Below are 144,179 nucleotides of genomic sequence, written 5' to 3'. Positions count from 1 at the left end.
AAATTTGCCCCATCCTATTTTTTTGTAAACAGATGTCTGCGGGTCTAAAGTAGTAAAGGAGTTCTTGGAAACATGGATCTAAAAAAAAGGCAGAAGAAAAATTACAGAACCAGGGGAAAGTCAGCTCAATGTTTGGAATTAATGGTTAGTAGACTAGCGGGCTCACTCTTGTCACCCGGAAATACTTCAATCTGCATAAAACAATGGCCTCTAGATTCGTATCGAATCTTTTACAAGTAGACCTTCTTTGACATAAATGATTTACAACAATTACGCAGCAAAGCAGAAGCAATTATATTGGGCCGACTCACGAAAGCGTTTAGGAGTGTGGAAAGTAGTTCTACAAGAGTATTTAATGAAAAGCCGTCTCCGGCAATGAGGAGCAGAGAGTTGAAAAGCAATGCTCTGCAGGACAGCACCTACTTCCGGTTTGGCCGGCAATGCTTCCGGGTCGCCGCAGGCTACGCGGCGGCCCGCCCTGCACGGGGAAGGGAGGCAGCTTTCGAGGAGGACAGCACCTGGCCGCGAGCGCGTTCTCGTGCGCGTGGCCTTAACAAATCGGCGCGCGCGGCCAGTGCTGTCCTCCTGGGAAGCTGAGCCGCTAACAATAAGGTCTCTGGCGAGAGCGAGCTTCGCTCGCTTCTAGCCGAGACCTAAAAATACGGTACCAGTTAAACGGGAATGCTTGCACATGGTGGCTTTGGGGGCGTGGCTAGGGGAGGCGGTAGGAGCTGGTGTAGCACAGCGGGAAGGTTGCCGGTTCGATACCCGCCTTGCGCGGTTGTATTATTGTAATTAATTGCGCACAGGGGGAGTGCAATGTGGTATTCTGGACAGCGCAATTTTTGGGTGATAGAGCGGGAATGATGTATTTCTGGATTCCCTGCAAGAAATAGTAGGAGCAAGACAACATGTATATGAAATGGGGGTGTGGCCAGCTCCCATAGAACGGAAGGAAGCATGTGACAGTGTGGGCCACATGAGGGGCTAAAAAAAAAAACGTCTTTTAATTAAATACGCAGGTGTCCCTCCATGCTTACCACTGTACTAGCGCCATGAAACCCCTGGGTGCCCGTGCGCTTAAAAAGTTCAGTATAATATAACATAACATAACATAACTAGGATGTTGAAATGGTCGTGCGGGGTGGAACCCTGAAAGAAACGCACGAAAACCTAGTTTTGGGGTGTGCAGGGGCATGTGCGTCATGTGAATCGCCCGGGCAGAGGGTAAAAGATGGGGACGACCACCAGGTGGTGGGGGGGATGAATTTATGGAAGTTTGGTATTGGTAACAATATTTTGTTTCTGGTAGCAGGTGGTAGCATGGCGCCTAAACGCGCTCCAGCCAATTCTCGGAAACTGGTGGACCAGGAGGATTTTCAAGCACTGAGTGACCTTTGGAAGGCGGCAAAGCGCCACGGCATGGAAGTGGCGCTTCAAAAGTTGGCCGGCGGGTCAGAACAAGAGGCGGACGTCAGGGCATCAAAGCGGCAAAGAAAAGTCCCAGCTCGATATAGAGAGGGGCGACAGGACAAGGCGCGCACTCAACCGGCAGCAGTGGCTACTGTGGGGGGTGAGTCTACCAGCCAGGACATGACGGCACGTAGCACAGATAATGCAGCACAGGGGCCTGTGTTAAATATGACCATGGGTGCGGTGGGGCAGAGCATCATGGCAATCTCCACAACAGCAGCATCTGTGGGGCCCCCACAAGTGGGGGGTGCACCAATAGTGTCGCAAGCGGCAGGTAGCGCTGCAGCCCTGCAGCCCCCGGGGAATGTCGCAGGTTTGTTAGATCAGCCGACACTTGGGTTAGGGGTGCCTTCAGGAGCTTCAGGGGGGGTGCAGGTGACTGGAACGTCTGTCGCCCACCAGCCCCCGGTGGCGTTGGGGACGGCAATTATACCACCACAGGGACCAGAGTCAACAGCAGGAACACAAGGGGCGGTGGCAGCGCAGGTGTGGGCGCAGACGGGGGTTACTCCAGGAACACCAAACCTGGGGACAGGCCCGCCTTCGACCACGCTGCCTGCGGCAACAGCGAGCATTGTCCAAACACCTCTGGGGGTGACTCTGTTAATTTTTGGTTCTACATCCTTGGTGTTGGCCCCCTCTTCCGCGATTACTTGGCATGTTCCTTTGGAAATGAGGGAAAAAATTCAGAAAGGGGAGTTCGTGAAAGTTTTTGAGTTGATCAATGCAGGGGTGGTCCCAAGTCGTCCAAAAACAACTAAAGAGAGTGAGTTCAAGCCAAAGACGGTATGGGTGGAATGGTCATTGCGGAATTGGGTAACAGGATTTTGTATCTATGCGGCGATATTAACTGAGTAGACACCAGCGTTAGCGCCGCAGTTGTTTGGATACATGTCCTTAAGACACGGGGCGGCCTCTGAGTTCCAAGGGTCGGCCTGGATGTAGTATGACACTAAGTTCAGGCAGATGAAAGCTGTCAGGCCAGAGATAGCATGGGATCAGAGGGAGATCAATATTTGGCATGCAGAGTTTAATATGGCTCACTCGCCTATGAAATTGACTCAGTCCTTTCGATTCAACAGAAATTTGAAAGAGACAAAATTGGCCTGCTGGCAGTACAACAAGAAGGAATGTAGCAGGGGAACAGCATGTAATTTAAACACATTTGCTCATTCTGCGGGGACAGGGTCATCCCGAGTTCAAGTGTTTCAGAAAACAAGAAGCAGAGAGAGCGTACCCCCTTTAAAAGCATACTGCCCAAACACTAATCCTGTGCATCCTTCACCAATCCGCATGCATGTTCTCACGCACATGCTCAGTAAATACACTAATCAAGAGGATGCTTCCATGCTGTATTTTGGTTTCAAAGATGGGTTCCGCATTCCTTCCTGTGCACCCCCTTCATCGGTCCCGCAAAAGAATCAACAGTCAGTTCTCCAACAACGGGAGTTGGTCCGGGACAAGATTATGGGGGAGGTGTTCGCGGGTAGGGATGCTGGTACTTTTCATGCTACCGTGTGAGAATTTAGTGTGTTCACCCCTGAGGTTGGTACCAAAGAAAGAGCCGGGCAAATTCCGTTTGATTCACAATCTGTCACACCCAATGGGCCAATCAGTAAATGATGGTTTGGATCAAGCTTTGTGCACAGTGCGGTACATCACTTTTGATGAGGCCATTGGCAAATTGCAGAGGTTGAGAAAAGGGGCATTGATGGCTAAATCAGATATAGAGTCCGCTTTCTGCCTTCTTCCCATTCATCCAGAAGATACACGCTTGCTGGGTTTCACGTTTGAGGGACAGTTCTTTGTGGACTTGTGTATGCCCAGGGGTTGTTCCATAGCGTTCTCTGCATTCGAAACATTCAGCAGATTCCTGGAATGGGCGGTGAAAGACTTGGTGTCATCGAGTGATGTGGTACATTACTTCGACGATTTTTTGTTCCTGGGTCCCCCGGGAGGTCAGGCATTTGGGAGGGCGCTGCAAGGCTTCCGGCAGCTGGCCCAGGCATTGGGAGTTCCATTGGCTGAAGACAAGACAGATGGTCCTACCACCTGTTTATGTTTCCTGGGGATTGAGATAGATTCAGTGTCAGGAGAGTGTAGATTGCCACAGGAGAAGGTGATGGCATTCAAAGAGTCAGTTAACTCCTGCATCGCGGCCAAGAAGGTTACCTTGCATCAGCTGCAGGTCCTGGTGGGCCAGTTGAACTTTGCCTTAAGAGTGATTCCCATGGAAAGAGTCTTTTCAAAAAACATAGCAAGAGCGATGCCCGGCCTATGGGCCAAACACCATCATACAAGGTTGTCTGCAGAAGTCAGGGAAGATTCGGAGTTATGGCGAGGGTTCTTGGATAACTTCAATGGAACTCTGTGATGGCAGCAGCAAGCCTGCAACAATATTGAGTTGGCCCTACACACAGATGCAGCGGGCAGTATTGGTTTTGGAGCAGTGTTGGGCTCTAGGTGGTGCGTGAGGCATTGGCCAGAGGATTGGGTTACGTCAGGGCTCACACGCAACATCACCTTTCTGGAATTGTTTCCCATCATTGTCGCTTAACACATTTGGGGGGCCTCCTTGGCGAACACAAGAGTAATTTGTTGGTCGGATAGTATGTCTGCAGTACTGGCCATTAGCAATCAGAATGCAAAATGCCCACTGGTGCTGCGGTTGTTGACTCTGATTCGCCTGTGTCTTTTGCATAATGTGCATTTTTCTGCCAAACATGTGCCTGGTGTAGATAATACAGTGGCTGACGCTTTGTCTCGATTTAAGATGGCAGAGTTCAGGGCACGGTGGCCTCAAGCAGACAAATTGATGACGGAGTTCCCGGAGGAGTTATGGAGGCTTGGTGCCCCATCGCCGCAGACCTAATTACAGCAGCATTGGCACCCCAGACAAAACGTATGTACGAGAGGGCTTGGGAGGTGTACAGTGCGACGTTCAGAGCAGGTTTGGAGCACAACAGATTCACAACAGAAGGGGTACTGAGTTTTCTGGTAGCCAGAAGAATCAGGGAAAGTCTCTTTCGTTGGTGCGGAGACAGTTTTCTGCCATCGCTTTCTCTGCTGGGTTGCATAGTGTGGGGGATCCTACCAAAGATTTTAGGGTGCGGAAAGCCATCAAAGGGTGGGAGCGCTTGGTACCGGGAGTACAGGACACTAGGCGGCCTATAAATATAGAAAGGTTGAGTACGCTGGTGGGTGCCCTATAGTTAGTGTGCCGTGATAAATATGAGGTAAAGCTATTCAGTCTCGCTTACCTGCTTGCTTTTTTTTGGGGCCCTGCATGTTTCAGAGTTGGTAGTAGCCTCTAAACAGGGATTGACGGATTAAGATTGGCGGATGTCTTGTTAGGTGAGGGGGTGGTCCATATAAGAATAAGACAAAGTCAAAAATGGACCCGCGTGGGAGAGGCACATGGGTGAGGTTGTATGCGGTCCATCAGTTAGCATATTGTCCCGTACAGTTGATGAAGGAATACCTTGCAGTACGACCAGCAGTGGCCTCAACAAGGCTTCTAGTACCTAAGGAGGGGGTGCCATTGACTAGGTATCAGTTCACCCAGGTATGTAGGAAGGCATTGACATATCTAGGTGAGGATTCTAGCCAGTTTAGCTCCCATTCCTTCCGCATTGGGGCAGCCACCACAGCAGCAGCAATGGGATTGCCGGCGGATGTAATCAAAACACTGGGTCGGTGGCAGTCTGAATGTTTTCAGCGGTATGTCCGACCGAGTCTCGTGTGAGGGGAGGAATGTTGCCCAAGGTACCTATTAGTCAGGCCCTTAATACCGATTCTTTCTCTTACAGTTGTTTCCCACAAACTGGTGCATATATGTTGGTGTGGGAATTCCTTAATTTGCAGTGCGGAGCAGCAGTTTCGCGGGTCCAGTTTGGAAGCAGCACAAGGGGCTGCTGGGTTGGCACATCACTGGCTCGGGGTGCGGGGGCTACGATTGCAGGATCTTTTCAACAGATTGCAACAAGGAATTGTTTCCGAAGATGTGCCTCGCCCAGTCAATTTAGTTATACACGTGGGCGGGGATGACATGCTGCCGTTAGGCAGACAAGGTGTGGGGAGGCTTTGTTTTCAGTCCTAGCTAGGATTAGACAATTTTTACCGACTACTTTGTTATTGTGGTCAGAGGTGATACCGAGGACGGAGTGGCTTGGTGGGTTGTCAGCAAAGGCTATTAATAACTCAGTGCGGAAATTGAACTCTTCAATACATAAAATATTACGTGGCTCTTCTATGGGTACAATCCAGCACAAGTTATTACACCTGGAGAGGCGGGAGTTGTTCCAGCACAATGGAAAGCATATGTCTCCAAAAGGAGTTGAGATTTTCATTCAGACAGTGTTGGGGGCTATTCTAGAGCACAGTCAGTGCCAGGGGGGAGGGCGAGTGCGGCGGGGAGCTTCTCGCCCTTTGGCGGATCACTGACAGTTAACAAAGAGGCATGCTCAACAAGGGAGGTTGAACGATTGGATAGACCACCAGGACAGAGTAGGATTGAAGCGTGCAATGGAGTGGCGGAGAGAGGGATCGGCCTGCGGGCGGTCCTCAACTCTACGGCCGTAACACGTCAATGAAGGACTGAGTTGATTCTTGGGAGGCAGCCTGCGTTCAAGTGGTACCTTGGATGGCCGGTGTGTTATGCGGTGCCCTGGATTTCAAGTAAGATAACTGTTTATTGTACCACATTGTGGCCTGCTGGCACAATGTGTACAGCAGAGGACTCTAGTCTATGAACAACTTGATGCTGTGTCACCTGAGACTGCAATTTCTTTTTCATGGTACATTTCATATGTGTATGCCCGAAGGTTTAGCCATTGGTCAGGTACCTCAGAGGCGTTAGGCAGTGCCCTGGATCAGGTAATGCAATTGTTACTGATAGTGCGTTGTGGCCTGCCGGCATAACGTGCGCAGTTAAGTGTTCCAGAGGATGGACCGCTTAATAGTATGCTGAAATGTAATATATATTTTACCTTATTAGTGTTTGGCATATGAATATCACCCAAGTGTGAAGCATGTATATCTTCCATTTGCAAAGTAGTATGCCTATATTCATGCAGTGGTTATGTGGAATTAACCTGTTTGATGTAATAAAATCTACGCCCTGGACAATACAACTGCATTATGAGATTTCATGGGCATGATAGGGAGGTGGGGTGAGAAGGATGTTGGAAGTGGTAGTGGTGGAGAGATGTGAGTGTCACGTGTGCGCATACTATAAGTTATTAGAGTATTGCCAGTGGCATGATTGCAGGTCAGGCCTTCTCAGTTCCCGAAAAGGGATTTAAGTTGTGTTACTAAAACAGCATGTTTGTGATAGGCTAGGACGCCCAAGAATCCAAGGTACTTTGCTGTGCAGGTCTGAGGCCCTCGCTGCTCGGTGAATGCCTAGGTATTTGGCGCCATCGTGCGGCCGCAGGGTGCACTGCATGATGTTTGTTTCCACTGACAGTGACTGAGGGCGTTCCTTCCAGCGCCTGGTATTTAAAGGCCGGGCTTCTGGGAGCTGACACTATAGATGCCTCAGGAGCAGGACGAGCGGAGCGCGGCTGGGGTGAGTACAGACTGAGGGCCCTTGAGGGGTCACTTCAGAGAGGTCTCGGCTCGAGATCATGGCGAAGGCAGGTTTTAGGGGGAGCTGCAGACACAGCTGGGGTGCTTTGTGTCTTCGACCTTATCGGGCCTGAATGAACTTTGAATAAGGTGACTTAGGGGCTTTTTTGCAGAAATCGGTTATTTTAATCTCCCTGAAGCCATTGAAGACGATGTAAAAGGAATAGTGAATACAACGGTGTATTACCTGGCTATTGGTATGGATTTGGCTTCGCAGCTGATCACAAGATCGAGGTTTGTAATTTATATATATATATATTTTAATGGGTTCGTTTTGGGTTACTTTGCACTCAGGTGGCGTTTTGTACGGATAATGGTTCATTGCAGCTGAAACCACTGTTGACAGCCAGACATGGTTAATTGAAAACGAAGAAAAGAAACATCGACGCTTGAATAAGCCCCAGGGAGAAAGAAATATGTCCATGGTTCATTGGAAGGGTCTAATCTATCACCTTCGAAATGTACATTCTGGAAATTGATACAGCAAAACAATCAATGATAAAACTCACAGACATGTATTCTGAAGCCGAGAGAAAAAGCCGGGTGTCTAAGGACACCAAAGATAGTTTAGAATATAATAGAATGAATTAAGAAATAAAACAAAGAGATCAGAGTAAAGACACGTTTACAAGTGCAACAGCATGCCTGCAGAATATTAAGTCTCGGTAGCCCTGAGGTGACCTAAAGAATAGATACACGTTTTATTTTTCTCCCAAATACCCTGTACAAATTATGAGTAACAGTGTGTGTGTGTGTGTGTGTGTGTGTGTGCGTGTGTGCGTGTTTGTCTTTGTGTGTACTGGTGCTTTTAAGGCTTCAGTGTTAGGTGGTGTTGATTTTAGCACACCAGTATTACAGCTGGAGGTAGTTTATGCCTCCTTGGAGAGGGAAAGCGTTCTTTAGAAAGAAAAGAGCCCAAGTAACAAAGAAAGGGTTACAGGTGCTGTGGAAGTCTGTACAACTCTAGCATGAAGAAGACCTCAAGAATACACCGAAGTGTGACATACATCCCCATTCCATGTACAGATAATGCATCACAGCAGCGAGAAAACTGCAATCTGACGGATGTAGCAAGCAGAAAAGCGCCACACTGCACAACATGACATAAAGCACTTACACATCCAAATTCATAGCCAACCTCACACTGCGATTCATGAAGAACATGGTGGTGCAGATATTGTCTTCACTGCCTCGACCTGTGAAGGATAAACTCACCTGACAACGGATGGGGCTCAATCACACCACAGGTCAGCCCTGTAAAACAGGTCACCATTTCCATCATGCACCCATACACGATGCATGGCCTCTCTATAGTAGAGGTCGCTGCTACCCACAAAAACAGTATTCACACCATGCATGTTGCTGCAAATGTGGCAAAGAATCCAAATAGCACGACCTTCAACCACATTTACATGCCTAGGACCACTAACACACTTCAAAGGAGACATGTGCACAACAATTTGAATAATAAGCTCACTGTTTTTTAAAAGTAAAACTATGGTGTACATCAACAATACCCTTTTCCTTCCAATATTTAAAATAGAAATGTCTATTTTGAAGCTTAAGAACTTCAATATACCAAACTGATGAATATAGGAAACATTCAGGAAAGTACATTTATGAATGAATATACTGTTTAATAAAGAGTGTGACTATTTTAAACAAGCATTTGCAATGCAATAGGTCTAGCATTTGCGAGATTTGAGCTATTAGTGTTGTAAATGACACCGCCTTTTATTGATGTCTTTTGAAATCCTGCAGGCAGTGCATAAGAACACATTTTGTGCTTATAGTCCTTGCTTACAATAAGCAAGTCTTGCAGTAAAAGAAACGTATTTCCTGTCAGCCTTACTTCTTATAAGCAACTACTATGAGTACAAAGTGCGTATTTATGCACCGCTTGCAGGTTTTCCAAACACATAAATAAAAGGCAGTGTCATTTACAACGCCAATAGCTCAAGCTCTTGCAAATGCGAGACCCACTGCACTGCAAATGCCTGTTTTTTAATTCTGGCCATTCTGGTTTGCTATTTTATATTTGCCCCTGTATGCACTCAAGGATTAGACTCTAAATGTGCCGATTCCAAACAGCTCCATTTTCCATACATACATCAGGGGCTTGGAGCAGTGCACTTAGAAGACACAGGGATACCACTCCGAAAGCTCCGCAACCTGCATGCACGAATGGCAGCATACGTTAAAGGCCTTTAGAATCACCTGATCAATCAGTGGGAAGCAACAATCAAAACCAGACAACACAAATATTTATCACTGCTCTCATTAATGTCCGCTCCTTGGCCAAACACAGACAAGAAATCGCCGATCTATTTCTAGACAGGAACATCGATATAATGTTCCTGACAGAGACTTGGATGGATAAAGCATCAGACCCAGATCTTGTGATAGCCGTGCCAAAAGGTTTCAAAGCTTACAGGCTGGACAGAACAGGCAAAAGAGGAGGTGGAATAGCTATAATCGCCCGGGACACTTAAAATTCGCACTAAGGCAATACCCTCCACAGCATGTGAGGCATTCCAATTTGATATCTACTTGTCTCCCTCTTATAACTTTAGAGGCGTACTAATATACAGACGGCCTGAAATTCGGTCGGGATTTCTTATAGAAATCGCCACTATCTTGGAAGCATTTGCATCTGAGAAGTCCATAACATTGTTAGGAGACTTCAATTTCCATCTGGAATGTAACCAAGATAAAGACACCATGTCTCTACAGTCAGAAATGGAGGTCTTCAGTCTATCACAGCTGGTGATAGGACCCACCCACAATGCAGGACATACACTAGACGGAATATTTACAAATCTAAATAATCTGCTAGTTACTGACGTCTTGCCAATGACCTGGACGGACCATTACATGGTACTAGGTACGACAAAAATAAGCGAAACCCCCACGGTTAAAACATCTACTCCCAAGCAGGAACCTTTTAAGGTATGGAAAGACATCAATATTCCTAACCTTAAAGTAGAACTAGACACTTCCAAACCCACTCTGTCTAATGACCCAGAAACAGCTACACAACAATACCAAACTTGGCTGGATCAGGCCACTAATAAATTAGTACCAGTTAAGAAAATGTCCAGGAATAGAAGTTCCCTATCAGCACCCTGGTATACTGAAGAACTCAGAAAACATAAACAGAAATGTAGAAATAAAGAAAGACATTGGAGGAAAAACTATGACGATGAAAGTAAAAATACGTATAAAGAGCTTCAGACTCAATACAAACTCCTGATCATTGAGGCAAAAAAAAAGTATTATAGCGAGCAAATCGAAAGTGCAAAAAACTCTAAAAAACTCTTTGATATAACTAAACAGCTTGCAGGAGATGTCCCCGACTTGAACCCTCCTTGTTTACAAAGTTTCTGTGACTCACTAGCATCCTTCTTTTTCACTAAGGTGAATGATATCTTCACAGCATTTAATTTCGCTGATAGTCAAGACACTGAGGATATAATTATGCCACGTATCGATAGGATTTTCCCCCAGTTTGCGAAAATCACAGATAATCAAACCCAGGACATTATCAAATCCATTAAATCTGGTTCAGCACTGGATCCTTGTCCTTTGCATACTCTCCGCCCATTAATGGATACTGTGATTCCCGTCATAACACAAATCTGTAATTTAATGTTCCGCACAGGAATTTTCCCCAGCCCTTTAAAAAAGACCTTACTGAAGCCTCTTCTGAAAAAACCTGGATTAGATAAAACCGAGTTGAAAAACTACAGGCCTATAGCCAATCTCCCGCTTCTGGCCAAATTAGCGGAGAAAGCCATGAATACTCAACTTGCGGAATTTATCGAGCAACACCACCTGCTCAATAGAAAACCCATCTGTTCCAGGAGTCTGCTTTTTTTCTGAGATTAAATTGCATCCAAAACCTACTTAAGGGGCTGAGCTGTGGACACCAGGAAAATCCGCTGCTAAGTGATGTGCAACTCTGCCTCATCCCCACAATGTTTCGCATCACATCGGCTTCTGCCTCCTGATTCGCAGAGGTTCAGAGATACAGCTACATGGGGTAACTGTTATCAGGTCCATTCAACAGGGTTACCTGCGTGTTATGTTCCATTGGCGATACCAAAGGGGATGATGGACGGAGCGTTGGAGCAAATCAAACACCCACCCCCATGAGGCACAGGGTCAGACTGATGTGCATATGGCCATGTCTGAACTGGGGTGGTGGAGTGAGCTAAAGAATGATGATGGATTAAACCCAGATCAGTTGTCTGAGGGTGAGTGTTTGATTTGCTCCAACGCTCCATCCATCCTCCCCTTTGGTATCACTATGTTTATGGCACTGCAATGCGGAGAGGCTATTGTTCTCATAAGTAGGAGAGACACTGGAGCTTCAACACACCGCCAACTGAAAGGAACTGCGTCAGAACGCTTCTGCAAGGCATCTTTATTATGCACCTGCCCCTTCCTGGCAGAAACGCAAAGAACGGTCCTTCGAGAAGCCTTTAGGAAGGAACCAATAAGGTCATGTAGAGTAGCCATCATCAAATGCCTTGAAGGACTATCAATCCAACTGTCCTGTAGAGTCATACATTTTCAGAAAACTGTGGTAACAGAACTGGAAAAAAAAGAAAACATTAAATAATACGTTTTAGCATAACCAGTCTTGAAACTCACTTATGGTATTGTCTGTATGTTTTATATTCATTTTTTTAACCTAATTGCTGATTACGTATCTCTGCGTGTTTTTCTTAAAAATGTACTTTCCTGTATGGTGGTTTTCCACCCTTTTATGATTTTTTATGAAATCAATTAAAAGTATTTATCTACCACTGTGACAACTGTGTAACATTTCACATTCTCCAAAGCCATTGGGTGAGGAAGAGTCCTGATTTTATTAAACAAGAAGTAGGCGAATATTATGAGGTATTCTCTTGTTTATTTTATACCACTTTAAAAGTACGCTACGGGAACAAGCAGTGGCAGAGCCAATAGGTCTGGCATTACCTACCAGTCCTTTGGCATTTCCTCTTTTTTTCTCATGGCTTTTGCAGAACATCATTGTTTCGGAAACTGTCTGGAGTTTGTTAATCTAAAAACGAAACTGACTAAATATGCTGTAACTCATAGTGAAGCCAGTGTTGGAGGGGGAAGGAGAAAAATGTGAACGACACTTGGATGAGGTGTGACTGAAAACCCCTGTGAGTAACTATGTCTTACACATGCTTTTAGTAAAGTCCAAAGGTCTTGTCTAACAGGTACGCAAACAGAACTATGATATAATTGTCTACCAGCCTGTCGCCTTTGAGAAAGAAAGACAGATAGAAGGAAGGAAGGAGGGAAGGAAGGAAGAAAGAAAGCAAGGAAATATGGCAGGAGGGGAAGAACGGTGGTAAGAAAGAAAAAAGGCACGGAACAAAGGAGACATAAATGAAGGGAAGAAGGAAGGCAACAAAGAAGTAAAGAAAGCAAGAGAGAAAGAAAGAAGGATTGATAGACAGACATAAAAGTAGGAAATAAGTGTTGCAAAGTCATCCTGTGCCCTGGGCAACCCCCAGCCTTTGCTGACTGGTGCTGGTGATAACTGACTCTTACTGACCCTGGGCTCTGCCCAACCAGGCCCGGAACCAGTGCTATGCTGAAAGAGACATAGAATAGAGTGAAAACACCTACATACACTAGGGAACACAAAGGTTTGGGGTACCCCTGTGATTGGCATGACCTCCCCCACAATGACCTAGTACATATGGGGAAGGGGGTTTGACACTACCTATAAGTCCCTAGTATATAATAAGACATGGTAGTTTAGAGACCAGCATCCCTTATGCACTTGCATATGTGCACTGCTGAGGCCTGAGGTCAGTTTAAAGTCATTCCTGTATTATCTAGGCATACTGGCCCAGTAGTCGGTGTAGATAGAATATCAAGTACAAAATGTTGAGGTGCACAAATACTGTGTTGGAAATATCGTGGGTCAGAAATATCGACAGCAAGAATATCAAGGTAAAAAATATCGAATTCACGTAAGTAATAGCGATTTTAGAAATATCGCAGTGTTTAATATCTTTTGCAAAAATGTAGTTGTGAAAAATATAAATTTGTAATAATATTTTTGTAGTGTATATTTTTCTATGCATGTGATGTACGTTTCTGTGTATCAGAAAAGTTTGTATTCATAATATAAGTGTTACATTTTTAGTCGTTTATATTCAGCTTTTAGTTCTGTAGCGGGTTGTGGGTTTATAGGGGAATAGGGTGGGAAGCAATTGAATTATATTAAATGTATTAATTTATTTTTAAGATGAATTTTGCACTTTTAGTTCCGTTGCGGGTTTTCGGTTGAAAGGGGAACAGGGTAGGAAGTAATTTAATTGTATTATATGTATTGATTAATATTTACTTATCTATATTTGTTTTATTGATATTTAATAGTGTGAAATGTGTAAATTAATTCATTATTACTTAATTAATATTTGGTTGCTAATTAATATGAATTAATCAATTATCAAATAATTAAGGTAATTCTGTTGTTAACTTTTGGTGTGTGTTGTGCTGTAATTCATATTTAATTCATGAATTAATACATGATTTTTAGTTCATTTTAATTTATTATTGTTAATTATTATGGTAATTGTGTAATCAATTTTGGATGTTTTTTATGATTTTCATATGTGTAAATGGTGGGAAGTAATTTGTGCTTAATTAATGTATAGTTGTTAATTAATGCTAATATATAGATAAATATTTTAAGTAGTTTTAAAATATTTTTGTTATATTTCTTTTTAAAAGGTGTAAAGGGTGGATATTAAATATATTTTATTAATTTAATTATTAGTTGTTAATAGTTATTGATTGTAATTTTAAGACATGTTTTGAATGTGTTTTATTATTTGATAGTTTAATTTAGTTTGTGTTGTGCAAATTATAGTAATAAAGTTTGTGTAGTAGATTAATGTTTATACTTTTTTTATTAGTAGGACATTTTAAATTGTTTATTAATTATGTGAAATATGTAAATACATGTAATTAAGAAATCTGAAGTGTTTTATTATTGGTGTGGTGCTATAGATTAGGAAATTAAATAAAAAACATTTATTTTGTCATTCATTTAAAAAAAAAATATTTTGTATTTTAAAATACATATTTATTGGTAATTTGTTTTAAAATGTATTATATATAGTATTTGTATTTCTTTATATATGTATTTACTATCGTTATATGTGTTCTTTGTATATGTTTTAAACATTTAATTTTAATTTTTAAAATATTGAATATTACTTTTTATACTATTTTTTTATTTTTTAATATATATATATTTTTGAGGATGGCCATCCTCGAGCAAGTGATGGCCGTGGGATCCGCCACCCCCATGACCGGCTCCTGCAGTGTCCCGGAGTGCCCACCCTCGGGACACTGCAGTTTGCTATGGCAGGGCAGAGCCTCGCGCCTACCGCCCTGTCATAGCAAACTCCGCTTTGGTTTTTAGAAGAGAGAGCAGGAAACCTGCTTACTCTTCCAAAAACCAAAGCTGATTGCTTTTCCACATGGGGAGCTGCATCTTAGCAGCTCCCCGTGTGGAAAAGCAATGCCGGCTCCCGCAGGAGGCGGGGAGGGGGCTGAGACCGTGGGGGCATTGGGGTTCCCCCCATGGTCGCCAAGGATAGGCCAGGCCCAGGGGGATGGGGTCCTCAGGGCATGACTGGCATCGCGCTGAAGGCCCCGCCCCCTCCCTGTAGAACTCTGCAGATGCGCCCCCTGGTGCATTGTAAGATGGGGAAATAATTCTCCTTGATTACTGGAGGTTCCTCGGGCCAACTAGCCCACCAGGAACCTCCAGTATGCGCCCGGGAGCTGTGTTGCAGAGAGGTGTTCGGAGGCCACACCCCTTTTTACACCTCTCTGCACCCAAGCTCTGTGGCGCTTACTGGAGGTACCCGGTGAGCTAGTTGGACCCCAAGCGCCCTTTTTTTAAATAGTGTAAATCTGATCAGTAGTTTTTTAGATATTAAAAGAAAAAAATATATATATCTGGGCGGAGCCTAACCACAAATCGCATTGTAAGATCTAATTGGTTGTCAGAACTTCCTCTAAGAAGTATTGGCAGCCATCTTGGGGACAATATACCTCATTAAAAATCATTACAGTTAATAGAAGGTTTTAAGACTTTAGTTACATTATAAATCATTTTTTGTTGGTACCATACTCATTTTAGGAATTGTGGTGTGTTCTAAGGTGATTTTACCATGTGAAAAAGCCTTCTGCTGGGAAATCATGAATCATGTTTGAGAGAAAACTATTTTCTCTTGCTTTTCCCATAGAGGTTTGGAAGGGGATCTATAAGCTAAACTGAAAGCATATTTTCAGTAAATTCACAATATCTTTCTCAGTCATGTGAGAATGAAGTCTGATATTCTCAACAAAACATGTACATCCAACAAGGGCAGAGACTGTCAGTTGATTCCTTTGTGTTCTACTGCATCCTCCCAGAGTGTTCTAAAGAACAACTAGAGCACTAACAGTCCTCCTTATGACAAAACTTATGGCACACCTGAGGCCATCTTGATTGGAATAAAGTGGTCAATCTTAAAAGATTTAATTTCAAAAGGAACAACATGAAGGGGTTCATTTTGCCATAGAAAGTATGATTACTGCTGAAGAAAGAAATGTTAGGGCACATTTTTAGTGACTTCTCAAATCCTCTTCTATTTCATGAAAAAATTCTGACATGCAGCCTGAAACATGCAATTTTAATACCAGCAGCAGACTTCTGTGGTGAGTAGTAGCTTTACTAAAGCGATCTAATGAGCAACTAGAGTGCTATCTATCACAATTTATGGCAAATGTGTGACATATCTGAATACCTTCTTGATGGAATCAAAGTAAAAAACTGAAAGCATTTCCTACAGAGGAGACTGCAGTAAATGAGGAAATTAGGAAACTTCATAACAAAAAAATCTCCCACAAATATCTCCCAGATGTAGCCGACAGAAGCGTGTTTTTGCCGTTTTATGTATTACAGACTTGTCAGGTATTGGAGGGCTTTACATGAGCATTGGTTACATCACACAAGAACAAATTAATTTTGGTTGAAGACATGGGTAGATTAAGTGATTTGACCAGAATCACAGAATGTCGAGCTGAAGCAGAAACTCCATACTGGCTCCCCAGTTGCATAGTTTGCATCTCTGGAAGTAACACTACATCCTCTCCCCTAAGTGCAACATTTAATCAAGTGGTCAACTGGATAAATAAACATAAAGATAACAAATAATTTAAAAGTGCTTTGTCGCTATTTAAAAACTCAGAAAATGTGTCCTTGTTTTAGTTTTTTAGAGCACTAACCATAATTATAATGGAAATAAAACCCTCTTATATATGTAATTTCTAAAGGAAATGCCATAGGTATTACAGTTTTGATTACATCAAGATGACGTCAGGCGTTCCACACTTGTAATGAATATAGAATGTTAGCAATCTAGTTGTTCATTAGGATACTGTTGAGTGGCAGAGGCCAGGGGCAAAGACTCTGAAAATTGTAATGCAGATAGGAGGGTGCAGAGGCAACAATTTGACCACACTGGGCAGGCAGGAAGGTCAGTGGCAGCACAACAGACTATGCAGGGCAGAAGGAAGAAGCAGTGGTAGTACAACCATACATGACAACAGACTCCATGGACTGGGAACAAGCATCCTAGGACCGGTTTCGGGCTTTCAGCCCTCATCAGCCAGGATAGCTTGATTCCAGTGGTATGTAGAGCAAGAACTCACATCTGAGCATACCCGTCCCAGTCGGGGTGACAAATGCAAAAACAACAGTTGATGGACAGAATGCAGAACAATATCATACATTCACCCCAGTACAGAGATCTGGGCATAAATCCATTGTTTTTTGCTCACCATGCCATTCCAGTTTGAACCCAGCCATATGCAAAGCAGTCTCGACACTGTGCCCCATGGGAACAGTCCAGCCCGAACTGCCAAGCAAGGTCCTCCCCGGACCTGGACATTTCACTCATACAAAACCATTGAAATTCCCCTGTTATAGTTAGTTCAGCTAACTATAACTCACGCGCCCACTATGCACTGCTGATGACGTCACATATTACATCACTCATGATATGGTCAGTGACATCACTCATGACATCACTGATGACATCTCAACTGATATCACTGATGACATCATCCCTGTGAAAGAGTGGCAGACCTCCTCTCAGCGTAATATAAACTTTGATACACACATTCAAAAATAGATTTTTTTTTTCTCCAAAAAATGGAGATACCAATACCAGTTACAACAACCTATTCAGTAATTTCATCATCTACATACACATCCACTCATTCAACAAGAGTTCTATATAGTCACTCATACATGTACTCACCCATCATATGTACTCATACACCTATACATCCTGTTACAGCCCGACACTCATCCATAGAGTTACTCACATACATAGTCACACATGTAAATAAACTATCAAACATCCATTTATTTGCATATACAGCTGTACACACACTCATACACCCATACAGTCCTGCACACATGCTGTCTTCAAAACACATGCAAACAGTGAGTCACTCATTCATGCATCTATGCGCTAAGTAATACCCCCCACCAAACCATACAGACACTCATACTGATACTCAAAAAAACAACTAATAACCCATATACACACTCATGTAGCTACTTACCAACCCATGCAACCACTTATACACAAAGTGAGACACTGATACAGATACTTACATAATTAAACATTACTTGCTAATACATGTATTCACTAAGATGCACTTAATAAGTCAGTTATAAAATCAATTTTACAAAAAAAACATCCATTTAGACAGTTATTTACCCATTTATTCTTCCATCGACCTTTAGATATACATATAAAAAAATATTTATTTTTCAGAAAGAAACACATTCACTTGATGATGTCATCAGTGATGTCATTTGAAATGTCATCAGTGATGTCATGAGTGATGTCACTGACCATGTCATGAGTGATGTAATATGTGACGTCATCAGCAGTGCATTGCGGGCGCGCGAGTTATAGTTAGCTGAACTAACTATAACAGGGGAATTTCAATGGTTCTTATGACTGAAATGTCCAGCTAACTATAACATGTGTGAAACCTATGGTTTTTTCAGTGAATATATATAGTTATAGTTAAGACCTAGTTTCCATTGGAAATCCACAATATTCTATTTGGAATACCTTTAGCGCTGGTGGACGAATCTTTGTGAAATTCTCCTAAAAAATCGCTTGCTCCTCTCCTTCCCCGAAAGTTTGGGGGAGATTCGTCAAGTGGGGGGCGAGAAAAAAGGGGGTCCCAAAACGTCTTTTACCCATGCAATTTTCCATAGGACCTTTAGCCAGGGCTACAGCCTGAACGGCTGAACGGAATTACACCAAATTTGGCAAAAAGGTAGAGTTCGGTTCGCAAATTGTGCTTTTTATTAAATAGTGTAAATACGTTCAGTAGTTCCTGAGAAAATCAAAATCATAGTGATAACTAGAGACAAAGTACTGTACGCGTACAGTCAAGTCAAGTCAAGTCATAACATTTATATAGCGCACTACATACCCAGAGGGTCTCAAGGCGCTTAGGGAGGGGAGGAGGATTACTTGTCAAATATCCACGTTTTAAGTTGCTTTCTGAATGCTAGGTGGTTCTGGGTAAGGCGAAGGTAAGTGGGAAGGGAGTTCCATGTTTTAGCCGCCAGGTATGAGAAGGATCTACCTCCCATGGTGGTCTTGTTGATGCGAGGTACAGTGGCGAGGGCTTGGCTGGAGGATCGTAGTTGGCGGGGGGGGGGTGTAGAAGGACAGTCGTGAGTTGAGGCATTCTGGTCCGATTTCGTAGAGTGCCTTGTGTGCGTGGGTCAGAAGTCGGAAAGTGATCCTCCTATTGACGGGTAGCCAGTGGAGGTTTTTCAGGTGACCAGAGATGTGTTCGTTACGCGGGATGTCTAATATGATCCTGGCTGAGGCGTTTTGGATTCGTTGGAGTTTTTACTGGAGTTTAGCGGTAGTACCTGTGTAGAGGGTGTTTCCGTAGTCCAGACGGCTCGTGACCAGAGCGTGAGTGACTGTTTTTCTGGTTTCGGTGGGGATCCAGCGAAATGTTTTTTTGAGCATGCGAAGAATGTTGAAGCAGGATGAGGAGACGGCGCTGACTTGTCTGTTCATTGAAAGTGAAGAATCCAGGATAACGCGTAGGTTCCGTGCGTGGTCTGTCGGGATGGGTGCTTTTCCAAGGGCTTCCAGCCACCAAGAGTCGTCCCATGCAGAGGGGGATGTACCTAAGATGAGGACTTCTGTTTTATCTGAGTTCAGTTTCAGACGGCTGTGTTTCATCCATTCGGCAACTTCTTTCATTCCTTCGTGTAGGTTAGTTTTGGCGGTGCTAGGGTCATTGGTGAGTGAAAGGATCAGTTGAGTGTCATCCGCGTAGGAGATGATGTTGAGGTTGTGTTGGTGGGCGATGGCCGCGAGGGGGCTCATGTATACGTTGAAGAGGGTGGGACTGAGTGAGTATCCTTGTGGTACGCCACAGATGACTTCAGTGGCCTCGGACTTGAATGGTGGAAGGCGGACTCTCTGGGTTCTTCCGGTGAGGAACGAGGTGATCCATTCTAGTGCTTTTCCTTGGATTCCGATGTTTCTGAGGCGTTGTAAAAGGGTGCTGTGGCAGACTGTGTCGAAGGCTGCAGAGAGGTCGAGGAGGATGAGGGCGACTGTGTCTCCATTGTCCAGTAGAGTTCGAATGTCGTCTGTTGCAGCGATGAGGGCGGTCTCAGTGCTGTGTTTTGCTCGGAAGCCAGGCTGTGAGGAGTCGAGGGATTTGTTGGCTTCGAGGAAGGCGGCGAGCTGGTTGTTGACAGCTTTCTCGATGACTTTGGCCGGGAAAGGAAGGAGCGAGATGGGGCGGTAATTTTTGAGTTCGGTGGGGTCCGCTGTGGGTTTTTTCAGAAGGGCGGTGAGTTCAGCGTGTTTCCAGCTTTCCGGGAAGGTGGCGGAGTTGAAGGAGCAGTTGATGATGTCTCGGAGGTGTGGTGCTATGATGGAGTCTGCTTTGTTGAAGATGTGGTGAGGACATGGGTCTGTGGGGGATCCTGAGTGGATGGAGTTCATCAGGCGGATGGTGTACTCAGTGGAGATAGGGTTCCAGTCGTTAAGGGTGTTCAAGGGGGGTGAATGTTCAGCATATGGTTGGGTGGGTTGGCCTCCGATTTGGTTGTTGAAGCTGTTGTGGATGTCTGCAATTTTGTTGTGGAAGAATAAAGCCAGGGAGTCGCAGAGGGCTTGAGAGGGGGTGATGTCGTTGGAGTTGGCCGAGGGATTGGTAAATTCCTTGACGATGTTGAAAAGCTCCTTGCTGTTGTGGGCGTTGTTGTCTAGTCGATCCTTGAATGCTGTTTTCTTGGCCTTTCGGATTAGTTGGTGGTGTATGCGGGTGGCATTTTTGAAGGCGTCCTTGGTGCTAGTGGTTGGGTCTTTTTTCCAGGCCTTTTCAAGGGAGCGGCAGAGTTTCTTGGACTTCTTAAGATCATCGTTGAACCATGAGGCCTTCTTGTTGCCTGGTTTGCTTTGACGTTTTTTCAGTGGTGCTAGGATGTCGGCGCTGTTGGATCACCATAGGGTGAAGTTGGCGGCGGCTTGGTCTGGGTTAGAAGAGTGGGCTGGGGTGTTTAGAAGGAGCGATGAGGAGATCTGGTCAATGGTGATTTTGTTCCAGTTTCTTTGCAGAGTTGGTTGGGGGTGGTTGATGAGTTTAGGCTTGTTGTAGGTAAAGTGAACGCAGCTGTGGTCAGTCCAAAGGGGAGCCGTGGTGTGGCTGAAGGAGACGTGATTGCTGGAGGTGAAGATAGGGTCAAGAGTATGACCTGCTATGTGGGTGGGGGAAGTGACCAGTTGTTTAAGTACGAGGTTGGCGAGGTTGTCCAAGAGGGTGGTGGTGTTGCGGTCGTTGTTCTTTTCAAGGTGAAAGTTGAGGTCTCCCAGAAGGATGTAATCTTTGGAGGGGAGTGCATGTGGAGTGATGAAGTCTGTGATGTCTTCACTGAATTTTGCGCGGGGTCCTGGTGGTCTGTAGAGGAGGGTGCCTCTGAGTGTGGTCTTGGGGTCGATGTGGATCTGGAAGTGAAGGTGTTCAGAGTTGGCGAGATTGACGTCAGAGCTGGTTGAGATGCGGATGGATTTCTTATGGACGATAGCGATTCCTCCTCCTGTGTGGCCGGTACGGTCCTTGCGTGTGATCTTATAGTCTTCAGGGATGGCAATGGTGATGTCTGGGGCGGAGGAAGCGTTCATCCATGTTTTTGTTAGGAAGGCGACGTCTGGAGAGGTGGAGTCTAGTAGATTCCATAGGTCAATGGCGTGCCTGTGGACCGAACGGGTGTTGAGCAAGATGCATTGTAGGTGGTTGGGGTCGGGAATCTGTGGTGTGGTCGTAGCGGAGTTGTTGTTGGTGCCGATGAATTTGCAGGAGTAGCAAGAGAAAGGTCCATGGGTGTGTCCAGGAGCGGCTTGGACGCAGTGGGGGGCGCGACCGGGGTTAAGGGCTAGGAGGGTGGCAGCATCGTAGGTAGTGCGGGAGGGCTGGGCAGCGCGAGGGGCAGGGGGTCTGGCGCTGGGCGCGGTCCAGGCGCGGACGGACGTAGACGGGCTTACCTTTGGCGCACCTTCAGCGCGGATTGGGCGCGATCGCTGCGCGTGAACGCTGCACGCGGAAACAACTGTCATATATGGATAGTGGAGGGGGAAGGGCGAGGGCGTCTCAGCTGGGAGGTGGGGCGGGCTACAGACTACGACAACAACAAACAAAATGGAGGCGGAGGGGGGGAGTACAGCAAACGCGCAAACAGAGTCAAAACAGCGGAAATAACACTTAGAATTGCAGGTAAAGCTAAGCGGCGATCAGGCAGGCAGCAGGCAGAAATAATAATGCAGTTATGAATGCAGAGTGGCACAGTGCGCAAACAGGGTGAAATCGGCAATTTCAGCTATTAAAGTGCAAGTAGAGCTAGGCGGCGATCAGGCAAAAAGCAGGCAGCAAATAATAATGCAGTAATGTGATGCAAAGAGGCACAACAATACCAAATGTCTCAGAGGGACACTGGGGAGCGACCACTCAACTCGAGGGAGAGGAGCGAGTCACGGCGCCTTCAGGAAGGGAGTGCTGGTTCTAGTCAGTGGGAGGGCGTCTCAGCTGGGAGGCGGGGCGGGCTACAGACTACGACAACAACAAACAAAATGGAGGCGGAGGGGGGGAGTACAGCAAACGCGCAAACAGAGTCAAAACAGCGGAAATAACACTTAGAATTGCAGGTAAAGCTAAGCGGCGATCAGTGTACCGAAAACTGTACAATTACAAGTACGAGCTGCATGCTGATTGGCTGTCAATAGTCTGTCAACACTCCAAACCAGGAAGTGTTGGCAGCCATCTTGTGCCTCGGTAGAACCGAGTCACAAAAAGCAGTGAAAGAACTGTAAAAAAAAAACAAAGGGGGCAGGGTAGAAACATCCTGACCCCCTAGGCCTGCTTAGGGGGTCCCACATGGATTGTTAGGACCCCCCAATATTTTTTTGTAATTGCGGGGTATGCGTAATGTACGCGTTTTGGGGGGAAAACCCAAAGCCGGCTTTATTGTTAATTAGCCCCCGGGGGAGCCAAATATTGATGGCAACTTTTTTTTCATAATGGGGGGCCCAGAGGGGCCCCACTGCCCCGGGGATCGGCATACCCTGGGGCATTAACTATATGTATGCAGGGGCTCATGGCCCCCCCAGAGCCCCGGGGACCACCTCTCCCCGGGGCCTCTTTTTATTAAAAAAACTGTGGGTGTTTCAACCCCCCCCACACGCCCGGGGACCGCCACCCCCGGGGCTCTAATATAGAAAATAGGGGGGGGACCACCCAGCCCCAGGGACCACCACCCCTTGGGGCTTTTGAATGCCGGGAGGGGGCCGCACAGCCCCCTTCCTAGAAAACTTTGATGGCCCTGGGGAACACCACCTTTCAGGGCTGTCTTCTGCAGTGACCTGGAGTGCCTACCCACGGGACACCGTTGTTTACTATGGTAGGGCGGGAGCGTTGCGGCTCCCACTATGCCACAACAAACCGCTTTTGTATTTGAAAGAGAGATCAAGTTAACCTGCTCTCACTTTCAAGTGGGAAAGCAGCTTGCTTTTCGTCAGAGAGAACAGCATGTAAGCTGCTCTCTCTTGCGAAAAGCAATGCCGGCTCCCGAAGGACGCGGGGAGCCGGCAGGGACCGTGAGGGCATTGGGGCTAAAAAAAAGTGTTCTTTTCAGAACTAAATTACTGGTAAAAAAAAAGAGCTATATTTCTATGATAGTATGTAAAACTTTCTATTTTTTTTACTGCACCAGTTGTACTCTCTACGCATGCCTCGTGTCCAAGCCCACTCTTCTTTCTTTTTCTTCAAGTTTGCGAAGCAAACCTTTCCTCATTTCATGTATTAAATTTGCCGCTTTCTTTTCCTGGGCCGTGTGTGTCATCCACTGCTGTACTTTTGTAATATATTAATAATCATATTCCATCTATATTTATTTGAAACGTATTGCCGAGGCACCAAATGTTGATTACATACTCCATCCACTGCCATTTTATTAGATTTCCTCCGTTATTTTTATTATACCTGCTACTTTCATTTTACCCCCCGCCTCTCTTCTCTATGATTCAGATCTCCTGTCACAGACACCACGGTGTTTGTCCTTGGCCTCGGATCTTATCAGACCTGGTCACAGGCATGCCTAAAAACTAATTGAAGCACGTAATCCACAGCCATTACAATGCGTGTCCGTCACCACAAAGCCATTACCATGCTTATGCCTTTATCATGCATGGTAAATGTATACTAGTTGTAAAAGCATGCGTGGTAAAGGCATGCGTGGTAAAGCAATATGCGTGCTAATGGCTTTGTGGTGACGAACAAGTGTGCTTATCACCACGTTGTAATGGCTGTTTCCCCCCAATGGACACTGTAGCAACTGAGTCCGGGAGTCGTGGACTCCAGGGCACTAGGCGGAGGGCCACGCAGCCCCTCTCTACAATATAGAAATCTTTTGGGGGTGATTGTTTCTGTGGTTTGAAGGGCGTTATTGATTTTGTAGGGAGGTAGGTTTGCAGGCGAAAATGACGCAAGAGGTTTGTATAGTTTTTTTCATGAACTTTTATTAAAACAACAATAACTGTAAACGTAACTTAAAAATAATATAATATACAACTAGAAAAATAAGTTTTAAAACACAATATTATAAACAAATTGTGATGTGGACTCCAAAAGACGTAAATAGGTAATCTGCAAAACTAAAAAGAAAATTAGAGTTTAAAATTATGTAGATGTGACTTAATAAGGTGAAGCATTACAAGTCAAGGTAACACTTCGATTTTACCTGTGCAGTGTGCCTAGTACATTTCACTTCTGTTACAGTCCCCCGTTCAAGTGTTGTCTATATAGAAATGCGTACTGCGTTACTGACACAAAAGTGGCACAACGGGATTGTAAATACGCCAATTTATTTCTAATGCATTGCAATAGAGGCATTGTATATCAAGACCGCTATGCTTACCTTGTATAAACACTTCGGACACCAGAGTTCACAACTTCAATTTAACTCTGTTTCTACACGTTAAAGTATATTCGATACATTGAAGACAATTCCATTGCTGTTGCTCGATATGTCGTGATTGCTTCTAAAAAATGTTTGGTGAAGCAAAGAAAACAACATTTGATTAATCACCGTAAATTGAGTTGCGAAACTTCTGACAAAAGTGAATTTTAATGTGAGTTCTTAAAATTGCGTGCCTAGACTATTGCACCCCATTAACTCGCAGTGTGGAGTTGAGAGTCTTTTTTGAAAAGTCAGACGCAGATTTACAAGCTTCTTGCACCAATTTTCCCATGTTAAAAGTGTCACAAAAGTGGCGCAATAAGCTTATAGATGTGTTCCTCAGACTGTTGTAACCTATCTGTCGTCGCTGCTCGGAGGTAATCATACATTTTTACACCGTCAAGCTGCTGTAAACTACTAATTCTTTCCTTTCACAGATAGCTTGTTGTTCTTTCGGAAACAAGCTTCTTTTCTCACCTTGTGCCGTTGCCGTCATTCAAAGAGGGTTCACCATGTGTCGAAGCAGGCTTCTCAGTCGTTGTTGCAATGGCCACGCATCATCGCAGAATACACGAACGTAGAGCTTTGTAGGTTTCTTTTTGCGGGGGTTTTATCAATTTGTAAAACACAACCTGTAAGATAAAAAGGTAGTTAACATTGTGTGTAATTTTTTTATGAAACAAGAGAAGAAATAAGAGAGTGACTGAAAACAATACTCTCAGCTCACCTTTTTGTCACCTGTGTTTTTCACCACGTGCCGGACATAATGCACCCTGAAGCTCTACATCTAAAAGATAATAAAAGAAAGATGTTATTATTGGTAATTGTTACCATATTAATTTGGAGTTAGATAACATTGCGCTTTTATACACGTTCCTTCTCACATTTCTAAGAACTATTTGTATTGTGTGTGGTGCGACTTGGGGTCTACTGTCCTGTACCCAGTTCACAACCAGCCTTATACTGCAGGAGCGAAGATAAATCCCACTCCTCTCACTGGCACCCGTCGCCAACATCAACAACAAATATAGTAATGGCAGACTTGTACCATAGAAGAAGGTGGATAAGCCAAATGTTCGGATATCCTTGGACTAGCTATCAGAGAACAGTAGACCCCAAGATACCTGCATACAAGACAGAACAATGAAGAAAGCATAAACAAATCATATATCCATGAACATACGTGCTTGTAGAGGAAAAAAGGCAGGATACCCACAATTAATGTCTTACCCCTATATGAAGTCCACAAGCTTCTACTTTTTCAGAGACCAAAGTATTTTGTGTGTCTTGAAGAACTCCTGAAGACCTCGATGTGTGTGTCCTTCTAGTATGATTCAAATGTCCAAAATAGACCATCCAGAATATCCAATAGGAATCCTATTCAGTGATTCCCAAATCAAAAGAAACAAAACAAGGAAAGGGGAAAAAGCACCAATAAAGGATGCAAAAAACCTGTACTGTATATATACATATATTACCTACTGGCGGTCGCCAGTAGGTATATATAGTTAGGATTTTTTCTCTATGGAACCTTTGAAAATTCAATGTCTAATAACTTTGGCGTTTGTGGATGGAATCAGCTGAAATGTTCAGAAAAATGGCACATTTCGTTTCTGAGCAGCCCCTGAAAATTTGGGGGGGTTTTGTCAAGGGGGGGCCGAGAAAAAAGGGGGGTCCCAAAACGCGTTTTTAACATTGAGTTTTCCATAGGGCGTTTGGCCTCACTTTTAGCTCGAACGGCTGAATGGATTTGCACGAAACTTGGCAAAATTGTAGGGACTGTTAGCCCGATGTGCCTTTGCTGGGTCTCAATATATGTGCTCCAGTGGATTTTGAGAAATTAACATTTAAAAAAACAGATATATCTGTGACAGCGTCCCGGGTAGCGCACCAGTTCGCGTACTTTTCGCGTAACGGAGCTTTGCGAAGCGAAGCTAATTGGCTCTCCGGTGTCTGTCAACATTCTAAACAGTCCGGAGCAGCCGCCATCTTGTCTCTCGGTAGGATCGAGAGACAAGAGGAGGCCAAAACGAAGGGGGAAATGAAGGAAAGGGGGCTAGGTAGACCCCTTCTGACACCCTAGGATTGATGAGGGGGATATTAAAGTGCCCCGCGGGGCCACAAAATTTTTTTGCGATTTTTCATCGTAGAGGCGCGTCTCGGTACGCGAACCGGGCAGCTAACCGGCAGCGTAACGGGAGTCTGAGGAGAAGCTGATTGGCTGTCAACATTGTAAACAGTCCGGAGCGGCCGCCATCTTGTCTCTTGGTAGGATTGAGAGACAAGAGGTGGTGAAAAACGAAGGGGGAAATGAAGGAAAGGGGGCAAGGTAGACCCCTCCTGACCCCCTAGGATTGATGAGGGGGATATTAAAGTGCCCTGCGGGGCAAAAAAAAATGTTAAAAAAAATTTGCGATTTTTCGCCGTAGAGGCGCGTCCCGGTTCCCGAACCGGGCAGCTAACTGGGCAGCTAACCGGCAGCGTAACGGGAGTCTGAGGAGAAGCTGATTGGCTGTCAACATTGTAAACAGTCCGGAGCGGCCGCCATCTTGTCTCTCGGTAGGATCGAGAGACAAGAGGTGGAAAAAAAAGGTGTAAATGAAGGAAAGGGGTAAGGTAGACCCCTCCTGACCCCCTAGGATTGATGAGGGGGCTATTAAAGTTCCCCGCGGGGCAAAAGAAAAAAAAATTGCGATTTTTCGCAGTAGAGGCGCTTCCCAGCTTACCGGCAGCGTAACGGGAGTCCGACATCTTGTGTTTTTGGAGCGTCCGGTTTGCGTACCGGGTAGCGTTCCGGTAAGCGTATGAAGGGGAAAACCAAGAGAAACAGTAAAAAAACATTTAAAGGAATAGATTTCCACCAAACTTAGCAAAATTGTAGGGACTGTTTGTTTGATGTGCCTTTGCAAGGCCTCAAGATATGTGCACGTGTGGATTTTGTCTAATTAAGGTTAAAAAAAAATATATATATATCTGTAAGCGTGCTCCGGCGCGCTTACGTTACGAGTTTTGTTTGCGCTGCAGAGACGATACGTCACGTTTATGCGACGCGTCATGAGGCGTCTCACGTGGCTACGTGATACGTCACGTAATAAAGAATATATTTTACAGCTATAGATATTAGCTTTTAAAAAACCAATGAAATTCACTGAAAAAACCATAGGTTATAGACCATATATAGTTAGGAATTTGCATTTACAAAACCTTGAAAATTCACTGAAAAAACCATATGTTATAGACCATATATAGTTAAGGATTAGCATTTACAAAACCTTATTTTACTCGCACAAAACCATTGAAATTCCCATATATAGTTAGTTGCACTAACTATATATCGCGCACCCGCAATCCACTGCTGATGATGTCACATATTACATCATTCATGACATGGTCAGTGACATCACTGATGACATCACTGATGACATCTCAAATGACATCACTGATGACATCTCAAATGACATCACTGATGACATCACTGATGACATCTCATTTGACATTACTGATCACATCACTGATGACATCATTCATGTGATTATACGATGAACTTCTTCAGACTCTAATATAACCTTAGATACACTCAGTGTAAACAGACACTCACAGACTGTCACTCATCCATGGAGTTACTCACACACCTAGTCAGCCATGCAAAGAATCAATCACACCTCCATTTCCTCAACTATACAGTTATACACACCTTACTTATTCAAACATATACTAACACATATTTACTCTCTAATACAATCCTTGATACAAGTTCACAATGATCCCTACAGCCACTCACACATTCACTGGCTCTTATGCACAGTTATTTATATATGTCAACTCTCACATGTACTGTGTTTTACATATGTACTTACTTTGACATGTAGCACTGAGATATCCATTCACTCACCAATACACTCATGCACACAGTCAACCGCCCATACAGCTGTTTCCACATGCACTTTTGAACCCATACATCTAGTGAATCAACTGCTCACACATCTATGCACAGAGTCATACACCTCCCAGCTACCGACACACACACTCAGTCTCCCATACAAATACTTGGGCAACCAATCAATAACCCATATAGTTACTCATATAGCTACTGATCAACACATGCAGCAGTTTACAGAACAACAGACATAATGATGCACAAATTAGGACAGTTTAGTCACTAACCCATGCACTCAGTGAGACACATTTAATCACTCACTCATACAGTCAGTCATGCACCTACTAAATCCTTCATCCAGACACTTATACATCCACTCATTCTTCAATATGTAAGACATATTTTAACTTTACAGAAACATATAGTCACTGGATGTTGTCATCAGTGATGTCATCAGTGATGTCATTTGAGATGTCATCAGTGATGTCATCAGTGATGTCACTGACCATGTCATGAATGATGTAATATGTGACATCATCAGCAGTGGATTGCGGGTGCGCGATATATAGTTAGTGCAACTAACTATATATGGGAATTTCAATGGTTTTGTGTGAGTAAAATAAGGATTTGTAAATGCTAATCCCTAACTATATATGGTCTATAACCTATGGTTTTTTCAGTGAATATATATATATATATATATATTCACTGAAAAAACCATAGGTTTAAACCATATATAGTTAGGGATTAGCATTTACAAAACCTTAATTTACTCGCACAAAACTATAGAAATTCGCATATATAGTTAGATGCAATAACTATATATCGGGCACCCGCAAACCACTGCTGATGATGTCACATATTACATCATTCATGACATGGTCAGTGACAGTGATGACAACTCAAATGACATCACTGACAACATCACTGATGACATCAATCATGTGATAATACGATCAACCTCTTCAGACTCTAATATAACTTTAGATACACTCAGAGTAAACAGACACTCACAGACTGTCACTCATCCATGGAGTTACTCACACACCTAGTCAGTCATGCACTGAATCAATCACACCTCCATTTCATCAACTATACAGTTATACACACCTTACTTATTCAAACATATACTAACACATATTTTCTCTCTTATACAATTCCTGATACAAGTTTTCAATGATCCATTCAGCCACTCACACATTCACTGGCTCTTATACACAGTAATTTATATATGTGAACTCTCACATGTACTGTGTTTTACATATGTACTTACTTTGACATGTAGCACTGAGATATCCATTCACTCACCAATACACTCGTACACAGTCAACCACCCATACAGCTGTTTCAACATGCAGTTTTGAACCCATAGATCTAGTGAATCAACTGTTCACACATGTATGCACAGAGTCACACACCTCCCAGCCACCCCCACACACAGACTCACTCTCCCATACAAATACTTAGGCAACCAATCAATAACCCATATAGTTACTCATATAGCTACTGATTAACACATGCAGCACTTCATAGAACAACAGATATAATGATGCACAAATTAAGACAGTTTAGTCACTAACACATGCACTCAGTGAGACACATTTAATCACTCTCTCATACAGTCAGTCATGCACCTACTAAATCCTTCATCCAGACACTTATACATCCACTCATTCTTCAATATGTAAGACATATTTTAACTTTACAGAAACATACAGTCACTGGATGGTGTCATCAGTGATGTCATCAGTGATGTCACTGACCATGTCATGAATGATGTAATATGTGACATCATCAGCAGTGGATTGCGGGTGCGCGATATATAGTTATTGCATCTAACTATATATGCGAATTTCTATGGTTTTGTGCGAGTAAATTAAGGTTTTGTAAATGCTAATCCCTAACTATATATGGGATAAAACCTATGGTTTTTTCAGGGAATTTCAATGGTTTTTTAATAGCAAATATCAAAAGCTGTCAAATGTCAAGTACGTGATAGGTAAAAACATTTTTGTGTTTATGCACGCTGATGTACTTTGAACGCTGCCCCCCCCCCCCGGTTTTCTCTTAGCAGTACTCTCTCTTTGCAGATAGTGAAGGGTAGTTAACGCAGGCCTTTGCCCCCGTTGTAATCCGTCGTGCCTGCTTCTCTCTCCATTTGATTGATTGTTATCCAAGCATTTACTGTTTTAGAATTGGTTCTCTTTGGTTCATTCTCTATTTACAAACAAGCACAGAGTCGCAATACTCTGTTTAGTCTTTGCAGATAGTGAAAAATCGTTTTAAAAAACAAAAGGAATCGAGCAAAATCAGTAGGCCACTAATGGGATCTCTTTTTGACCTAGCTAAAATAGAAACATTAAGAACAACCCTTCATGAGAAATACGAAACTAGTGAGATGAACTGAGCTCCACACGATGATGGCTGCAAGACAGCTCGGCTCCGCCACCCACCCCACCCAAAATAACGACAAACCCTCTGCAAATATTATAAATATATACAACACACCAGCAAAGTAACAGGGTAACACATTTTAATAAATAACTATTTACATAACTATTTTATACTTTTAGTTGCCCGATCCGGCTAGCTCAATCGATCGAGCATGAGACTCATGCACTCTGATCTCCTTGGCCTCAGTCAAGCATCAATAGTAAGATTTTCATACATGAGTGTACGTTCATGGTTGAGTTGCTTCGATGTCACTGCCTTGCACAAATGGCATAAGTCCTGGATGTTGGGTGCCATAGTTCAGAGTTCTGAGCAGCGCTTGTAACACTGTCTAAACCTTATTTGCACCTGCTGCAGCTTCACTATTCTCAAAGTAAGTGGGGGCCGTTTGTGGACCTGACTGCATTTGAAAACAATGTGATACGGTACCTCCCTAAACCGCTTGACGGAGGCCCCCGAGGGGTGGTGTGATGGCGCGGACTCGGAGAAGACGCTTGGCTCCGACCCCCTCCCCAAGTCTTGTTGCCCTGGTGTAGCCTGAGATCACACCCGACATAGGCGGCCGGCTCCCGGGGTCAAGCGGAACTTTTTGCCTTTTGGTGACTCTTCCATTCCGAACATTGTCCCACAATCCGTTTGACCTGAAACGATTACACAAATAAAACATTTGTGAGTTTTAATTTGCGCAGAAGTATAATTCACCAATACCTTTCTCCGTAGATCTTTTTCCATTAACAATCCCAGTTCCATCACCCGCCCAGGATATCACTACTGTTAGTTGTCATTTTTGCTTCTGTTTTAATAAAAAATGTTTTAAGGTGTTTACTGTTTTTGTTGCGATGTATATATTTATAAGTTATTAAAGTGTTATAATCCTACTAATTTTTTATCGATTATTGCTCTTTGAGATATTCCCTTTCACAGGGAATATCTCAAAGAGCAATAATCGGACCCTGTCTACAAACAGAGAAGAATAGGAATATTCTGTCTCCCTTTGCAGATAGTGAAGGATAGGTAATGCGGACTTTTGTCCCCCGTTGTAATCCGTCATGCCTGTTTTTCTTCCCACTGATTGATTGATTGGCTGGACATTTATTGTTCAAGGAATAGTTCTTTCGAGGTATTCTCTGTTTACAAATAATGTGGAATAGAAATATTCTGTCTAGTCTTTGCAAGTAGTGAAGGGTGGGTAATGCGGACCTTTGTCCCCCGTTGTAATCTGTCATGCCCATCTACTCCCCACTGATTGAGAAACTAGTTCCACCCGGACCATTTATTAGAGGTACATCATCTGGCTCAACCGGAGAGTACCCCTAATAAAGAAGACATATGTAAAATACAAAGTAATCACTGTATCCTAATAAACATAAACTTTAACATGAAACACACTTGAAAAGGAAGGGAAAGAAATCGAACAAAATCAGTAGGCCACTGATAAGTTTTTGACTTCGCTAGAAATAAGAAACATGGAAGTGGTGAAAAAAGCCAAGCTTGACGTTACGGCAGCCACGAGGTAGCTAGGCTCCGCCACCCCCCCACTGCTCCAAGCATGTCTGTCCCACCGCCCGCCACGCCCATTAACGGTAACATGAAATAGATACAAATCAGCATATACCTACCCCCATTCCGGAAACTCCCGAAGTGCAACAGGGCCACGGTTACGCCCATCCGGAAGATGAGGCCTCGACACGTGCAGGGCGGGGCCCGGCTAACCGCCATCAGCCGTGGGGTGGATGGCCCAAAATGTACTGGTCTCCCGATTCCCTTCTTCTGCCGCCTTGCAGGCCACGGGGGGGGGATGTCTTGCCTCTGCCTCCAACCCCCCCCCTTATCACCTGGTCCGGACATCACGGATATCAACGCCAGGTGTCGGCACGTTTGCTGAATACTGTAAAGGTTTTCCTACACTTGGCGACGTGCTCGCTGCCTTGAATTCCTGGCGTGAGTCTATGAAGTTTCAGTCAACAAGGCTGGAGGGTGTTCTTCTAGACTGGCTCACTGACCCGCTTCCCATGTGTGCTTGATATGAGCTCCCCGTTCGGGCCTGAAGCGACGCCCTGCAGGCCACGGGGGGGATGTCTTGCCTCTGCCTCCGACCCCCCCCTCTTATCGCCTGGTCCGGACATCACGGATATCAACGTCAGGTGTCGGCGTGGGGTGCGCTGGGAGGGAGAGGCGGCGCGAACGAGCCTCTCCCACCCCCACAGGTGGGCGCCCTTCAGCTGCACCCCCAACGCTCCACTCACCCAACAAAAGGGTTCCTCCACTCTTGCAATGCAGCAGCGCTGCACTCACCCGACAAAAGGTCTCGTCCACTATTGCGAGGCAATGATGCTCCGCTCACCCAGCGGGGGTCTCGTCCACTGTTGCGGTGCAACAACGCTTCTAGTTTCCTGCATCCAGAAACGTTCTCCTCAACTTTGAAGATTCTATAAGAGCCACGGGGGCTTCCGACCCCCGATGGGGAATGACTGCCATGATCACCCACGGAACGACCACGACGTAGCCGCGGGATGTCGGCGCGCTCATGCCGGCGCCGGCCTCAGTCTTGAAATCACCAAAATCCTGCAAGACTACCAACTTGATCAGTTCCGGTGGGACACCAGTATGACCCGGTAGGAGAGATTGTTGCCTCCCACCCCACCTTGACTGATGGTTCATTTCGGCAGTCCCCTCTGCTACCCTTCAACGAAAACTTTTGGACTGCCAAAAGAGGTCCCGGTCCAACCACGAGTTGGTGGAGACATTTTGACTATACTTGGACCTTCCTGACCTCACCCAAAATGGCGCCGGTACAAATGAAACTCTCAACTCCTTGTTGTGCCCCGATTGCTCAGCCTTGATATCATGAGATATGTATGCAGTTTTTAGCACATGAATTGATATGGGATAAGACTGATTATATGTTCGGACAATGAATTGATCCAGGATGGGTATTGATTATACGTTCGAACAATGAATTGACATGGGACGGGTACTGATTACACGTTCGAACAATGAATTGATATTAAGTTCTAATGCATCATTGATTACTGTATTTAATATTGAGGGTTCGAATTGTCGACACTTTTGGTACTTGCTCACAATGAATTATCGATATGATTTTGTTGCACTTGTCACACTTTTTACTATGAAATCAACGACCACTGACTCTCTGTTATGTTTTCCACAAATAAATACCCCCCCCCCCCATTTACAGTTCCAGCCTGCTCCGTGGCCGGCCCACGGGGTTGTAAGCCCGTATTTGGGCACCAACATTTTTATTAAAGGTTTTTGAAAAAGCAAACGTAGTTGTAACGCGTAGATTGGTAAGTTTCGAATAAATGGCCACTGTTTCCGTTTTTTTTTTTTTTTTTTTAAAAAAGCAGGTGAAATGAAGCAGCTCAATTAGTTAAGTGTTAAAAAGTATAGTACGCAGAAACATTGAAAATAGGAATGGTCCAGGTTTGTTGTGTTTTTTTCATTTTTCTACAGCATAAAGCAATCGATAAAGATCCTGGTATTTAGCCTCTACTTTATATGCTACCTGTATCAGGGAAGTTGTTTTAAATGCCCCTAAGCCACCCCGAACGAATGTCACCTGGCCCCCCTAGTACGAACGAAAACGACCCGTACCACTGTAGGTTATCTCTCTTCCTCAAAAATGACAAAAATTACTTTCTAGGACGTTTTGGACATTGATGATTTTCATATGATCTATTTATTAAAGTAATACTCATCTCTCCGCATAAAATTAATTTTCCACCTGCTACACAAGTCAATCTCATCTCCCTAAAGTTCTTTTACAGATTTGGGACCGTTTCCCTTGCCTCTGACTCACTTATTGCTAAGTCATTGGTGGATGTTTTTGCCGGTCGGGGATTATCAACCAAATCTCGAAGTTGTGCTTTAGAATAATTAAGAGAGTGCCACCTCTCCATGTGCCGATGCATGGTATGATTAGCATAGCTATATTTTTTTTCGGTCCCTCTCGAGAGTTTTTTTTTTGCAGATGAGGCAGGTAACGAACCTGACATTAACTTTCTTTTCATGCGAAGGAAAAGAAAAAAATTGCCAGATAAAATTCACTTTCACATGGGACGTTCTTGGCATTTCTTTCAGAAACTTTTACATCACTGTGTCATTTCTTTGTCTATCCTGGTTGAAGCAATGTCATGTAAATAGTTGTTTAAAAAGTTTTTTTTAACGTGTTTACTTTGTTGGAGCGTTGTATATATTTATAAGTTATTAAAGTGTTATAATATTCGAACTTTGTTGGAGTGATATATATTTTTAATGTGACACATAATTGTGAAGACTTTGATGTAAAAAAAGGCATCCCTGGAATCTTCCGCTTCAGGCTCGGTCCCACACACCCTCACAGTGAGAAACCCCTCCCCAATCACAATACAGGATCGTTATCAGATAGTAGGAACGTGTGTGGTGTGACGGATCTCATGAGGTGGCGACCTTGATCTACTGTAACTCCTTTGAACAGGGGTGATTATTTACAGTTGGGGCCATAAACTACATCCGCGGGGCTAGGTGATAGCCTGGGACCGGCCTGGACAATCAGACACAGAGGAAGAGGAGTGTCAGAGGGTGCGGTAGTGAATAGGGTGAAAGGGAGGTGTCGGGCGGGCACAGGGTGTGATACTCAGGGAAGAGCAGCGCAGATGGGGGGAAGTTTATGGCCCATGCATGAGAGAGAGAGCGGGGGTGACCAGTGCGTGGGGGAGATGCTTGCAAGGGTGGGGAGCCATGCTGAGGATCGGCGGCGTGCAGAGAGTGGGTCTGGTCAAGGCATCTAAAATGGCTGCCGTGCACGACAAAAGTGTGGCATTGGAAAAAAGGCAAGATGGCGCAGACAATGTTTATCAATACGGATTAATTTATAACAATTATTTTTAACAATATATTTACTCGCAGTGTCAGAATGGCGATCAACACTTCCTAATTTCCTTCGAATCGAACGTTAACAGAAGTCAAGCGGCAAAAAAAAAACCAAAAAACGCTCACGCGCAACCGCTGGAAGACAAGTATCAACATATATGAGCCTCCTCAACCACCCTCAGAAAACATAGGGGGTCAGGATACGTCTCCCATACCCCCTTATACCCAATACTCACATTGCTTTTCCTCCATCTAGTAATTTAATTAAATCGAAACACAAAATGGCGAATTCCCGTTTCGCTACCAGTTTGCGACCCGGTTCGCGAACCGAGAAGCGCTTCTACCGCGAAAAATCATTTTTTTTTTATTTGCCCCACGGGACCCTTTAATAACCCCAACATCATTCCTAGGAGGTCAAGAGGAGTCTACCTTGCCCCCTTTCATTAAATTCCCCCTTCGTTTTTTTTTTTCCTCCTCTTGTCTCTCGATCCTACCAAGAGACAAGATGGCGGCCGCACCGGACTGTTTAGAATGTTGACAGACACCGGAGAGCCAATCAGCTTCGCTTCGCAAAGCTCCGTTACGCGAAAAGTACGCTATCTGGAGCGCTATCCAGGACGCTGTCACAGATATATCTGTTTTTTTAAACGTTAATTTCTCGAAATCCACTGGAGCACATATATTGAGACCCAGCAAAGGCACATCGGGCTAACAGCCCCTACAATTTTGCCAAGTTTCGTGCAAATCCATTCAGCCGTTCGAACTAAAAGTGAGGCCAAAGGCCCTATGGAAAAATGAATGGGAAAAACGCGTTTTGGGACCCCCCTTTTTTCTCGGCCCCCCCCTTGACGGAACCCCCCCAAATTTTCAGGGGCTGCTCAGAAACAAAATGTGTCATTTTCCTGAAATTTCAGCCGATTCCGTCCACAAACACCAAAGTTATTAGACATAGAATTTTCAAAAGTTCCATAGAGAAAAATTCCTAACTATATATACCTACTGGCTATCGCCAGTAGGTAATATATATATATATATATATATATATATATATATATATATATATATATATATATATATATATATATATATATATATATATATATATATATTCACTGAAAAAAACATAGGTTATAGACCATATATAGTTACGAATTCGCATTTACAAAGCCTTATTTTACTCACACAAAACCATTGAAATTCCATATATAGTTAGTTGCACTAACTATATATCGCGCACCCGCAATCCACTGCTGATGATGTCACATATTACATCATTCATGACATGGTCAGTGACATCACTGATGACATCACTGATGACATCTCAAATGACATCACTGATGACATCTCAAATGACATCACTGATGACATCACTGATGACATCTCATTTGACATTACTGATCACATCACTGATGATATCATTCATGTGATAATACGATGAACCTCTTCAGACTCTAATATAACCTTAGATACAATCAGTGTAAACAGACACTCACAGATTGTCACTCATCCATGGAGTTACTCACACACCTAGTCAGTCATGCAAAGAATCAATCACACCTCCATTTCCTCAACTATACAGTTATACAAACTTTACTTATTCAAACATATACTAACACATATTTACTCTCTTATACAATCCCTGATACAAGTTCACAATGATCCATACAGCCACTCACACATTCACTGGCTCTTATGCACAGTTATTTATATATGTCAACTCTCACATGTACTGTGTTTTACATATGTACTTACTTTGACATGTAGCACTGAGATATCCATTCACTCACCAATACACTCATGCACATAGTCAACCGCCCATACAGCTGTTTCCACATGCACTTTTGAACCCATACATCTAGTGAATCAACTGTTCACACATCTATGCACAGAGTCACACACATCCCAGCCACCCCCACACACACACTCACTCTCCCATACAAATACTTGGGCAACCAATCAATAACCCATATAGTTACTCATATAGCTACTGATCAACACATGTAGTAGTTTACAGAACAACAGATATAATGATGCACAAATTAAGACAGTTTAGTCACTAACCCATGCACTCAGTGAGACACATTTAATCACTCTCTCATACAGTCAGTCATGCACCTACTAAATCCTTCATCCAGACACTTATACATCCACTCATTCTTCAATATGTAAGACATATTTTAACTTTACAGAAACATACAGTCACTGGATGATGTCATCAGTGAAGTCATCAGTGATGTCACTGACCATGTCATGAATGATGTAATATGTGACATCATCAGCAGTGGATTGCGAGTGCACGATATATAGTTATTGCAACTAACTATATATGCGAATTTCTATGGTTTTGTGCGAGTAAATTAAGGTTTTGTAAATGCTAATTCCTAACTATATATGGTCTATAACCTATGGTTTTTTCAGTGAATTTTCTAGGTTTTGTAAATGCTAATTCCTAACTATATATGGTCTATAACCTATGGTTGTTTCAGTGAATTTCAATGTTTTTTTAATGGCAAATATCAAAAGCTGTCAAATGTCAAGTACGTGATAGGTAAAACCATTTTCGTGTTTATGTACGCTGATGTGCTTTGAACGCTGCTCCCCCTCCCCCCCTCTTTTCTCTTAAGAGTACTCTCTCTTTGCAGATATCGAAGGATAGTTAACGCAGGCCTTTGCCCCCGTTGTAATCCGTCGTGCCTGCTTCTCTCTCCATTTGATTGATTGTTATCCAAGCATTTACTGTTTTAGAATTGGTTCTCTTTGGTCCATTCTCTATTTACATCAAGCACAGAGTCGTAATACTCTGTTTAGTCTTTGAAGATAGTGAAAAATCGTTTAAAAAAACAAAAGGAATCGAGCAAAATCAGTAGGCCACTAATGGGATCTCTTTTTGACCTCGCTAAAATAGAAACATTAAGAACAACCCCTCATGAGAAATACGAAACTAGTGAGATGAACTGAGCTCCACACAATGATGGCTGCAAGACAGCTCGGCTCCGCCACCCACCCCACCCAAAATAACGACAAACCCTATGCAAATATTATAAATATATACAACACACCAGCAAAGTAACAGGGTAAAACATTTTATTAAATAACTATTTACATAACTATTTTATACTTTTTGTTGCCCGATCCGGCTAGCTCAATCGATCGAGCATGAGACTCATGCACTCTGATCTCCTTGGCCTCAGTCAAGCATCAATAGTAAGATTTTCATACATGAGTGTACGTTTATAGTTTTGGTCCCTGAGTTGCTTCGATGTCACTGCCTTGCACAAATGGCATAAGTCCTGGATGTTGGGTGCCATAGTTCAGAGTTCTGAGCAGCGCTTGTAACACTGTCTGAAGCTTATTTGCACCTGCTGCAGCTTCACTATTCTCAAAGTAAGTGGGGGCTGTTTGTGGACCTGACTGCATTTGAAAACAATGTGATACAGTGCCTCCCTAAACCGCTTGACGGAGGCCCCCGAGCGGCGGTGTGATGGCGCGGACTCGGAGGGGGCGCTTGGCTCCGACCCCCTCCCCAAGTCTTGTTGCCCTGGTGTGGCCTGATATTGCCCCCGACATAGGCGGCCGGCTCCCGGGGTCAAGCGGAACTTTTTGCCTTTTGGTGACTCTTCCATTCTGAACATTGTCCCACAATCCGTTTGACCTGAAACGATTACACAAATGAAACATTTGTGAGTTTTACATTTCTGGAGAAGTATAATTCACCAATAGCTTTCTCTGTAGATCTTTTTCCATTAACAATCCCGGTTCCATCACCCGCCCAGGATATCACTACTGTTAGTTGTCATTGTTGCTTCTGTATTAATAAAAAATGTTTTAAGGTGTTTACTGTTTTTGTTGCGATGTATATATTTATAAGTTATTAAAGTGTTATAATCCTACTAATTTTTTATCGATTATTGCTCTTTGAGATATTCCCTGTCTACAAACAGAGAAGAATAGGAATATTCTGTCTCCCTTTGCAGATAGTGAAGGATAGGTAATGCGGACTTTTGTCCCCCGATGTAATCCGTCATGCCTGTTTTTCTCCCCACTGATTGATTGATTGGCTGGACATTTATTGTTCAAGGAATAGTTCTTTCGAGGTATTCTCTGTTTGCAAATAATGTGGAATAGAAATATTCTGTCTAGTCTTTGCAAGTAGTGAAGGGTGGGTAATGCGGACCTTTGTCCCCCGTTGTAATCTGTGATGCCCATCTACTCCCCACTGATTGATAAACTAGTTCCACCCGGAGCATTTATTAGTGGTACATCATCTAGCTCAACCGGAGGGTACCCCTAATAAAGAAGACATATGTAAAATACGAAGTAATCACTGTATCCTGTTAAACAGAAACTTTAGCATGAAACACACTTCAAAAGGAAGGGAAAGAAATCGAACAAAATCAGTAGGCCACTGATGAGTTTTTGACTTCGCTAGAAATAAGAAACATGAAAGTGGTGAGAGAAGCCAAGCTTGACGTTACGGCAGCCACGAGGTAGCTAGGTTCCGCCACCCCCCCACTGCTCCAAGCATGTCTGTCCCACCGCCCGCCACGCCCAATACCGGTAACATGAAATAGATACAAATCAGCAGATACCTACCCCCATTCCGGAAACTCCCGAAGTGCAACAGGTTCGCGGCTACGCCCATCCGGAAGACGAGGCCTTTGGCACGTGTAGGGCGAGTCCTGCTGGCAGCCGTCGGCCGGGGAGGTCGTCGCCTAAGGTAGGCCAGGAGAGTAGCCGAGGCTGACGGGATCCCTCTTCTTTCTTCAATAATTTCTGCGACAACGGGGGGGGGATGTCTTGCACATGCCACCGACACCCCCCCCCCCCCCTGGGCCAGGAGAGGAGCCAAGGCCGACGGGATCCCTCTTCTTTCTTCAATAATGTCTGCGACAACGGGGGGATGTCTTGCACATGCCACCGACCCCCCCCCCTGGGCCAGGAGAGGAGCCGAGGCCGACGGGATCCCTCTTCTTTCTTTAATAATGGCTGCGACAACGGGGGGGATGTCTTGCACATGCCACCGACCCCCCCCTCCTATCTCCTGGTCTGGCCTCCCCGTTCGGTCCTGAAGCGGTGCCCTGCAGGCCACGGGGGGATGTCTTGCCTCTGCCTCCGACCCCCCCTCTTATCGCCTGGTCCGGACATCACGGATACCAACGCCAGGTGTCGGCGTGGGGTGCGCTGGGAGGGAGAGGCGGCGCGAACGAGCCTCTCCCACCCCCCCAGGTGGGGGCCCCTCAGCTGCACCCCTAACGCTCCACTCACCCAACAAAAGGTCTCGTCCACTATTGCGAGGCAATGATGCTCCGCTCACCCATCAGGGGTCTCGTCCACTGTTGCGGTGCAACAACGCTTCTAGTTTCCTGCGTCCAGAAACGTTCTCCTCAACTTTGAAGATTCTATAAGAGCCACGGGGGCCCCCGACCCGCGATGGGGAATGACTGCCATGATCACCCACAGAGTGACCACGACGTAGCCGCGGGACGTCGGCGCGCTCATGCCGGCGCCGGCCTCAGTCTTGAAATCACCAAAATCCTGCAAGACTACCAACTTGATCAGTTCCGGTGGGACACCAGTATGACCCGGTAGGAGAGATTGTTGCCTCCCACCCCACTTTGACTGATGGTTCATGTCGCCAGTCCCCTCTGCTACCCTTCAACGAAAACTTTTGGACTGCCGAAAGAGGTCCCGGTCCAACCACGAGTTGGTGGAGACATTTTGACTATACTTGGACCTTCCTGACCTCACCCAAAATGGCACTGGTACAAATGAAACTCTCAACTCCTTGTTGTGCCCCGATTGCTCAGCCTTGATATCATGAGATATGTATGCAGTTTTTAGCACATGAATTGATATGGGATAAGACTGATTATATGTTCGGACAATGAATTGATCCGGGATGGGTATTGATTATACGTTCGAACAATGAATTGACATGGGACGGGTACTGATTACACGTTCGGACAATGAATTGATATTAAGTTCTAATGCATCATTGATTACTGTATTTATTATTGAAGGTTCGAATTGTCGACAATTTTGGTACTTGCTCACAATGAATTATCGATATGATTTTGTTGCACTTGTCGCACTTTTTACTATGAAATCAACGACCACTGACTCTGTTATGTTTTCCACAAATAAATACCCCCCCCCCATTTACAGTTCCAGCCTGCTCCGTGGCCTGGCCGGCCCACGGGGTTGTAGGCCCGTATTTGTGCACCAACATTTTTATTAAAGGTTTTTGAAAAAGCAAACGTAGTTGTAACGCGTAGATTGGTAAGTAAAAAGCAGGTGAAATGAAGCAGCTCGATTAGTTAAGGGTTAAAAAGTATAGTACGCAGAAACATTGCAAATATGAATGGTCCAGGTTTGTTGTATGTGTTTTTCATTTTGTACAGCATAAAGCAATCGATAAAGATCCTGGTATTTAGCCTCTAATTTATATGCTACCTGTATCAGGGAAGTTGTTTTAAATGCCCCTAAGCCACCCCGAAGGAATGTCACCTGGCCCCCCTAGTACGAACAAAAACGACCCCGTACCACTGTAAGTTATCTCTCTTCCCCAAAGGAGAGCACAAGCTCGCCCCCACTTTACACCGACTGCCCTTTGTTTTGACCCTGCCCTGCACACGATCCGTAATGTCACACTTGGGCGACCTATGCTATCCACAGGCCTCCGATAATTATCTCTCCCACATTACCGGTCCCCCCTGGGCTTAAACGCCGAGATGGTAGATACTGCATCCCGTGGAGATAGGCCGAGTATGTAGTAAGTAAAAGCCTTTTCGGGTTTATGCGCTCTGATGTGTTTTAAACGCTGCCCCGCCCCTTCTTTTTCCCTCTTTTCTGCAGGTCACTTTGGAACGTCGATTATAGTACGGAAAAATGGTGACTTAACGGCCGATGGGATGAGAAAAAGGGTTTGAATATGGTGCCTATACACGACGAGCAAACAATGACTATGTCTCTCTCTGAACCCAGCGCTTGGGAGGGCAGCCTGAAGCAGAAACTTGACGGGTTATTACAGGATGACAAAATATGACTTCGCTTGGCACCCCGAATAATACAACCAAGAATGACGTGCACCAATGAATAAATTCCTACGTTTAACTAAATAGGGAAAGTTTAAGGAATATTCCGAGGTGAGGTTTACCCAAGTACCCTCCGTCTGGAGGACTAGGAATGTTGCCAATGTTTAAGATTTACCACCTCCTTCTCGCACCCTCATAGACATGAAACTCAAAGCTGCCCCATTGTTCTCCCGACTGTCACCTACCGTTGTCTCAGCCTTGAAACCCATTCGCTAAAAATGATTCGAAGATCCCCCCTGAGTATTAGCCCGACCAGGTTAGTTCCCGACCAATTGGCAAAGGTGTAAGTATTTGCAACCAAAGCCACCAGCGAAGGCAGCCGACGATAAGAGAGAAGAAAAAGGTAAAAAGAGCTCAGCCCCCAGATAAATTAAGTAGGATGCTAAGGATGCGCAGCATGCAGGAAGAGATCTTTTTGGCCAGCAACTGTTCTATGTTTTGTCTTCGATTTATGTATATAATACATGTACTGTCTCCCCCCGCCCGAGCTTGTGTGTATGTATGTATGTTTTGAAATGACAGGCTCTCCTCATGAGAAATAAAACTCTGTTCTTGTGTTCCTGCTTCCAGCACCCGTCTCTTTATTTGGTAACCGTTCAAGATGGGAACTAAGTGGCGTCTTGTGCCAGCAGCCTGGGCATCAGTTGTAATCTGGGCTGAATTTTCCTCAGCACAGGGTGTGATTCTCAGGGAAGAGCAGCGCATATGGGAGGAGGTTTATGGCCCATGCATGAGAGAGAGAGCGTGGGTGACCAGTGCATGGGGGAGAAGCTTGCGAGGGTGGGGAGCCATGCTGAGGATAGGCGGCGTGCAGAGAGTGGGTCTGGTCAAGGCATCTAAAATGGCTGCCGTGCACGACAAAAGTGTGGCATTGGAAAGAAAGCAAGATGGCGCAGACAATGTTTATCAATACGGATTAATTTATAACAATTATTTTTAACTATATATTTACTCGCACTGACAAAATGGCGGTCAACACTTCCTGATTTCCTTCGAATCGAACGTTAACAGACGTCACGATCGGCGGCGTGCAGAGAGTGGGTCTGGTCAAGGCATCTAAAATGGTTGCCGTGCACGACAAAAGTGTGGCATTGGAAAAAAAGCAAGATGGCGCAGACAATGTTTATCAATACGGATTAATTTATAACAATTATTTTTAACAACATATTTAGTCGCAGTGTCAAAATGGCGGTCAACACTTCCTGATTTCCTTCTAAACGAACGTTAACAGAAGTCACGCAGCAAAATAAAAAAAAAACGCTCACGCGCAACCGCTGGAATACAAGTATAAACATATATGAGCCTCCTCAACCACCCTCAGAAAACATAGAGGGTCAGGATACGTCTCCCATACACCCTTATACCCATTTCTCACATTGTTTTTCCTCCATCTTGTAATTTAATTAAATCGAAACACAAAATGGCGAATTCCCGTTTCGCTACCAGTTTGCGACCCGGTTCGCGAACCGAGAAGCGCTTCTACCGCTAAAAATCATTTTTTTTTTATTTGCCCCACGGGACCCTTTATTAACCCCAACATCATTCCTAGGGGGTCAAGAGGGGTCTACCTTGCCCCCTTTCATTAAATTCCCGCTTCGTTTTTCTCCTCCTCTTGTCTCTCGATCCTACCAAGAGACAAGATGGCGGCCGCACCGGACTGTTTAGAATGTTGACAGACACCGGAGAGCCAATAAGCTTCGCTTCGCAAAGCTCCGTTACGCGAAAAGTACGCGATCTGGAGCGCTATCCGGGACGCTGTCACAGATATATCAGTTTTTTTAAACGTTAATTTCTCAAAATCCACTGGAGCACATATATTGAGACCCAGCAAAGGCACATGGGGCTAACAGTCCCTACAATTTTGCCAAGTTTCGTGTAAATCCAATCCTACCGTTCGAGCTAAAAGTGAGGCCAAACGCCCTATGGAAAAATGAATGGGAAAAACGCGTTTTGGGACCCCCCTTTTTCTCGGCCCCCCTTGACAAAACCCCCCCAAATTTTCAGGGGCTGCTCAGAAACAAAATGTGCCATTTTCCTGAACATTTCAGCCCATTGCGTCCACAAACGCCAAAGTTATTAGACATAGAATTTTCAAAAGTTCCATTGAGAAAAAATCCTAACTATATATACCTACTGGCGACCGCCAGTAGGTAATATATATATATATATATATACAGTACAGGTTTCACTGAAAAAACCATAGGTTTCACACCAGTTATAGTTAGGAATTAGCATTTAAAAAACCTACTAAATTCACTGAAAAAACCATAGGTTTCACACCAGTTATAGTTAGCTGGAAATTTTACTGACATAAAACCATTGAAATTTCCACGTTATAGTTAGTTGGACTCACTATAACTTGCGCGCCTGCAATGCACTGCTGATCATGTCACATATTACATCACTCATGACATGGTCAGTGACATCACTCATGACATCACTGATGACACCATCCAGTGAATGTGTGTCTTTCTGAAAAATAAGTTTGCTTTATATATGTATTTGTAAAGGTCGTTTGAAGAATAAATGGTTAAATAAGTGTGTAAATGGATGTTTTTAAAAAAAAAATGATTTAACTGCCTTATTAAGTGTATCTTAGTGAATACATATATTAGCGAGTAACTTTTAAATATTGAAATATATGTATCAGTGTTTCACTTTGTGTATAAGTGGCTGCATGTGTTGGTGACTGACTCACTGTATGTGTTTTGAAGACAGCATATGTGCAGGACTGTATGGATGGATGAGTGTGTATATGTGTGTGTTAGTGAGTGAATGACTGTCTCACTAGTGTCTTTATCAGTACCTACATGTTTTAATCTATTATATGTGAGTATTGATGTATATAAGTGAGTATATGTCAGAGCGAGAGATTGTAGGAGTTCCTGTTTAAATAAGTATTTGTTTCTATAGGTGATTGTTTAAGAGAGTAAGTATGTGTAAATTTCCATAGAAGTAAAGTGGTAGTGTTTGTATAGCTGTATATGCAAATAAATGGATGTTCAATAGTTTATTTGCATGCGTGAGTATGTTTGTGAGTAACTTTTGGATGACTGTCGGTGTGTAACAGGATGTATAGGTGTATCACTACATATGATGAGTGAGTATATGTATGAGTGACTATATAAAACTGTTGGTGAATGAGTGGATGTGTATATAGATGGTGGAATTACTGAATTGTTTGCTGTAACTGGTATGGGTATCTCCATTTTTTTGAAAATGTTAATTTCTATTTTTGAATATGTGTTTTTTAAAGGGTTACATTACACTGAAAGGATGTCTTTCACTCTGTCACAAGTATGGTGTCATCAGTTATGTCATGAGTGATGTCACTGACCATGTCATGAGTGATGTAATATGTGACATCATCAGCAGTGCATTGCAGGCGCGCAAGTTATAGTGAGTCCAACTAACTATGACATGGGAATTTCAATGGTCTTATGTCAGTAAAATTTCCAGCTAACTATAACTGGTGTGAAACCTATGTTTTTTTCAGTGTATTTAATAGGTTTTTTAAATGCTAATTCCTAACTATAACTGGTGTGAAACCTATGGTTTTTTCAGCGAATTTCATAGATTTTTTAAATGCTAATTCCTTTCTATATCGAGTTTGTAACCTACGATTTTTTTTAATTTGCTGATTTGTGTAAGTATTAATTAGTATTATTTTTTTTAATAATAATATATATATATTTTTTTTCATAATTTTATTTGAGGGCTCTCTGGGTCCGCGCAACGGTTAGCTCTCCGGAAAGCGCACCCAGAGCGCTACTTGCGTTCGTGTAAAAAAAGTATGAATGAAAAGTAAATAATAACGCAAGACATTTAGTACCATACATATAAAAGCAGTTTTTTTGAATAAGGAAATCAAAATAATTTTGCATTTCCGTGAAACTATCAAAACATCACTTCGGCGCGCCGCATGTGCGCCCCCAGAAGCGCCTACATTTGCGCCGCGTATGCGCCCCAGATGCACCTACGTTCGTGCCGCGTATGCGCCCCCGGAAGCACTCCGGTGCGCGCAGCGTCAGCGCATAAAGACATGTGACCTTAAAATAACACTTTTCATTGGTTTATAACAGTTTTTTTTTACAAAGAATGAAATCCCCACCCATTTCCTTCACTTCTTCTTTCACTCTTGTGACTGAAAGACCTGTCTTTTTGCTCGTGAATCTTTCTTGGTTAATCATGGCTGCCATATCATCCAGCAGTGAAGATGAGCCTGAATTCATCGATGAAGAGCCTCCTCAGCCAAAGGTGAAAGAGCATTTCATCTGGAATTTTTTTTCCATACCAGAAGGACTGAAAAAGGTGAATGCTCCAAAAGTGGAGTGCAGGATCTGCAAAAAAGTCCTGTCACAGGGTGACCCCAAAAAGAAATATTTTTTGGGGAACTTCACAATGATACGCCATGTGGAGAGGAGGCACCCCCAGAATTTTGCCCGGGAAAGTGTCAGGGCTCTGGCACCAGAGGTTCCCAATGATGGGGCCTCTACATCCACCGGAGGAGCAACTACTTCTGTAAAGGGGCAATCGCAGGAGCTGGTTCCAAATATTCAACCTGCATTCAACAAAGGTGTACTGAAATGCAGATACTGAGATCAACTCCTTACCTTTGGGGAGCAAAGTGTCCTGCTCATGGTTCAAGCATTGGAGAACCATCGCTGCCATTCCCAGCCCTAATTTGTTTTGGTTTTTTTGCTTCTGTTGAGCATTTTCCATTCCCTGTTTTTGTTTCTGTTCTTTAAAAAGAAAAAAGAAGAAAAAAAAAAGTTCTTTTCAGAACTACCTCCAATTCTCATCAAAGAGCTATATTCTTAAAAAAAATGAAAAAGAGTAAGTGAAGCAAAAAGAAGAAAAAGAAAAGTTCTTTTCAGAACTACCTCCAATTCTCATCAAAGAGCTATATTCTTAAAAAAATGAAAAAGAGTAATAATGGAAAGGAAAATGAGTAAGAAAGAACAGAAAGGTATGAGAGGAGAAAGGAAGTGAAGTAGGGGGACTGAAAGAAGGTGAGTGTTTGGAAGGAAAGTAAGGAGAAGTGAGTGAATATGGGGAATGTGGATATTCAAAGAAAATGTTGAAAAGGAACGTGGGTGTGGAAGGGTAAGAAAAGATGCATTGCTGGAGTTGCATCATTTTTGTGACACACTCCAGCAATGCATCACTTTTGCGCTTACAGATACGTCTGAAATACTGACGTATCTGTAAGTACTTCCGACATAATACGTCATATATTTAATATGACGCATGAGTAGAAGACTGAAGGCCTCATTTATGAGGCCATGCGTCACTTTAACGCCACCGGTGCGTCACTTTTTGTGACGCACCAGTGCTGTAAATAATGCACCTTATTCAGTCATATTTACAAAGTGACGCATCTAGGTAGATGTGTCACATTGTAAGCCCCTTCACCACAATATACCTATGTCAGGTGTAAAGTATGCAAAAGGGACATATTGACGCAAGGAAGGGTCGTAGAGGTAACGCAGTGAAATCTATGAGATATCACTGCGCCACTTTTATGACGCTGTTGCATCTAAATCTTACGCCTGTTTCACAGCAGGCATGAAGGCCCTTTCACATGGGGCCTGGCCCCATGTGAAAGGATGCATTGCTGGAGTTGCATCATTTTTGTTACACACTCCAGCAATGCATCACTTTTGCGCTTACAGATACGTCTGAAATACTGACGTATCTGTAAGTACTTCCGACATAATACGTCATAAATTTAATATGACGCATGAGTAGAAGACTGAAGGCCTCATTTATGAGGCCATGCGTCACTTTAAAGCCACCGGAGCGTCACTTTTTGTGTCGCACCAGTGCTGTAAAAAATGCACCTTATTCAGTCATTTTTACAAAGTGACGCATCTAGGTAGATGCGTCACTTTGTAAGCCCCTGCGCCACATTATACCTACGTCAGGTGTAATGTATGCAAAAGGGACGTATTGACGCAAGTAAGGGTCATAGAAGTAACACAGTGAATAAACTGGGTTTTCCCCATGCTACGCTCCCCGGTCCGCTCCCCGGAGCGCGTACCGGGCGCTCCCCCCCGCGAAAATAGAAAAAAAAAATGTTGGCCCGCAGTACCCTTTTATGGCCCCCACACAAAACCTAGGGGGTCGGGGGGGTCTACCCTGCCCCCTTATGGTCAATTCCCCCCTTTGTTTTTGCCACCTCTTGTGTCTCGATTTTACCGAGAGACAAGATGGCGGCCGCTCCGGACTGTTTCGAATGTTTACAGACACCCGAGAGCCAATCAGCTTTCCGTGCGCAAGTCGCGTGGTGCGCCCGGTGCGCTCCCCGGTGAGCGTACCGGGGCGCTGCCAAAGATATATATATTTTTTTTAACCTACATTACTCAAAATCCACTGGAGCACATATCTTGAGACATAGCAAAGGCACATCGGGCTACCAGTCCCTACAATTTTGCCAAGTTTGGTGCAAATCCATTCAGCCGTTCGGGCTAAAAGTGAGTTCGACCGCCCTATGGAAATTAACATGGGGAAAACACGTTTTGGGACCGCCCTTTTATCTCGACCCTCGCTTGACGATTCCCCCCCAAACTTTCAGGGACGGAGCGGAGCAGAGCGGGCCATTTTCTTGGAGAAATTCGCGAAGATTCGTTCACCGGCGCCAAAGTTATTCCCAATAGAATGTTGCAGATTTCCTATGGAAAGTAGATCCTAACTATAACTACCCACTGGCCAGTAGGTATATATAGTTAGATTTTTTCTCTATGGGATTTTTGAAAATTCTATGTCTAATAACTTTGGCGTTTGTGGACGGAATTGGCTGAAATTTTCAGGAAAATGGCACATTTTGTTTCTGTGCAGCTCCCGAAAATTTGGGGGGGGTTCATCAAGGGGGGGCCGAGAAAAAAGGGGGGTCCCAAAACGCGTTTATCCCATGTCAATTTCCATAGGGCGGTTGGCCTCACTTTTAGCTCGAACGGCTGAATGGATTTGCACGAAACTTGGCAAAATTGTAGGGACTGTTAGCCCGATGTGCCTTTGCTAGGTCTCAATATATGTCCTCCAGTGGATTTTGATAAATTAACGTTCAAAAAAATATATATATCTGTGACAGCACTCCGGGTAGCGCCCCGGTTCGCGTACTTGACGCGTAACGGAACTTCGCGAAGTGAAGCTGATTGGCTCTCCGGTGTCTGTCAACATTCTAAACAGTCCGGAGCGGCCGCCATCTTGTCTCGAGAGACAAGAGGAGGCCAAAACATAGGGGGAAATGACCATAAGGGGGAATAGTAGATCCTCCCTGACCCCCTAGGTTTGATGTGGAGGCTTTAAAAGGGCCCCGTGGGGCGAAAAAAAAAAATCATTTTTTTTTTGCGTGGGAAGCTTCCGGTTCGCGAACCGAGAAGCGGCTCGGGGAGCGTACTATGAGGAAACAAGAATGATAGTCTTTTCAAATATTGTATGTTAATTGATTGTTTGTTTTGTTGATTTTTTTTTATTTACTATCTTGATTGTTTGTTTTGTTGATTTTTTTTAATTACTATCTTACACAAAAAAGTTGCACAGTATATTAAAAATCTCATTTTATATTATATCTTTTGGGTACTTTTTCAGCATTTTGAAAAAAAAAGAATAATGTCTCAAACAATTTTAACTTATAAAATTTAAATTTATTGTTCTGATTTTTCAAAATCTAAAAGAATTTGTAACATTAATTCAACTGGTATCTCGTCATTTTCATTCCATGATTCACATTCTTCAACACATTTAATTAATTCTTCGTCTACAGTGTCATCCAAAAAGTCTGTTTCTTCTTTTTCTTCGTTAGGATTGTTTTCAATCTTAATTTGAAATGAAATTTTATTCTGTTGTTCTTCCATTTTCTTTCTGTAAATTGCATAAAAAAATTATATCAGTAGAGATAGGGCACTGTTGGGTTTAAGTTCAGAGAGGTACTTGTGAGTTTATAACAGAGAAGTTATCTTTGGGCAGTGTATGGTTTCAGGCGTGAAGTAGTACTATTAAAAAGAGCCTGTGAAGAAGCCTAAGTAAATTCATAATTATACAAGCCTTTCTCAATGTTTAACTGTTACAGAGGGACAGTATATAACTATCTGAAAAATGTTTTTCCAAATTAATTTAAAGTGCATAACATACTTCTCCTTTCAAATTTATAAAATAACATCTAACCTTTAAAAAGAAGTTGAAGTTATTAGTGAAAATCCTATTGAAATGTACACCAGGAAGTAGTAGTCAAAATGGCTGTGTTTCCTTTTCTTCCTTTATATATATTCAGGTACATAACCAATCAAATGTGAGGTAAAAAAAAAATGAAAATGAAAGTAACATTTTCATTGGTTGTCAATTCCAACACTTCAGATGTGTTTTGTGAAGTAATTTACCTCAGGGTATTTAGAGAGGTCTACAGGCTAAATGGCTAAATGGATTTCCAAATAAATTTATGATAATGGTAGGGATTGGTATGTAGTATGAGCTAATCTATATTTGGTGAAAGTGTTTCCAGTCCTTTTTTTGTAAATTACTTTCCCACCTTTTTTAATGGAGTGCTTTCCGGAAAGCGCCCCGGTACGCGAACCAGCAGCGTTACGGGAGTCCACCATTTTGTGTTTCAGTCGAATTAAGATACAAGATGGAGGGCAAATAATGTTCAGAATGGGTAGAAGGGTGCACGGTGGACGTACCTTGACCCCCTAGGTTTTCTGAAGGTGGCTGAGGAGGCCCATATGTGCGGGAAAATTTTTTTTTAAAGAAATTTCGCGCGGTTAGCTTCCGGTTCACGTACCGGGTAGCGCTCCGGGGAGCGTAGTTTGTTGAAAATTAGTGAAAAAAGTTAGAGAAAAATAATATTTGTGAGTGATTAGATGTAGGGTAGCTCTGAGAAGAGCTTTTGGGTTTATGGTACATTTAGGTACTTATAAGTAGGTACCAATGCACAGTCTTAAATTCAAAATGAAAATTCTGTTGCCCTCATCTGAGAAGTGAACTCCATCTCCTCTGTAGATATCTTGCATGCAAAAACGCAAGTTATTTTTGTACATGGAGCCCATTCCATGGTCTCTCATGTAAGCTGAAACAGATTTGTTTACATGCTTCCTTGACTTCTCAATTTGTGGACAAAATTGGTTTGACCACCTCCATTTCTGTCTTTGGCATATATTTGAATATACCAAGGCAGTTTGAGGAAAAAGTGCCATTAATTGCTCAAAGGTGTCCTTTAAAAGCATTTCTAGACCTACCCCAGTCAAAGTGCCCAAATCATTACCTCCACAGTGCACAATTAACAGGTCAGGCTTTGGCAAATGCATAAAGGTTTTCACCAATGGTATCAATTGGTGACATTTTAATCCTCTGTGGCTAAACCACTTAATTTCCACATCTTGTAAATTGAGGTTAGGTACATTTCAGTTCTCAGCATACCTTTGAGCCCAGTAGATGTAACTATGTCCAACAATCCAGACAGAAAACATGGTGAGAGAAGGTTATGCTGCAGTCAGATGAAGTGTGGTAATGAAATGGCAGATGAAACAGTAGGAGTTTGTAAAGAAAACAAACTGTGGAGTTTCAGTGCAAATGATTCACTAGCAGTGATTGGTGGATTTCCATTTCTGAAAAGAGAAAGTTAGGGTGCATGGATGTGTTCTTTGAAAGATGTAATTTGAATGGTCAAGAAAAAATCATTTAATGAAAGATTGCACTGGATACGCAGGTGCACTGAGAGTTCAGAGTTCAATTGAAACATTGTTGTGTGTAACATGTATAATTAATTAATTAATTCTCTACTTTTTGTACTTATGATATACATTTAGAAATGTGTAGTAGACACGGAGAAGCTGAGGCTTCTGTAAGTGTCAAAGTTGTTGCATACAGTCCTGCACTTCTGGGTACTGTTTTATTTGGAAACCTGAGTAGGCCTCACCTCAAACAAACCTCTGGAAAGAACACATCTTATTTGCATCCTGAAATAATCATTTAAAATATTAGGGACAATTTTATGATGGCTTTACATCTCTTTTGCGCTGCCATTGCATCACTGTTGTGAGACATCAGCAGTGCAAAAGATGCACCATGTTCCAAAATAGGCCTCACTTCATCAGCATCAAGATACTGTTAGTTTAAAATATATATCTTTAGGACTGTGTAGGGGGTCTGGAGAAGCAGAGGCTTCTGTAAGTGTCAAAGTTGTTGAAAAACTGTTTGTCCTTCAACCTTTTCCCTTGTCTTTTCTAATTTTTAAATACATGTTTTAATATTTTTCAAATGTTTGTTCTCTCTTTCACAGATTGAAACTATGAAAATAAAAAGTGAATAAGTTAACGAAAATTATAAGGTAAATGTTTTGTACTCTTTTTGTTACATTTCTATCACATTCACCTACTATTAGTTCCACAGCTTCTATAGGGCTTCAGACTATAGGGCTTTAAACAAAGTTTAACTAAATGTGGCAATTTGGAGCTGTGCCCGTGGCTTTTAGGTCAATGCGCAAGCGCATTGACCTAAAAAGCGTGTGCACATTACCAAAGCGCCGTCTGTTCCCTCAGCCGCACTCCTCCCACACCTTTGAAGTGAAGCTTAGCTTCACTTCAAAGGCCCCGGCTGCTTCACACCCTCATTCCACTCTCCCCGCTCCGTCCCCTCCCCTGCCCGCCGTGTGCATTTCTCCTCCCCCCCCTCCCCACAGCAACGCCACTCACACACGCAACGCCACTCACACACGCAACGCCCCTCACACACGCAACGCCACTCACACACACAACGCCACTCACACACACAACGCCACTCACACACACAACGCCACTCACACACGCAACTCATCCACGCAACGCCACTAATCCACGCAACGCCACTCATCCACGCAACGCCACTCATCCACGCAACGCCACTCATCCACGCAACACCACTCATCCATTTGCAAAACCAAAAGGTCAAACTCTTCTATTGCGAGACCTATTGCATTTTCAATGCTTGATTCTTTCACTTCCTTATCTATTTTGTTTTTCACAATTATATCCTCTTCCATCTTTTCTTCGGTAAATAAATCTATTAAATAGTATCTCTGGTTTAGTCCCTATAGCTGTATTTCTTTTAACATTACTCTCTGTTTACTTCCCTTATACTTTTAAAAAATAAAAAATTGGGGGGTTAGCTCCCGGTTCGCGTACCGGCGAGCGAACCAGAAAGCGAAGTAAAAGAAATAGAGCTTGCCAGAGTGCTAAACATTCTAGCAAATTTTTGTATAAAGAGGAGGTAGTTCTGAAAATAACTCTTTTTTTGTTTTTGTTGTTTTATATTTTTTTTTACTTTTCTGAACATTATTTTTTTTTGTATTTTTTGAACAATTTTATGTTTTTTTTGTTTTTTTGGAAGGGAAAAAACAAAAAACAGGCATTGAAAAGGGCTCAACAGGAGCAAAAAAAATTATTTTTTGGGGCGTTTAGAGCACTTGTGACTTTCAAATGCTCTATTTACTAATTTAATGCTCATATTGGCACATGAAAGTAAGGTACCACAATATAAACAAACAATCTTCATGTGCACAAAGTTTTCCTGGATGTTTGGCACTGTTTCCCGTGCCTCTGGCCCTGACAGAGATATCTCTGCTGATGTCCTGGCCACAGAAGTTGGAGGGTTGTCTTGCAGGTCACGCATCTCTGCCCAGCTATAATTTAGAGGATGCCACCTCTGCATGTGACGGTGCATAGTATAGTTGCCATAACTATACTTTTTATCTGTGCCTCTAGATAAGTTCTGCTTGCATATTAGGCACGTCACATAGCGAGCATTAACTTTTTTCTCTCCTGCAGGAAATGAAAAAAACTGCCAAATAAAACTATTTTTATAATGAGATACCCGGGGCAACTCTTCTAAAAATTGTGGTGCCTGTTCTTCCTCTTCTTGATCCTCTTCCTCCTCTGGGTTTGCAAGGAACTGTGGAGGTGGTCCTCTCTTCCTATGAGGAGGTGGTGGTGGTGGTAGTGGGGGTCCACCAGCTGAAGCTACTAGTGAAGCCATTTTCCACTGTGCAAAATAGGTCTTCCTTTCACAAAGTTGAAAGTCAGAGTGAGAAAAAAGGTGGGGGCTTTCATCATTTGGGAAAAAAAATAGTTCTAAACCAATGAAAAGTGTTATTGTAAGGTCACCTGACCTAGTCTTACATCATTAGGAAACCAAAAGTGAAATGAACCAATGAAAAGTTTTATTAACAAGTCACATGACCTGTTCCGCTTACGTTACGCGCTGCGCGCCGCGCTCCGGATCGCTTCCGGAAAGCTGCGTTTCGCGCCTCTGTTCGTGGTCCGGAGCACTTCCGGGTGCGCTAACGCGGCGTGTCATAAGACACATTATGCGGCAACGTGATATGTCGCGCTTCCGCGACGCGTCACAATGTTGATTTCTAACGCGGCAGTTACGCAAACGGAACGTTTACCGGTTAGCGGACCGGGTCGCGGCATCAAATTGAGCTAACGGAAAGCTTCCCGGTTCGCGAACCGGGAGCGAAAAAAAAATATTAAAAAAAAATTAATCATAAACATATAAAATATATTTTTGAATTTAAAGAAAAATACATTTTACAGCTACAGATATTAGCTTTTAAAAAACCAATGAAATTCACTGAAAAAACCATAGGTTATAGACCATATATAGTTAGGAATTTGCATTTACAAAACCTTGAAAATTCACTGAAAAAACCATAGGTTATAGACCATATATAGTTAGGAATTAGCATTTACAAAACCTTATTTTACTCACACAAAACCATTGAAATTTCATATATAGTTAGTTGCACTAACTATGTATCGCGCACCCGCAATCCACTGCTGATCATGTCACATATTACATCATTCATGACATGGTCAGTGACATCACTGATGACATTACTGATTACATCACTGATGACATCCCCTAGGTTTTATGGCCCCCACATAAAACCTAGGGGGTCAGGGGGGGTCTACCCTGCGCCCTTATGGTCAATTCCCCCCTTTGTTTTTGCCATCTCTTGTGTCTCGATTTTACCGAGAGACAAGATGGCGGCCGCTCTGGACTGTTTCGAATGTTTACAGACACCCGAGAGCCAATCAGCTTCACTTCGCAAAGTCCTCAGCGTGGCTCCCCACCCTCGCAAGCATCTCCCCCACGCACTGGTCACCCCCGCTCTCTCTTTCATGCATGGGCCATAAACCTCCCCCCATCTGCGCTGCTCTTCCCTGAGAATCACACCCTGTGCCCGCCCGACACCTCCCTTTCACCCTATTCACTACCGCACCCTCTGACACTCCTCTTCCTCTGTGTCTGATTGTCCAGGCCGATCCCAGGCTATCACCTAGCCCTGCGGATGTAGTTTATGGCCCCAACTGTAAAGAATCACCCCTCTTCAAAGGAGTTACAGTAGATCAAGGCCCCCACCCCATGAGATCCGTCACACCACACGCGTTCCTACTATCTGATAACGATCCTGTATTGTGATTGGGGAGGGGATTCTCACTGTGAGGGTGTGTGGGACCGAGCCTGAAGCGGAAGATTCCAGGGATGTCTTTTTGTACATCAAAGTCTTCACAATTATGTGTCACATTAAAAATATATAGCACTCCAACAAAGTAGTAGGATTATAACACTTTAATAACTTATAAATATATACAACGCTCCAACAAAGTAAACACGTTAAAAAAATTTTTTTTAAACAAAGCAACAATAGGCTGCTTTGGTCTGTCTTTTAGTCGGCAAAATCCGTCTGCCTGTGAGGTGGCGTCAGTAGCGGTCCGTTGTGCGAATAGGCCGAAGGCAGCACAACGCGCCGAGATCTGGACGGCACCCAGGTGATGTCCAGTAAGTTGCCGCACTGGTCTTGGCATCCTACAATGCTGCACTGAAAAATGGCGTGGGGCGCCCCGGGGGGGGGGAGGCGGCACGAACGGGCCTCCCCCGCCTCCCCAGGTGGAGGCTTCTCTACTGCAGTGGGGCGCACCTTTAGCGTTTCAGTCGCCATTCAGCTGTCGCCCGCTTTTGCTGCACTGTGCCTCATCCGCCATTCGGCTGAGTTGCACCCGCTCTTGCGGCTACAGCGTTTTGCCCACCATCCAGTTGAATTGTGCCCGCTCTTGCGGCTACAGCGTCTCGCCCACCATCCAGTTGAATTGCGCCCACTCTTGCGGTGCAGCGATAGGCGGCTGCCACAGGACTCTTAAAATGGCGGCCGGCTCTTCGGATTTGGGCCTGGTCCACTAAAATGGCCCTGGGACACATTTGAACTCGGATATTTGCCTGCTAGGGCTTGGGCCCCATTCTCGAAAGCGTCCCCTCAGCCTTGAAGATTCTACAAAAGTCATCGGGGCCCCCGACTCCCGCAGGCTTCCGGTGGGGAGCGGCTGCCATGATTGCTTGCGGAATGGCCACGACGGAGCTACGAGATGGTGGTGCTCTCATGCTGACGCCAGCTTCAGTCTGAAACATCCAGAAACACTGTAGACTATCAATTCGATGACTTCCGGTGGAGCCCCAACGTGACCCGGTAGGGAAGAACTTGCCCTCTCCTCTTTTGACTGATGGTTCTTGTTGCCTGTCCCCTCTGTTGTCATCTAACGGAACCTTTTTGGATTGCCGAGTGAGAAAAAAAAAGGTGTAGGCTTTCATCATTTGGGAAAAAAAAAATGTTTCAATCCAATGAAAAGTGTTATTTTTAGGTCATATGATCAAGCATTTCATCATTAGGAAACCAAAAGTAAAATGAACCAATGAAAAGTTTTTAAACAAGTCACATGACCTGTTATGCGGCTTTGGGCTATAAAAAGCCTACAAAATCCGTTGACCTGTGAGGCGGCGTCAGTAGCGGACCGATGTGCGAATAGACCGAAGGCAGCACAACGCGCCGAGATCCGGATGGCACCGAGGTGGTGTCCAGCAAGTTGCCGCACTGGTGTGGCCATCTTACAATGCTGCGCCGAAAGACGGTGTGGGGTGCCCGGGGGGGGGGAAGGCGGCGCAAACTGGCCTCTCCCGCCACCCCAGGTGGAGGCACCTCATCTGCATTGCGGCGCCCCTTACCGTTTCACTCGCCGTCCAGCAGAGTTGCGCCCGCACTTGCTGCTACAGCAGGCCGAAGGCAGCACAACGCTCCGAGATCCGGATGGCACCGAGGTGGTGTCCAGCAAGTTTCACTGGTGTGGCCATCCTACAATGCTGCGCTGAAAGATGGCGTGGGGTGCCCGGGGGGGGGGGCGGGGCAAACGGGCATCTCCTGCCTCCCCAGGTGGAGGCACCTCATCTGCAGTGGGGCGCCCCTTAGCATTTCCCTCGCCGTCCAGCAGAGTTGCGCCCGCACCTGCTGCTACAGTAGGCTGAAGGCAGCACAACGCGCCGAGATCCGGATGGCACCGAGGTGGTGTCCAGCAAGTTTCACTGGTGTGGCCATCCTACATTGCTGCGCCGAAAGACGGCGTGGGGTGCCCGGGTGGGGGGGGGAGGCAACGCAAACGGGCTTCTCCCTCCTCCCCAGGTGGAGGCACCTCATCTGCAGTGGGGCGCCTCTTAGCGTTTCACTCGCCTTCCAGCTGAGTTCCGCCCGCTCTTGCTGCACAGTGCCTCACCCCCCATCCAGCTGAGTTCCGCCCGCTCTTGCGGTACAGTGCCTCACCCGCCATCCAGCTGAGTTGCGCCCACTCTTGCGGATACAGCGTCTCGCCCACCATCCAGCTGAGTTGCGCCCACTCTTGCGGTGCAGCGATAGCCGGCTGCAACAGGACTCTCAAAATGGCGGCCGGCTCTTTGGATTTGGGCCTGGTCCACTAAAATGGCCCTGGGACACCTTGGAACTCGGACGCTTGCCTGCTAGGGCATGGGCACCATTCACGAAAGCGTCCCCTCTTTTGACTGATTGTTCTTGTTGCCTATCTCTTCTGTTGTCATTTAACGGAACCTTTTTGGACTGCCGAAAGGGGTTCTGGTCCGACCGCTGGTTGGTGGAGACATTTTGACTATATCCTGAACCTGCCCGGCCTCGCCCAAAATGGCGCCGGTATAAATGGGACTCGTAACTCCTTCTTGTGTACTGGTTGCCCAACCTTGATATCACGAGATACGTATGCAGTTTTGAGCACATGGCGGGCGGGGACGAGTACTGATTGAACATTTGGACATCCCTATTGATATTAAGTTCTGATGTGTTATCGATTACTGTACTATTGAAAGTTCGAATTAACGTCACCCATGGTACTTGCCCGCAAATGTATATCTAGATAATGTTATTGTAACTGGCCCTGTCGTACTTTAATTATAAAATCTACGTCCAACGATTCCGCAACTGTTAGACACCTTAGTTCTTTCAACCTAATGGCCCGCCCGTTACGTTCTTCTACAGTGTAAATGTCCCCTCATCATATACGATTCCAGTTTGCTCCGTGGCCGGCCCACGTGGTTATAGGCCCGTATTTGTATACTGACATTTTCACAATAAAGGTTTTTAAAACAAAACATGGTAGTAGTACCTGGATTGGTAAAGTTTTTAATAATAGCCACTGTTTTCGAATCAGCAAAAAGCAAGTGAAATAAAGCAGCCCGATTACATGACGGTTAAAAGGTATAATACGCAGGAACGCAGTAAAGATAAATGGTCAAGGGCTGTTGTGCTTTCTACTCCTGCAAAATAAAGTGATCGATAAGAATCCGATATTCATGCCTATCAGCGACTAAGACAGCAGGCCAAGCCTCTTTTGTTCAACGGCTCCCTCATGGGACGAAGAAACGCCCTTTTTCTCGAATTTCTCGAATTAGGAATATTTTACTTGCAGGACAGTTGTAAATTTCCCAGGAAAATACATTAGCCTGGAACATTGTTAGTGATAAACTGTAAATGCATCTGGGTCCTTTGCTTTACAAGTCAGAGTGAGAAAAAAAAAGGTGGGGCTTTCATCATTTGGGAAAAAAAAATGTTCGAAAGCAATGAAAAGTGTTATTTTTAGGTCATATGACCAAGCCTTTCATCATTAGAATAACAAAAGTAAAATGAACCAATGAAAAGTTTTATTAACAAGTCACATGACCTGTTATGCTTACGTTACGCGCTGCGCGCCGCGCTCTGGATCGCTTCCGGGAAGCTGCACCTCGCGCACTGGAGCACTTCCGGGTGCGCTAACGCGGCGCGTCATATGACGCATTACGCGACAACGCAGGTCCAGAATATAGTCAAAATGTCTCTACCAACCAGCAGTCGGAACACAACCCCTTTCAGTAGTCAAAAAAGTTCTGTTAAATGACAACAGAAGGGACAGGAAACAAGAACCATCAGTCAAAGAGGGGAGGGCAAGTTCTTCTCTACCGGGTCACGTTGGGGCTCCACCGGAAGTGATCGAATTGGTAGTCTACAGTGTTTCTGGATGTTTCAGACTGACGCTGGCGTCAGCATAAGAGCACCACCATCTCGTGGCTACGTCGTGGCCATTCCGCGAGCAATCATGGCAGTCGCTCCCCACCGGAAGTCTACGGGAGTCGGGAGTCCCGGTGACTGTTGTAGAATCTTCAAGGCTGAGGGGACTCTTTTGGGAATGAAGCCCATGCCCTAGCAGTCAAGCGTCCGAGTTCCACGGTTGCCCAGAGCCATCTTTGCAGGCCGGGCCCAAGTCTGTGGAGCCGACCGCCATTTTGTGAGCTCCGTAGCAGCCGCCTGTCGCTGTACCACAAGATTGGGTGCAATTCCGTTGGATGGCGGGTGAGACATTGTAATAGCAAGAGCAGGCGCAATTCAGCTGGCCGAGCGAGGCACTGTGTCGCAAGAGCGGGCGCAAGTCAGCTGGTCGAGTGAAGCGCTGGGGTGTAGCTGAGAAACCTCCACCTGGGGAGGTGGGGGAGGCTCGTTCGTGCCGCCTCTCCCTTCTAGTGCACCCGACGCCGTCTCCTGGTGCAGGTATATGTGATGGTCGGACCAGGGCACTGCAGGACGTGTCTTCAGGTCAAACGGATTGTGGGACAAGGTGTGGAGCAGGCGCAATTATCTCGGGGGCCTCCGTCAAGCGGTTCAGGGAGGCACCGCATCACATTGTTTTCCAATGCAGTCAGGTCCACAAACAGCCCCCACTTACTTTAAGAATAGTGAAGCTGCAGCAGGTGCAAAGAAGCTTCAGACAGTGTTACAAGCGCTGCTCGGAACCCTCAACTATGGCACCCAACATCCAGGACTTATGCCATTTGTGCAAGGCAGTGACATTGAAGCATCTCAGGGACCAAGCAACATACTATATCCAGAGTCCTTACCACAACCTCTGCCTTCCTTCTTACCTAGTTATTGTTCTTTCACTCCCACTCCAGGCTTTTAGTCTGTGGATGGAAAACCATGAACCTACACTCACCTATGAAAATCTTACTATTGATGGTTGATTTTGAGCCCCAAATACAAAGGCTTGTTTGGATCGATGTTGCAGCAGGCTGCCATGTAAATAGATATTTAATAAAACGTTTTACCATGTTACTTGTTGATTTTGAGTCCCAAATATAAAGGCTTGTTTGGATCGATGTTGCAGCAGGCTGCCATGTAAATAGATATTTAATAAAACGTTTTACCCTGTTACTTTGCTGGTGTGTTGCATATATTTATAATATTTGCATAGGGTTTGTCGTTATTTTGGGTGGGGTGGGGGGCGGAGCCGAGCTGTCTTGCAGCCATCATGGTGTCGAGCTCAGTTCCTCTCACTAGTTTCGTATTCCTCATGAGGGGTTGTTCATAATGTTTCTATTTTAGCGAGGTCAAAAAGAGATCACATTAGTGGCCTACTGATTTTGCTTGATTCCTTTTGTTTTTTTTAACGATTTTTCACTATCTGCAAAGACTAAACAGAGTATTGCGACTCTGTGCTTGTTTGTAAATAGAGAATGAACCAAAGAGAACCAATTCCAAAACAATAAATGCTAGGATAACAATCAATCAAATGGAGAGGGAAGCAGGCACAACGGATTACAACGGGGGCAAAGGCCTGTGTTACCTACCCTTCACTATCTGCAAAGAGAGAATGCTCCTAAAAGAAAAGAGGGGGGGGCAGCGTTCAAAGCACATCAGCGTGCATAAACACGAAAATGTTTTTACCTACCACGTACTTGACATTTTACAGCTTTTGATATTTGCTATTAAAAAACCATTGACATTCACTGAAAAAACCATAGGTTATAGACCATATATAGTTAGGAATTAGCATTTACAAAACCTTGAAAATTCACTGAAAAAACCATAGGTTATAGACCATATATAGTTAGGAATTAGCATTTACAAAACCTTATTTTACTTACACAAAACCATTGAAATTTCATATATAGTTAGTTGCACTAACTATATATTGCGCACCCGCAATCCACTGCTGATCATGTCACATATTACATCATTCATGACATGATCAGTGACATCACTGATGACATCACTGATGACATCACTGATGACATCTCAAATGACATATATATATATATATATATAGCTATCCACATAAAAGGGAAAAACGGTTAAAAAAAGGGTGCACCCGGTTTTGCCACTTATGTATGGTGGCTACACAGATTGCTCAACAGCTTTTGTCCCAAGAAGAATTAGGAAAGAAGAAAAACACAACAGGACTCTCTCAGAGTAAACACAGCCGCGTTCCTCCTAATGTCGAGTCCACTTTCAGGATTCCCATTACAGCTGTATGTGTGGTACATGGTAAAAAATAACCCAGAACCACGAGTAGCAAAAGAAAAACAAGGAATAAACTAAATATTGAAATGCCAGTCCTCAAAGTTCAGACGACTTCCAGCTGTTCGCCCGAACTATCTTGATGCTCCAAGATGAAGATGGCGTGGATACCATAACAGGAAGTCAGGCAACAAGTTTCCCACAGGACACCGGAAGAAATTCAGAAAAGCAAGAGCAGAACCTTCCGGGTGACAGGACCTGGTCAGGAACCAAGCTCTGACCACTTAGAAACAGCGCATTTTAAACCCGACCCGAGCTCTGCCCAATACAAGCACGCATGACAGGGACAGCACAGAAACAAAAAAGGTAACTAATTCTGCGCTAATTCCCAACATCTACCTCTGGTTGTCCGTTGGGGGCCTTAGTGCTCCGGCCCTCTTGTGGTCTGGCTGTTGACTATGGCTTGGTCTTTCTGCCCCCAGTGTGCCTGGCACCCGGGATGGTTTTCCTCCTCCCGTGGTGTGGTGGCGCACCTTGGGCTGGGGTGGGGGCATTGTTCTTTTTCCCATTTTCCCCCTGGGGTGCATTCCTTGTGGTGGTTCACCTGTTGGATTACTTTTTCTGTTGGTTCCTGGGTGTCCGAGTTTCGTGCCGCTGCTGTTTGGGCTGGGCTGTCTTTCGCAGGTGCTGTGTCCTGGGCATTGGCATCTGGTTTCGTCTCTTCTCTGCAGTTCTCCGTGTTGGGGTCTCCCTGGGCTCCTAGTGAAGTTGCTCCCTGGGGCTCCTGGTATTGTCTGGTTTCCTTCTTTTGGGGGTGTCGGGCCTGGCTGGTGCCTATGTGGGGGGGCTGTTTGGGCTTTCTTGCTCCTCTGGGATTTTCGTCACCTGCTGCTTGCCTTCACTGGCCCTGCGTCCTTGCCTGTGCGCTCTCTGGATATCCTGGCGTGGCACCCGGTGGTTCTGGCCATGCCCTTGTGTGCCCTTCTGGGCCTGCTCCTGCCGACTGTTCTCTTCCGGGGCTCGGTTTGCCTCTGGTTGGGTGCCCACGCTTTTCTGCCTGTTTCTGCTGGGTTTTCTTTTTCTGATGTTGGGCTTCAGGTTTCCGACATTGCACTGGTGCTCCTCCTTCATTGGCTCTTCTTGTGGCTGGCAGCCCTACCACCCTGTTGGCCGCAGGGCTGAGTCTGGCCTTGTCTGGGCCTGTGTGGGGCCCTGCTGTTTTGTGCATCTAGGTTGGCGTGTCTGAAGTTGTCTCTGGTCGCTCCTGGTCTGCCGGCTTGCTGCTGGTTTAATGAGGCCTCCGGCTGTGCCTCCTTGGTTTTGCTGGTGGGGCTGTGGCTTCAGTGCCAGCTCCGGGGAGTGTTTTGCCTGCCGTCCCCTGTCCTTTCCTGGTGCTGGTGTCCTGGCCAGCTCCCATCTTCCCTTGCTCCCCGGGTTCTGTTCCCAGTGTGTGTGTCTGTTGTTTGGTGTACCTCCTACCACCCCCTGTCAGAGTGCTGTCCTTTGTTGATTGTTTTGCTTCTGGTTGTCCGGGTTCTTGTGCTGCTTGTGCCTCTGGTTTCTCTGCTTCCTCCGGTTTCCGCTTTGGCGGTTGCGTCTATTTGTTTTCTGCCACCCTGCTATGTGGTCCAGCGGTTGTTTACTGGGGTTCTCTGTTGGCCTTCCTGCCCTGTGCTTCGGCCTGTTTCCGCGTGGGCTTCTTCCGGGTGCAGGTTGGGCCATGGTCCTCCTGCTTCGGAAGGTTGCTTGGCTTTGGCCCTGGCTTCCTGCTGTTGTCTTGGTCTGCAGCCATTTCGTCCCTGCCGACTACTGCTCTTGTTTCCTCTCTGGAATTGGGTGGGGTCGGGCCTGGTGTGTTTCTGGTCGGCGGTGCGGTACACAATGTGTTTTTTTCAGCTGTTCCTGCCTACCTGAGCTGCCTTCCTGGGGTTGTGTTCCTATTTTCCCTATTTTCCCTGGCTTTTTGTGGGTCCATTGGCTTTTCCTGGCTCTTGGCCTGCTCCTGGGCTACCGCTGCTGCTCCACCTTCTGAGCTGGGTGCTTGGTTGTTGTCCTTTGGTGGACCTGGTTGTGCTGGCCATTCTTTCCTGAGGCCTGGGTCTCCTCTGCGGGGTTTCAGGGGATTTATCCTCTGGGCTCTCTGGGGACCGGATCATTTTGGTTGGGGTGGGGATCGCTGCCTGGCCATTGCTTCCCTCCTTCCTAGGGGTCCATTAGGATGTAGGGTAAATAGCCACCGCCCGTATGGCGGTGGCAATCCAACCTACATCCTACCCCTCCCACCACCCATTTACTCCCGCCATATTAGTATGGCGGTGGGACCCTGGCGGACGGAAAGACCGCCCGCCGCTTTTTCGCCCCGGTCGACTAGTAATCCGGGCGGAAAAGGGTTTAATATGGATACCACCATCCATATTAGTATGCAGTACTAATAAGTATGCAGGCAGAGAGCAGCCTTTCAATGATGGAAAGGCATGTGGAGTTCACAATTGGGGGCCCGTTGCGGGGTGGGGGGTGCAGATGGGGGTACCTATGGTACCCCCTGCATTTGCATGCACAATGCAGCAGGCACTGCATGGTGCCTACCACATTGTGCATGCAAATGCACAACATGACCACCGCAATGTTAAAAATGCATGATGCGCCCGCCAGTGTGGTGGGCGTATCCTAACCTCACCCATGGGACCACCGCACATATGGCGGGCGGTCCCATTTTCCGTCAGGATGGTGGGCGGACAAAGCCTGACCTCCATCCTAATGATGCCCCTGGTTTGGTCTGGGTGGTTGTGCCTGCACCCCGTTGGCCGGGCTTGCCCTCTTTCCTTTGCTTTCTCTGGTGTGGTTGGGGTTTGATCAGTCTGTGCTGCTGCCGGGTCCTATGTGCCTTACTGGTAGTGATGGGCCTGTCGGCTTTTGTCTGATGGTTTCTCTTTGCCGTGTCCTGTTGAGTTGGGATCTTTTGTTTTGCCCTGCTTGCTCTGTTTCCGGTTTCTCTGGTTGTATGCCTCCTTGTTGTGGCTGTAGCCTTCTGTTTTCCTGGGCTCGGTTTCCGGTCCTTGTTTGTGGCTTTTCTGGCCTGTTCTGGCTTACTGGCCAGTTTCTTCCTGCGGTTCATCAGTTTTTTGCTCTTAATGATAACAATTTACACACCAGACTGGCACTCCAATATAGTGCTATTAAAAAAGTGTTTTTAGATATAGAATTAATTATATGTCGAGAACAATAGACTACAAAGTCGGACTTTTACAAAATCAATGGCGTATAATAGTCTGTAGCTTATTGGGAGATCGAGACAGGCTGTGGATGGAAACATTGAGTTAACTGAGTGAGGATTAGCAAAAGATATTCTGCAATTGTTTTAAAAAAAATCTAATTATAACATGTTATTTGTTGTGTATCTTTATGAGACAAATGAAGATAAGTACAATGAAGTGGAGGAGCATGTTGATAGCCTCCTTCGGAAACGCAAGGCTGCACCATATGTATAAGAATGTGGTGCAGCCTTGCAGTTCCCTCTGCGATGGTGCTAAGTTTAACAACTTAGGGCCAACGCCGGCCCCTTGCACCATAGTGCAAGGGTCTCTGCGTGCAGGGGAGGATTTTTTATGTGTAGGAAGGTGTCCCTTCCTGCACATAAACAATCCTAAAATGCAATTCTCTCACTTTCATGTGTGCTGCTTTTGCATTTTTTTTAAAAGGTTTGTTTATTTACAGGTAGGGACACCTTCCTGTACATAAACACACACTGGCATTTTGCTTTTTCCATGCATGCTGCACAAGGCAGCACACATGGAAAAAGCAAAAACAAGGAGAAATAATGGATTTCTCTTTGATTCCCCAATTAGGACCAGGGTTTTCTAGGTCTTAATTTTGACATTGCCTCCAATTTACACCACCTTGTACATAAGGGGCAGCGTCAAATACAATGGGTGTTGTGGTGGTACGCCCACTGCAACACACACTGCACGCCCCTTTCACATGAATGGGTGCCTTACGTACAAGGCACGTGGCTTAACGCTGCCTTGTGCATAAGGCAAGGTCCCTATTGCACGGGAACATCACAAAAAGTGACATTCACGTGGTGATAGGGGCTTGTACATATTCCCCAATGTGTCTAATACATGTTGTAAATTTGAGAAGTAATATCCCTGTATTTTCCAATCTAATTTCTGACTTTTGTATGTACAATATCTGAGGAATTTGAGACTTACTTAGGGAAATTGTCTTTACATAATATTTACATTTTGTTATGCTTTAAATTAATAGGATTTTGAATCTAGCCTAGAATGGGAGATATTTCAAATGTAATGTAGTTCTTTATTTTGTTTTTAGGACTTACACACATGCACGCACACATATATTAGTTTTGATGGTAGATTATTTTTTGCTTTCCTCATTGTCTTGGGATAAAATTGTAGCGGTTAAAATGTAATTCATATTGAGAATATTTTAGTGTTATATGTGGCATTTATATTATTTACAGTGACATTTTCAAATTATTTTATAGAATTAAAGGCAAGAGGAAAGCTGCATACACGAAAGCAGCAAAAGTGACGAAATGGCTGCAGGTATTGTATGAATTAGAGGTTCTGTGATGACTTTTTTTATAATGTACTGCGCGGGACAGACTCTTGAGGGCTTTACAGTTGAAACAGAGAGCGCACAATTATTAAATGGAGACATGAGATATTTTGCTGCCTCTCTTTTCGACACACAAACATGTTTTCTTGTTTTCATTGCACAAATGAAGTTGGATAAAAATTAATACTTCAAGGGAGCCATGAAATATTGTGAATGTTTCCAAGTGCACTGTGAAATATGTGTTTTTTCATGATACTTATATCCACCAACCACTCTGCACACCTACACCATTCTAAGGCTACAATGATTTTCCAGTAAGGCTATCTAGAATATGTGATTAGGTTATCTAAATCATGAGGCAAGAAAGATAAGAATTATGCAGCACTTTCTATGGCAGTGTCGTGTCCATCCCTTTCAGCTAGAAACATTCTTGTGAAATCTGCAAAATATATGCTAAATCTTGTAGATCCATAATAATGTGGTACAGTTTGAATCCACAGAATCCTGTAAATCCACTGAGTGGTACCTTTTCCTTGAGGCGGCCAGCACGGATGTGTGAGCCGGTTCCGGTGTTCATCGCGGTGCAGAAAGGAAGTGTTGCAGGACGCATTGTCCCTCGATGCGGTGTAGGCAGCGGCCCATTGACAGAGTCGATGGATCCAAGGCTTGCGTTGCAGGGTGAAACAGTGCTTCGTTGCAGTGCTTGCAGTGCGACTGCCGAGCCGGAGTTCGGGAGCTGGCATCGGTCAGTCCGGATAGCGGTTTGTCGCGAAGCGTGCAAGGCGGTGCCCACCTCCGGTACGATCACTGGACCCGAAGTCAGCAGCAGTGACCGCGTCGGTCAGACCAGTACCAATCGGTGTAGCGAGGCGTTGCACGTCGCAGTGTCCTTCCAGTGAGGGTGCAGGCTATGGCTCGTTGACGGCATCGAGACGGAGTTGGTGAGCGCAGAACTTGTGTTGTTCGAGGCAAACGTTGCTTGGTGCGGTGCCTACAGGACACTGGGCCGGTCGTGAGAGTCAGTCACAGCTTTCTGCCTCTGTAGCCACTGAAACAGTGTTTCCAGCAGCAATTCACAAAGGCTGGTAAAGTCCACTGGTCCTGGGACTTGGGTTCGGGGGCAAGCTCTCTTGCAAGCCCTTAGAGATCTTTTCACAAGTTAAAAGTAAAGTTCCTCTCTTTGGCGGTCAGGCAACCACTGCAGGCCAATCCCCCAAGCAGCACTTCAGCTTGGGAATAGTCTCTCCTCACTTTCTTCAGGCTCCTTCTCCTCAGCAGAGGTTTCGTCTTGTCAGTTCCAGAAGGTGATCTAATTTCTTGTGATCAGGGTCCCAATACTTATACCCCCAAATCCTTTGTTTTCTTAGGGGAGACGGGCCTTTGCCTAGTCCAAAACAGTTCTGAAGCACTCTGTTTACCAGACTTCTCCTTTCCTTTCATAGTGCTTGGCATGTTATATTATGTTATGTTATGTTATGTTATGTTATGTTAAAAGAGCTTATATAGCGCTCGGCTGCCCCAGCAAAGGGGTGTCCCAGCGCTTTAAAGACAAAAGGTGTAGCTGCAGATGGAACTTGCAATGAACATAACAATACCAGCTTAGCAGAAGAGGTGGGTTTTCAATGCCTTTCTGAAAGATAGAAGATCGTTCAGGCCACGGATCGGGGGAGGTAAGGCATTCCAAAGCTTGGCCGCAAGATAACGGAAGGAGCGACCACCCATCCGGGCTAGCTTAATGCGGGGGACATTTGCCAAGTTCTGGCCTTCTGAGCGGAGGGTGCGTCTGGGTAAGTAAGGTGATAGAAGGGGAGTAAGCATGGGCAGAGATGCAGTTTTCAAAATTGTAAACGCCATGCATAAGGTCTTGAAGTGGATCCTCTTTTCCATCCGGGAGCCAGTGCAGTTTAATTAAGGTGCTTGCCACTGACTGGTGCCGGGGGATACCGGTCAGCGCTCTGGCTGCCGCATTTTGGACGCGTTGCAGCCTTGTTTTCTCCGCCAGATTTGCTCCGAGGAGCAGGGAACTCGCGTAGTCCAGCCGAGAAAGGATGGCAGACTGAACCACTATCTGCCGGGTTTTTGGGTCAAAGAACTTTAGAATTGGCCTGAGATTTCGCAAAATCCCAAAGCAGGTGGCTGCGACCTTTTTTGTCTGTTGGGTATAATTCAAGGTGAGCATAAACATCAGATGCCCAACAGGAGGTGGAGCCAGCATTGTGGAAGGCAAGTACAGTCCTGGAGCACTTTGTTGACAGTCTTCCTTCTCTTCTTTCAGTGTGCAGGGCAGAGACATGAGCCATAGCACAGGGGGTGGAGCCGGCATTGTAGAGGTAAGGCCCAGCCCTATTCAGGTCCCTGGTGCAGCTCCTCCCTCCCATCTAGATGCAGATCTCCCTATTCACCACTGGGCTGCTCCAGCCTGTCTCCTGGAATCCTCCAGCCCTGTCACTCGCACAACCAGACAAAGGAATACACAACCTAGCAGAGGCAGGCTGAAATGGTTAGGTAAGCAAATACCTACTTTCTAAAAGTGGTATTTGCAAACACAGAATATTAAAATGAACTTTAATAAAAGATGCACACTAAACTCAAATTTCTACGATGTTCTCTGAGTCTATTAGGATTATAGAATGTAATAATTCTACCAGCCCATTCTGGCCTATGGAGAACAGTTAGCCTTGCAATAGTGAAAAACTAAAATGGCTGTAATTCACTATTAGGACATGCCACATGCATCAGGGCATGTCCAACCTTATACTTACAATGCACCCTTCCCTTGGCCTACCATAGGGGTGACTAATATGAAGAAAAGGGAAGGTTTAGGGACTGGCAAGTGGGTGGGTGCCCTTGCCCAGTCAATCAATCAATGACACTTATAGAGCGCGCTACATACCCGTAGGGTCTCAAGGTGCTGGGGGAGGGGGGGGGAGGGAGCCGCTACTGCTCGAACAGCCAGGTCTTCAGCTTCTTCCTGAAGGAGAGGTGGTCTTGGGTCAGGCGCAGGTCGGTCGGGAGGGAGTTCCAGGTCTTGGCGGCCAGGTAGGAGAAGGACCTTCCTCCTGTAGTCGCTCTTCGTATGCGGGGGACGGCGGCGAGGGCGTGGTTGGCTGATCGGAGGTGGCGCTTGGGAGCGTAGAAGTTGATCTGGCTGTTGAGGTAGCTCGGGCCTTGGTCGTGTAGGGCTTTGTGTGCGTGGGTGAGGAGGCGGAAGGTGATTCTTTTGTTGATGGGGAGCCAGTGAAGGTCTCTCAGATGTCAGGAGATGTGGCTGGTTCGTGGGATGTCGAGGATGAGTCTGGCTGAGGCGTTCTGGATCCGCTGGAGTTTCTTCTGGAGCTTGGCGGTGGTACCGGCGTAGAGGGCGTTGCCGTAGTCCAGTCAGCTGGTGACGAGGGCCTGGGTGACGGTCTTCCTGGTCTCGGTGGGGATCCACCAGAAGATCTTCCGTAGCATGCGTAGGATGTTGAAGCACGCTGAGGAGACGTTGTTGACTTGCCTGGTCATGGAGAGGGAGGAGTCCAGGATGAAGCCCAGTCAGCATGACAATACCAGACAGCACGCAGGCTCTGCAATGGCAGACCTTAGACACATTTTTCAAGGTTGCTTCTGTGGGTGGCACAGCCAGTGCTGCAAGCCCACTAGCAGAATTTGGTTTACAAGCCCCTGGCACACTTAGTGCACTGTACTAGGGTCTGACAAGTAAACCAAATATCCAATCATGGAACCACTAATCAATGCATCAATTTACAATAGGGAGCACTTGGACTGTGGCACTGGACAGTAGTGGCACAGTACCCAAAGCATCTAGCACCAGAAAAAAACACATGAGTCAACAGCAAAAATGGAAGGGACACCCACGCCAATGGTGCCAGGTCTAACAGTGCTTATTATACCAAATAGGAGTTTGTGAAATAATGTCAAAACCTGAACTAGGAGAGGTAATTAAAGGTTTAGCAATGGCTATAAAATAGGTAAGGAAAAAGCTCTATGGGGGCTAAGAGATGTGAACCACTTCAATGAAAAAAATGGTGTACATGGAGCACATTCAAGTTGAACCCAAACTGCTAATACTTCATGAGGATACAGCAGGAGGGAAGTCCAAATGAGTTTTTGTGTAAAGGCAAAATGATATTGCCTAAGATTAAGAAAGTTAACCCCTCCATTGTCTTTGGATTGTTGAAGACAGGCTAGTGGAGTTCGAGGCTTACATTGTTCCACAAGAATTTGGTCAAAGAATAGTTAATTGTTTTAAAGAAATAGAGTGGAAGGGTAATTGGTAGCATTAACAAGTAGAAATTAGCTATATGTGACAGCATCATTTTATTTGTTGCTAATCTACTTCACCAAGACAAAAATAGAGGAGCCCACCCTTCTATCAAAGATACATTTTTAGTAATGATTTCATTATTGTTGATTTTAATGTTTTTTTATATTGTTTGAATATAGGATACCTACACAATTAGGGGCCCATTAGCATGGTGGGCGGTCTTTTGGCGGCCGGTCAGGCGGTGGCGATCCACCCGCCAAAACACCCCGCCGGACGGCCATTTACCCCTGCCACATTAGCATGGTGGGGGGTACTGCGGCGGACGGAAGACCATCCTCCGCTTTTCTTCCAGTAGGTAATCTTCACGATTGCCTATTGGGTGGAAAAGGCCCATAATATTGTGGTGGTGCCTTGCAGGTACCGCCATCCATATTATGATGTGTGCAGAGAAATGCCTTTCCATGTTGGAGACTCCGCCATGGAAAGGCACTTAGTGTTTACTTTGGGGGCCTGTTGCGGGCCCTGGGGGGGGGTGGGAGGCTGCACCTGGGGGGTACCCATAGTACCCCCCTACTTTGGCATTCACAAGGTGGCAGGTGCCTGTTACATTGTGCATGCCAAAGCACAACATGCATTTTCAACTATTGAAAGGGATCTTTATATTTCTTTGGAATTAAACAGAGCCTGGCCTGAGTAAAAGAGCCATGTGTCCTTCCCACATTTAAGCAAGCATTTGCAATGCAATAGCTCTCTATTTTGCGAGAGTTTATGCTTTTGGAATTGTAACTGACAATGCTTTTTATTTATTTGTTTTCATATTTAACACAAAAATAAATGGCAATGTCATTTATTATGCCAATAGGTCAAACTCTTCGGAGTGCGAGACCTATTTTAAAGACGCACCCGCCATTGCCCGGGGTTTCTTAGAAAGTGAAAGTGCACATGGCGCGCTGAATGTTGCAGGACAGGATGTCGTGCCTGCAGTAGGAGAAACGTATTACAGAAAGTAGTGCTTACAGAGTAAGTTGGATGTACCGTGTAACAACCAACTTAAAAGGACCTGTCCTCATTGGAGGTTACAAATGAAGATGAGGTGTTCCTAAGGAAGTACTAACAAGCAAGACTATTAATGAATCAGAAGCCAGCATTTACAAAGGACAAAGACACAAGCCAATGACAAATATGGGCGGGGCGTGGGCAGGGCTTTAAGTGCTTACTTGACTACTGCAGGGCTCAAACAGCAGCGCATGTGCTGCCCAATCTCGACGATCTAAAATGGTATCTATATCCAGCTACCAAGTCAAGCTCATTGTACATCTCCATTGAATCTTCAGGCAAGGTATAAATTAGGCATTATGATATTAATGATAATAATAATAGTTAGCATTAAAAAAATCACTACTGGTAACCAGGTGCTCAACTCTTATCTCGGGTAAAATACAAAACTCGCAAAGGAGAAAAGATTGGTTACCACTTCAATCTTGTAAATACCCTCAAAAGAAGAGTAAAAAGCAATCAAAATGTCTACCTTGAGCACACTATTGTATTATCAATAGTAAATACAATATCATTAGTTCACATGCTACTGTTCCATTCGTTTGAGATTTAATGTCTATGAATTTATTCAGTCTTTACAACTCTAATTGTCAATTTCTAGTAATTCTTTTCTAGGTGCAGCTTGATTTTCAGTTCATATAAACAACAATCTGCAATTCACAAAATCAAAATGCAGCCAACATGTGTTTTGTCGTGCAGTAAGCACAAATGACTTCTTCAGGGCTCCAAAACCCAAAAGGAACGTAATTACTTCATAAGATCTAAATGTAGACATAACATAGTTTTAAGAAAAACAAAGGGAAGATGCTTCAAACAATTTTTAAAGTTAAAACAGAAACGCAAAGATGAATAAAGGTGCACCGTCACCAAGAAAACAAAGTAATAAACCATTCGGAGGGAATACAAATTAGAGTGCCAAGTGTATTATGATAGATCACGAAAAGATGTGGCTGCCCAAGAGCAAAATAAGCTTTTAAAATTAACGTAAGTATCTTTTCACCTGATCTGGAAAATAAGCAGTCAATGTCAAAAAGCCCAAATCAAGTCATAAACTCCTAATAACGCAACCGCGGGACAGTACCTAAAAGATATAAAAGGAGTACTTAACCAAAGTATCGTTGAACATCGTTACAAATTCCAAAATAATCAGAGCCATAATTACCTCACTATTTCTGTTCGACTAATATCTCTATCCTTCACAGTATAGACCACCAAATATGTAATCTCTAGTTAGTTAAATAGCTGCAGTAATAAATATAACAAACAAAGTGCGCAAAACGAGTGAAACAAAGACGAATTACATAAAGATAACCCACACGGAGTACAGAAGAAAAATATTTTCATTGTTTGAAAACAAGTAGTCCATTATTATATATATATTTTCCAGTGAACCAAGTGTACACATTGTTACATATGGTTTGATAAGACAGAATTGTTGTTTCCCTCTAATACATAGAGATTTCCATATAGTCCAATAGAGGAGACTAATCAATAAACTCAACTGTACTTATATAGTAAAATGAAAAAAGGACTAGAATTTTATTCCTTTCCCAAATTACGCTATAATCAAAAGTTCAATGTCTAGTTCGATATTAGTATTCGGATGAATTAGAGAGAAACCACATTTCTGTTTTATCGAACCTTATGTATCAATTTTTACACTTTATAGGAAAATTGGAGCATATTTAACATTAACACCATCTTGAACTAACAGGTTGACTGGTAACACCCTTATTGCTCTGGACACTGCTTGGTTTACAGAAGAAACTCACTAAGAAAGGTATGGCTAATAAAGCTGCATTGAGTTATACACTCCCTCAGCAATGATGCCTAACTATCCTGTGTGGCTGAGATTTTACCAGAACATCAAACTGAAATACGAATTTCACAAAATGGTGAAACATCACATGTGCATCGTATAATCAAATTGCTGCTAGTGGACCTGTAAGAACATCCAAACATCACACCAAACAGGACAGAAGGCACTAAGGACCAGATGCATAAAGAATTTTTTGCTTTCGCAAATGGCTGATTAGCAGACTCTGCTGTTTGCGAACGCCAAAAAATGCTCTTGAGATGCAGCAAACCCTATTTTGCAAATTAGTAACCTGTTACCTTATTGCAAAATGGGTTTACAATTCGCTATTGGGAAGGGGCGTGTTTAGGGCGTCCCTTCCTCCATCAGTATGCATGAATGTTTTGCAACCGAAATGCGGTCACAAAACATTTGTATATTACCACCTACTAAATGTAGGTGGTAACCCATTCGCAAATGAGAAGGAGTCCCCAGGGGACCCTTTCCCCTTTGTGGATGTTTGTAAAAGCATTTTCGAAGAGCAAACAGTGATCCCACAGACCACTGCCTGCTCTTAAACAATTTAAAGATAGTTTTCATTTTCTGTTTTGTAAAACGTCCATTAAAAGATTGCTTTATTTGAAAGCAATAACGACATGGTGGTCTACTGACCCCAGCAGGCCACCACCCCCGGGATATTTGCTATTCCCAGGGGGTCGCATGAGGGAAGTAATTTGCGATCCAATAGGAACAGCAGAAAGTATTTTGTGTTTTTCTAATTTGTGAATTGCAAGGATTAGGAAATTGCAAACTGGTTTATGAATGCATCTGGCCCAAAATGTTACAGCCACTTCTGCAACATCCACACCAAGCACATCTAAAAATGATGAACCGTGCTGGTGAAATTTGCTTGAGGGCCACTAATGTCTGCCACTTTAAAAAGCGACTATGGCATGAAGCAGCGCTCCTTATAACTGGGTGAAGGAAAAGAGTTCTTGAAGCAAAAGAGAGCACTCGATCCTGTAATCTGAATGTACAGTACTGACCCACTCAAGTTCTTAGCCATGTTATCAAATGGGAGGTGGATAACATGGCTAAGAGCATTTTGTCAATAATGCGTGAATATTGCTGTATTCTTAGTGATATTCACGCATTTTGCCGCCATCGCCGGAGAATGTATTGCTTTGGAGATAAACGTTGCTAATAGCACGTTATCTCAGCGATAAATTCCGGCAAAGTTCAGCGATAAAAAAATAGTTGCTAAGCCTATTTAGCGATAAATATCGCTACTTGTTGGTAATATGCCCCATAGGCCCTTACTACGGTTTCCCTGATAAAGTCTGACAGGTGTGAAATCTCTTTACTCACTGAATTATTTTATTTATTCATCTGAACATTTGTACAGCACGCTTTGACCAAAATAATTGAAACCATGTCACAATAGCAGGGTTATGTCAAGATAAGTTAAGGCATTAATATAACAAACTATTGTATGTGAGGCTGATTCTAGCTGATGAAATATGTGAGCGGGTGAGCTTTGAAGAACTTCCTAACATCAGAGTTTGGGATGTTTCACGACACTGCAACCCTTAACACATTTGTTGCACTCGTACCCACCATTCACTGGACCACCATTGTGGCCGGAGTAAAGTCCTTTATTGACCACAGCAGTTCTTGCAGACAGCGCCTGCACTGTAGGCGTGACCTAAAAACAAATCATATGTGACAGTCTGCTTCAAAAATAACTCTTATGATCAGATCAAATCTCCAAGGATGTACTTTGCAGAAAAACTCATAATACACTGCTTTCTCACAAATAAATGTTAAGAGTTTAATAATAAAACATGTTATTTTTATGATGTATAATGCACCTGCCACACGTCTTCCATGTCTACACTCTACAAATAATAGGTGTTATTATTATGTAATTAAAGGTAATCTTTTTGCCAACCTTAGAAGGATGGTAGGCTAACAGAGCCTTGCTGTGACCCGAACCTGTGACATATAGAACGCTGCATGTTTCAGTGTTGGCCATACAACACAATTAGCCATGTTGCCAGCTGAAGTTATATATTAAATACTACTCATGGAAGAACTGTAATCTTCATTCTCAGGGAATACTTACTAATAGAAAAAAGAACTTGGCATAGAAGCTGAAATATGAAAACACATCTTTATTAAACTTAAATAAGTGAGGCTATGTCACCCAGAAGCCTTAGCAACTGAATAAGGTAGTCTGAGGAGTACATAGAACAGAGGCCTTATATATGCTCAGGGTTATAAAACTCAGCAATAAAGTAAGGGGCAGTCCTTGCTTTTGCAAGCCCATAATCAATCATTGAACAAACCCAACATTCTTCTTTAGACAAGCTGGACAAACCCATAATAAGAAGGACCGCAACCCATATCGTAAATAGACCATAAAAGAAGAAACAGAAAACAGATAAGAAGCAGGATAAGGGGTGTGTGTGTGCATACCAAACTCTAAAATGTCCTGTGCTTTGATCCTCAATCTTGATCAGCTACTGGGCAAGGAACTGGCCTAACAAGGTCAGCTTCAGGCAACAGGGTCAGTTCACTCAGGTCAAACAGGAGTCAGCACGAACTCGAGGTAAGGTGTTCATGTCCTTAAAAGACTAGTTCAGCCACAGTCATCGGCCTATATGAGGGCAACAACAAAATGGCTGCCATACACAAAATGGAACCCACGGGTTCAGAATTCACAGAACCTCAGACCCTCCTTTTGCCCTTACATAGGCAATCACTCAGTCTGTGTCTGAATCAATATCAATATTATCAGTTATTCCCTTCACTAAGGCATTATTACTCGAGTTATCTTTCATGGAACGCAAGGGATAGACTGCGTTGGCATAAATAAACATCATCTGATATGCCTATACAGACCCATTGTAACTAAATGGCAGAACCAAATAAGGAATACCTCTATCTGTAGTATGTGGCATACGACCACACACCCAACAATAAGTGGTGTTCATTACTAACTGGTGTTGATGCTGAAGCTGTACAAAGGAATTATTAGTAAACTCCGACCTCCTAACCAGTTCATGTTCAGGTAAAGTATGGGCAAACAAACTTATCATTTTTCACAACCCTAAGCAGAAAGCAAATCCTAAAATTATCTAGTAACATTTTTATGGCTCCTATGCATTTCAGTAACTTATTATATGTTCAGGTGAAACAGTGGTGATCCTCATTAATGCTCTGAGGTGAAAAGGGGATACTCTTCTACATAGAATAGACTTTATTCTAAACAGAATACTACTTTAAAACAATGCCAGCAAAACAATAAGAATCAGTCTCCTAAAACCCATTTCATGCAATCGCACGAGAGTGCCTCTCTGGCAGGCTTCTATTGTCCATCAAATCTTCTTTTGTTGTTTTCTTCCGCATTGGCCTCTTCATTTAGGCCTTTCATGTAGCTCATTCGAAAGTCTCAATGTCTCAAGGGAGTGCACCAATATCTCTCCTCTGCGGCAGGCACTACAGATAGTGTGCTCTCCATTGATCAAGGGCACAGATCACTTTATGCAGATCCGGGTCTACATTCTCAGGCTCCAACACTCATTACTCGGTGTCAGAGAATGCTCAGGCTGCTCTTTCATGGGCACCATAATGTAATTCCTTTTGCCAATCTCGAATGCTACGGTGCACTGCACTTCCGTTGGAGCACATGAAAATGGGGTGTGTGGCCAAAAGTCAGGCCAAGGGGCTCAAGGGACTGCACACTGTCAGAGGGGACCAGCACATGACAGGTGAAAAACTGAAGCCTCAAAACAACAATAATCCTTCTCTTTTGCTCTTTTGCACTGAAATTCTTGTTCTGTGATGTCCAATGCCGTCTGATGGAGCAAGTTCGATGCTTTGAAGATACCATGGATGGCGTGCTGGCGATCACTATCCAACCTTGCTACTTTCTGGGTGCTGAGACTTTTCATCTGTTAGCTGTCAGTAATGGGATTGTGGGCGAGTTCCGCAGGTTATTATGACTTAATCCCGCAGAACCTAGTGACGTAGGAAATGTGACACAGTTGTTAGTTTCCTTCAATTAAGTACAAAAACAGTTCATTTAACAAAGGGACTGCAAACAGGTGGCCTGCAATCTTCAAAGAAGTGGCTATACGCCATGGGGCTATTGTGATCTAAATTACACTGTCATTCTCAAAGGCAATAGAAAGACAAAGGCAGTAGGCAAAACAGTGCCTCTAGCCTCTTTAATTGGGTTTCCATGTGAGAGCATATCCTCTACCATCTAATGGTAGATAATGTGGAAACAAAAGACAAGAACTAGAGACTCCTGGTATTTCCATGATTTGGAACACATCTAATCCACCAAAAATTAAAGCAGCAGAAAAAAAGGAACTAAAAACCAAATTAGAATAGGCATTGAATTTGTCATATTAAAAAACAAACGTAAGGTGTCTCCTATTGCGGTGGAAAATGTATCTTACCATAGTATTGAGTCAGTTAACCAGTCCATCACTACCCTGACAGTCAGACTGGAAAACATCAAAGTAGGTCTAAAGAAAATTCTTAAAAACCAGTCTGGTCATACAAAAGGGAATTATACATAATATGGGGGTTCCTAGTACATTACTGCAATCTGGAAGTGTGAACCTGAACAATACAAAAATAATAAAAGGGCTAACTGGTGAAAGGAATATGGAAAAGAGAAATGGAACTAGGACACAGCTAAAATCCCCAATAACTAGGCACAATGCGACATCGGTCAGGGAGGAAGTGACAAAAGAAAAATCTATAGAAAGAACAAGAAATTACTTGGGTGAACAAAAAATCTAAAATAGTTCACAAATGTTAGCTCTGCCGCTACACCATATACGGTAATCTTTCTTCAGGGAAAAATGAAACCTTGTTTCCTTTATCGTACAAAGCCATACACTACTTAGGAAGCAGAACAAAACTGACTAATGTAATATAGAAATTAGGTCACCATATACAAGAGTCACAAATCTATAATTTATCCTTACGTCCAATCAGGATACATACATTTAGGGCTGCCTGTTCCTTAAGGGAGGGGGGGGGGAGTAGCGTGACTAACAGCAAGTGACACACTTTGGTTCTGTATAGTTCTTTTATTTTACTTTTCTTCAAATACCATTATGGCCAAATTTGACATACACTGATGTTGTCTGTCTATCTGTGACATTTAAGTGTCAGAGCAAATCTACCCAACTGTTGTGCAGGATACACATCGTCATGTATATCCCTTCACAACATAGGTAAACTTGTAATGCTATCAGAAGCAGCAACATAAAACAAAAAACATGCAAAAAAATAAAAAATGCACAAAACGCACATGTCAAGCCATCAGATATACTTGCTGTATATCAAGCACAAAAAGCATAGACAAAACAATAGCATATATAAATGAGCGGTGACGCGCAACACCAGGTCATGTACTAACAATAAGCGGGCCTGCTTAATTTGTCAGGTTTAAAATCCTCACCCTCCTTTTTGAAGACAGATCACCAGATAGTGGAGATTTGGCTGTCAAATGCAACTTACTGTGTGTCACTTCTGACACACAGGACCAGCAGGAACAATTCATAAAAGGATAAAATGCAAGAATATGTAAAATGCACAAACATTTATTTTCAAAGAAATTACGCAAAAACACATCTCTTTTCAACCAACCAAACTCATGTGTCTTGTCAGCCTTAAAATCACCCAGAACAATCCATGAATGATCTGTGAGCAAAAGCAAAAAAGAAAGAAAAAAAAATACACAACATAAAAAGAGAGACATTTCTCATAACAAACAAATATCAATTATGACTTTTAACTAGAAGACAAAATATAATACACATAAACAGACACAAAAATAAATTTCCATTACTTAAATGTTACCATCTTGTCAGTCAGCTTGCAACATTAAGCCATTTTAACTTTCAAAAAGTAAAATTCCTTCACTGACACTCCATGTTAGCCTTGTGCCACAATCTCCATTGTAAAAAATAATTCTTAATTGGCAAATCGTTCTTCCTTAGGCATGTAGCCTTCAAAATTTCAATAAAAAGTATTGTCTTATTTTCTGTCTAAGACTTAATGCAGTTCTTCATTTTCTGTCAAATAAAAGCAACTAGCAGACATTATTTTTTTAGAGCAGAAATACAAATTTATCAGTTCTGCAGAGCATTTAACATGATATTGGGACTTTCAAAGAACCCCTTTTTTATATTTTCTCTTTGTAATTAAGTTATTTAATTTTATTGATGTTATTATGGAGAAACCAGAAACCCTCCCTTTAGAGGCCTGTTTAGCAAGGTCATTCTGCATTTCACAGAGACAAGGCCCTAATTTAAAAGGTCACAAATGTCAACATGACAGCCTCCTTCAATTGTTTACAGGGGAAACTAAAGATAACACCTCACCGCGACTTGAGCAGCCTCTGCAGCTCTCCTAGCCCCCAGATTCTGCTCACTGTGGAGTTGCCAAAGACAAAAGGCCTTCCTAATTCCTGCAACAATTCACTCAATTTTGAAAAATAATTTCTCCTTTTTAAGGGCCCCAAAAAAATTATTTCTATTCTCAAATTATTAAACAACATTTACTGTGAACCTAATAACACACATACCAGTTTTAGAACAAATGCTTGTTGCAATGGTATTCATTTCATCAACCTTAAATGGATGCTCTGCGCCAAGCACATTGGCTCACTGAGCCATTTAAAGCAAACTCCAAATGGGAACAACCTGCAAATTTGTATTATACCTAAATGTATGCATTTACTGAAGCCTAAGGCACTTTAAAGCTATTTTAAATGGCAGAAATACCCACATTCGACTTTGATATTTGGGGTACTCAAAAATAAATATCCTATAATTATGTTACATATTAATCATCCTTAGAATGTTCTTTATAAATTGCAGAGATTGGACATTAGACATCTCTCATGCAAATCCTGAGAAAAATGCGTTTTTCACACATGCGCTAAGTGAAATTCCATATTCTAATGTCCTCATTATACAGTGCAACACAACTTAAATTAAATTATAATGCTAGGAGGTCATGGAATGAGTATTAACACCTTGGCTGCTTTGACTTTTCAACTCCTGTGCTGCATTCCCTGATTTACCATTGTTCATGATGAGCTCAGCTCGTCATAAGCACAGCTCTACTGTGCCTCATGACCAGCTGAGCTCGTCATGAGCATGCAAGGGGTTAAACTTCATGAATAGCAAAAACTAATTTTGTAGCACTTATTTTTAATAATTATTTTTCATAATTAATAATTATTTTTAATAAACCCAATCATTTTTGATAATACCACATATGAAAGCAAGCTGCATCTCTTGCCTACCATTTTAGGACACATTCATTTATAAGCCTAAGCACAGAAGCCTAACTTTAAACATGACAAAATTTGGCGCCACATTTTTTCCTTCTAAAAAGGACAATTTTTATTTAGCAACAGACCCAAGAATATGCTTACAAAAATGCTTAAAGAGAGGAAATCCTTAATTGAAATGTCTTCCTGTAATACAAAATAATGAACCTTAGTTTTGGAACCGTTTGAAAACAACATTCTGAAATGCAAAGATTCACCCGTGCAACTAAGGGCAAAGTCCTGGCTGAATAAATATTCCTGTTTATTTAGCTTGTCTCTCAATATTTGTAACATAAGCACGGTGGCTGTCTATTTAAAACTAAAACTAAGACATTCCAAGTTTCAAAATGCGTGTGCAATACAGCAAGGTCCAATGTATTCAGATGTTGTATTTGCCTGTTAATATCTAATGCAATGTATCTAAGGAAAATGCTGTAAGTTTATTTTTCTAAATAACACAACATTTTCATTTTTGAGGCTTTTTCATTTCTAGTGAATGTGAATTTTAATTTTATGTTTTTAAGCATTTAGACATTTTGCTTAATAGACTGAAAACATCAAGAAAAACCACGAACAGACATTGAGCGCATTTCAGACATAAACAGAAAGGGGTCAAAACACTCAGGACACACAATACAGCGTGCTTTAGCCATGCATTTCGTGAATAGCGCCATCGCTATTTACTTACAGAAGTTTGCACTAATATAAATGCCACATAGACATTTAAACACACATTTAACCCACAAACCAATACTCAGAACAAAAACAAAGGACAGCCCACAGACTGTACTTAAACCAAACCATTTGCAAATACTAGTTGTAAGTCATATTTACAAGAAACGCTTCTCAATTGTGTTCCAAATGACTGCAAAAACAGCCCAACAGACTGATGTATGTCCAAGAAGCGAAAATACACTCAATTCACTAGCTTTGGCTAGCAGAACACCAAACAAAGTCGTTCTGAATATCTTAATTCATGAAATTGCGCAGAACAAAGGATCCTTGTTTTGTATTATGTCATATTTTAATTCCCTGGGGATACAAAATCACCAAGGAAGAAATATGTTTGAAAATCTAAACCTATTTAGATATTTCCCGCTAGGGGGGCAGGCTAATTTACTTCACATCACACTATGGTACCTTCCAAAAAAGCAACACATTTTGCCATGTGAGCTTGAAAACAGGCATGCCAAAAATACTGCGGAATACGCAAGTATTATAATCAAAGTAGTGCTTAAGGTACTTTCCGTACATGCACCGTTCAACTAAACCAAATGGAGAAATATATCCTCATCACCTGCCTACACAAATTGCAATTTGCATATACAAACCTATACAAATCAAAAGTTGGCCAACACAAATTCCAAAATTCCAACGTTACAGTCCTAAATTTGCTAAGACCAGGCCTCTTATAGCTCACTAATCTAGCTTAAAACTTCAAGGGGTTATCAAAAAACAGCATACTCGCAAATATACGAGCCCCTGTGCTTTGGTAATTGCAATACCCAAATCAAAACCAATAAACCAACCCCTCGGCTTTGGTAATTGCAATAACCAAATTAAAACCAAGAAACCAAACAAAGTCGTAGCAGCGACCCACTTGTACTTCTTATTCTTACTAATCAAAAGGTTATCCAAATTCTAACTGTCAAGTTCTACATGACCTAACGGTCTTTTATAGAATACTCACGCCAAAAAGGTTCTCAGTCAGGAGTTACATCATGTGGAGGATCAAAATCAGGAAGATCAGAAATATACTGGGCTGCAGAAACAAATAATCTCCAGAATCCCTGTGCACAGAGTACCTCCTTAGTAGAATCCTGTTCTGTCCTCCTCAGTAGATTTCAGTCCTCTGACAAGATCACTCCTGTAGATAGTCACATCTCTGATGAAGCCCGCTTTGGCCGCGCCATTTGAAGAACTGTAATCTTCATTCATAGGGAATACTTACTAATAGAAAAAAGAAATTAGCACAGAAACTGAAATATGAAAATACATCTTTATTAAACTTAAATAAGTGAGGCTACGTCACCCAGAAGCCTTAGCAACTGAATGAGGCAGTCTGAGGAGTACAGAGAACAGTGGCCTTATATATGCTCAGGGTTACAAAAATAAGGGGCGGTCCTTGCTTTTGCAAGCCCATAATCAATCATTGAACAAACCCAACATTCTTCTTTATACAAGCCGGACAAACCCATACTAAGAAGGACCGCAACCCATATCGTAAATAGACCATAAAAGAAGAAACAGAAAACAGATAAGAAGCAGGATAAGGGGTGTGTGTGTGCATACCAAACTCTACAATATCCTGTGCTTTGATCCTCAATCTTGATCAGCTACTGGGCAAGGAACTGGCCTAACAAGGTCAGCTTCAGGCAACAGGGTCAGTTCACTCAGGTCAAACAGGAGTCAGCACGAACTTGAGCTAAGGTGTTCATGTCCCTAAAAGACTAGTTCAGCCACAGTCATCGGCCTATGTGAGAGCAACCACAAAATGGCTGCCATACACAAAATGGAACCCACGGGTTCAGAATTCACAGAACCTCATCAGCACTAGAGCTGCTGCACCCAATCTCAGTGTTGTACAATAGCTAATTTTTGCCAAAGTAGACTCACTCACATTACAGATTTCAACTCCTTCAGTGACCTCCTTCTCCTCATTTTCCATTACTTCCAAACTCTTCACAAAGGCATGGTGATGAAGGTTCTACAAGCTCTGGGGTCATTTGGGTTGAAACACAATCTCTGTGTAATCTAGGTGAGCTGTGACAGCCTACGTCATATATCTATTTGTTAACAATTTTGAGCAGAAAACCCCCGCCCTGTGCCTCCAGATCACCCCATGTTAGAGAGGGGCCATGGTTCTCGGATGGGCATCGAGGTGTCAGATTCAGGAGTATAACACTGCCCATTTCCCAACTGTCGTCATTTGTATCCCACGATGCACAAATTAGTAGCCTCAATCTCATGTGGATTGGGAAATCGCAAAAGGCTGCATTTCTTAGAAGCAAGCAGAGCTCACAAAAATAAAAGGTACCCCTTCTGTTAAGGCCAAACCATCTAAAATGTCTCTGCTAATGTTTTACCATAAACAACTAACCCTTTCACGTACACCGCACATGCAGCCTGGACCACCATCCACCATTCTAAAACCTGAAGGGAATGCTGTGGGAGAGACAGAGTGAGTGAGAACATGACACAAAATCATGGGCACAAAAGAGAAAAGAGTTCTGCTAAAAAAACAGAAGAGTTATCAAAGCGTAACAAAACAGTACTTGGCCGATGCTCCTGTGAAGAAAATTGGAAATAAAGCATAGCTGTCTGAACCAGTAGGGTGACAGCAAATAAGAGCCACACTGGACTGAACAAGTCAGGAGCGGGAGCCAGGAGGAAGGCGGAAATAAAGTCCTTTATTGACCACAACAGGTCTTGCAGACAGCGCATGCGCTGTAGGCTCGACCTAAAAATGAATATTAACAAGGAAAGGCTCGACCTAAAAATGAATAATAACAAGGAATAGCTTAGGAACTAACAGGTGCTTGAATTGGAGAAAAAAACGAACAGAAAATCCATCAGGCCCTGGGGTTTTATCTTTTGGAAGTTGATTAATAGCATTTAAATGTCAATGCTTCAAAATTGGAATCTCAAGAGAGGATAAGTGTCACTCATAGTCGTTCAATGTTACTCATAATTACACTGAAATTATGTAAATATCACATATAAGCAATCTGAAACCTTGGCAGCTATGTGTGACCCAGGACCCTAGCAGCAGACACCAAATGCTGTAGAAATCTGCTCTACTGCACTGTTCTGACATTTACGGCCATGGCTATTCAAGTCACAACATCTGCCTAATATTCCATGGATCTGAGCAAATCACTTAACCTCTCCTGCCAAAACAAGTGTGACCTTATTTAATGTAAATAAGAATGTACATATTGCTGATATGAAGTGCACCAATGTCTTACGGTTCAGTTTGCGCTCTATAAAAATAGCAGAAAAAATCATAAAGAGGTAAAAACAAAGCCTTAACATAATAGGGAGACAAAATCATGCCCATTTAGAGACTGATTTTTACATAATGAAACAAGAAAGCCTGGAGAAATCGCGGCTTCCCTGTTTAATTTTGTAATCTGAGGCATGTATTTTATTTCACAAGCAATTTCAAATACATGATTTCAGAATACCAACCCCACTAAATCCCACTGTGTTTGATTGAATAGATCATAATGTCATTTCTGGGTTGAATAGGGAGCCAGAGAGGTGTCATATGAGAAGTGAAATAGTTAGTTTTTGCAGCTTTAATGGAGATGTGGTACGCTTTCCTAGCTGATTACTATTACTAACTAACTATTTCACTTCTCAAATTGAAGCAGCCAACAACAAACAAAAAGACATTTTTAAAATTGTTAATATCTTTACGAAACCTAAAATATCAACCCATGACATTCCCCCGTCCCAAACCCTATGTGACAATATAGCCAACTATTTCACACAAAAAATTGACACGCTCATTAAGGATTTTCCTCATCCTTTAATAGTAGAATCTGACATTGAGAAAGTGTCTACTTCCCAACTTTCCAGATGGGAAAAATTTAATCATATCACTCTTGAAGATTCTTTACAGGGAATCTCTGCACTTAAATCAGGTTCCCCTTCCGACCCCTGTCCCCCTACTTTTTTAAAATCCATTGCGCAGGAGGTTAACCCCTATATTAATGCTATCATCAACTCTTCTTTACAATCAGGTGAGATCCCAGCCCAGTGGAAGGTAGCGACAGTAAAACCATTACAGAAAAAGTCATTACAGGACCCCACCATCTTCTCTAATTTACGCCCAATTTCTTTACTCCCTGCCATCTGCAAAATCACAGAAACTTTTGCCAACAAACAACTGATGGCATTCCTTGAAAATAACGACATTCTCCATCCATGTCAAGCAGGTTTCAGGAAAAACCATTCTACTGAATCGGCGCTTTTATCATCTACTGAAACCATACGTGCCGCTCTGGATCAGGGAAAATTGGCTGTTCTGATCCTTTTAGATCTCTCAGCGGCTTTCGACACGGTATCCCATGCTATCTTTTACATCTCCTTACCAACGCTGGCAAAGCAGGAACCGTGTTCGAATGGTTTAAAAACTACCTTGCAAATAGGCGTCAGATTGTTAGGCTGGGCGACCACTCCTCAGAAGAAAAACTGATAAAAACAGGAGTTCCTCAGGGCTCTAGTCTAAGCCCGACCCTGTTTAACCTGTATATGGTCCCCTTACTTAAACTAATAACATCCTTTAACATCAGTACTGTCGCTTATGCTGACGACACTCAACTTGTTCTGACTCTCGATAAAAATCACATTAACGCAGAGCAAGTACTTAAAGACTGCCTGTCAGCAACCTTCAATTGGATGTCTCTTAACCACTTAAAATGCAATTCTTCCAAGACGGAGATCATCCCTTTCGGCCCGAACAACTTCTTTACACCCCAAGATTGGTGGCCCGAAAAAGCAGAACCCCCCCCCCCAATACTATCATTGCTGCACGAAATCTTGGAATAAAATTTAACAGTGCCCTTACTTTCAATCAGCAGGCTAAGGAAGTAGCAGGTACTTGTTTCGGTATCATCAGAAGCCTGAGAAAGTTCTTTGATTTCCTTCCCCTGAGTGCCAGACGCACGGTAGCTGTAGCCCTCATAAATTCCAGGTTGGACTATTGCAACAGCCTCTATGCAGGACTCAATAAATCTGCCCTGCATAAGCTTCAAATGGTACAACACGCAGCTGCCAGACTGGTCCTCAGACTACCTAGGAAATCCTCAGCCTCCGCAGCTTTGAACACACTACACTGGCTTCCTATACACAAGCGCATACTGTTTAAAGTGCTCGTCATTACTCACAGAGCCTTTTACCATCATGGCCCACTTTATTTGCGTAAATACTTTAGACATTATCAACCTCTCCGAGCACTTAGGTCCTCCAACGCAAATCTGCTGCATGTTCCCAGGTTCAAAATGGCAACAAGAGGAGGCAAATCCATGGCGGTCATTGGAGCGAAAGCCTGGAATAAGGCACCTCCCTGTCTACGTCAAGCCACTACTGAACCCAAGCTGCTAAAGACTTGGATTTACTCATTGGCCAACCCTGAATGTATGAGGCTTTTAGGATATGCTACGTAGCCAGGTGTATCTCTCATCCACCTTATAACACCTCTTCTGTCTTTTCAGAAATCTAAGCGCCAAGATACTCCCTGGAGTGGTAGCGCGCTATATAAGTATTTTTTCACTTCACTTCACTTCACTACACTATGTGATATTACCACCATGAAAATGTCTACATGCAAATAAGGAAGGCTTTTGCTGCTTCTGTTCATGTAGTACTTCTTAGGTTTTGAATACATGTTTTTTTTTATTAAAAAGCCAAAATGTTTTCTTTCTTCATTTTCCTCTCATGCATTCTCTCTTTTTCTTTTTCAATCCTGAAATCATTCCTTGTTTCCACTTCACTCTTTGCAGTATTTCTCCATTATTGTTATTACTGTGATGCTTTGCTCTTCCTTTTAATTCTGTGTAATTTGTGTTCTTTTCGTTCCATTTCCCTAAAGCAATCTTTTTGTTTCACTATAGCATTTTCATTAGATTACTGACTTGGTTTGCACTCTCTCTGCACCATGTCAGCCAAAGCTGAGGAGAGAGTCCACCTCCAAGCCTTGGTTCACCCCTGAGTGAAGACTTTGAAACATGCTTGGAAAGTATTGAAGAGAGCATGGCGTTCCAGCGGTTATTGTTCCACTGCCAAACATGCTCTTAGAGCCAAACAAAAACTTTATTATGGGGCTATCGGAGTGGCCACAGGCCAGCATTACTCTGGACACATTGATCGGGCAATAACAATTTTAAAGAAATGTTTGCAATTGTGCTGAGTTTCTTGGACCCCAGCGCCCAGGCTTCTGTGGCACCTGCCTCGAACACCTGGTGTAACACCTTGGCGAAATTCTTTAGCGATTAATTAATCAGCATACAAGATACTTTTTCGACCACTTCCGGAAAGCTTATAGTCACCTCGCTAGGGAGGCAGGTGGCAGATTCTGCGTCCATCTTTTCCACATTTAGACCTGTTGATCTGCCTAGCTCTCTCAGAATCCTCACGGCACTAAAGTCGGGATCACCATTACGACCCGTGTGCGGCTCTTCTGTCCGAAGTGGCAGATATTATCAATCCAGAGGTAAATTTAATGGTCATGAAGTTGCTTCGCGAGGCATGTGTTCCAATGTCATGGAAGCAGGGGCTGATTCTTCCCCTCTTCAAAAAGCCATCACTTGACCCTCTGCTACCTGAGAACTACCGCCCTATCTCGCTCCTGCCAAGCTAACCAAATATGTAGAGGTGTCAGACCTGCTTCATCCGGGACACAATCTGGCTTTCGTGCCTCGTATAATATGGAGTCAGCATTGTTAGAGATGACAGAGGCGATCCGGGACTGCTTGGATGCCGGCAGGAGAGAAGCTTTGGTTATGCTAGACCTCTCTACGGCACTCGACACTGTGCCCCACTCTCTGCTCCTTAATTGTCTATTAGAAATAGATATTTCTGGATCGGCTCTGCAGTGGATCAGGTCTTTCTTGGAAGGATGGTCGCAACTGGTCTGGCGTCCCTCCGTGTGCCTCCGTGCCTATGCAGGTGATAACTGGCGTGCCGCAGGGGTTTTTAACATCTATGTGACTCAGTTGGTTTATCTCGTGGAGTCATTAGGGGCTAAAGTGATGGCCTACACAGATGATACTCAGCTTCTGTTTTCCTGGAGGAAGGGGGAGGACTCGGTTGTGGCTGCGCAGCACTGCTTGTCTTTTGTGTTTCACTTGCTTGCGAATGCACAGCTGAAGTTAATGAAGGAAAATCTTAGGTGCTCCTGTAAGGCTCTTTCCAAGCGGACTTCAGAGAAAGGCTGTGGCCTCCTGGCTTTCCCCGGCCCACTGCGGGAAAGAGTGCCGCAAAAAATCTCGGTGTCTGGTTCGATAAAAATGTGAACTTTTTGACACAATTGAAGAAATTGGCAGGGACCTGCTTTGGCACTATGAAAATCGTTAGGAAGTTTCTCCCCCTTCTCCCTGGAAGTGACAAGGAAACTGTGGTCCACGCTCTGATCTTGTCTCATTTGGACTATGCCAATGCTCTGTTGGTTGGTAGGCCTGGCTTTCTTGCAAAGAAATTGCAAGTAGTCCAAAACTTGGTAGCCAGGCTGGCATTGGGTTTGTCAACTAGACAGAGTATTCGCACCCACTTGCGTAACGTGCACTGGCTCCCAGTTAATTGTCTTCTAAAATTCAAAATGCTGTCCATCGCGCATCGGGCCCTCTATGGCTTAGGCCCCATTTACCTTCAGAAGAGATTTGTTTTTTATAAACCTAGGAGACTGTGGCGCTCGCCTGATCAGTTACTGATACAGACCCCCAGGTTCAATCGCCAAAGGCTCGTTGGGAGCTGCTTTGTTTGGAAAGCCGGTCTGGCCTGGAACATGCTGCCCTTAGTACTCCTGGTCACACAGGATCCATTGCTTTTTAAGAAAAAACTAAAAACGTTGCTCTTTAGCTTCTGATCTGTGTGCATATTTCTTTCTGAGGCAAGCGCCGGGACACTCTTGAGTAGCCATGCACTGTATATATTTAATATAACATAGCATACCATACTCTATAATAATCTGTTATTATTTACTTTTCTAGGCAGTTGTGGAACCCCAAGAAGGCTTTTCAGACTTCCAGGGGTCCCTCGGCCACAGGTGAAGATTCCTGGCATGAAAGGACATTCATAGCTGTAAAAGATATCTGAATCCACTCAAATGGAACACTATTAAGCAACCATTGAGACCCCCTCCTTAAGCATTTGTTTTTGAAGTGAAAAGAAACTGAAGGGCATACTTATGAGCTCATTTGCATTGCTCTTGTACCACATAACGTGGTGCAAGAGCAATGCAAAATGGGATTTATGAAGCCAGGCAAGGCCACCTTCAGTGTGGCTTATTAACGTTTTAACCCCTTCCCTACGCGGCTAATTCCCCCACTGTGTTGGGGGTAGAAGAGCCATGCACGGTGCTGCGGTGCTCGTGACGAGCTGAGCTCGTCACCCAGCATGGTCACGCTGTGCTCATGATGAGCTGAGCTTGTCACAGCCACACCCGTTTCTTTAGAATGCTCAGCACAGGGGGGGAATTATCCCCGCGTTCGAGCATTGTGGCCGTTATGACGAGCTCAGCTCATCATGAGCACGCGGCCACCGTGGCTCATGACGAGCTCAGCTCGTCATGAGCATGGGAGGGGTTAATAATGTAGCGCAGCACAAATTCCTGAGTTGCATTACTCTGCACCTGGGAGGCATTTCCAAGGCTGTTGTTCAGTGTTCCCATGCAATATCCATGGGTTTTGACTCGTTACAAGATTTATAAGAATAGTTAACATGAGAATGCACCAAAAAGATATGCCACCCGGGAGAAGCATGACCAAGAGAGATATCTTTATTTCTCCTCACTTTCTTCCTCTTTCTATGTGAGCTGTATTCTGCAACACACATAGAAAGATGACATTGCCTCTCAGAATTATTTTCGTGCAGGAAAGTGCTCCTTCATGGCCAAAAACAATCCTGCCTAGAACATACGCACCCTTTCACCATGGTGCAGGTGCGCTTCCATTGCTACTCTGGCCTGCTCCACAAAAGTCATACTTATGAACATGGATTTCTTTTCCATCCTTAGCACTTTCAAAACACAATTAGTGTGACTTGTGTGTAACCTGCACACTTTTCTCTTCACAGGTACCCGTGAGCTGAGGATCGTCCTGGTCGGGAAGACGGGAACAGGCAAAAGTGCGACAGGAAACAGCATCCTTGGGCAAAGAGTGTTCGACTCCAGAGCATCTCCGAAAGCAGTGACACATGAATGCAGAGAAATGTCGTGTTTCAAGAATGGGCAAAAGATTGTAGTTGTTGACACTCCGGGACTGTTCGATCCTGTGATTGAAAAGTCAATAATTGCTCAAGAGATCGCTAAATGTGTGGTAATGTCATCCCCTGGCCCCCACGCCATCGTCTTGGTGCTTCAGACCAGTCGATTCACAGATGAAGAGGCAAACGCTGTCCAAGATATCCAGGACCTATTCGGCGAAGAGGCCGCAAGATACATGATGGTCCTCTTTACAAAAATGGATGATGTGGAACGTGATGGAAATACCCTCGAAAACTACATCGAAGACTCAGATTCCAAGCTACAAGGGGTAATTCAGGGGTGTGAAAACCGCTACTTGGGCTTCAACAACCGGGCTGAAGGGCGGAAGCGAGAGCAGCAGGTGTGTGCACTGATCTCAATGGTCGAGAAGATGGTGAAGAACAATGGGGGCTCATACTACACAACACAGATGTTTCAGAGGGCAGAGGAGGAAATCCAGAGTAAGGAGAAAGAGATCAGGAATGAGAGACAAAGATATGGTCGAACTGATGAACAGCTGCCAACTCCACGTGAAGAGGCAAAGAAGAGTGTCCTGGCTCGCATACTGAACGCATTAAAGAGTGGAGCACGACGTGCCTTCCTTTCGCTGAGGGATGTTGGTGCAAGATTGAAAGCGGTATTCATTGGAAATTAACAGTGAATGTAAAAAGCAGGAATTGGCAATGACAATCGATCTGGTTTTAAATAAAAATGATATGGTAATATGAAGCACTACAAGTAAATATTATGATCATAGATATGTATAGGTGGGGATGCAAAGAGCTGTGGAATAATATGGGTTAATAAGTAAGGTGACATTTACACTGTGATGCCAAGTATAAACATCTGTGTATGTTAATGACGTCCCTCGTCCCAATTGTGGAGCTGCCATAGAAATACAGAACAATGTACCTAGTTATCTGAAATGTTTTAATAGCATTCCAATGTCACATGTATGTCCTCCAAATTTAATGCTTATGCCGCTGGATCAATATACAAAATTATCCCAGCTGTGTGTATGGTAAGCACTTTTTTGTGGAAGCACACATCTTCTGTCCAATCAAAACATGTACTCCTGGCTATTAACATGTGAGTAGAGCCAAAGCCCCTCTCTAGTGATTCTCACATAGTTGTCTGTCAACATCTGCACTGTCAAGCCAGTCCATAAAAACTACAGCTTCTTGGTCACAGGCTGCCACCTCCTCTGGTTTTATTGTCAGTGTAAAACATCTTGAGTTCACTCTTGTTCATCAACACACTCAGCACATAGTGCTTTGATTACTTACCCTTAATTGCATTACTCCAAGCCCTTCTCTCACTTGGTTTCCTAACAGTTTGAAGACACCTGCACCTACACAAACACCCCTCTAATCATAATAAACCCCCCTTACCTCCTATAGCATTGTAAACTCCACCAAGATCAGTCAGCCCGGACTGACCGGGCAAAATGGATGGCATGGCATGCAAGAGAAGAACTCAAAATAATGCAATTACTGGTGAGTAATCGAATCACCTTTTCTCCCCTATTGCTTGGCTTACTGACAGTATGAGATGTACCCAAACTATAAACCAAAGCTATGACAACAGAAGAGATGCAGGAATCAGCTTTATTACAGAACGAAACATGGGAAGGTTTCATCACTGCAGACAGAACTTTGGAACCAAAAAGATCTGAAGTACCGGGTTTTTGAAGTCACGGATCGTATTTATTGGCTGCAGCCAGTAACAGGTATCCTAGAAGTACAACAGCATGTATGTTCTCAGGAGACTGCTCAATCTTGTAAAGCCAGCCTTCTCCTTTTATACGAAATGTTATGCTTAAGGCAAACATTCCTTATTTTACAGTTGACCATTCACATATTTTCGCTACAAGAAAAGCAGAGTCATGATGGCAAGCCCATTTTTCAGTTTGTCCAGCCCGTAATCAATTACCCGGCAAAGCCCAGTATTTTCATCAGATATCGACGGACCCCTAATAAAAACAGGCACCTCCTCCTCGTAAAGCAAGCCATAAAGCAAGAAACAGAGACAGGTGTGTGTAAGTTTAGGCATGGTTTATGTGCGATGAAAGGTTTACGATATGTTGTGCCTTGATACTCATCTCGCTCGGCCACTGGGAAAGGCACTGGCCGGACAGGTTTGGCTTTGTGCAGAATAGTCAGCTTGCCCGGGTCACACAGGAGTCAGCAAAGGTGTACGTGTCCTTTGGACTCGATTTTGGCTTTAGTCACTTGGCTATGTGAGGGCAATCACAAAATGGCCGCTGTTCACAAAATGGAACCCGAGGGTTCAAAACGGAAATGTTGATTTCAGGATGATTTCGTCACTCGATCATGACGCAAAATGCTTATGCATAGTATTTAAACCATTACCGGTCTGCCGGTACCCAAATCATCATAATTCTACGATGTTTATGACACGGGTCCAGAATTTTCAGTACCACAGACCTCCTTTTGCCCTTACATAGGCAATTTAACCTATACTCACGCTAATCTGAGTCCCGGTCTGTATTCATGAAGTCATTGAGATGTTGCTGTAGCATCATCCTATTACTTAGTTCGCTTCTTGATACAGGTTTTCTCATACATGATGTAGCACAGAGGTCACATATGGCAGGAGCACACTGTACATATAGAAAGAACAGGAAAAGAATGGCTAGGATCATCCCAATCACTATCAGAATCTTCCATCCCCAGGCTGATAGCAAGCCCCAGAAACCACCTCATCAGTGACCAATCTCCTTTATCCACTTGAATAAATTCAGAGATCTTATGCAGTTTGGAGATGGCCTGGTATACTGTCGGAGCGTTATCTGGGATGAAAATGCAGCAACTTGACTGGATCACTTTACATACCCCAGCTCGGTCTGCAAGTATGATGTCTGATGCGACCCTGTTCTGAAGAGTCATGAGGCGATCTGACTGGAGCTCAGCAGTCAAATTACTAAGGGCACCGGCTGTTTCAATTACAGTGGATTCAACCACCCTTGTCAATTGTCTTATGTTACTGCTGTTCACCATAGGCCCCCAAAATGGCAGAAAATCCCTTATGAAATCTCCAAATTCTTGGTCGGCAGTGTCATCTTCACTCATGACACCTCTAACTATCCTTCTCTTATGGTAATCTGCCGCGGCCGTGTAGGTGGGAGGCAACAGGAACAAAACAAAACATGTGCCCGAGAAGTCAGGGGGCAACCATGTATAGGCTCTATCATGGCAGATGAAATAGGTGCCCTTAGCGGCCAGGAACGAAGGGGAAGTTCGGGATGTAAAAACATATGTTTCAGCGCAGACACTTCTCCCTAACTGAGCTCCAGGATTTCTACCATTACCTTGCAAATACAGGTGACCCTGATGGGGTACAATCCAAATTGGGGAGGATCTCTTTGCTTGCTGGTTCTCACTTAAAGCAACTCTATATCCTGATATGTTCCACCTAGTGTATGCTTGCAACTCATCTCTGGGAATTGTTCTATACAAGTCATTGCCTCTGCTCATATTTGTAATTCCCACTACCAATGCTTTGTTGCTCGAGTTACTTCTTATGGAACGTTGGGGATATGGTTCGATGGCATATATGAACATCATTTGAAACGCCCACAAAGAACCATTGTAAGTGAATGGTAAGACCAGGTATGGAATGCCTTTATCTGTCGTATGTGGCATAAGACCACACACCCAACAATTAGTTGTGTTTACCACTAGTTGGTGTTGGTGTAAAAGCTGAATGAAAGAGTTGTTGACAAATTATGACCTTCTAGCGGACTCGTGTTCAGGCAGAGGGTGAAAAGAATGCGAGGAAACAGTAGAAGGAGGTGAAAAGTGAATAAAACATATCCTATTTAAAACGTCATTACACTAAGCAACATGAAAATACACAATATCAAAAATCGTTCCTTTGTCATCAATATTCACATTCTGCTTTTAAAATTCATCTGTTTGGCAGGTCCCTCCATCTCGAAAAACTCCATCCTCTCTAATTGCTGCCCGCGGTGGTAGGGTGTTCTATGCTAAGGAATGCTTCTGTCAGTCCAGGGCAACTCCCTTATACCGACCAGAACTGTCGACCTAACGTCTTCAGCTGCACTCCAAAGACTTCAGCAACTGGGACCCTAGCAGCTGAACCGGATGGCCATTCGAAAAACAGAAATAAGCAAGTTTCTCAGATGAGAGAGCTGCACTTTCAAAAATAGAAGAAAAAAGAATTTTTCTTTGTCCATAGTCATAATTCTCAGCCTCAAATTATAACGGGTTTTTCCGTGTACTGTCTGGTTCTGAAACAAGAGTTCAGGCTCTGTAGTGCTCAATTGAATTGACGGTGGCACAGCTCCTTGCAAAACGTTGTCGCCTTCTTGTTCAGAAATTGTTCCTTTTACACGTGCATCGCTAAAGGGCAGAAAACGAGGCACAGTCTCAGTCTCAGAGTCAGCGATACCCTCCTGGGTCCATCGGTCGTACGGTAGAGGCAAAGGGAACCTCTTGCAGTGTACGCTGTGGACCCAGTTCTTTTTCCTTCCACTCGAACAGCTGATCTTGTTTAGAGAAGGACTAGATGAGGACCAGTCCACCGGGGCTGGTCATTCTTTGTTCGCTGAAAATTTTTAATCAGCACCCAGGATCCAGGATCGATCGGATGTACTGGAGCTTCAGAGGCTTGAGGCAGAGTGTCGTGGACCTGTTGGTGTAAAACACGCAATTTAGCCGTCAATTCATACAAATAATCAAGCAGTACAGGGTGTACGATCTCGCTGAATTTGGTTGGCCTTGGCACTCCCCATATGTTGGCCGGACGGCCAAACACAATCTCATATGGACTAAGTCCTACTCGCGAGTGCGCAGTCATTCTTGTTGATAGGAGTGCTAAAGGCAGGGCGTCAGGCCATTTAAGACCAGTGCTCGCTTGAATCTTGGCCAATTTCAGTTTTAATGTGCCATTATAGCACTCTACTAGTCCAGCTGATTGGGGATGATTTGCAGTGTGGAACTTTTGCCGAATGCCTATCCCTTCACATACTTTCTTCATCACTCGACCCACAAATTCACTCCCATTATCACTCCAAACCATTCTAGGCATTCCAAATCTAGGGAAGAATTCTTTGACAAGGGCTTTAGCTGTGTATAAGGCAGTATTGTCCTTTAAGGGATATGCTTCTACCCATCTCGAAAAGGCACAAACAACAACGAGTACGTATTTCAAATTGTTGCACCTTTCCATGTGGATGAAATCTAGTTGCAAAACATCGAACGGATACGTTGGAGGCACAAAATGACCAGCTGGAGTTGGGGTTCCCCTACCAGGGTTGTATTTCAGACACACCATGCAATTCTTGACCACATTCTCTGCACACTTAGGAATTCTCGCATTCTGCCATACTGGAGCTAACAATTTACAAATTCCTTTCACACTGATATGAGCTATTCCATGGGCCATTGTAACCACCGCAAGTACATACGCATCAGGTCAACCATCGCTGATGTTCTGACAATTCAACCCAACAACCATTTGCATCCAATTTACCCTTACTTTATCTCCATTCATTCAACTCTTTCTCTGTAGCTTCAGCTTGAATGGATTTCACGCTCTCAAACGTATCTTCACACATTCCAATGTCACCCACCCATCTTGCAGGGCCTGCAACATACATTCGACTCATCCCATTCCTTGCAGTTTCTTTCGGGACTTCATCCGCAAACGCGTTCCGCGACCAACATCATCAGTAACCTTTTTGTGTGCACTGCATTTCACAATCGCAACTTGTAACGGCGAGGTCAGTGACTCAAGAAGCTCATTCACCAACTGACCATGCTGAATCTTAGCACCATGCGAAGTCAGGAACCCACATTCTTTCCACAATCGTCCAAAACTATGAGCCACACCAAATGCATACTGGCTGTCCGTGTACACAGTCACTCGTTTTCCTTTCGCCAACACACACGCTCTTGTCAATGCAATCAATTCTGCAGCTTGCGCTGAATTATGTGGGATACGTGTAGCTTCAACAATCGTGCGCAGAGTCGTGACAGCATATGCCGCAGTCGTATCACCATTCGGCAACTTAAAGCATGAACCATCAACCCACAAAGAACCATCACACTCTGAAAGAGGGGTATCTTTTAGGTCTATTCTCCCTTTCGTTTCTTCTTCTGTCCTGAGAAAACAGTCATGCTTTTCTTTGTCATTCTCTATCTCAGCTGAAATCGGTAATAACGTGGCTGGATTCAACGTGTTGCATCTCTTAATATGTACATGACTCGCTAACAAGGTCAATTCATAACCCAACAACCGAGCACTAGTTAAGTGCTGTGTCTTGGTTCTGTTTAACAAAGTGTCCACCGCATGTGGAACCATCACGATTAACATGTTATTCATCACTAAACCAGCAGACTGTCGAATAGAGACAGCTGCTGCCGCTGTGGCTCTCAAGCAACTCGGCAAAGCCTTAGCTACTGGATCCAAAGTCGACGAAGAATATGCACATGGACGTTGCTTGTCCCCAAAAGACTGTGTCAGAACTGACAATGCACAACCTTCCTTCTCATGGACATACAGTGTAAAGGGCTTACTGTAGTCGGGGGTACCCAACACAGGAGCCGAACACAATGCATCACGCAATTCGGAAAAACTTTTCTGACACTCTTCAGACCAGGGAATGAGATTCGGTGTATCTTTACAAGTTAATGCCACCAAAGGTTTAGCCAACAAGGAAAAATTCGGTATCCATTGTCGGCAATATGATGTAATGCCCAAAAATGCACGTACTTCTCTCTGTGTCCTGGGTACACTCAATTTCGTGATTGCCTGAATTCTTTCAGGGGTCAGTTTCCTTCCCTCCTTCGATAAGAGGTGACCTAAGTAGGTCACTTCTTGTCAACAATATTGTAACTTTGATAGGGATACTTTGTGAGGCAAATCAGACAAATGACGCAACAGCGACAAAGTGGCTTCTTTACAAATCTCCTCGGAATCTGCAGCGATTAGCAAATCATCGACGTACTGAATAAGTGTAGCGCCATCAGGAAAAACAATCGTAGGAAGCTGTGTTTTTAAAGCTTGACTGTATATCGATGAACTTTCACAGTATCCCTGAGGAGCGCGTTTGAAGCGGAAGCTTCGGCCTCCTAAACTGAAGCCGAAAATATCCCTGCTTTCCTCGGCAATCAGGATGCTGAAGAAAGCATTTTTCAAGTCGATGACCGAGAACCAAGTGACGGAAGCTGGAATCATAGTCAATAGGGCAGTGATATCAGGGACAACTGGAAACTGTGGCACAACTATTTTATTTACCTCTCTAAGATCAATCACAAACCTGTAAACAGGTGGATGGGAAGGATCAGTATGCTTCAAAACAGGCAGAACAGGACTATTGCAAACGTTACCTCTAATTTCTTCAATTACATCTTTTTCAATCAGATCATAAATGATTGCTAACAACGCTTTTTCGTCTTCGCTAGAGATCTTGTATTGGGGAATACGCGGCATTATAACATTGGCTTTCAATGTCACAACATATGGCTGTATTTCCAATAGACCCACATCATTAGGACCAGTAGCCCAAAGAATATCCGGAAGAGAAGACAATTCTGTCGAGAGTGTATCTTTTGACAAATACATCGGGGAAACCACTCTCTTACCCAGTTTAAGTTGTACTCCTGAAGGAGTACAGTACAAAGTTGCATACAATCTTTTCAACAGATCCAATCCTAGCAAGTTCTCACCACAACCTGTTGTAAGAATGAGGGGTGCTTCGAATTCACAAGGTCCAACAGAAAGAGACATAGGACAAGAAATCAAGTTCCGAACCGGGGCACCAGAAAAACCTACTGAAACATTCATTTCGCCAGACAAAGGTGCGCCAGGGAGTTTTGAGTGCATAATAGAACTCTTTGTAGCACCGGTATCCATCAGAAAAGGTTCTGACACACCTGATGTAATAACCTCAACATAGGGTCCACTCTGATCTACTGGAACTGAAACAACTCCCTCTCTTTGTCCGTGGCTGTCCTAGCAATCATTACCTTCCATGTTCTCATCTTCTGCATAGTATTCATCAGCATAGTTCTGAGTCGTCCTACCAGATGCATTATTCTGCTGATCAAAACTATTCATAGAATTCTGAGGCGGGGAGGAACGTGCGTTCCCTCTATGAGCCTGTTGAACACCTCGGCCTCCTGCACCAGAAGCACCATTCATACGTTGTAACAAAACCGGACAACTACTCTTAAAATGACCTTCTTCTTTGCAATACGCACACTGATTAGGCCCATACGGAAAACACTGTTGAGAAAACTCGTTCCTTTGCGAGTTCCTCAAATATTGCTGAGGTTGCTGATAATCGCACTGACTATTGGTACGGGGTGGATAAGCTTGCTGTAGAAGAAATTTAGTCTTCAATTCCTTAGTCTTCTTATCCGCTTTCTCTAACTCATCTTTGCGCCTATTCTCATAGTACTGGGCCGTAGCCAAAATCTGTGCTGACGTGGAAACAGCCCAAGCACTCTCAGAATCCTTCAACTTATTGCACAACTCAGGAAGCAAATTATGTACAAATTTGTTGATAAACAATCTCTGACCACACTCGGTAGCCATATCCTGACCACTATGATCTACAAAAGTTTCCTCAAACAGTGTGAAAAAGTCAGACACAGTCTCATCTTTCTTCTGTTTACATGCAGATAACTTGTCCCAATTAACACGCAATTCGGGCATTAAAGTTTTCATATAAGTAATAATTCTACCAGGGAGTTCTGTAATCAAATCATCGGACTTAGCACCGCCTACTTGCCCGTTGTCGACATCTCTAAGATTAACCCATGTTTCACCCAAATCCTGTGTATGATCTGCATGACAAATCTTACTCCAAATAGGTTGTGGAACAACATTGCCAAACAACATGTCGATGTCCGCCAAATTCATAATACACGAACTCACAGTCTGAGTCAACTCTTTATAGTACCCTGCTGGATTTTTGTACAGGTCAGGCAAAGACTGTTTAATGGCTAAGACTTCAGCACGTTTCCAGGGAACATGCACCCAGACGCGCTGAAAATGAGCCGGTCAAGAGGTGGGACATTACCTGGACCAGCAGCAACTTCTTCCTTCCAAACTGGAGGAACCTCTCTCATTGGATATTGTCTCGCTTTTCTCCTAACTGAAGAATCAGGTTCGAACAATTGTCGGGAAGGAGACTCGCTCCTAAATGACAACAACATCGCAACTGCTTTTCCAACATCAGATGGACTTACAATAGTTCCTTTCGCAAATTCAGAACGTATGTGGTACAACTTGTCAGGAGCTTGTCCCACTTCCTCATCCCATTTTTCCACAAGGAAAGCACACATCGTATCAAAAACGTACCGTTGCTTTGGTGCTTCCCATTGAAGGAAATCATGCATGACACCCTCAAGATCATACTGTGTATCGTACATGATCCAATTACGCGCCATGTGACTCAAAATCGTACGTTCATTCATATTCGGCAACTGACTACGGGACTGTCTACGCTCAGTGACAGGGGACATACCCAATTGTTCCAACAAAGGAGAAAAGAGACCAGTAACTGCAGCAGTCATTCGTTGTCTAGCAGAGGGAGAAGGTGAAAGAATAAAAGAAGACGGAACAGTAGTGGAAAAATCCGAAGTCGGACCAGAAGGAGTATTAGAAGCAGGCGTAGGAGTAGCAGACAAAGGAGGAGGCAAAGTTGGCGGCCCCTGAGGAGGCTGCGCCAAAGGAACAGTAGCCAACGGAAGAGGCGCTGGCTGTGGAGGAATTACGGGTGGCACAACAATCGGGGGTTGCCCGGCCACAACTGGTGGCGGTGGTGCCGTAGCACTCTGTGCATAAGGGGGTGGCGAACTCAAGAGATGTGACATTAAAGGATCTTTTTCAAGATCTTCCTTTGCTTCCTGCTCTTTACGTGGCAAAACTGGGTAGCACTTATATACCGCTAATTTCCAAATCCTATGCATCTGTTCGCTGTCTTGCCCTTCCTCATTATCCCTAAACGCAGCAGCGGCTTGTACCATTGACATACCTCGTTCTCGTTTATTTTTCTTCGCTTACTTCATTTCTTTCTGTTTGGCTTCTTGGCGCCATATGCGAAAAGAGTCAAACATTGCCGGTCGGGCTTTCTTCTTAAAAAGTTTAACCTCAAGATTATCCAAAATCTCTGTGTCAAAACTACAGTATTGGGGCCATTTTAAAACACCATCTTTTCTGGTGTAACGGATCCATATTTCATTATATGCAATGGGGCCTACGCCGTGTTTCACATAAAGTTTGTAGGTTGGAGTTCCAATTGGAGGAACCGGACACGAGTCCTCCAATCGGGAATCCCTAATACAACCAAGACAAAACAAATGTCCAAGTCTGCCAAGACCAGGCATCTTCGCTCTCTAGTCTAGCTTCAAACTTCAAAGGATTATCGAATACTTTAGTCTCGTGAATACACGAGTCCTTTGGTTTTGGCACTTGCAAGTTCCAAACAAAGCGATCCTCGAAGGTATATCAAAAAAACTAAGGACTGGGAGACGCTCCACTAATACTTAACTGAGGTATCGATGACGTCACCAGAAGACTAGTCTAACGTTTCGCTCTGCCAATCATCAAGGGTCCAAAACAGGGCGATAGTCAGGGCAGCAGTCCTTCGTAACCGTCGGGAAGCAGGGAACCTCGCAGCAAAGACTTTCGGACCCGTCGACATACAGGGGTCGATGAAGTGGTTGGCCTTCCTCCAGAATTTTCACAAGAAGCTCTTCACAAACCTCTGGCTTGGACCGGTACCGCTGATATCGCCCTACGTTGGGCGCCAACTGAAGTACCGGGTTTTTAAGAACCCAGCGGTGCCAGGGAGAACACCCAAAGATTTCGAGTTCTTCCTGTTTCAGACTACAGAAACACAGAGTCTTCTTGGTGAAGTCACGGATCGTATTTATTGGCTGCAGCCAGTAACAGGTATCCTAGAAGTAAAACAGCATGTATGTTCTCAGGAGACTGCTCAATCTTGTAAAGCCAGCCTTCTACTTTTGTACAAAATTTTATGCTTAAGGCAAACATTCCTTTTTTTACAGTTGACCATTCACATATTTTCGCTACAAGAAAAGCAGAGTCATGATGGCAAGCCCATTTTTCAGTTTGTCCAGCCTGTAATTAATTACCCGGCAAAGCCCAGTATTTTCATCAGATATCGACGGACCCCTAATAAAAACGTTCACCTCCTCCTCGTAAAGCAAGCCATAAAGCAAGAAACAGAGACAGGTGTGTGTAAGATTAGGCATGGTTTGTGTGCGATGAAAGGTTTACGATATGTTGTAACTGGTATGGGTATATCCATTTTTTTTGAAAATGTTAATTTCTATTTTCCAATATGTGTTTTTTAGGGTTACATTACACTTAAAGGAGGTCTGTCATCAGTGATGTCATAAGTGATGTCACTGACCATGTCATGAGTGATGTAATATGTAATGTCATCAGCAGTGCATTACACGCGCAAGTTATAGTGAGTCCAACTAACTATAACGTGGAATTTCATTGGTTTTATGTCAGTAAAATTTCCAGCTAACTATAACTGGTGTCAAACCTATGGTTTTTTCAGTGAATTTCATAGGTTTTTCAAATGCTACTTCCTAACTATAACGTGTGTAAAACCTATGTTTTTTTCAGTGAATTTCATCGTTTTTTTGAATGCTAGTTCCTAAGTATGTAATCACGTTCGTAACTACATAGTGTCACCGCCTACACATCCTGAGAAGCGCATGTAAAGTCACGTGACTTGAAAACAAAACTTCCAATTGGTTATTAGTAGTTTCTGTTCTGGAATATACATGAAGCACTCCACCCACTTTCCTCACAATCTTTTCTACTCTCAAGAGACAACAACGTCGAGCATCTTCCGGAAGTCTTTGCTGAAATGGCTTCCCTACCAGATTCATCTTCCGAATCTGAAGGAAATGAGCGACCACCGTTAAGAAGAAAAAAGGAATCTTTCATTTGGCAATTTTTCACTTATCCTGAAGATCAAAAGAAAGTGAATGCGCCAAAAGTAACCTGCACGATATGCAATTCGGAGCTCTCAAGGGGAAATCCAAATAAAAAATATTCCTTTTCTGCACACACCATGCAGCGGCATGTTAACCAAAGGCATCCTGAGCATTATGCAAAAGCATCGACAAGAGCCCTGGCCACACTATTACCATCAGAGGTGGCCAGCACATCTTCTGGTGGACGACCTGTATCTCCATCGAGTGCTGAGATGGACTTGAGACCATATCTTGCGAAGGTGCATATGAAATGCAACGAGTGTGGAGAAATTCTTTTGTATGGAGAGCAGAGCCTCGTTCTTATTAAACTGAAAATTGAAAGTCACAAATGCCCCAAGAAAAGATAAATTTCTTCACTTCATTTTCAAACTATTACATACTGAAAAATGTAGTAGCAACTTTAAGAAATCGAAAGCATTATAACACTTCTTTCCCCCCCAAAAAAAAAGTTCTTTTCAGAACTAACTCTTTCCACCAAAACATGCTCAAAGAGCATATTATAAGATGTTTTTTCGCTGCTTTATTTTAGTGCGAGACCGGGTGCGCGCACCCTTCTATCGCGTACAGGACCTGACACTCCCATGTGAAGTCATGTGACTTCTAAACAACACTTCTAATTGGTTCTTGGTAGTTTCTATTCTGCAATTTACACGCAGCACTCCACCCACTACCATCACTTTCTTTTCTACTCTCAAGAGACAACAACGTCGAACATCTTCCCGAAGACTTTGATACAATGGCTACCGTTCCGCATTCATCTTCCGAATCTGATGAAAATGAGCGACCACCTTTCACAAGAAAAACAGAGGCCACGCTATTACCATCAGAAGTAATCAACACATCTTCCGGTGGACGACCTGTATCTCCATCGAGTGCTGAGATGGACTTGAGACCATATCTGGCGAACGTGCACATGAAATGCACGAACTGTGGAGAAATTCTTGTATACGGAGAGCAAAGCTTTACTCTAATTAAACAAATAATTGAGAGTCATAAATGCTCCAAGAAAAGTTAAATTTCTTCACTTTATTTGGATAGTATGACATACCGAAAAATGTCGTCGCAACTTTAAGAAATAAAAAGCATCATAACACTTGTTTCCAAAAAAAAAAAAAAGTTCTTTTCAGAACTAACTCTTTGTACCAAAACAAGCTTGAAGAGCATATTAGCTGATATTTTCTCGCCGCTTTCTTATAGTGCGCGACCGGGTGTGCGCACCCACCTATCGCGTACAGGCGTCGGCACACACATGTGCAGTCATGTGACTTTAAAACAACACTTCCAATTGGTTCTTACTAGTTTCTATTCTGCAATTTACACGGAACACTCCACCCACTTCCCTAGAAAACCAGTTTATCGTAAATCTTTTAAAGCCTCCTCTTATGAAATATTCGACATCAATCACATAGCAGAGTACTAAATAGCACTATATACAATCCGTCCCTTAATTATAAGAGACTTATTGCTATGTAAAATCAACTTTTGCTCTCCAAGATAATGTAAAATGCTGAGCCTATTACAAAATTTTATTACACATATATGTTACTAGTCTCCTTCGAGTACTAACACCGTAGAAAATACCACCAATAGCGGTGATATTTTTTACACCGAGAACGGGCAATTTCTATCGCTTACAGCCCTTACAATTATAAAGTTTTATTTCCTAAGTCTCTGATCTCCAACTGTGCAACGTAGATCCCCTGTGTGTCGCAATAAGGTCCATAAACAAAAACTACAGAGCCAGCATTATAAACATACACAAAACAACAAAACGACAAGAGCAACCATGCTAATATATATCCTTAATATAATAAACCTCTGAGAATAAATACATATTTCCGTGGCAGCCCATAACACAAATGTGGCGTCCTCTGACTCTGCTCCATTACCAAACACCGTAACTCCCCGCCCCCCTCACTTTTCACTAAACTCCGCACTCCACCCCAGCCAAACCCCCTATTACAAACCCCCAACCTACCCTCCCTGCCCAAACCCACCATGAACCTCAAACCGCCCCTACAAAACTTATAAGACACAGGATTACTAAAACTCAAAGAATACGCAACAAGCACATAATGTAAATAGTACATAAAGACACATATTTTTTCCAAAATACTATTTAAAAACATGTTCTATTTTTAATAAATCTATCATGCATCTGACCCTCTAGAACTGCTTTCAAAACGTGAACTATAAACCTCTACTTTTCATTTTCAAACCATACACTTTCTTCTGACCCTCTAGAACTGCTTTCAAAACATGAACTATAAACCTCTACTTTTCATTTTCAAACCATACACTTTCAATTACATTATTTTTTTTCCACAATTCATGTAATGTTACAAACCTTTTCTAAAATACACCAGTCCGTATCATTTATAAGGATTTATTTTCAGTCTTCATCAGTGACACTTTCTTCACATACAATAGAAATCACTATAACTTTTTAAACAACAATGCTAACGCGGTAAAAATAACCCTTCATTTACTTTCCTTTAAGAATGCACACTATGTACCCCACGCATGCGTTTCTTAAACTTTGTATTTGGCAGCGAATACCGACCTTGAATCGGAAGACATGAACAAGAGCGCCATTGTCACATTTAAAACTGAACGTTGCATCTGCTCACACACATATCTTTCACTAAGCTAACATTCACAGAAAACAGCATTGATGTAAAAAAAATTGACCTTGCTTTACAACTCCCTCAAATCACTCCCTTATTTTTTAACGCATCCTCCAGTTCAAAAAAAGCTACTTTTTTAATAACCACTAAGCAATATATAAGTGACTAGACTCCTAGAAAATGTATCAAGTCATTCTGCTCCTCTCCACTGCATAGCCGGCGACCTAATTCTGTGGAGTTGCTATACAACCAGCGGTGCTGCGCCGTTTCCTGTACCATCTTGGGAAATTCAAAATGGATGTCCCTCCTGCCTTCGCAAACGAGCCGGGCCACTTAGAACTATTTCGCCAGAGGATGCTTGACTACTACGGCATCTTACCACTCTCGACTTTGAATACTTCATATCGATTATCATTTCGATATTCGCATTTCACCTGTGTGCAGCCTGTATTTCATTGCCTGAGCTGTGATTTCACGTGGGCCCTGGATTTATGTCTCTGCAATTTGGTACCTCCTGAACCGAATTACAATCACCTCATGAATCCGTTACTTGATCATGAACAGCTTTGTTACAACGGAGGGTTTATGGCCTTTGCAGCGACACAAGGAGTTCTGGGTCATTGGAATATATTCGCAGCGGCGCAAGATTTCCTAACAGAGAGCTACATCAAAAACCCACCGAGTTGCCCAATGATGGTAAAAGACACTCCAATAATGACAGATCATGAATGCTCCTTTCATCTTCTCAATTGGATGGCTGACATGTTTTCAGATGATAACAATGATTTCATGTTAGAGGCACTTGCTGCATACTTTGCCTACACAATGGACACTTAACTCTTTCCTAACAGCGAGCTACATCGAAAACCCACCGAGCTCCCTCTGATGGTAAAAGACGCTCCGATTATAACAGATCATCAGTACTGCTTTACTCTTTTCCATTGGATAGCTGACATACTTTCCGGAGGGTTTATGGCCTTTGCAGCGATACAAGGAGTTCTGGGTCATTGGAATATATTCGCAGCGGCGCAAGATTTCCTAACAGAGAGCTACATCGAAAACCCACTGAGCTGCCCTATGATGGTAAAAGACGCTCCAATAATAACAGATCATGAATGCTCCTTTCATCTTCTCAATTGGATGGCTGACATGTTTTCAAATGATAAAACTGATTTCCTGTTACAAGCAGAAGCTACCTATTTTCCCTAAACAATGCTTCAATAACTCTCAAACAAGCCATTGACGTCCTCATTTCCTTTTGGTTTTCTATATTCTTCACGTTCTTTTCCATATTTTCTTTTGAAGAACAGACCTATTTGCTTTACTAACAGTGGACATTATGATTTCGTGTTCTTTGACAGCTGATTCATAAAGTAATGATGTATAACCACTTGCATTTTCATATATCGTTCCTAAACTGAAAGGCCAGAAACCTTCTTCCATTTATTAAAATATAGTATACTTCCTTATAAGAGGGTACAATGTTTTTTCCAACTATATTCATTTTTCTTCAACTATAGCGTTTGTATTCCATGTACTACTGACAATACCAATTACTGTGTTTTTTGCAATTTCTGTACTCATATTACATAATGATTTGCCTTTAAAACAGTACATTTCTAAATAAACATTTCAAATATTCACGGTTTCTCTTTTAATCCATAATCTCAACTGAAATGATTTCATATTGAAAAACTATTCATGGGTTCCACATAACCTTAACTGTAGTCACTGAGGACCTTATTTATGAAGACCTTCCGCCTCCAGTGCCTCATTTTTTTAAAATGGGAAAAAGTAACGCACCGGTGGCGCAAGGCCTTCCTAAATAAAGTCCTGAATGTTTTCTTTTCTCGACCTCACTTACTGATATTAGAACCTGCAAACCAATTACGGCCCGTGAACTCTTTCTTACTAGGTCGCGCACCGTAAAGACAGTTATACCACTGTTAACATTTTTTTTTTTACTGTTACTAACCACCGACACAGTTCCGCTTCACTCAGAGTTAATCACTGCTCCCACGCTTCTACAGGCCAGACGCTATGTCGTATTTCTCTCCTTATCACCCTTTCATCTTCACAATAACAAACAGTTGTCCGCCAGCCACCAGAGAACAGACTCAGATCCAGAGGCCCCAAAGAGTGAACCCATCACCAACTGCCATCTCCGGCTGTTTCCATGGTTACACCTCATTCTGCACCTTGCTGAAGGCACAGGTCATATGGCCGAGATACCCGCCACCCCCTCTCAACACAATCCCCAAAAGGAGGGAAACCGGAAACAGTTCTTGAAGTTTTTGGAAGTGGGATGGAGTGACCATCCTGGCCGTATTTATTAAAACAAAATTAAAACATTAAACGTTTCATGTTATGTACAATTTCATTACCACATTACGATGTTTGGCTATCCTTAACAGATTCTCTAATACAGAGGTTCTCCTAGCCGAACTAGCATCCTACAAACATTTTCTTGACATATTGAAATTGTACATCCTAACGTTTAAGGGCCAACGGCAAGGTCATAACCGGTGTCAAGATCCCTAACCCGACTTACCCCTCCCACTTGGGAGGGGCGACAGCACGGAGGCGTACCTCAAGTGCAACTACTACCAATTTCCCTTGACTTGACGGGGGCACCTAAAGACTCGACGCCAGTTAAAGGTCGTTCGAATACTCGTGTGAGGTATCTAGAAGGTATCGTAGACCTTATCCCAACCCCACACAACTTACCGCATCTGCCGTCGCAGATGTCACTGGCCCCGGGAAATTCCCCAGGAGGGGGCTGTAACCCCTCCTACAAAGGAAGGGGCCTTGACCGCCTTTTCCTTTACTTCCGGCGACCCATCCTTAGAAGGGACCGCCTCCCCATTGAGGGGCCAATGGCCACCTCTCCCGAGCGCTCCCATCCGTGTTGGGTGACGCCCACTCATAGGGATCTACCAATTAGTGCTCACCGATCATGACCTTACCGCCTACCAAAATAAATACGACAGTGCTAACAAAGACAGTGCTAACAAAACTAAGAATCCATTGGCCACTATGACCGAAAGAACATGCTTAAAATTCAACACTATATCTGAATCTCTTTAATGGCAAAAAGTACTCAAACCGACTATTCTTTATTATACTCAACATCAACATGACTCCACAACCTGTAAACGAAATGGAAGCAAAATTAATCAACTTTATTACAAACAACTGGCTGTCTTCAGGGGCTGGTGGGTGGGTCAAAATTGGCTCTTCGTTCTGTCCCGAGCTCACGTGCAGCGAGGTGGTGCAGCTTCAGGGCACAAGAACAAGAGGATGTCTTCTGGTCTTGCGTCCCTTTTTATCCGTCTTCAGGGCGGGCGTATACCCGCCCCTGCCTGCCCCGAGGGCGTGGCTGGCTGCGTCAGTGTCTAGGCCAGCCCACTCTAGGGCGGGAACGGGCGCGCCCCAGCTACGCCGCTTCGGGCATACCAGCCGAGACGCGCCCCCCGCCCAAAATGGCTTCCCGGGGGGATCGAGGCACTCTGCCATAAGTTCGGGGGGACCGAGTTGGTCGCCCCTTTCCATATGGCCGAGATACCCGCCACCCCCTCTCAACACAATCCCCAAAAGGAGGGAAACCGGAAACAGTTCTTGAAGTTTTTGGAAGTGGGATGGAGTGACCATCCCGGCCGTATTTATTAAAACAAAATTAAAACATTAAACGTTTCATGTTATGTACAATTTCATTACCACATTACGATGTTTGGCTATCCTTAACAGATTCTCTAATACAGAGGTTCTCCTAGCCGAACTAGCATCCTACAAACATTTTCTTGACATATTGAAATTGTACATCCTAACGTTTAAGGGCCAACGGCAAGGTCATAACCGGTGTCAAGATCCCTAACCCGACTTACCCCTCCCACTTGGGAGGGGCGACAGCACGGAGGCGTACCTCAAGTGCAACTACTACCAATTTCCCTTGACTTGACGGGGGCACCTAAAGACTCGACGCCAGTTAAAGGTCGTTCGAATACTCGTGTGAGGTATCTAGAAGGTATCGTAGACCTTATCCCAACCCCACACAACTTACCGCATCTGCCGTCGCAGATGTCACTGGCCCCGGGAAATTCCCCAGGAGGGGGCTGTAACCCCTCCTACAAAGGAAGGGGCCTTGACCGCCTTTTCCTTTACTTCCGGCGACCCATCCTTAGAAGGGACCGCCTCCCCATTGAGGGGCCAATGGCCACCTCTCCCGAGCGCTCCCATCCGTGTTGGGTGACGCCCACTCATAGGGATCTACCAATTAGTGCTCACCGATCATGACCTTACCGCCACAGGCCGGATAGTTGACCGGCTATCCGGACCCCCACAAAACTCCTACCTAAAGGTCATGTTTCAACGTTTTTTAGCCATGCTAAGAAGTCTCCTATGAGTAACTCATTTCCCACCCGAGACAAATGCACACCATCCCCTAGATACATACTGTCATCATTAATACAACCATGCGAGATAGAATGCAATGTCCTGGAACGGAACAACTTACTCACTTTGTTATTAAGTTTTCTAACAGAATGGTTCAAAGCAGGAATCGAAACAGCCCCCCCGCCACACTTTTCGTGGGATCATATGAGACCACGCAATTATGCACCCCGGAACTTTCCTCGCCAACCAACTTACAGTGGAAAGCATTGCCTCCAGGAGAAGTCGTCTACCGGTGGTGACCAAATCATTGCCCCCTAAATGTACTATGACTATAGACGGCGGTGACCTCGTCCGCCCTAACAAACCCTCAAAGAATGCCTGAAACTGGTCAATACAGAGACCGCCCCTTCCGTAGAAGGACACCCTGTACCCGTATTCCCCAGCTACGTGAATCATGTCACCTGCTCTGAATACGTCAGCGGCACGACTCACGTATGAGTGGCCTACGACCCACACCTCTTTCCTCACAGCCGGTGATGTCTGACCGCTGGCCTGGTGTTGGGTCGACTGCATAGTCCGCCCCGCCTCGAAGGCTTGCGTAACTGAAAACCAAACAAAAGACAAGAAGCGTGAGTACATTATCATGGCTTCACAACATGTGCAACCGCACATACCTCTTATAACAATTGGAGGACCAGCGCCCCACACGTTTCACTTGTTCCACATTGAGACCCCTGGCTGTAGCTTCAGTGGCAGCCCCTATCCGAAAGGAATGGGTCCCAAACTCGCCCGGGTCCAGGCCCGCTGCGGTAATTGACATCGCGAGCACCCGCTGAAACTGAAATTTTGTCAGTGGGGTGGCTTCCGCGTGTCTCAACAATGTCCCTCCCCATGATGCCACCCTTCGTGCTAGGTAGTCTTCTAAACACTTTACCGGACACATGGAGGACCCCGGAATCCTGCGAATGACTATGCAGTCCCCTACCCCACCTTGATCGGTTTTGGACTTGACAAAGGATACAGTCATCGTCTCACCCCAGATCTGAACGTGTTCCCGGCACAAACCCCCCACCACATCCTGTTTGTTCCTTGCCACCAGCTCACTTATCCTCATCGCCCCGTGAAATGCAAGCGTAAAAGCAGCTCGGAACAAACAGGCCTCGAACTGAGACGAGCATGTGGTGGGGAGTGTGGCCAGCAACTGGGACAACCTATCCAGACCTATCGGGCGCCTCTCATCTACTCTGCGACCCTCAAGGCGTTGCCACCCACGCAGCGCTTTCTGTACCACAAAAGACGCTGTCGGGTCCTGGATATTATGAGCCCTGGCAACAAAGGAAATGGCAGCACGATGCCTCTGGGCTGTAGCCACCGACTTCCCAGCCCTACGCAAGGACATCAGAAAATGCACTACCCAATCCTCATGCCCCCAAAACCCCCCTCTCTCAGTCCCCAAAAAGGCTAAATAGGCCCGAAACGCCCCTTCGTATGCCTTCCTCGTCCTTGGTGCTAGACTCTCTCCCACGAGGTAACGAAGTTCGGGGCACCGAGAGACCAGAGAGCTTCGGGAAAGGGTGCCGGCTCTGGGTCCGCTGAGGGAAGGAAACCCGTGAAAGCCTGCATTTGAAAACGAGACAGTGCATCAGCTGCCTGATTCATCACCCCTGGCACATGCATCGCTCTGAATACCACGTTCAGTTGCATACACAGTAAGACAATTTCTTTAAGCAGCCTTAAAATCATTTTACAACGTGCTGCCTGACTATTGATGCATTCCACAACGGTCATATTGTCAGACCAAAATATGACAGAGTGATTTTTGAATCCATCGGGCCAGGTTCTGAGGGCCACCAAAATGGGAAACAGTTCAAGGAAAGCAATATTACTCGTCAGCCCCTCTTCATGCCACCATGTTGGCCACCTTTGTGCCGACCCTTTTGAGCCGAAGATGGCGCCAAAGCCCATGCCTCCTGCTGAATCCGTCCATAGACCAAGCTCTTCAGAGGACAAGGCTGGTTTGTTCCAGACGACTCGACCATTGAAACCCGCCAAAAATGCTAACCAAATACGCATGTCTTGGCGGACCTCAGCCGATAGTCTCGTGCGATGATGACCCTCGTTTAGGCCGACCATCGCCTGGGCAATTGAACGGGAAAAGGGGCGGGCCATTGGGATCACCCTCAGGGCAAAATTCAACTTCCCCACTAATTGCTGCAATTGATGCAGCGTAACTTTAGATGCATTTATACACATTTGCAGGGCTGCCCTGAATTTCGACACTTTGGCAGCCGGTAAACGAAAACAACCCTCACTAGAGTCCAACTCGATCCCCAGAAACTCGAGGCAAGTCGAGGGACCCACAGTTTTACCTGGTGCCAACGGCACGCCAAATCGATCCATTAATACACAAAATTCAGTCAAGGCCCGGGCACATTCGTCATCCCCAGCGGCCCCAAGGAACAGAAAGTCATCAAGGTAATGCATCACATTGCGAAAACCCGTTTCCTTCGTGTAAACCCATTGTAGAAAACTACTGAATTTCTCGAAATATGCACAAGATATAGAGCACCCCATCGGCATACACCTATCCATGTAATATGAACCTTGAAACATGAATCCCAGAAGACGTTGGTCGTCCGGGTGTACCGGGAGCAAACGGAACGCTGACTCGATATCTGCTTTCGCCATCAGCGTCCCGGGCCCCAAGCGATTTAAAATGGCTACGGCCTCATCGAATGATGCGTACCGCACCGAACATACCTCTGGATCAATTGCATCGTTCACAGACAGGCCATGAGGAGCTGATAAATTGTGGATCAATCTAAACTCACCTGGCTCCTTCTTGGGGACCACCCCTAAAGGAGAACAGACAAAATTCTGTACCGGGGGAACACTAAACGGGCCGGCAACCCGACCTCGGATAACCTCTTTCCGGATCTTATCCTGCACTACAGTCGTATGCTGCAAGACGGAAAGTTGATTTTTGCACGTCCCGACACCCTGAAAGTCCCCCACCGGGATGCGGAAACCATATGAAAAACCGTTCCGCAGCACCCCAGCAGAAGTACGATCTGGGTATTCGCTGAGCCAGGGAATCATCGCCAAGGTATCAATCGGGGTTGGTAAAGGCGCCCCTCGGACTACATTAGACCTGTTTGGCGCCTCCTCTACCCCCATTCTCACCCGTTCTGGCTCTGCACGATGACTCAGGATGGGGTGCCCCGCAACCACTACATTCGTGCTTGAACTTACACGATCCCGGGGGCCTGGTACATTTACCCTTGTTGAAATTGAAACAGAAACCCTTCTTCCCTGCATTGCCGGCGGGTCTCGGATAATCGTCGGTACCCGTACCCGGCCGAAAGGGCGTCCCCCCATATTGGCGGGAGGATTCACCAACAGTACTCCCCACCAACGGCATTTTCAACATCCCTGACTCTTTCATTTTATCCCATGTCAAAGAATCATAACAGTCCCAGGTTAAAGTTTTGTTATGCTCCATCGCTTTCCTGAAAAGGTTGTCATAACAGAACCATTGGTTACCTTGGTGCGATGTCGAGTACCCCATAATTCGTGACTGATATACTGGAAACTCAGGGAGCAATTCAGGCCTACGTTCCCCCAAAATTGACGTAAAAATTCCCCATGCATTGCCCCAGTTGCCAATATTCTCATTTACTTTAAAGGCGGCCATTTTTGCGCGCCAAACACTTGGATGCATCAGATCCTTTTGACTCTTAACAGTTTCAACCTCATAATGATCAACAAGCAAGGAGAAAATGTTTACATATTCCCCCGCCCAAATCTTCTCCTTTATTGCCAAAGGAACATGTTGCCCCAATTTTTCTCTACGAGAGGGTGCTGACTCATCCCTCGCGATCGGCAATGGCCGCTTACCTGCACCGAACGCTGCTTCCGCCACTCGTGGCTTGTCTATCACCGCAGCCGGCGCGGGTACCTTGGCTGTATCACGTTTCTCGCGCAACTGTTTCATCAGTGCTTGCGCTTCGGCAGCCGTGGCGCCCTCGCTACTGGCCCCCAACCACGCTGCTAACTGTGCCGCCAACTCAGGAGGCATATCCTCAGTGGATGTCGGGGTGACTACGACGGGAATCGGATTCCCTTCCTTCGGTACCGGGGCCGGTACCGGGGCTGGCGCCTCGAGCGGGGAACAGGGGGCCGGGACGTCTCCCCCGGCTGGCCCCCTTCTCGGCCTCTTTGGCTTCCCTCCAGCCGGTGGACGCCCCGATCCCTCCTCCCCGTCTCGCTCCGCCAACCGCTTCTTTATTTCGGACATCTCCTTCATGAGGACCCGAACCATCTGGTCAGTCGTCATTCTCTTCGCGCCTTTCTTGGGCATCTTTTAAACGAAGTATCTAGAAGACAAAAAGAAAGATTAAAACGCTCAAAATTGGCTCTTCGTTCTGTCCCGAGCTCACGTGCAGCGAGGTGGTGCAGCTTCAGGGCACAAGAACAAGAGGATGTCTTCTGGTCTTGCGTCCCTTTTTATCCGTCTTCAGGGCGGGCGTATACCCGCCCCTGCCTGCCCCGAGGGCGTGGCTGGCTGCGTCAGTGTCTAGGCCAGCCCACTCTAGGGCGGGAACGGGCGCGCCCCAGCTACGCCGCTTGGGGCATACCAGCCGAGACGCGCCCCCCGCCCAAAATGGCTTCCCGGGGGGATCGAGGCACTCTGCCATAAGTTCGGGGGGACCGAGTTGGTCGCCCCTTTCCAAAAGTTCATGTCTCAACGTTCTACAACAAACTACGAACACTATTTTCCCTCCAGAAACACCTGCCAATACACAACTCTGTTACATGTCTTGTTTTTTCACACCCAATAGTACTTTTCGTTTAACATAAACATTGACCTGTTCACTCTCCACTTGTTACAATCAACCAATCATTTTTATTTTTTAAACCACACCCAGCCTCTTCCTTTTTCTTTATTTAGAATTTCAACTTCTAACTACCATTCCACTTCCAGAACCGATCGGAGGACGACTACAAATCCCTTGAAAATGAAGGTCTGCTTATAGGACACAGTTATATTCACTGGAGTGAAAAATATGCAGTAAGCAGACGAATTTGAAACCTCAGCTTACCAAATGTACACATAACATGGATTTCCAAGAGAGGATTGAAATGTCACCAATTGATTCCATTGGTGAAAACTTTTATGCATCTCCCAGAACCAGACCTTATAATTGTGCACTGTGGTGGGAACGATCTAGGTACAATCACTGGGGTAGGTCTGGAAATGCTTCTAAAAGACACCTTTCGACAATTGATGACACTTTTTCCTCGATCTGCCTTGGTATATTCCAATATATGCCAAAGACAGAAATGGAATTGGTCCAATCACCATTGTGCACAATTTGAGAAAGCAAGGAGACATGTAAATAAATCTGTTTCTGCGTTCCTCATAGATTATAGCATGGGTTCTATTTACCACAACAACTTGCGCTACCACATGCAAGACATCTATAGGAGAGACGGTGTTCATTTCACGAATGAGGGAAACAGAATCTTCTTCTGCAACATCAGGCTCTGCATCGGTACTTACTTATAAATGCAGAAAACACTAAATTAACACAAGGGCTCTTTTCAGAGCCACCTTATATCTAAGCACTCAAACTTCTGATTTACCTCCATTTTCACACTCTTGTAAAAAGGTGTGCGCGACCGGGTGCGCGCACCCCGTATTTTTTTTTCGGGGAAAAATTATATCTTTTTGCGTTTAAGGGCCTTACTGCACACCCCGAGAAAACCTACGCAGGAAGACAATCTCTACCTTCTCCCTTTTCCATGTTTCAACGCTTTGAAATGAACAATATATTTACTCGCAGTGACAAAATGGCGGACAAAACTTCCTGATTTCCTTCGAATCGAACGTTAACAGACGTCACGCAGCCCAAAAAAATACCGCTCACGCGCAGCCGCTTGGGTGCGCGCACGTGTGCGCGCCTATAGATATATAATTGACTTTAACTTTAATTTTCTCAACAACTACTGAACGGATTTACACCATTCCAAAAAAAGCGTAATCTGCGAACAAGACTACAGTTTTGGCAAATTTCTTATAAATTCATTCACCCGTTCGAACTGTAGCCGAGTCTAAAGGTCCTATGGAAAATAACATAGAGAAAACATGTTTTGAGTATGCATGGTGGGCTTGCATTCCTACCAGGCAGGACCAAAATTTACAAACAAAGAAGATCACTGATGAACATTCTCTAATAGTTTCAGATAAATCAAGACAGCTCTGCGTACATCCAGGGAATGAAGACTAAGGGCCTGATTACTGAAAACTTCACGGATGTCCAGTCATCCGTATTACAAGTTAAAGAGAATATAATGGAATTCTAATTTGGCGGGTGGGATAACCATCATATTTATGACGGAGTAGCCCTATCCACCAAGACCGTAATCAGGCCCTTACTTCCTCAGAAGATTGGGGTGCAGGGTAAAACACCAGAAAAATAACTCGCTTCTGAGAATCAAAGACCGAGTTACCTCAGGAATAAATACGAGACCTAGCGTCCGTTCCAAACAGTCCTCAAAGATCCACAACAAAAGAGGCCTAAAGGAAAGAGAACCCAATTCACCCAACATCCTCCATGAAGTAATGGCCACTGTTATGTTTTCTAAATGTACCCAATATAGACTTAGGTAGTTACCCAACCATTTACCTATATTTCCTCTGCCATTACACTACATAATGGTTCCTTGTACTGACCTTTTACCTAGCTATGGTACTGCAGAAATGTTGCATGGTTTTCTCCGAAAACTATCCTCATTTATTATAAAAGAAGATTCTCAGAATCACAGCAGGGCTACCAACTTCTGAAAATTTAACTATGTATAAGAGTCTTCCCTTTCGCCATTTTTGATTTATAAGACACAGCAAGGTAGAACTCCTGAGGGTACCTTTTGGGTGTATATATATATATATATATATATATATTCAATGAAAAAACCATAGGTTATAGACCATATATAGTTAGGAATTCGCATTTACAAAACCTTATTTTACTCGCACAAAACCATTGAAATTCCATATATAGTTAGTTGCACTAACTATATATCGCGCACCCGCAATCCACTGCTGATGATGTCACATATTACATCATTCATGACATGGTCAGTGACATCACTGATGACATCACTGATGACATCTCAAATGACATCACTGATGACATCACTGATGACAACATCCAGTGACTGTATGTTTCTGTAAAGTTAAAATATGTCTTTCATATTGAAGAATGAGTGGATGTATAAGTGTCTGGATGAAGGATTTAGTAGGTGCATGACTGACTGTATGAGTGAGTGATTAAATGTGTCTCACTGAGTGCATGGGTTAGTGACTAAACTGTCTTAATTTGTGCATCATTATGTCTGTTGTTCTGTAAACTGTTGCATGTGTTGATAAGTAGATATATGAGTAACTATATGGGTTATTGATTGATTGCCCAAGTATTTGTATGGGAGACTGAGTGTGTGTGTGGGTGGCTGGGAGGTGTATGACTCTGTGCATAGATGTGTGAGCAGTTGATTCACTAGATGTATGGTTTCAAAAGTGCATGTGGAAACAGCTGTATGGGCGGTTGAATGTGTGCATGAGTGTATTGGTGAGTGAATGGATATCTCAGTGCTACATGTCAAAGTAAGTACATATGTAAAACACAGTACATGGGTGAGTTGACATATATAAATAACTGTGCATAAGAGCCAGTGAATGTGTGAGTGGCTGTATGGATCATTGTGAACTTGTATCAGGGATTGTATAAGAGAGTAAATATGTGTTAGTATATGTTTGAATAAGTAAAGTTTGTATAACTGTATAGTTGAGGAAATGGAGGTGTGATTGATTCTTTGCATGACTGACTAGGTGTGTGAGTAACTCCATGGATGAGTGACAGTCTGTGAGTGTCTGTTTACACTGATTGTATCTAAGGTTATATTAGAGTCTGAAGAGGTTCATCGTATTATCACATGAATGATATCATCAGTGATGTGATCAGTAATGTCAAATGAGATGTCATCAGTGATGTCATCAGTGATGTCATTTGAGATGTCATCAGTGATGTCATTTGAGATGTCATCAGTGATGTCATCAGTGATGTCATTTGAGATGTCATCAGTGATGTCATCAGTGATGTCACTGACCATGTCATGAATGATGTAATATGTGACATCATCAGCAGTGGATTGCGGGTGCGCGATATATAGTTAGTGCAACTAACTATATATGGAATTTCAATGGTTTTGTGCGAGTAAAATAAGGTTTTGTAAATGCGAATTCCTAACTATATATGGTCTATAACCTATGGTTTTTTCATTGAATTTCAATGGTTTTTTAAATGCAAATTTCTAACTATATATGGTCTATAACCTATGGTTTTTTCAGTGAATTTCATTGGTTTTTTAAAAGCTAACATCTGTAGCTGTAAAATGTATTATTCTTTAAATCCCAAAATATATATAGATATTTATTGATAATTTTTTTTAAATATTTTTTTCTTCGCTTCTAGTTCGCGAACCGGGAAGCTTTCCGTTAGCTCATCTTGATGCCGCGATCTAGTCCGCGAACCGGTCAACGTTACGTTAGCGGAACAGTGACGCGTCGCGGAAGCGCGACATATCACGTTATCGCGTAATGCGTCTAATGACGCGTCGCGTTAGCGCTCCCGGAAGTGCTCCGGACCGCGAACCGGAAGCGATCTGGGACGCGGCGCGCGCCGCGTAACGTAAGCGGAACAGGTCATGTGACTTGTTTATCAAACTTCTCATTGGTTCATTTCACTTTTGGTTTCCAAATGATGTATGACTAGGTCATGTGACCTAAAAATAACACTTTTCATTGGCTCAGAACTTTTGTTTTCCCCAAATCATGTAAACCCCTCCTTATTTCCTCACTCTGACTTTCATCTTGGTGAGAGAAAGACCATTTATCTGAAGATCCACAATGGCTTCCATTCTTGCTGCAGCTGGTGCACCCCCACCACCACCTCCACCTCCTCATAAGAAGAGAGGACCACCTAGTCAAATTCTGACTAACAGAGAGGAGGAAGATGAGGAAGAAGAAGAAGAGGAGAGAGAGGAACAACAATTTCTTGATGAGTTGCCCCGGGTTTCTAAACGAAAATCCAGTTTTATCTGGCAGTTTTTCACCATCCCTCCTGGAACAAAGAAAGTCAATGCAAAATATGCCACCTGCCTCATCTGTGACTACAGATTGTCGAGAGGCACAGACAAGAAGTACAGTATGGGGAACTATACAATGCACCGTCACATGAGCAGGTGGCATCCCAATAACTACAGCCGGGCTGAATTAAGGGATCTTGTAGACAATCCGACGGCAACTCCTGTGGCAAGATCTACATCCACATTGTCTTTGACGGGAAGAGAGGCACAAGAGACTGTGCCCAACATCCAACCTAACTTTCAGCACATAAAGTTAACTTGTGTTTACTGTGGTGAAATGCTATCATATGGCAACATGAGCATCAAGCTCATGAACATTGCATATGAAAATCATAAATGCCCTAATGCACCCAAAAAGTAATTTTCTTTTTTTTGCTCCAGTTGAGCCGTTTTGAAAGCCTGTTTTTTGTTGTCTCCCCACCATAAAAAAAACAAAAAAAACATAAAACAGTTCTAAAAATACAAAAAAATCAAAAAATGTTCAAAAAATAAAAAAAAAATATAAAACAACAAAAACAAAAAAAAACAGTTCTTTTCAGAACTACCTCCCCTTTCAAACAAAATTGCTAGAATGTTTATCACTCTGGCAAGCTCTATTTCTTTTGGTTCGCTTCAAGTTCGCTGACCGGTTCGCGAACTTTAAGCGAACTAAAAAAAATATTTTTTTAAAAAAAAGAAGAGTTAGTATAAGGGAAGTAATCAGAGAATAATGTAAAAAGAAAGACAGCTAGAGAGAGTAAATGAGAGATAGTGTCAATGACATCATCAGCAGTGCATTGCGGGTAAAAAGAGTGGAAAACATTTACCTTATAATTCTTGTTACCTTTTTTAAATATTTTTTCATACTTTCAATCTGTAAAACAAAGAACAAACATTTAAAAAAATATTAAAACATGTATTTAAAAATTAGAAAAGACAAGGGAAAAGGTTCAAAAACAAACAGTTTTTCAACAACTTTGACATTTACAGAAGTCTCTGCTTCTCTACGTCACCTACACAATCCTAAACATATATATTCAAAAGAAACTGTATCTTGATGTTGCTGAACTGAGGCCTATTTTGGAACATGATGTTTTTCTTGCACTGCTAATGTCTCACAATAGTGATGCAATAGCAGCGCAAAAAAGATGTAAAGCCATCATAAAATTGTGTCTAACATTGTAAATGATTGTTTTAGGATGCAAATAAGATGTGTGCTTTCAAGAGCTTTCTTTGAGGTGAGGCCTCTTTTTTTTATAAAAAAAAAACACTACCCAGAAGTACAGCACTCTAAGCATTAAAATTGATATTTACAGAACTCAGCTTACCCATATGTACCACACATTTCTAAATGTATATCATAAGTACAAAAAGCATAACATTAATTATACATGTTAAATGGTTTATTTTTGCTGTTCTCAGAATGTATCAAATTTCACTTAAATCAGTGACTTGAAGGTATTCATCATGCAACAGCGGGGAAAAAAAAACACAATCAAAATGACTGTGTTTAAAAAACCCATACAACCTAAGAAATCTGATTTCAAAACTCCTTAAAATTAACTTACTTTCAATGACGTCGAACGATCTCCTATGAACAGCATCCACTCTGTTGTGCTTTAAATATTTTCAGCCCGCCACTTTCTGAAAGAAAACCTCCATCGATACGTGAAATATGTTACATAGAAAAAAAACTTCTCTCATTATATCACATGTTTCCACTAGGCCAAATCATGTTGCCGCGATTCGCAAGTCTTGTAATTCTTCCAATCAAATCCCGACATTTTCTATTTTCGCAACTTTCAAAAATAAAATATTTGAGATTATTTTCACAATCCTGGACTACTAATATCTTACTCTTCTTTGTCACTCATGTTCTCCTTTTCCTATGACACTGATACTGCTTACTATGAAGCAGACTTACTTCCATCAGGTTTATATAGTTGGATTTTTAATCGAGACAGCATTGCAGACTTACATTCCCTCTACTTAAAATTTTGGTTTTAAAAACACCAGGTAAGAATTTTTAAGGTCAAACGGCAATTTTTTTTTGAAAGTTACAACAGAATCATTACAGAATGACCAGCCGTTTCCAGACTTTAAGTAAGCTGTATAATGTCCTGATGTTGTTGATGGACCATCGTGATAGATAATTGCTACAGTAACAAAAGTCCTCCCTGATATTGACAGCTGAGAAGCCACAAAATGTTTTATTAAAGTTGACAATTTTGATCCATCAGGCCTACATCGTTGCATCATTAAAATGACATACTGGCCATATCTACGTATAAATAATGTTGACATCATATCACATTTACATTGGCTACACTCCATGTTGTGATCCGCTGCATTTACTAGCTTATTAAAGGACACTGATTTACTGTCTGGCAAAGTTAAATATATAAATCTTTCTGAGTCTACACTAGTAGTACTTTATACCATACAGTTCTCGCAGTCATGCTGCCATTGATAAGAAAGCCCAAACAGGTGATCTACATCTACACCCTCATCTTGCAATATATCAAGCATATACATTAAAAACTCCTGACAATCTTGCTGATTATTTTCAGAGAAGTCTGTTTGACCTGAACATTCATCTAACAGATAACGAACTTCAGACACACTTTCTACTTTTGTACGATCAGTGCTACATTTCTCTAACACAGAATTCAACAAGCAGCATAAACTTTGTTCTGAATTGAACACAATCTGTTCTTTTAAACTCTCTAGTGAAAAGAGAACATTAACAACAACATTTGCATAGCAGTTGACACCAGAACTGTTTTCAAATTGAAAACCAACAATCTCTTCAACAGTATCCACTTTCTTTCTGCTAACAACTTTCGGTTCATTCACTTTTAGTCTTTTTGCAACAACCTCCCTACTATTACTGCTATTTCTACGTTTCCGGCCTACCACACGTTTCTCAAACAAAGGATATTGAGGCAAATGTGGCGCATACTCTCTTCTTAACCTATTGTATTCCTTAACACAATCTAGATCCGCACAAATGTTTGTGACATCACAGTCAATCAAGTACAATCCCGATAAAGTTCTAACTCGTGACAATGCCACATATGCCATACCCTCCTTGAACACTGAACTGCCAATATTCACCAATGCACAGTCTACACTTAAACCTTGCGATTTATGGATTGTCACCGCATATGCTAAGCAAACAGGAAACTGTTTACGGCGAACATATAAGTCTTTAACAAGCAAAAACCTAGCAGAACAACGACCAATTTGCTGTACTTCCTCAATGCCATCAAATTTAATTCTTAAAAATTCTATTCCATCTCTATTTCTGTATTTCTCAAAATCAACAACATTACCCATTGATCCATTTACCAGACCTCTTTCTACATGTAAATTCCGTCTCAAAATGATTCGGCAATTTAAACACACATTCAGAGTCTTTTCAAAACCCGCTGTCTTAGATATAGTCTTCTCTAATGAATCCAATTTTGATTTCAAATTATCTGACAAAATAATTGTTGATCCCATATGCTCTAATTTGTCGATAGCTTCCAGTTTCACAATGTCTTGCTTTTCTAAATTCAACATTTTGTTGTTGAAGATGGCACATTCTGCAAGAGTTGGCATGAGACATATCCCGGATTTCTTCTCAGTAATTTTCTGAAAAATATTCTCAGGCACAATCTCTTGTTTGGGATACAAATTTGACAGTAACCGTGCATTTAAAGCTTCTTTCCCATGCTCGGTCACTTTTCCAATTCTAATATCTTGTAGAATATTCTTGTAATCTTCATCCTTTGCCTGACGCATATTTTGATGCAGTTCTGCATAATTGAAGTTTAACCATATATTGACGTTGCCAATGCTCCCTAGGCACTTCCTGGTATCTTCATGCGTGAGTATTTTGAACACAGGTTGACCTTTTACTGGTGTCAGCTGTAGAAGATCTCCGAAAACAATAATGTGTTTCCCACCAAATAAGACATCATATTCAGTTTTAAGTACTTCTTGCATTCTCAAATGCACAAAGGCAAGCATGACATTGGAAACCATGCTTACTTCGTCAATGATAAGTAGTTTCATTTTCCTCAAGACTCTTGAAACTTCACAGCAAGCATCTCCAGATAACTTGTTGTATTGTAATTTGTTGTCATGCTCCACCGGCAGCATCAATAGACGATGCAAAGTAATACCTTTAATATTATGTGCTGCCAGTCCAGTAGGAGCGGTCACAACACAAGACAGCGATGACTCAGTCCTTTCCTGCAAATAACAAGAGATTGCTTTAATGAGGAAACTTTTTCCAGTTCCCGCTTCTCCACTCACGTACAGTCGGACAGGCTTCAACGACGTACACGAGCACTCTTTCTTCTCATGACTTAATCCGTGCTCAATTTCCTTGGTAACTTCATCATATATTTTCCTCTGCTCAACGTTGAGTTGTTTTTCCAAGTCTTGTAAGTTAACTGAATCCTCCTGAGCATGTGCCATGGCTCTTTCTACTTCATTCATAGCAGTGGCAGCTTCATTTTCGATAATAGGTCCTCCAAGTGGATCTTGACTCAATGAAACAGAACTCTGACTGTCCTGAGAACTGTCTCTGGCAATCTCGGCTGCAATCGTTGCTTCCTGCTCAATTTCCAAAGTTAGCATTTCTTGATATTTAGAAAAAGCAGGACATTCTATGGACTCCTTGGCTGCATTGAAAGAGTCTTCGTAACAGAGGAAATCTCCAAGCAGTTCCTCTTCTGCACGCCAAGGCTTGAAAAGTTGCAAAAGTGCTAAATAGAAAAACTCCTTTTTTTCTGGAGATTCGCCACTTAATTTTCGATGGTTTGCTAATTGGCATTTTCTTTGCTTGACCAGGCATCCTTCACTTCCAATTACAGCATACACTCCTTTCTCAATATCTTCTTTGATGTTCCTCTTGAATATATAATTTTGGAGAACCTGATATAGACAAACATTCTCAAGGTGACTGCTTCGATTTGGATAATATGTATCCAACATGTTGGTCTTCAAAATGTCGGTACTGTTTGGTTCCTTTTCTGCCAAATACTCAATTTCCCGAACAGGTTTTAGAACTCGATTTCGCGTTGCAGCAAGACCAAGACTCGCCCAAACGAGACTCCTGGATTTGGCATAGAGACTTGCTGAAGACAATCGATCAGAACATTCGTAAGCTCCGATTTCTCGATGCGACAACATCTTCAGACTGAAACTGTACAACTTCTTGCTGAGGCTCTTTTCATGGGAAATGTCCTCCCACATATCCTTCAGTTCGGTCTTTTCTTTTTTGGTGATGTAAGATGTCACATACCGAGCCACAGCCATACAGTTGTCAGCCACAAACTGTATATCCATGTTGGCATTCCACATGGACAAAATCACTGGGTTGTAGTCATTGATGTAGTTGGACTCTTCATTCCTTTTCAAATTGTATGTATTCTTGGGTGATTTCCTCGTCACATTATGTCGCAGCGAAGACATCAAACTGTTCACTCTTCCTTTAGAAATCACCGGTCGTGGAAAGTTGAAACGACATTTGGTGTAGAACTTGTCCTTGTTTCTGAATTTACGACGACAGTACTTTCCACAACGATGGCTTTGGAAACGTAGAACTTGTTCTCTTAGACTTTTCTTCTCCGTTGCGTTTGGAACAGCACACGTAGAATACTGTTCGATGAAATTCATCACTAAGTCATCCGGATCTGTTCCAAATTTAGGTGCATCCTTGATCCACAGCAACATATGTATATGAGGGGCACCTCTTGCTTGGTACTCCTTTCTCCAGAAGAAATCCAACACCTCTCCAAGAGGTGGATTCTTTTTATTTGTGATAAAAGACATCATAGCTTCAAATCTATGATTGAAGTACCTGCATACATTCACAGGATCCAAAGAACACAGTTCTCCAGGTGTCTTGAATTCAATGTTTTCAATATTTCCATTTGCCTCTCGTAGAAATTCAAGTAAGTCATCCCAGCCATACTCAGCACAGCTCAGAGTGAGGAACCATGTCGGAGTTCCTAAGTTCCTCAGCATACATTTTAAATCACCATGACGACGGTACCAGTACTCATTAGTACCACGCTGACACGCCATGAGATTAATTAAGTGAGAATCCAAAATACTGTCTTGGACATTGACTTTATGCATAAAGTCACTTGCCGAGATGTTTCGCATCTGTATACCACTTTTTAAGATGTGGTTCACTGCATATGAAAGTCCAGACAGATCGCTTTCAAACAGGAGATGAAACAAATAGGGAATGCATTGCCGAAACCTAGGATCTTCTGCATACAATCGTAAAGTCCGGTATTCAGACGCAGGAATTTCACGAGGTCGCTCATCATATCTTCCTCCTTGACCTGTGGGAAATAGCTGTGGGAAACACCGAGCTTCCAAACTTTCCTCCCAAACACTAATGGGACTCCCTTTGGCTTGTTTCATTTGAAACAACTCAATAGCATTCCCCATTACTTCCTTGGAATGCAAAGGATGAACACTATAATGTTCATATATTTCTTCACTTTTAGATGCCACTACTTTCTCAATTTGGCCAGCACACAAATCGCTATCCTCTTCATCACTTACTTCCTCTTCTGCAACATATACATTCTTATAGTACTTATTATTTTTCTTCAAATACACTGTTGCCTTTTTGACTTTCCTAACATCCACTAAATCTTGCCATATTTTCTTATTCTTTGTCGGAACCCCATTAACCAAGATAACCAGAGGTTCCTCTTCCACTTTTTCTATTCCAATTGTGTTAATGTTTTTGTTCAAATCTAGAGGCAAATAAACAACTCTTCCCTTTAATCCTTTCTGTAAATCTGCTGGAGGCAACTTCCCTGTCTTTGGCTCCATTCTTACAATAGCCTGAAAGGGATGGATACTTTGAATCAAAATAGATTCATAAGTATTTAAATCCTTCAATTCAGAAGGAATCTCAACCAATTCCAGATTATTATGAACTGCCCTAGCAGGCATCTGGTTTTGGTTTAATTTATTACAACAATAAGTACACACACGTTGATCCGATCCTAAATCAAAATAATTTTCTACCATCAAGTATGTGGCTAAATCCTTCCATTCACTATTATTTTCCCTTTCACTTTTTGCATATAAATCCACTACCTTAGTCTGATTCTTATAATAAGTGCGTCGACAACATACACAAGTGAAATTAGGCCTCTCACTTGATTTCATCTGAAACGTGGCAATTTCCTTCTGAAAATTATCTGTACTGGAAACCTGTACATTATCTTCCACATTACCCTCTACTTCAGGGTCAATTTGAACATTCTCATCTTTACTACCAAAGTAACAAAACTCAATTTCTTCACAAATATTCTTCACATCTATTTCAGAACCATGCAAAAGAGCAGCACATAACTGTTTAAGCATAATTGCTGGACTCTTAGCATAATACAACATTCTCACTAATTTTCTCACTTTATTATGATGCACTGCTAGCATCCTGAAATGATGAAAAACACTCTGGCATACTCTCCTGGAAAGACAAGCCAGTGAATGACCACGCAAACCTGTCATTTGTCTCACTCTGCAAGGATCTAAATCTTGCAACAACTTCATTTTCTGCTTCAAACTTTTCTTATTAAATGTCCGTATAAAATCACAAAGCAAATTGATGGAAACCTGTCGCACACTGCAAATAGAACTACACTTCCAAATGTACACAGGACCCTTAGGACGTCTTCCTAAAACCTCATCACTTAGCGCCTCTTCTGTCTCTGTTGTCACAAGTTGTTCTTTTTCAACTGGACAACCATCCTTCACTTCATAAGCTCGACCACTGATGTCAACTGCATGCACCAAATCATTATCCTGAAAATAAGTCTCCTCATTAAAAAATGCCTCAGAACTTGAACTATGCATCCATTCTCCAGAAAAAACTTCACAAAAGTTAGTACGATTTACTACTCTCTTCCATCTACTTTTTGTTTTGAAATCAGAAATTACCTTGCTTAGTTTCCTAATTCTATTGATTACCAAAATAAACAACTTTCGCTTGATTTCAAAAGCATGATCAATAATTTTCTCTACATTTTTCTTCTTCCTATAAAATGCCGCTTTCTGTTGGCCTTTCTTTTTAATATTTTTCAATAAATTAACTAATATCCTATTACGGAACATTCGTTGTCGAATGTCCCTAAACTGTTCTTTCCTTCTACTATCATGCACAGAGTTATCTCTTCCTCTACCAGTAACATTTGTGATGGGTCTCTCCTTTCCATTTAAATTACTTTTCTTGTTGTAAACAGACACATTTTTTTGAGCAAATTTTTTTTTACTACAAATATTTCCTAAGAATGATTTCGTGCTCTTACCCGGACCTTTCTTGGTGTTTTGATAAGTATTTGGGGAAGAGGACTGCTGCAATAAAACATCATCCTGCTGTCTTTGACGTTTTCTAGCCTTTCGTATTCGACTTCTGGAAGGCATTTTCCAAACTATGAAAGAATCTGCAGTTGAATCTGTGAAAAAATATAATATAAAATGTTATTAACCACTATTACCAAACAGTAAATAAATAACAGTCATCTAAAACTTAATGCCGTACTAATTATTTAACATAGCAAATATTTTCCACCAGCACTGCATCACAAAAATGACACTCAATGGTACAAAACAGGAATACAACACTCATAAATCACTCCCTAATATTTAAAATCATTAATTCAGGATGACGATAAGATGTAGCCTATCTAAAGGTTTGTTTAGGCCCAGATCTTTTGACTGGGGTGAATGTGTGTCATTGATCCACATTCAGTCCATCACCTGTTTTGTTTATTTGAGGTGAGGCCAACACATGGTTGCAGATAAGATTTTCACTGAAAAAAAACCAAGGTAAAAAAACATGTGAAGGCCTACCAATGAAGTAAATCATTAAATGAAAACCAATACATTTCTGGAAATATGCACTACTAGTGCTTCATAAGATGTTTTGGGTCATATTTATAAGTTATTTGAGTATCTAGTATGCTATTTTACATTCTTCATGGTGCAAATTTATTGTAAATACGCTCCCACCTGCGGTTGGCAAATTTAGATTTTGATTATGGGAGTTAGATAGGCATGTTAATAATTTCCCAAAAATGGTATATAACCCCAAACAACCTTTGTAGCAAATGCTCTTAGCCATGTTATCCACCTCCCATTGGATAACATGGCTAAGAAGTGCTTGCAAATGTGATAAAAAAAGGCCTGCAATGCATGAATATCGCAGAAAAATCAGCGATATTCATGCATTTTCCAGCAAATGCTCTTAGCCATGTTATCCACTTCCTATTAAATAACATGGCTAAGAACTGCTCAGGGCACCATGAGGAACGCTTTCCATTTAAAAAGGGAAAAATAACATCAAAGACACTAAAATGCCTTCTAAATATGACCCCAAACAACCTATGAAGCTCTAACAGTACATATCCTGAAATTTAATTGATTTCAAAATTCGTTTTTAAACACAGCATATAAATCAATTGTATACCTGCATTCATGAAGAAATGACTAAAAATGTCCTTGAGACACATGATTGTGTTTTCTGGAATGCCCTAGCACCATTTTTGGGACACTATTAACATGGCTACGTAACTCCCATAATCAAAATCTAAATTTGCCAAGCACAAGTGGGAGCGTATTTACAAGACACTTGCCCCATGAGGAACACTTTCCATTTAAAAAGGGAAAAATAACATCGCAGAAAAGTCAGCGATATTCATGCATTTTCCAGCAAATGCTCTTAGCCATGTTATCCACTTCCTATTAAATAACATGGCTAAGAACTGCTCAGGGCCCCATGAGGAACGCTTTCCATTTAAAAAGGGAAAAATAACATCAAAGACACTAAAATGCCTTCTAAATATGAACCCAAACAACCTATGAAGCAATGTGAAAAAAAACAACCACAATCCATGAATATAGCAGAAAAATCAGCGATATTCATGCATTTTCCAGCAAATGCTCTTAGCCATGTTATCCACTTCCTATGAAATAACATGGCTAAGAACTGCTCAGGGCCCCATGAGGAACGCTTTCCATTTAAAAAGGGAAAAATAACATCAAAGACACTAAAATGCCTTCTAAATATGACCCCAAACAACCTATGAAGCTCTAACAGTACATATCCTGAAATTTAATTCATTTCAAAATTCGTTTTTAAACACAGCATATAAATCAATTGTATATCTGCATTCATGAAGAAATAACTAAAAATGTCCTTGAGACACATGAAAGTGTTTTCTGGAATGCCCTAGCACCATTTTTGGGACACTATTAACATGGCTACGTAACTCCCATAATCAAAATCTAAATTTGCCAAGCACAAGTGGGAGCGTATTTACAAAACACTTGCCCCATGAGGAACACTTTCCATTTAAAAAGGGAAAAATAACATCGCAGAAAAGTCAGCGATATTCATGCATTTTCCAGCAAATGCTCTTAGCCATGTTATCCACTTCCTATTAAATAACATGGCTAAGAACTGCTCAGGGCCCCATGAGGAACGCTTTCCATTTAAAAAGGGAAAAATAACATCAAAGACACTAAAATGCCTTCTAAATATGAACCCAAACAACCTATGAAGCAATGTGAAAAAAAACGGCCACAATCCATGAATATAGCAGAAAAATCAGCGATATTCATGCATTTTCCAGCAAATGCTCTTAGCCATGTTATCCACTTCCTATGAAATAACATGGCTAAGAACTGCTCAGGGCCCCATGAGGAACGCTTTCCATTTAAAAAGGGAAAAATAACATCAAAGACACTAAAATGCCTTCTAAATATGACCCCAAACAACCTATGAAGCTCTAACAGTACATATCCTGAAATTTAATTCATTTCAAAATTCGTTTTTAAACACAGCATATAAATCAATTGTATATCTGCATTCATGAAGAAATAACTAAAAATGTCCTTGAGACACATGAAAGTGTTTTCTGGAATGCCCTAGCACCATTTTTGGGACACTATTAACATGGCTAGGTAACTCCCATAATCAAAATCTAAATTTGCCAAGCACAAGTGGGAGCGTATTTACAAGACACTTGCCCCATGAGGAACACTTTACATTTTAAAAGGCGAACATAACATCTTAGACACTCAAATACCTTATAAATATGGCCCAAAACAACCTATGAAGCTCTAGCAGTAAATATCCAGAAATGTAATTGATTTCTGAAATCGTTTTTAAAAGCAACATATCTGTTTCAGCTTACATAACAGACCATGAAATGGCCTCCATGTATTACAATATCTTGTGTTACAGCATGCCAGAATGTTACACCAAATATGCAATTATAATTTCTCTATGAAACTAATTCTATTACTATATCACTAGAGACAAAACCACATTTTAAAAACACAGCTTTCTTCATCATTTTCTCCTTAAATCATACTATTCTCTATCTAAATTAAATAAATCTTTTCTCACCTTAGCAAATATTATTTGAGTTTTGAAAACAGTCTCAGAAATACACCAAATTGTCTTCAGCAGAAGAAAAAGGATGCACTCCAAAGGCTGCAGCTATTGAAAGCACAGAAATACAGATATTCTTTTCACATATCTCTCATATTAGCCAATCATACCTCTTCCCTCACTTTTTTCAAATCAAAACCCTTCCCCCCTCTGCCCTGTCTGCCTTGTTTCCATAGCAACCACCTCCTGGAAGACCTCTGATGTTTGCAAATTCACACAACAATGTTTCAATTGAACTCTGAACTCTCAGTGCACCTGCGTATCCAGTGCAATCTTTCATTAATTGTTTCTTCCTTGACCATTCAAATTACATCTTTCAAAGAACACATCCATGCACCCTAACTTTCTGTTTTCAGAAATGGAAATGCACCAATCACTGCTAATGAATCATTAGCATTGTAAATCCACAGTTTTTGTTCTTTAGAAACTCCTACTGTTTCAACTGCCCTTTCATTACCACACTTCATCTGACTGCAGAACAACCTTCTTCCACCATGTTTAACGTCTGGATTGTTGGACACAGTTACATCCACTGGGCTCAAAGGTATGCTGAGAGCAGAAATTTACACAACCTCAATTTACAAGATGTGGAAATTAACTGGTTGGGCCAAAGAGGATTAAAATGTCACCAATTGATACCATTGGTGAAAACCTTTATGCATTTGCCAAAACCTGACCTGTTAATAGTGCACTGTGGAGGTAATGATTTGGGCACTTTGACAGGGGTAGGTCTGGAAATGCTTTTAAAGGACACCTTGGAGCAATTAATGGCACTTTTTCCTCAAACTGCCTTGGTATATTCCAATATATGCCAAAGACAGAAATGGAGGTGGTCCAACCAATTTTGTCCACAAATTGAGAAAGCGAGGAAGCATGTAAACAAATCTGTTTCAGCTTACATGAGAGACCATGGAATGGGCTCTCTTTACAACAATAACTTGCGTTACTACATGCAAGATATCTACAGAGGAGATGGAGTTCACTTCTCAGATGAGGGCAACAGAATTTTCATTCTGAATTTAAGACTGTGCATTGGTACCTACTTATAAGTACCTAAATGTACCATAAACCCAAAAGCTCTTCTCAGAGCTACCCTACATCTGATCACTCACAATTATTATTTTTCTCTAACTTTTTTCACTAATTTTCCACAAAATTCGCTCCCCGGAGCGCTACCCGGTTCGCTAACCGAAAGCTAACCTCGCGGAATTTTTTAAAAAAAAGTTTTTTTTTCCGCACATATAAGCCTCCTCAGCCACCCTCAGAAAACCTAGAGGGTCAAGATAAGTCTACCATGACCCCTTCTACCCATTCTAAACATTATTTGCCCTCCATCTTGTATCTTAATGCGAACGAAACACAAAATGGTGGACTCCCGTGACACTTAAGGTTCGCTAACCGGGCAGCTTCCCGGAAAGCGGTCCTAAAAAAAGGCGGGAAAGTAATTTACAGAAAAACGACTAGAGACACTCTCACCAAATATAGATTAGCTCATACTACATAACATTCCCTTCCATTCTCACAAATTTCATTGAAATTCCATTTAGCCATTTAGCCTGTAGACCTCTCCAAGTACCATGAGGTAAATTACTTCACAAAACACATCTGAATTGTTGGAATTGACAACCAATGAAAATGTTACTTTCATTTTCTACTTTTATTACCTGACATTTAATTGGTTATATACCTGTATATATATAAAGGGAGAGAAGGAAACACAGCCATTTTGACTACTACTTCTTGTTGTACCTCCAATTTCAATAGCTTCAAAAAACTTCAACTTCTTTGTGAAGGTAAGTTATAATTTAATATATTGTGCACTATGACTTAATATAGTAGACTTTTTCTGCTAGATATACACTATCCCTCTGTAGAAGTAATGTATTTAGATAGACTTCTCTGTTATAGTTATCAATGGAGTAAGGCTTGTGTTGGTTAAATCACATACACTTTTTTATAGTCCTATTTCCACTCTCATACTATACACTGCCAAAAGATAAATTCACTGATAAAAACTGCCTATCTAAAATTAATCCCAACAGTGCCCTATCTCTACTAATATATATTTTTTTAATCCAAATTTCAGGCAAAATGGAAGGCGAGCAGCAAGTTTCATTTGAGATGGACCTGGAAGAGAGCAGCCAGGAATTAATAGAACCAATTGACATCGAATTTATGGATGAAAGCTTGGATAATGAACTGCTGCAATGTGTCCAAGCAGTAGATCTCCTCCTTGCAAATGAGGACATTTTGCAACCTCACAGATTGCAAACAATATTTCAAGAAAATAATGACATTTCAGACACTGAAATGTTAGAAAGTTTAATAAATTATGAAAAAGAATCAAAATAAAAAAAACACTTTAAAAAAAAAGAAAACAAAAAAAAACAAGAAAAACAACAAACAATTAACATACAGAATTAGAAAAGTCTTTCATTCTTTTATCCATAAAGTTCGCTGCCCAGAAAGCTATCCGGTTCGCGAACTTGGCGCTTACCACGCAAAAAAAAATTTTTTTTTTTGGACCCTCCTAGGCCCTTTTAAAACCTCCACATAAAACCTAGGGGGTCAACGAGGATCTACTATGCCCCCTTATGGTAATTTCCCCCTTTGTTTTGGCCTCCTCTTGTCTCTCGATCCTACCGAGAGACAAGATGGCGGCCGCTCCGGACTGTTTAGAATGTTGACAGACACCGGAGGGCCAATCAGCTTCGCATCGCAAAGTTCCGATACGCGAAAGGTTCGCTAACCGGATCGCTGCCCGGAGCGCTGTTACAGATATATATCTTGATTTAAACGTTAATTTCTCAAAATCCACTGAAGCACATATATTGAGACCTAGCAAAGGCACATCGGGCTAACAGTCCCTACAATTTTGCCAAGTTTCGTGAAAATCCATTCAGCCGTTCGGGCTAAAAGTGAGTCCAACCGCCCTATGGAAATTAACATGGGAAAAACGCGTTTTGGGACCCCCCTTTTTTCTCGGCCCCCCCTCCACAAAACCCCCCCAAATTTTCAAGGGCTGCTCAGAAACAAAATGTGCCATTTTCCTGAAAATTTCAGCCAATTCCGTCCACAAACGCAAAAGTTATTAGGCATAGAATTTTCAGAAATCCCATAGGGAAAAAATCCTAACTATATATACCTACTGGCGACCGCCAGTAGGTAATATATATATATATATATATATATATATATATATATATATATATATATATATATATATATATATATATATATATATATATATATATATATATATTCAATGAAAAAACCATTGGTTTTAGGCCATATATAGTTAGGAATTAGCATTTACAAAACCTTATTTTACTCGCATAAAACCATTGAAATTCCATATATAGTTAGAAGCGCTAACTATATATCGCGCACCCGCAATCCACTGCTGATGATGTCACATATTACATCATTCATGACATGGTCAGTGACATCACTGATGACATCTCAAATGACATCACTGATGACATCACTGATGACAACATCCAGTGATTGTATGTGTCTGTAAAGTTTAAATATGTTTTACATATTGAAGAATGAGTGGATGTATAAGTGTCTGGATGAAGAATTTAGTAGGTGCATGACTGACTGTATGAAAGAGTGATTAAATGTGTCTCACTGAGTGCATGGGTTAGTGACTAAACTGTCTTAATTTGTGCATCAGTATGTTTGTTGTTGTGTAAGCTGCTGCATGTGTTGATCAGTAGCTATAAGAGTGGCCATATGGGTTATTGATTGGTTGCCCAAGTATTTGAATGGGAGGCTGAGTGTGTGTGTGGGTGGCTGGGAGGTGCGTGACTCTGTGCATAGATGTGTAAGCAGTTGATTCACTAGGAGTATGAGTTCAAGAGTGCATGTGGAAACAGCTATATGGGCGGTTGACTGTGCATGGGTCTGTTGGTGACTGAATGGATTTCTCATTGCTACATGTGCAAGTAAGTACGTATGTAAAACACAATACATGTGAGAGTTGAGATATATAAATAACTGAACATAAGAGCCAGTGAATGTGTGAGTGGCTGTATCGATCACTGTGAGCTTGTATCAGGGATTATATAAGAGAGTAAATATGTGTTATTATATGTTTGAATAAGTAAGATGTGTATAACTGTATAGTTGAGGAAATGGAGGTGTGATTGATTCTTTGCATGACTGACTAGGTGTGTGAGTAACTCCATGGATGAGTGACAGTCTGTGAGTGTCTGTTTATACTGAGTGTATGTAAGGTTATATTAGAGTCTGAAGAGGTTCATTGTATTATCACATGAGTGATGTGTTCAGTGATGACAAATGAGATGTCATCAGTGATGTCATTTGAGTTGTCATCAGTGATGTCATTTGAGATGTCATCAGTGATGTCATTTGAGTTGTCATCAGTGATGTCATCAGTGATGTCATTTGAGATGTCATCAGTGATGTCATCAGTGATGTCACTGACCATGTCATGAATGATGTAATATGTGACATCATCAGCAGTGGATTGCGGGTGCGCGATATATAGTTAGCGCTTCTAACTATATATGGAATTTCAATGGTTTTATGCGAGTAAAATAAGGTTTTGTAAATGCTAATTCCTAACTATATATGGCCTAAAACCAATGGTTTTTTCATTGAATTTTCAAGGTTTTGTAAATGCAAATTCCTAACTATATATCCACTATAACCTATGGTTTTTTCTATGAATTTCATTGGTTTTTTAATAGCAAATATGAAAAGCTTTAAAATGTCAAGTACGTGATAGATAAAAACATTTTCGTATTTATGCACGCTGATGTGCTTTGAACGCTGCACCCCCCCCCCCTCCCCTCTTTTGTCTTAGTAGTACTCTCTCTTTGCAGATACTGAAGGGTAGTTAACGCAGGCCTTTACCCCCGTTGTAATCCGTCGTGCCTCCTTGTCTCTCCATTTGATTGATTGTTGTCCAAGCATTTACTGTTTTAGAATTGGTTCTCTTTGAATCATTCTCTATTTACAAACAAGCACAAAGTCGCAATACTCTGTTTAGTCTTTGCAGATAGTGAAAAATCGTGTAAAAAAATAAAAGTAATCGAGCAAAATCAGTAGGCCACTAATTGGATCTCTTTTTGACCTCGCTAAAATAGAAATATTAGGAACAACCCTTCATGAGAAATACGAAAATAGTGAGATGAACTGAGCTCCACACCATGAGGGCTGCAAGACAGCTCGGCTCCATCACCCATCCCGCACAAAATAACGACAAACCCTATGCAAATATTAAAAATATAGACAACACACCAGCAAAGAAACAGGGTAAAACATTTTATTAAAAAACTATTTACATAACGTTGGTTTATAAGATGATGTCAGTAGTGGACCGATGTGTGAATAGATCGAAAGCAGCACAAGGCTCCAAGATCCGGATGGCAAGCTCCTGGATGTTGGGTGCCATAGTTTAGAGTTCTGAATTTCAGCCTTTTTCAATGCCTGTGCTTTGTTGAATCAAAATGGTGGCTTGACACAAAGCTGACTCAAGCGTTGCTACTGATGCTATGCAGACCAAAACTGGTTTTCAGTTTGTACATTTTTCTAGATTTTTCAATCCAAGTTTGGTTGACTTTGTAGAACGATGGCTTCAGATTTTCAACATACGGTGTGGTGGCGCTGACTGGGAGGGGGCGCTTCGCTCCTGCCCCCTCCCCAAGTAAGATTTTCATACGTGAAAGTACGTTAATGGTTTTGGTCCCTGAGATGCTTCGATGTCACTGCCATTCTCAAATAGCATAAGTTCTGGATGTTGGGTGCCATAGTTAAGAGTTCTGAGCAGTGCTTGTAACACTGTCTAAAGCTTATTTCCACCTACTGCAGCTTCACTATTCTCAAAGTAAGTGAGTGTCGTTTGTAGACCTGACTGCATTAGAAAACAATGTGATATGTTACCTTCCTAAACAGCTTGACGGAGGCCCCTGAGGGGCGGTGTGATGGCCATGGACTCGGAGAAGACGCATGGCTCCGACACCCTCCCCAAGTCTTATAGCACTGGTGTAGCCTGAGATCGCCCCCGACATAGGCGGCCGGCTCCCGGGGTCCGGCGGAACTTTTTGCCTTTTGATGACTCTTCAATTCTGGACCTTGTCCCACAATCCGTTTGACCTGAAGACAAGCTGTAGTGGGGCGCCCCTTTATCGTTTTAGTTGCCATTCCGCCCGCTTTTGCTACACTGTGCCTCTTCCGCCATTCAGCTGTTTACCGCCCGCTCTTGCGACTACAGCGTCTCGCTCACCATGTAGTTGAGTTGCGCCCGCTCTTGCGGTGCAGCGATAGGCGGCTGCCACAGGACTCTCAAAATGGCGGCCGGCTCTTCGGTTTTGGGCCTGGTCCACTAAAATGGCCCTGGGACACCTTGGAACTCGGACGCTTCCCTGATAGGGCTTGGGTCCCATTCTCGAAAAGCGTCCCCTCAGCCGTGAAGATTCTACAAAAGTCTTGGGGGCCTCCGACTCCCGCAGGCTTCTGGTGGGGAGCGGCTGCCATGATTGCTCGTGGAATGGCCACGACGGAGCTACGAGATGGTAGTGGTCTCATGCTGACGCCTGCTTGAGTCTGAAACATCCAGAAACACTATAGACTACCAATTCGATCAGTTCCGGTAGCGCCCCAACATGACCCGGAAGAGAAGAACTTGCCCTCCCCTCTTTGACTGATGGTTCTTGTTGCCTGTCCCCTCTGTTCTCATTTAACAGAACTTTTTGGACTGATGAAAGGGGTTGTATTCTGAACGCTGGTTGGTGGAGACATTTAGACTATATTCTTGACCTACGTTGTCGCGTAATGCGTTTTATGACACGCCGCGTTAGCGCACCCGGAAGTGATCCGAGGCGCGGCGCGCAGCGCGTAACGTAAGCATAACAGGTCATGTGACTTCTTAATAAAACTTTTCATTGGTTCATTTTACTTTTGTTAATTTAATGATGAAAAGCTTGGTCATATGACCTAAAAATTACGCTTTTTATTATTTTCGAACAATATTTTTTTTTCAAACATATGTTATAATATTCCAGGCTAATGTACTTTCCCGGAAAATTTACAACTGTCTTGCAAGTAAAATATATTCCTTTTTCGAGAAAAAGGGCGTTTCTTCCTTCCATGACGGAGCCGTTGAGTAAAAGAGATTCGGCCTGCTGTCTTAGTCGCCGATACGCCTGATTATCAGATTCTTATCGATCACTTTATGTTGCAGACATGAAAAACACAACTGCCCTTGACCATTTATCTTTACTGCGTTCCTACATATAAAACCTTTTATCCGTCATGTAATTGGACTGCTTTATTTCACTTGCCTTTTACTGATTCGAAAACAGTGACTAAAAGTAAAAACTTTACCAATGTAAATACTACTACCGTGTTTTGTTTTAAAAACCTTTATTGTGAAAATGTCAGTATACAAATACGGGCCTATAACCACGTGGGCCGGCCACGGAGCAAACTGAAATCGTATATGATGAGGAGACATTTACACTGTAGAGGAACGTAACGAGCGGGCCATTAGGTTGCAAGAACTAAGGTGTCTAACAGTTGCGGAATCGGTGGACATACATTTTGTAATTAAAATAGAACAGGGCCACTTACAATAACATTTTCTAGATATACATTTGCGGGCAAGGAGTTACGAGTCCCATTTATACCGGCGCCATTTTGGGCGAGGCCGGGCAGGTCCAAGATATAGTCAAAATGTCTCCACCAACCATCGGCCAGACCAGAACCCCTTTCGGCCCTTTATGCTACAAGATGGTGTCTTCCATTCAGAAAATATTGTTGGCAGCATTTTGAAAGGAAACAGAAACAGCCGTTCTCCTAGTGAGTTTCACATTGTTACATTTAGGAAGAATGTTGAAGAGTAGTATGTGGAAAATCTGAAGCCATTTTTCTACAAACTCTCAATCAGACTTGGATGGAAAAAAAAAACCTGAAGAATGTACAAACTAAAAACCAATTTTTGTCTGTATAGCACCAACAGTAACGCTTGAGTCAGCTTTGTGTCAAGCCGCCATTTTCATTCAATCAATAGCGTCCCCCTGCACACATTCAGGGACCTGATCGTGTCTTCAGATGAAACGGATTGTAGGAAAAGAAGCAGAAAGGAAAAGGCAAAAAGTTCCGCCGGACCTAGTGAAGCTGCAGCAGGTGCAAATAAGCTTCAGACAGTCTTACAAGCACTGCTCAGAACTCTCAACTGAGGCACTCAACATCCAGGACTTGCCATTCGGATCTTGGCGCCTTGTGCTGGTTCCGACCTATTCACACATCGGTCCACTACTGACATCACCTCATAAGCCAACGGGGCACCCCACGCCGACTTTCGGCGCAGCATTGTAGGATGGCCACACCAGTGCGGCAACTTGCTGGACACAACATCGGGGCCATCCAGATCTCGGCGCGTTCGACTCACTGTACCGCAACAGTGACCGCAACTCAGCTGGACACGCCGTCTTTCGGCGCAGCATTGTAGGATGGCCACACCAGTGCGGCAATTTGCTGGACACCACCTCGGTGCCATCCGGATCTCGGCGCGTTCGAGTCACTATACCGCAACAGTGACCGCAACTCAGCTGGACACGCCGTCTTTCGGCGCAGCATTGTAGGATGGCCACACCAGTGCGGCAATTTGCTGGACACCACCTCGGTACCATCCGGATCTCGGCCCGTTGTGCTGCCTTCGGCCTATTCGCACATCGGTCCGCTACTGACGCCGCCTCACGTGCCAACGGATTTTCTACGCTTTTTGTAGCCCTATGCCGCATAACAGGTCATGTGACTTGTTTATAAAACTTTTCATTGGTTCATTTTACTTTTGGTTTCCTAAAGATGGAAGGCTTGGTCATATGACCTAAAAATAACACTTTTCATTGGTTTAGAACATTTTTTTTTCCCAAACGATGAAAGCCCCACCTTGTTTCTGGATCATTCAGACTGAAGCTGGCGTCGGCATGAGAGCACCACCATCTCGTGGCTCCGTCGTGGTCATTCCGCGAGCAATCATGGCAGCCGCTCCCCACCGGAAGCCTGCGGGAGTCGGGGGCCCCCAAGACTTTTGTACAATCTTCACGGCTGAGGGGACGCTTTTCGAGAATGGAGCCCAAGCCCTAGCAGGCAAGCGTCCGAGTTCCAAAGTGTCCCAGGGCCATTTCAGTGGACCAGGCCCAAAACCGAGGAGCCGTCCGCCATTTTAAGAGCCATGTGGCAGCCGCCTATCGCTGCACTGCAAGAGTGGGAGCAACTCAACAACATGGTGAGCGAGACGCTGTAACCGCAAGAGCGGGCGCAACTCAGCTAGATGGCCGCCACCTGGGGAGGCCCGTTCACGCCGCCTCCCCCACGCCCCCCCCCCGGGCCGCCGCACGCCAATTTTCGGAGCAGCATTGTAGGATACCAAAACCAGTGCGGCAGTTTACTGGACATCACCTGGGTGCCTGTCGTACATGTTGTGTCAGCCATGTGACACTGGACACAGACCGCGACTGACGAGGCCTCCCCCCGCACCACCCGGGACGCCCCACGCTGTTTTTCTGTGCTGCATTGTAGGATCCCTAAACCAGTGCGGCACCCAGGCGACATCACCTGGGTGCCGTCCAGAACTCTGCACGTTGTGCTGCCTTGGGACTATTCGCACAACAGACCGCTACTGACGAGGCCTCCCCCCGCCCCACCCGGGACGCCCCACGCCAATTTTCGGAGCAGCATTGTAGGATCCCTAAACCAGTGCGGCACCCAGGCGACATCACCTGGGTGCCGTCCAGAACTCTGCACGTTGTGCTGCCTTGGGACTATTCGCACAAAAGACAGCTTCTAACCATTGTTGCTTTTTGTGTTGAGAAATGTTTAAATGTTTTTAGTTTTTGTTCCGTTCGTTAAAGTTAATAGTTAATAAAGTTTTATAACCTTACTTTGTTGGAGTGTTATCTATTTTTTTAAAAACGGGTGAATGGGGCCTTGAATCGGGTTATTGTCATGTGTGGGCTTTGGAAGTGTGCTGCTGCAGGATCGGACATTTCAAACTCAAATGCACGTTCTTTTTCTTACCTTTCCGAAGCATGGAGCGCAATAGCAAGCAGAGAAAGGGTGATGCACGTGTTGAACACTACCTGACCTGGCAAGTTGCTGGCAGTGCCCCCCCGCCCGCTCCTGAAAGAGGAAACACACACACCGCCGCTCCGAGTACTTCACAAATCTTTAAAAGACCATGCGCTTGTTCATGAGGCTTAAATGGTTTATCACCTCTTCTAGAACCCCTGCATCGACCCTCTGACGTTTCCTGGAAAAATTACCATGTAACACAATACCAAGCCCTGTCAGCTGAAACCCCCAAGGAATCGTGGGGCATATTATCAAGGGGGTTTATCTCCGCTTTTTTGGCTTTAAAAGCCTTGAAAGCGGAGATAAAATTATCTCCCTATTACCAAGCTGTCGCTAACACCAGTTAGTGACAGCTAAAAGGAGATAGCGACCATCTTGGGCCCCGCTTTGCATGTCAGTGATACTTATCACTAATGACATGCAAAGTGGCGTGCCAAGATGTTAGCGACTGGAAACAGTCCCTAACATCGCTACCTTCTATTACCAACTTTTGGAGATATCTCCAAAATCTAACACCTGCCCTGAGCAGTTCTTAGCCATGTTATCCAATGGGAGGTGGATAACATGGCTAAGAGCATTTGCTCGATAATACATGAATATCGCTGACTTTTCTGCGATAATAGCAAGGTTTATCTGCGATAAAAATCGCCGATGTACGGCGATAATTTTTGTCTCTAAACAAGTTAGAGACAAAAATTATCGCTAGTTGTTCGTAATATGCCCCCGGGTTTTTGCTTGCAGAAATCGGGAGGCGGGAGACTAGCACTGAAATCAGTAGTCACACGCCTGAATCGGGAGGGTTGGCATGTCTGAATTCTCTACAGCTGGGGCCATAAACTACATCCGCAGGGTTAGGTGATAGCATGGGACCAGCCTGGCATCTAAAATGGCTGCCGTGCACGACAAAATTGTGGCATTGGAAAAAAGGCAAGATGGCGCAGCCGCTGGAAGAGATGTATCAACATATATCAGCCTCCTCAGCCACCCTCAGGAAACATAGGGGATTAGGATACGTCTCCCGCACCCCCTTATACCTAGTAATTTAATTAACGAAGCACAAAATGGCGAATTCCCGTTTCGCTACCAGTTTGCGGCCCAGTTCGCGGCCCGTGAAGCGCTTCTACCGTGAAAAATCATTTTTTTTTTATTTTCCCCACGGGACCCTTTAATAACCCCAACAACATTCCTAGGGGGTCAAGAGGGGGATACCTTGCCCCCTTTCATTAAATTCCCCTTTCGTTTTTCACCTCTTCTTCTCTCTCGATCCTACCGAGAGACAAGATGGCGGCCGCTCCGGACTGTTTAGAATGTTGACAGACACCGGAGAGCCAATCAGCTTTCTGCGCGCAAAGTTCCGATAAGCGAAAAGTAAGCGGACCGGATCGCTGCCCGGAGCGCTGTTACAGATATATATCTTGATTTAAACGTTAATTTCTCAAAATCCACTGAAGCACATATATTGAGACCTAGCAAAGGCACATCGGGCTAACAGTCCCTACAATTTTGCCAAGTTTCGTGCAAATCCATTCAGCCGTTCGAGCTAAAAGTGAGTCCAACCGCCCTATGGAAAAATGAATGGGAAAAACGCGTTTTGGGACCCCCCTTTTTTCTCAGGCCCCCCTTGACGAAACCCCCCCAAATTTTTAGGGGCTGCTCAGAAACAAAATGTGCCATTTTCCTGAAAATTTCAGCCGATTCCGTCCACAAACGCCAAAGTTATTAGGCATAGAATTTTCAGAAATCCCATAGGGAAAAAATCCTAACTATATATACCTACTGGCGAGACGCCAGTAGGTAATATATATATATATGTATATGTATATATATATATATATATATATATATATATATATATATATATATATATATATATATATATATATATATATATATATTACCTACTGGCGATAGCCAGTAGGTATATATAGTTAGGATTTTTTCTCTATGGAACTTTTGAAAATTCTATGCCTAATAACTTTGGCGTTTGTGGACGGAATCGGCTGAAATTTTCAGGAAAATGGCACATTTTGTTTCTGAGCAGCCCCTGAAAATTTGGTGGGGTTTCGTCAAGGGGGGGCTGAGAAAAAAGGGGGTCCCAAAACGCGTTTTTTGCATTGAGTTTTCCATAGGGCGGTTGGACTGACTTTTAGCTCGAACGGCAGAATGGATTTGCACGAAACTTGGCAAAATTGTAGGGACTGTTAGCCCGATGTGCCTTTGCTAGGTCTCAATATATGTGCTTCAGTGGATTTTGAGAAATTAACGTTTAAAACAAGATATATATCTGTAACAGCGCTCCGGGCAGCGCTCCGGTTCGCGAACTTTTCGCGTATCGGAACTTTGCGAAGCGAAGCTGATTGGCTCTCCGGTGTCTGTCAACATTCTAAACAGTCCGGAGCGGCCGCCATCTTGTCTCTCGGTAGGATCGAGAGACAAGAGGAGGCCAAAACAAAGGGGGAAATGAAGGAAAGGGGGCAAGGTAGACCCCTTCTGACCCCCTAGGATTGATGAGGGGGATATTATAGAGCCACGCCGGGCCCAAAAAAAAAAAAAAAAAAATCCGATTTTTTCGCCGTAGAGACGCGTCTTGGTTCGCGAACCGGGCAGCTAACCGGGCAGCTAACCGGGAAGCTAACCGTCAGTGTAACCCAAAAAAAATAAAAATAAATT

General features: G+C 43.3%; 1 protein-coding gene across 1 annotated transcript; it reads left to right on the top strand.

Moving 5' to 3' along the window:
- Positions 1-53,291: 53,291 nt before the first annotated feature.
- LOC147718085 (GTPase IMAP family member 9-like) lies at positions 53,292-92,635 on the top strand. Its single transcript, XM_086919182.1, has 3 exons — positions 53,292-53,336; positions 67,153-67,213; positions 91,509-92,635. The coding sequence occupies exons 2-3, from the start codon at positions 67,204-67,206 to the stop codon at positions 92,330-92,332; spliced, it is 834 nt and encodes a 277-aa protein (XP_086775308.1). The 5' UTR covers positions 53,292-53,336; positions 67,153-67,203; the 3' UTR covers positions 92,333-92,635.
- Positions 92,636-144,179: the final 51,544 nt, after the last annotated feature.

This window comes from Lissotriton vulgaris, chromosome 4_2, assembly GCF_964263255.1.
Source record: "Lissotriton vulgaris chromosome 4_2, aLisVul1.2, whole genome shotgun sequence".
In the NCBI taxonomy this organism is placed as follows: Eukaryota; Metazoa; Chordata; class Amphibia; order Caudata; family Salamandridae; genus Lissotriton; species Lissotriton vulgaris.
The sequence above is the reverse complement of the archived record's forward strand: the minus strand, read 5'-3'. Positions and strand labels throughout refer to the sequence as shown.